Source organism: Drosophila subobscura, chromosome O (genome assembly GCF_008121235.1).
Source record: "Drosophila subobscura isolate 14011-0131.10 chromosome O, UCBerk_Dsub_1.0, whole genome shotgun sequence".
NCBI classification, from domain to species: domain Eukaryota; kingdom Metazoa; phylum Arthropoda; class Insecta; order Diptera; family Drosophilidae; genus Drosophila; species Drosophila subobscura.
The window spans coordinates 24,133,833-24,240,661 of record NC_048533.1 but is presented as its reverse complement, the minus strand read 5'-3'; the positions used below and the strand labels follow the sequence as shown (position 1 = coordinate 24,240,661).

The 106,829-nt window shown below is 45.1% G+C and overlaps 8 protein-coding genes across 8 annotated transcripts; 3 read left to right on the top strand and 5 right to left on the bottom strand.

Annotated features, from left to right (window-relative positions):
* Nucleotides 1-5,481: 5,481 nt before the first annotated feature.
* On the bottom strand, nt 5,482-5,999 carry LOC117896658. Its single transcript, XM_034805105.1, has one exon. It carries the CDS (start codon nt 5,899-5,901, stop codon nt 5,497-5,499), a length of 405 nt encoding a protein of 134 aa, XP_034660996.1. The 5' UTR covers nt 5,902-5,999; the 3' UTR covers nt 5,482-5,496.
* Nucleotides 6,000-6,045: 46 nt separating this feature from the next.
* On the bottom strand, nt 6,046-6,561 carry LOC117896660. Its single transcript, XM_034805107.1, has one exon. It carries the CDS (start codon nt 6,547-6,549, stop codon nt 6,172-6,174), a length of 378 nt encoding a protein of 125 aa, XP_034660998.1. The 5' UTR covers nt 6,550-6,561; the 3' UTR covers nt 6,046-6,171.
* A 23,303-nt stretch (nt 6,562-29,864) lies between these two features.
* LOC117899332 lies at nt 29,865-32,816 on the top strand (the record flags this gene model as incomplete). The annotated part of the gene is made up of 2 exons (XM_034809268.1): nt 29,865-31,331; nt 32,798-32,816. Coding segments are annotated over exons 1-2 (1,443 nt in total), but the record flags the coding sequence as incomplete, so codon positions are not given.
* Nucleotides 32,817-33,568: 752 nt separating this feature from the next.
* On the bottom strand, nt 33,569-34,691 carry LOC117899328. Its single transcript, XM_034809264.1, has one exon. The coding sequence runs from the start codon at nt 34,689-34,691 to the stop codon at nt 33,639-33,641; it is 1,053 nt and encodes a 350-aa protein (XP_034665155.1). The 3' UTR covers nt 33,569-33,638.
* Nucleotides 34,692-39,235: 4,544 nt separating this feature from the next.
* On the bottom strand, nt 39,236-91,612 carry LOC117897464 (5-hydroxytryptamine receptor 1). Its single transcript, XM_034806311.1, has 4 exons — nt 90,927-91,612; nt 75,573-75,612; nt 48,179-48,269; nt 39,236-42,832 (listed from the first exon to the last, which is right to left on the bottom strand). Exon 4 carries the CDS (start codon nt 42,240-42,242, stop codon nt 40,533-40,535), a length of 1,710 nt encoding a protein of 569 aa, XP_034662202.1. The 5' UTR covers nt 42,243-42,832; nt 48,179-48,269; nt 75,573-75,612; nt 90,927-91,612; the 3' UTR covers nt 39,236-40,532.
* Nucleotides 63,865-64,606, bottom strand: LOC117897465 (coiled-coil-helix-coiled-coil-helix domain-containing protein 10, mitochondrial-like). Its single transcript, XM_034806312.1, has one exon. It carries the CDS (start codon nt 64,524-64,526, stop codon nt 63,990-63,992), a length of 537 nt encoding a protein of 178 aa, XP_034662203.1. The 5' UTR covers nt 64,527-64,606; the 3' UTR covers nt 63,865-63,989.
* On the top strand, nt 69,908-70,248 carry LOC117899326. Its single transcript, XM_034809260.1, has one exon. The coding sequence runs from the start codon at nt 69,919-69,921 to the stop codon at nt 70,246-70,248; it is 330 nt and encodes a 109-aa protein (XP_034665151.1). The 5' UTR covers nt 69,908-69,918.
* A 2,786-nt stretch (nt 91,613-94,398) lies between the features above and the next one.
* LOC117899325 lies at nt 94,399-95,116 on the top strand. The gene is made up of 4 exons (XM_034809259.1): nt 94,399-94,458; nt 94,511-94,666; nt 94,734-94,901; nt 94,961-95,116. The coding sequence occupies exons 1-4, from the start codon at nt 94,399-94,401 to the stop codon at nt 95,114-95,116; spliced, it is 540 nt and encodes a 179-aa protein (XP_034665150.1).
* The last annotated feature ends 11,713 nt before the right edge of the window (nt 95,117-106,829 follow it).

Below are 106,829 nucleotides of genomic sequence, written 5' to 3'. Positions count from 1 at the left end.
GATACATAAATACATTCCCCCCACAGGACGCTTCCCCCCATTAAAGACACATCCCCTGGGTGGGTGATGGTGGCAAGCAAGTGTTTAATTCCGAGGTGGACCTGGTGCAAAAGATCCATCCATCAATTTATTCATTACAACGAAATTATGTCGAATTTATATGCACCCCGCCGACCGCCAAGTGACAGGACACTGCCACTGCCACTGCCATTACCCCCCCGACCAACAAGCGACAGGATTTCGTGCTGCCGGAAAATCACCGCACAATAAAAATAATAATAAAAGGACATCCCCGGACACCCTGCCCCGACTATGCAAAATGTTCGAGGGGGTTGGTTTCGTTTCCTTTCTTCCATTCGGGCATCAAATTTGAATTTCATATGCTGCCCGCCCGCCTTGATTGAAGCGGGCTAATAAAGTGCCGCTACCGGATCGGGGGAAGTCCTGGATTTGGAGACGGGGGGAAGTGCGGAAGTACGGGATGCGACGGAATAAGAATTCCCGCTGCGTTAAGCATCCATTACGGGGGGGATGGGCGACCCGGCGACCCAGCGACCCAGCGACGATTTGATTTATTTTATTTCCCCTTTGCCCCGCTGTTAATGTTTTAATAAGATTGATTTTATTGCGGCCTCCACTGTGGCACTCCCCGTGTGGGTGGCTGTGGAGTCAAAGGGTTAATAAGTTGCGCTCCAGCTGTTTTACGAACTTCCTTATTGTCTCTCTATTCCAGAGACTGTCACAATTTGTGGCCCTATTGCTTTTCGGGGGAGCTGCTATAGGAAATGCTTGAAGAAGTGTTTCTCTCCTGGAAAGTTTCTCTCCTTAGAGGAAAGGCTTTACGTATCTCCTGTTTGGTATCTGTATCAGTCTACACTTGCGTAATTAACTTTTCGGCGTAATTAATGCCAAGTCTAATTATTGTCAATCATGCTCAGGCCAGGACGGAAGGCAGCCAAAGGCAGGGGAAAGGAAGTGTACATAATGGATGAGATACAATTAAAACCAACTTCCTATGCATGCTCAAAGGAAAGACAAGGAAATGTGTATACGAGTTTATGTGGATATAAGAGGAGTGCCAAAGGAGGGATAGAAAACTACACTTGAAAAAATTATAAGAGAATAAAAGCTTTACATACCCTTCGATTCAATGTCTGTCATATGACAGAGTCGTGCGTTCAGTGTGCTGATTGTTTCCTTCCAACCCCATCCAGAGGATACAGAGACCCTTTCGTGAGGCTCTTACATCTCGGCGGCTTCGATTGTGCACATAAAAGAAGCAGAAGCGAGCGCCATCTTGAAACTGTCTTAAGACACAACGCATGCTGTCAGCCATTATTTGCCTGCCAGGCAGCATGCCCCATGCCACACTAACCATCCAACCATCCACCCATCAGAGACAATCAGAGAACCAGTCGGGTAACCAGGCCACCTCCCCTCTGCTCTCTGCTCCACTTGATTCCCCATCATTTACTTTGTCAGTATGCGGCAGCTCCATCATTATTACTGCTGCTGCTTCTGCTTTTGCTCTTCGAGCTGTTTTGCCATTGTGTTGTGTACGTACTATATACAAACTCGTCATCATGAGCATCATCTCCAGAACCCGCTTCGGCTCTGGCTGCTGTATTTTTCCCTTAGGTACTTGTCTTTCTTAACTCATTGCGTTGGCAATAAATCTTCGACGCTCTTATCTGCCATGCACAGTTTGGGTTAGGCTTTCCCCCCATGGTACTCTCTTACCATCCGAGAAGAAGTAGTATTCCTCTCCCCTCAATCCGTGTCATATGTCAGTCGCCTGCGACTGGGGCTAAATCTATGGCACCTGCTTAGCCAGAGCAAAAGGGTTTATGGCTTAATTAGTCCCAGATTCAGGTCCATTCCAAGCAGTTTAAAATTCAATTTCTGAGCCGCTTTTATTGCAGCAGCTTTGGGCCTCATTAAACGGAAATGAAATATGAACTAAATCTCGGAAAAGAAATCTAAATAATTGTCAGCTTCTCCATAAAAAGGAAACCCCAAACGAAGACAATAACACACAGGTTCCATTCCCCAATATTCTTCGGGCTTATGGCCAAAACAAAATGATGGCCAGAAAGGCCGCACATAAAACACATCACATATTTGTCCCCCCTGCGCGGAACCCCTGCCCAGCCACTGTTTATTTATTTCAAATTTACTTTTTGGCCATTTTATGATGCCAAATTTTGACCTTAAAATCATAAAAATTGTAATCAAAATGTTTGCTGCTCCAGCACAGTTTATGGCCAGCAACCAGGTTGGGATTGGGAAAGGCACAACGGTCAGATGGTGCCGGCAAAATTCTAATAATGTCTAAGCGCGAGTCCAGGCCGGAAGTAGGAGCTGGCAGAAGACCAGGAGCGAGAGGATGGCCAGGGCAAGCTGAAGGCTCAAGGCTTATGGCTTTTTAATGGTGCCGTGTGTCGGTTTTGTGGCAAATAAAATGGCGCACATTAAAAGCCTGCCACAAGGAGCCAGCGCGCTGAAGTTGGAGCTGAAGCTGGAGCTGGAGGAGCACCAATTGCAGTGGGCACCCGAACCATATTGGGGTCATGCATGGCAGAGCGTTGGGTAAATAAAAAATACATAAAAATATTTTACGAGCCCAAGAATAGAAGGAATAGATGGCCCAAGGAGTAGTCCCGGATAGAGTAGGCCAGAAGGGGACAACTTGCCACACAGGAGGCACGGAGCCCCGAGATTGCAATAAAAATGGCGGCAAATAAAATTGACAATATTGTCATTCGCGCGATTTGATGTCGCCTGCGGAAGGGGGTCACTGGCAATCCTTGGACTTGGCAACAAAATGAGTACATTTTAATTTACTTAAAAGGCATAAACTTGCTGGAAGGCAGCTTGCAGATGTGGCTACTTATCTAAACAGCGGGATGGATGCACATTTATAAAGTGAATCCAAGTGGGAAGTTTCCAGGCAGTCAATCGCATTGGAAAGATTAGATTTCGAATCAAAAGTTCATTGTTTAGATAAATAAATATATATTTAGGGTTATTTTCCGTAGCTAGTTATTCCTTTGTGTGACAACTGCCGACGGCAAAACGATTTTTAGTCAATCCGTTTTCTGCGCAAGCAACCTCGAACTGCCGCCCGGAACTTTGCCTCCCTTTTGAGAGTGTGGAGCCAATGATTATTCCGGGTCTTGTCATTCCGATTCGCATTATCCTTTGCACTTATTTTACTACTTTGTGCGCGGCTGCGTGCCCTTTCTGTGCCTCGTGCAGATCCGTGGCTGTAAGTGTAATTGTGTGCGGGTGTGGGTGCGGGAGTGGGTGTGGCAGAGGGGTGCGTTTGTATAATGGCGGGTGGCGGCGGGTGCTGCGTCGTCCTCACCCAAAAGAGAGGTTAGTGTCTGTCGAGTAACTCGTATTGTCATTGTGCAAATAAAATATGTCACGACTCTCCCACTCTCCCACTCTTGGGATGTGCTTTTTGGGTCCTGCCTCAGAACCCACCCTCGGCTCGAAATAACCGAAACACGCCCCTGTGTGTATCTAACCTTTTGTGCCCATTGTACATCCATTGTAGTCCATTGTGCACGACTCCCACAATGAGAGCAAATGTTTTGGTTGCTTACTCGTATAAGGAATTGTCTTTTAAATAAACTTGGATGAATGGCTGTACGTAGATGTGGATGCTGAAGGGGAGAATAGGAGAATGTGTATGTGGCTAGGACAGTTCCAAATGGAATAGATATATGTATGTACATATATGCGGTTACAAAGAGTCAACCCACATTGATTTCACTGTCATGTACAAAAGGGGACTTGACCCACGCCCGAGTGACTCCACAAGTGAACAGATTTAATTGTGTTTAGTCGTACCTTTTAGCAAAACTAAATCGCCTTTCGCATTTCCCCTCTGCAGAGCCATGATCCTTTACACATGACAAACCCGCACCTAACAAACGACACCCGAGAAATAAACACAACTATAAGGGAAAAGCCAAAACCAAATCCGAATCTAAATCCATGATTTCACCTGCCAAATCCTTTTCAAAGCTGGCAGTCAGGTGAAAAATAACGAAATATTGTATTTTTCATACACATTTTTATCGAAATATAAATGCACATCTGTGTGTGTGGGTGTGTGGGTGGGTTGTTGAGCCAACCAACTACATATACAACTTTATAAAAGACACTCGTCTGTTGCGCTCTCTCTCTCTCTCATTCTGACATTCTAACCAACCGTCCACCCCTCCGCCCGCACTCCTTCTAACCCCGTGTCTTTGTGTTGAGTGCTTTTTGGCTAAATGCGAAATCGATTGGAAAACAATTTCCAATTTTTAAAGAATTATCGCCGCCATATTCGCGCATGCTGTACTAAATCACACATAAGTAACCTCTAAATCTGCTGCTACCCGGATGCCCTGCCCTTCCACACTCACACACGAACACACACACATGGAGGGAGGAGCAGGGGAAAACCTTTTGGCAAAGCTTTTCCTTTTTGGCTCGTTTATTTCTTTTTTATTTTTCCCTTTTTCCGCTGCTGCAATATTTTCCATTTCATTTTCTGCGCGACTGCTGGCAACGCGTTTAGCTTTGGCTGCACGGCTCACTGACTTTCAGTTATACTAAATATATATACATATGTACATATGTGTATATAAATACATAAGTATGTACATACATATAGAGATATACCCATATGTTTATATACAGATGGTACATAAGACATTGCGACTATGGGATGCTCATTACTTACTCCTTTTAGGCAATAAGAGGTTTAAATGTTCGTCTTTTAGGAGCAGCACAATCGACACTTCGGATATATTGACTTGAGATTATCTGAATAAAATGTTTTAAAATATTTTGATCAAACTTCTCTTCAGGTTTATGGCTACGTTCACAAATACGATCATACCCCAGCCCCCACAAGAGTAAGAGGTACAGAAACCGTCGTATGTCGTATGTGTGTTATCTTCACCACAATAGAGCTGGTGGTGTGAGGTTGAGTGGCAGAGTGCCGGAGGAGCGTGGAGACGGAGGGGAAATCGTAACCAGCAGCCATTTAGTTTTATGTGGCCCGTACGGGTGGGTTATGCACCTTTGACTCGACTCCAACCGACCGACCGTGTACGTCTCCATTTCCATTTCGCAGAAGAACTTGTCACCCCGGAGGGCAGGCATGCCACAAAGCATTTCACATGTGAGCCATTTATTATTATTTGTTTTTAACGAACCCCGGGAAGGGCAGCCCAGGAGGAGCACAGGGATCACAGCCGCAAGTATTTCCTAATCAGGTTTTAACTACTAATAGGATTTGCGAGGTGCCGAATCGTAATTTACATGGATTTCGCACGAGATACCCAAAGAATTGAATTGGAAGCCAGAGCAAAGCTACCGCTAATGTATTGTAGCTTAGGCCAAATCCCTTTGCCACTCCTTTCCTCTGTTTATGCAGCTTCTTTTTCCTCTCTCCTCCATCGCTGCTGCTGCGGCTGGGGCACGCATGTGTGCTTAGCACGGAGTGGAGGCGCTGGAGACGCCACTGACGTTCCTGATGGGCCTGTAACGGGTGCTGAATCGTTGGCGCCAGCAATTTCGCACCTTAAGCCCCAGCGAGTAGAGTACGAGCACTGCCATTATGGCGGTGAACAGGCCGGCGGACAGGATCAGGAACCAGTGGAAGTAGCAGGATATGGTCACGGGCCGGCGCAGCCATCCAGTCAGGCTGCCGGTGCACTCCTCCATGACGCACTTTCCCTTTGCGTTCCTCATGCAGCCCTTGGCACAGCACCCGTTGGCTCCACAGTAGAGTAATACCTCGGTGCTCTTACTCCTACTTTTCATGGAGCAGTTGACCGCATATACTTGGAACAGAAGATCCACCAGTACACAGATCAGCATCCAAATGGATTCCATGACGATTTCTTCTTTTTACTTTTTTTTTTTTTGCAAGAAACTGGAAATTTTCTCTGTAGCTTCCCCTGGGCTGATGTGGTTTGGATGAGCTCTGGATAACAATTGCTAGCGATAAATCAGAGGTTACTATGTTCAGATACTTCTTTGCTTTCCATTTTGCTTAGATGTTTTAATGTTTATGTATTGAGAATAAATATAAAAGATAAAGATAAAAGATGATTGTATTCCAGTCTGTATTTTGTTGAATCTTTTGGTTATACTCAGAACTATTTAGAGAGATGATTCGAGGACATCATTAGGATTCTCCAGCTTCCCCTCAGCATCCTTCGCTGGTTTCTTTGCGGGAGCATTTGTCACCGGAATCTCTCCTCCGGGCTTCGGCCAGACATTTGGCTTCTCCTGCAGCAGCCAGAGCTCGTCCAGCTGCCGCTGCATGTACTGCATCGCGTTCTGGTGCTTGTTGGTTATTACGTAGGTGCATCCCAGCCAGACTCCGGACAATATGATAGTTCCGAAAACCAGCGTCACGTTGACAGGTATTTCCTCGATGAATTCCCTAAATGAATTGGCAGCGGCAGATTTTTTGCAGACCAGGAAGAGCACCAGCATCCCGAATGAGGTGTGGCGGAACGTCGCTAAGTTTCTCATTTTCGAATCGCGGTTTTAATAGTACTAAACGGGGCCCGTCTGGGTTTTCTGGTTTTATAGACGGTTCGGTCAACTTATCGGTTTGATTTTGTTTGCGAGAATTTGTTTGGGGTCATGGAGTGGGTCTTTCCCAGTGCTTTGAGAGTCTCCCCAGAGACTGCAACATGGAATAAATGTTTCAAAAAATGTGGGTTCGTTTTGTTATTATTCAAGCGATCTTTTTGAATGGAAGAATTTCTACAGTACTTTTGTATATTTTGTAGAAGTTGCAGTCGTCTGCCCTCGTTCACTTATTTGTAGAGATGAAGGGTGTCCTACAGTCGCCTAAGCTGGCTTCCATTTCATTCATTACTTTAATTTCGTTCTTGTTATGGCACTCCTTGGGGTTTAATTAATTTTGCAGCACTTGTCGTTGTGGTGATGCTGTTTGGGTGGGGCTGAGTATGCCACTTGAGGGATCTGCATGCCTATCAACATTATGAAAAGTGCCACATCAAGCGGCGGGCAAGAAATTCTCGGTGCTCGGGGCATCCGACTCAAAGCGACCAAATCGAAAACCAAATCAGCATAACAAAGTGATTCTAATGTAATTCGTGATTTTGCATAATTATAAAGTAAATAATTAAAATTATTGTGTTGCCTGCACAAAACCGAAATGAAAACATTAAATTTTAATGACGTTCCTCCAACTCCAACTCTGTCTCTAAATCTCTCTCCCCGTCTGTCGCTGACTCTGCCGCATGTGGGGCCGTGCGGTTGGCCATTTACAGGGGGGCTTAGAGGCATGTCTATGCTGTCGATGCACATGTGGCACTGCCCCCTAACCGCTGCCTGAATCGGCATATAACTAATGCGTAAATATTAGCAAATATCGAAATGGACCCCTTTCTGCTGCCCATCCCCATTCCCATCGATGAGCCACATAAATTTTGAGCCACATATGCACTGCCGAATGCCATTTTCCCCTCTGCTGTTGCTTTTGCTGTATTTGTAATAAGCAATCAATTATTATTATTGAATTTAGGCAGGGCTCGTGGGCGGCAGCGGAGGTGAAGGCTGCTGTGCCGCCTCCATTGGGCAGCTGGTCAGCGCCACTAATGCGTCTAATGAGAATTTAAGCACACTTCAGGCACCTCTCCCCTCTTGCATTTGGCGTGAATTTGCACTGGACACACACTCGTGTTCGAGGTACAGTTGTGCTCACCGAAAGTGCAAATACAATTACATTTGGGGTCTCATTTAGCGGCGGTTTTGGTTTTAGTTTGGTTTATGTTTTCCAATTTCCACTTTTGTTTCAGTCGAAATAACGCAAAAATCTGTGATTTGCCGGGGGTCGAAAAATGCTGCGAAATGAGAGATTGTGAGCGGGATACAGTGGATGAGAAGTGGATCCAAAGCATCCACATGAAGGGGTATCAGATCAACCCCAAGGGTAATCTGTTGAATGGAGTTTTGTTCTTCTTCCGAATGCCATTTGTAGTCGCTGATCCCCTTCGCTGGCTATGCCACTGGTTTCAGACTGCTGTTCCTGTGCTCCTGTCCTGTGATAACGGCCTACAGAGGCCGATTTACTAAACCGACATCGTTAATGATAATTTAATTATGGGCCGGCCATTTCGGGCTTTGGCGACTTAGGCACTCCTGCGATTCGGCTGCGGCCTGGCTAATTGCAACAAATCTGCTTGGGGTCGGTCGGACGGTCAGATAGCGATAGGGCCCGCTCGGCGACCGCTTAGTCGCGGCTCTTATTAACTGTTAATTGTTGCAAGCCAGAGAGAGGACAAAGCAGCTAAAGCCACGAATATCCACGAATATTCGTTGCTAGGCAAGATAGCTGCTCCAATGACAGCTCTGGGAGCACATGCCATATGCCATTTCCGATATGAATTCAAGCCAGAATTCAGTATTCCCCTGCCCCGCCCCGCGGTGCGTTTTATTATAATAAAACAAAAGTGTCAGCCAAAGATATGCGCACTCGATGCCGATTCGGATGCATGGAAATCCATATTGAAAATTGATTTAAATTTTTAATAGGCATTTCTCTCTTGTTGCATGTGGCAGTGGCGGCGCTTTGATAAAAATGCCATCCACGCAGCAGTCGAACAATTGGAGGCTTACGGCACACGGAAGATATGCCTGATGGCCCTGACGGGGGCTCTATTTAAATATGGAAACAATACTCGAACGAATGCGAACATCGCAAATGGCAAAGAGAAATCGGGATCGATTCGCTCCAACTTGCAGGGGACTCCATGATTGGAGGATGTGTTTGTGCATCTGGCATGTATGCGATATGAATATCTATATATATACGAATACATATACTTGTTTGTGGAGCTGTCAAATCATATTTTAATCTGTTTTGATTGCTGACTTTTGTGCAAGGGATTTGTGCAGACTGCACCTGCCACAGAGAACACAGCAGCACTGCCGCTGATGCCAGTTGCAGATGAAATGCAGCGGGAAATATTGCATTTTATTTGACTTTTATTTTATTTATGCAAAAAACGCAGCATTTTATATGGAAAGCTCGTGTGTCCCGGCTCCGACTCTGACTCTGACACTGACTATGGGTCCATTCTGTGTTCGGTTTTCTGTGTTCTGAGCGTTTTCCATTTGTTTCATTTGATGTGCGAGAGTTAAGCAGTAAAATCCACTTTTTACGAGTTGTCCCCGGATTTCTCCCTTTAGAGCTTTGTGTTACTCATATGAGAAAGCATAAGAAGACTGGGAATTTGTTATTAAAAGATTGCACGCCAGAGATGAGCAAGAAAAAAAACACTGACACATCTCCCTTTTGATCTCCATCGTTACAGGACAGATATCTGCAACCTTTTTGTACTCCCCCAAGTGCTGCTTACAGTCACAGCTAACAGATCACAGTTTTGCCTTTGCCGTGGTCACAGTTTGTCACACGTTTTCCTAAGCAAACCTCATCACTGGCACGCACTCTTCTCCGCTGCAGGAGACCTCCCCAGCCTTCCTTCTACATTGCGGGCGCGGCTTTGGCAGTGACTTAAATACACATAACCATGGATGGTGTTGCTGCCACTGGACGCGACGCTGGCGATGTCGTCGCCTCGTCCGGCCCCTCGGTCCTCCTCGTCTTGCGTTGCGTGGCTCTCGTCTGCCCTGTTCTGGATTGTCAACATATTAGCTTCAAATTGCTAAAGTTCTGCGACTTTTGCTGTGGCCTCATTTTCTCACGCACGCACAGCTAGCTGTCTCCTTCTCTCTCTCTCCAGAACACCCCTCTTGCGGGGGTTGGGTGGGTGTGTGTGTGTGTGTGGCATCATTGTTTAATGTGGTGTTGCCAACTATTTTAGCCAAAGAGCTCACACGGGTTGCCGTCGGTTCGGGGCCGCCGGGTCCGGGTGATTTGCTTGCTTAGCTTAACAAGGCCCAGACATTGGTCTTCGGAGGAGGAGAGGCACGGTACGGCACGGGTCCATGTCCGTGTCCATGTTCATGTCCCTGTCCGACTGTCCCCCAGCGCCTTCTTTGAGATGCTTTTGGTGCTGCGGCATTCGGTTGACATTCGTAAAATCTCAAAATCCCGAAGGTCGTTGCCAGGGATTTTCTCAGATTTGGCTAGATTTAAATGAATTAGTTGCTGCCGGCCCGGCCCGGCCTCAGCCCCGGGCCTCCGCCCGATTGATTTTCTGACCTTTTTCACTGCTTTTTTCAGCTGCCTCTGCTCTCCCGTCCTCACTCTGCTGAGCAGTAGGCCAAAATGCAATTTGGCTTAAGAGCAATTGCATGCCATGACTCTCCATTAGCTGCAGTCGCTCTGGCTTCTCGCACCTCCCTCCATGAGTAAATGAGTACAAATGTGGCTGCTGCGGGTTGCTGCTTCTGCTGCTTCTGCTGCTGCTGCAAAATAATATAGATGACACAAAATTAGATGGTTAAATGGGGAAAAATGCGCATTGCATGCTGCAAGTAATTAAAATATGAGAAAACAGCTCCAGCCCCTCGTCCGCCCCCTCATAAAATATGCCAAAGTCAACAAAGAATGTCCGTCCTGGCCACCAGTAGTCCGCCACTCTTTCTCTGAGCTCCAGGTCCGGCTGGATGGCTTAAAAAAGCATCAAATTTCATATTCAAAATGGCACTTTACATGTTCAGCATAATTTATAAATGCACGCAGGACCAACAGCAGCAGCAGCAGTACTAGTACCAGAGGAAGCAGCAGCAAGGGGAGAAGCGGCAAAGGGAGCGGAGCAACAGACCTGAAATGTGCTGCGGTGGCCATATTTTTGAGGCAACATTGTCGACACTCGGGTACAGGCAGGACTCTGTTCTGGCAGAGGATGGGTGGCAGACACAGCAGCAGGACTATCGATGGCATCGTTCGGCACTATCCAGTCAAAGAGTTGAATGGTTTTGTGATCCAATTGGAGAGCAGAAATGCAACATAATAGAACATCTTTATACAGCTGTGAAATCTATTGCAGCCATTGAAGAACCTTCTAACAACTGCCACTCCTTACCATCCATCAAATAGAATCAAATGACTCCCCCGTTCAGTGTATTTTGTGTTCGTTGTGGCTGCCTTTCTGTTCAGGCTGTTCTTGTGTGGACATAGCAAACAGCAAACATGCCACAGTCCTGTTCCTGCCCCTTCCAGTGCCCCTGCCACTGCTCTGGCCTTCTGCCACCAACCAGCCTTTGTCCAAGGTGTATGATGATTTTAATGGCCTCTCTTCAGGCAGAGCAAACGGGCAGGGGCAGGGGAACAGATGCAGAGCCAGAGCCAGAGCCAACATGTTGAAAGGATTGCTGCGAGTTACGCCATGACCAGGCCATGCTGCATGCCGCATGCCGCGCCTACGTCCGTGTCCTGCCACAGTTGATTGGCTGTTATTTTCGGTGTTGACGCAGCCGGAATGCAAATGGAAGGAGTGCGAGGAGGCAGCTGTTGAAATTTGCATATCAAAAACGGGGCAGGACATCCATGGCCATTGCCCAGGATGTGTATTCGTGTGTGTGTGATTGTATTTGTGTGTGTGTGTGTGTATGTGTGCCGTGTCCACAGTGGTGTAATGGCCCGCCAAAGCCTGCCGGCCCGGAGGGCATCCAGCCTCTGGCTGTGCCAGCGGCTCTATGAATTTATGAACATAATATAAATTTATTTTTGCCAACTTTTCATGTTTTTGTTTGGGCCACCAAAAATCTGCATGGACGAACACCGGGACGGACCAGCCCCCCTCCCAGCCGTACATTCTGCACTCTGCAGCAGAACTGCGAAGGACCAGGACAACAAAGGGATTGTTGTGTCAGTTTGGACCACACACAGGCACACACACACACACATCTGTGGGTGTATCTACGTGTATGTGTGTGTGTGCTGCATTCAACTGTGCTTTCGAGCACGTTCAAGTTTATTTATGCGTATGCAGAATACTTAATGAAAATTTAAATGTAAAAGTTACTTGTAGATGCAGCAGCCTCTCTCTCGGTGGGGATGCCACATGCCACTCGTACCTTTCCCGCGTTCAGAGGAGGCGTCTCCAAAGTGAATACACTCAGAAGGAACAGAAAAGAACAGCAGCTCTCCCGCTCTCTCTCTCTCTCTCTCTCGCAAATGGAATCCTGGCATGCACTTTACTGATCCGAAATTCACAGGAAGCGAGTGAGAGAGACATTTTCTTTAGTTTCTTTGCCGTAATCCAAACGATTATGTTTTTCCATTCGGAAACAGACACGAGACAAATGCAGAAAAATATTTAAAATTAAATTGGGAGGACCAACCCTAGGAGGGGGTGGGGCCAGTGGGTACAGCCTCGGCTATGAGCCCGTTCACTGAGCCCTTGAGTCCGGCTTCAGCTGATTATGCAAATGCAATGCGACCGCACGCCCTGAGACATTCTCTCACTCCTTTTAATGGGCTACCCCCCATTCGATTTAGATGCAAATTCATCACAAAGCCGGGACGGGACGGCGCCCAAGAAAACAATAAAACTGACCAAAGCATGCATAATACAAACGGACTCCCAGGAAGGCCACCATTTAAATTAGAATTTTTGAAATGCAAAGTTTCAAGCTCCAAGCCTCGCTGCCTCGCTGCCTCGCTGTTGTTGGGCAAATATAAAAACATAACTCACAAATCCAATTGCCATAAATAAGCAAAAAAAAAAGAAGCTCGGGCCAAAAAACTTTTGCCTGCATGTCGGCAGCAGCCACCGAACAACAGAAAGGATCAAGACTGGCCCCGGAATGGGGTAGGACTCGGCCTGTAAGTGTAACTCCATCAAATGATGTACAAGTTAACACATTTGCTGCATAAATCTTGTTCAGAAAGTCTAAACGGCGCACGAACAATTCTCGCAAGTCGAGTTATTCAAAAATCGCTTCTAAATTGGCTACACTTGCCACAGACTGCCGCTGCCGCTCCTGCCCCATCCGCTGGTGTGGCTGTTGTTTTGCTGTGTTGCCATGCAGCTTTCGATTTGTGTGTAGATTTCGTGCACATTTATCTTGGGGCAGCTTAGGCGAAAAGTTATGAAATATGCGCACGAGCGTCGCACAAATTGTCGAGGGGTTTGGTTCGCGCAGAGATGCGGGGAAGGGTTGCCAGGATGCTGCCAGGATTCCAGTATGGCTGTGGAGACCCCACTGGATATGACTGTTGTCCACAGCAAATCGTGCAGAAATCTGTTTGCTCGTTTGCCGTTTCCGACTGTCCGCGAAAGTACTAGACAAAAACTTGGGTATGCACTGTGCCCAGAAGGACTCTGCCAGGATCTATAATTAGGTCTCTTAAATCTCAAAAAAATTCAAATTTAATCAAACAAATTCGTATAACTCTGCCAAAGCTACCCCTAAGCAAGGTTCGATATTTCTCCATCAGTGGGAGAGTTCGGCTCTCGCTCTCTCTACCCTGTCCCTGCCCTTCCAACAGCGTGTGTGTTAGAATTAAATAAAATAAAATTAAATGTATATAAAATTAGGTTAAATGCCTTACCCCAGCAGTAGCAGCAGTAGCATCCACAGCCCGAAACAATGTTGGAAAAGGAAAGATGGCAGCGAGTTTTATTATACGTGGTATTCGCAGAGCTGAAGGGTATATTGGCTGCAGGGAAAATTGAGAGCTTAGATCTTGGAACAACTTTAAGATTCGACTCCTTACAACAGATTTCATCAGCTCCTTTCAGTCTGATTGATTAGCGGGTATTAAATAGTCGAAATATCTGGGTTAGCCTCGCTGCTTGTTTTATTGCTATGTAGATGAGCCAGAGAGAGAGAGAGAGAAGGAGAGAGCAGGGTTGTGAGGAGAGAGCAGGGTTGTGCTGGTTGGGAATGTCATTAGGTGTGGGGCACGAGCCTGGACGAACTTTCGTGCACCCCTCCACATACGTGCCCCCGCCAGTGGCTGGCTGGCCCACAAAACAAGCGACTTAAACAGGACTTATGGTTATCTTCGCATTTTATGGATATTGCGTTGCGACTGTGTTGCACGAGGTGGGGCAGGCAGACGACGATGCCACAAAATAAATGAAGTTACTCCCAGCCATATGTTTGCCAAATGCCGTATGTAAATGTTGCACAGAAAACACTTTAATTTGGCCAGAGACAGTGGAAAGGGAGAGAAATGAGAGCCAAGAGCCGCGGCAAGGACATTCTAGACATTAACTTAATGGCGCGAATGGAGAAAAGCGAGAGTGGCAGTGGAGAAAGCAATGGAATTACTCGCTGAACTTGACGCAAATCAAGGGAAAATCAACTGCAGATGAGGCATCAGCCGCTGAGGAATGCTGCGCCGCAATGGAAGAAATTTCGTTTGCAGCCAAAAATAAAATGCGGCCCTGCAGCGAGAGTTAAGCCTACTTAAGCCCACGTTGCATGTTGCATGCAGCAGGCAGCAGTCAGCGGCAGTTGCAACTAAAACTGTTCCAGCACGGGACACGAGACATGGGGCACAGACACGGGTACGGGCACGGACACGGACACGATACGTTGCACCATTTGTCGTTGCAAGCTAAGCCCACTTAAGCCCTAAAAAACAGAGAGGAGAGAGAGAGCGGACAAAGACACTCGGAGCCGGAGCAGCGCAGACGTTTTTACATTTTTGGACTGTTGCCGTTCGATTTGACTTATGGGTTCGTTTGCTCGCCTGTCCGCTATTAATAGACGCGCGCCCTCGTAATCTGCTCATCATCAGTGCTCCAGAAGTCAGTCCAGTCTTCCTCTCACTCCAGTACTCCATGAGCGGAGACGATGATCAAGTGGAGTGGATTGCCTGGGATGGCAGGTTCCGCCGCAGAGATGACGGGATAATTATGAAGAGCTCTCCAACACCCAGTCCTGGTGCCGGTGCTGGTGCCTGTCCCATCCGATAATTGGCAGCAATTTCACGCCCTGCCAGCCCCACGCGACTCCTCCGCTCAATTGTTTCCTATGAAATACGATCGAATATCCACAAACAGACACAAATTTGGGTGATGCGGGGGGAGGAAGATTGGAGTTTCCTCTGCGATTTTTTTCAATTTTTGAGTGAAATTCAGCCGTGACGTGGAGCAAATCGCCCCGCGAACTGCCTCATTACTCCCATGAGTTGTGGACGGGAGTGTGGAGGCGTAATTAGAAGCCAACGGCTGCAGGGATTAGTCCAGGGATATTCAAATTCGGGGTGTCCCAGTGGCCCCCTTCTGTTTGCAGGGATAACAAACATAATATTAAAACATGTCAATATTTTTGTGAACAGCGTCGCTTGGAGACACGCTCCAGCGAGTGGAACGTGATCTCCGAGTAGATAGAATCTCTGCTGCCGGACTCCAGCCTAGCCCAGCCCAGTCACGGCTCGATGGCAGCTGCATGCACGGAATATCTAACCTAAGCCAGAGTTCCTGCCTCCGCTTCCCATTCCATTGAAGGCATTTCCACACCAAAGATACAATCGTACATTCAAGACATTCTCAGCTAAAAATATATACTCGTACTCGTATATGCGAACCATTCCCAGCCGAGCCAAAGATACACTTGAAAAATATGTATCTTTAAGGTTCGCAAGCCAATCCGGGGGGAGGAGCAGGACTCGAGTGCTCCCCCATTAAAATGCCGTTGTGTGCGCCATTTTGCCGGTGTTCTGTTCTGTTCTTTTCACCCCTTCCCGAGCATGGAACCACCACCAACGAAGAACAGGGTCTCCACTCCAGGGCTCCCCCTTTAATTATGATTCAGTGCACACAAACTTTTGTTGCGTGCCACTCGCTTTGTGTCCTGGTTGTTGTTGTTGTTGCTGTTGCTGTTGTCTTTGCTGTTGCTGTTGCTTTTGCCTTTGCTGTTGTTGTGCGCCTTGTGCTAACTTTTCAATTCCTAATTATAATTAGAGAATCGGTTGTGTTCATAAATATTAAAAAGGGTCGTCCTACGCCGCCATCCCTTGCCTGCTGCTCCAGCTCCTCCTGCTGCTCCTGCTGGATGGCTGGTGCTGCCAACGACATTGCATGAATAATTAACTCGAGTCGTTTTAAGGGACACGACACCAGGCAAACGGCGGTGCAGAACGGGGTGTAGGGGGTGTGGGCTCCATCTCCTGGCATGCGCCATTTTGTTGTGTGCTTGTGCTTGGCCAAGAGAAATTCCAAGCGACTCTCTCTAATGGAACAACAGTAGCAACAAGATAACTTCCTCTAAAGAAGAATGTTGGCGGGGCATGGTATGCGTGTAACAGTCGGAGGAGTAACGGCGACATGTCATGAATTTATGAATTTTTGCATTTTTAATGTAATTTGGTCCACGCCACGCAGCTTTCTGCGAAGAGAATGGAATGAAATGTTCTGGGTGCTACAAGGAAAATAAACGTTGGAACAGTTGCTTCGCGAATCAGTACTGAGGATCCTATGACGATTCGTCAATCTACGATATTACGATATTATTTGGCTGATCTTATAATATCTGAATTAAAAATCGCATAGAATTATGGTCACAAAAACAAGGGTTAGCCAAAACATTAAGCACTTGTTAATTGGCTTAGATTTAGCTTATTTTAAAGGTGGATTCAAAGTGGCCAAGAAATTTGAGGTATAATTCAAGTTTCGCGCCAAAGAAGTAGTTCCTTTATTTTGAGGAACCAGTGAACCGAACGAACCGAACTGAACTGCTCCTAACAGCACAAGCATTAACATTTCTGGTTGACATAGCGCCATTAGACGCTTTTTTACAGAACTAACTGAACAGCAACCTAGCGGCTTCTAATTGCAACTGGCAGCCCATCGCCACCTAGCGGCTGTGTTGAACCAACAATATATGGATGCGCCACCTAGCGTTCGGTAGATTTGCTAGATGTCGCTCAAGTAAAATAAAATGTATGAAAACAAGTTGACATTTCAAAAGAAATAAGTTAAAAAGAAGCGAAAAACAGTTTATTTATAAGTATATCAAATATATATAATAATTAAATTTGTATTGTATTTATGTTTGTATGTATAATTTTAATTATATTAAAACTATATTAAAACTGTTATAAAACTAATCAAGTATACCGCCTGACAAGCTATCAAAATGGATTAAATGTGTACAGACCCGTTGTAAAATAGTGGATAACTATTCCATTACATTTAAGTAGCTTCCATTTCAGTATTAGTATAAGATTAGTCTTCAATTCAAGGGATAACATTTGTGATTGCTTGCGGGTCAGTTAATGCATTAAAGCCTGAAGCTATCTGTTTCTGGGTTCATCTGTAACTCCACTCCCAGGCGATGGTTTAATTATATGCAAATGAAAGGTATCCGTTTAAGATGACCCTCAATGAACCAAAGCACTTGCTTGTTTAGGCAAGTTCAATCCTCGCGTCACTTCATCTTCATTTCTGTGGCAGAGTGCAGCAATAGCTGCCCTCGTCGATGGGGAAAGCTTCTCGAATGCAGGAATGCAAAAACACGAAATTAATGACACACCGAGCAGACAACCACATGAGACCCATAAACCAATAACCAAGAGTAACCCGAAAGTTAGCAAGCAAGCACATACACACACACACACACACAAAGACATAGATGCAGGAGTAGGGACAGAGGGTAGAGGGCAGAGTCAGAAGCCGGATGGGGCATGCAGCAAGAAGGACAACGCATTGGCATTGGCATGCAGTTGGCAAAGTGAAACTAAAGCTACATGATACACATATCTACTCGTACAGGGGTCCGACACCAGCCCCAGCACCGAGACCAGCACCTGGCCAGATCAGGGTCATAATCCGCTGCCCAGAAAAAGAAGAGCAGCCAACAGCACAATCAACTTCGACTGTGCCCCCGCTCTCATTCCATCAAGTTGGGAGGGCAGGAGGTGGATTCGGATTGGTATCTGGGTCCACGACAGGTGTATAGTTTTGGCGTTGACGCTGGCTTTGGCTTTGGCTGTGGGTTCAGGTTCGCCCTGACCACAAATCGTACGCTAAAACCCATTTTGGCTTGCCTTTTGTGGAAGCGGAGGGTTGGTGGCAGGGAGCGGCATCAAATTAGATTTCAACGGAGGTTACAGACTCTCTCTCTCTCTCTCTCGCTCTTCCTATGGTATCTTCTCCCTGCTGGTGTCTTTCCCGTAGCATTTGGCCACTCAAAAGGAGGAGGCAAGTGGCAAAAGGCCAAGCAAAAAGCCTTGCCTGCGGGCCCCCAAAAATCTAAAGTGACACTGGCAGGCATCGCCTCGCATCGCAACGCAACGCAGTCGAAACATTTTAAAAGCATCTTCATCATAAATCTGCAGAATGAAAAACGATGCATGCCACACACGTACCCATGTGCCCGTGCCCGTGCCCGTACCCGTTCCCGAGCAGGAGGAGTACAAATTTAGTTACATATTTTGCTTGTTTGCTTTCTCCTTTTGCTGCCACTCCTCGTGGCAAGGCAAATGCAACGCAAACGCAAAGGCAAACCCAAAGTGATATTGTCCCCTGGTGGCTTAACTTGTCATGCGACTGTGGCTGGGGCTGGAAAGACCTTTTTGCATTTGGGGGCAGTAGCAGCAGCAGCACTAACACACTAACACAGTTACGAGTACACAGAGTACAGAGTCCAGAGAGTGTGGAACTCCCTTGCAGAGGCCACATTTTATGAATTATTCAAAATGATCATAATAAATTACTGCAGTCCTTTGCAGGAGCTCGAACCGGAAAGTGGCTCCCCTTTATCGCCTGCCATACTTTTTCGTTTCCTGGGTGCACTTTTCGTTAAAATGTTTTATCGTCTTACAGCAGCTCAGTCCCGGTGGCATGCAACACAGGGAGTGCCATTCCTCCTTGTGGTAGAGTGAGCGTCGCCATCCCTGGGTTATTATCACAACTTTGTCCATCGATGTGGGGCCAAGATTTCTGATGAAACTCAAACAGATACGAGTACTCCATGACCACAAGGTAGCTGTGTGTGTATAAGACTGAGCTCTGGCTGAGCTGAAGCTGGGAGCTGTAAGCTTGAGATATGCTAAATGAATCATGCTGATGGCTCGGTGAAAGCTGAAAGTTTCGCTCATTAAGTCCTTGAACAATGAAACGCCACCTCCAGCAGGCACCAGGCAAAGTGCTCGTCGAAGTAGTTGCTGCTTGAGAAAACAGAACTTTCCGAGCAAGATAAATCAATTTCTTGGCTGGAGTCCAGGGCACAATGAATGCTGCCTGTCTGCCAGCCTGCTGCCTGCCTAAAAACAAAGCCCTTCTTCATCTTCATCTTCAGTTCTGTTTATTTGTTTGCCACTAAGCAAAGCTTCAAACTTTGGCGTCGAGGCGAGAGCACCTGGAGAGCTAGGCTGCTGCATGGTGGATGCTATGAGCATGTGCCCCATCGAGGGCATCCCGAAATGGCTTAAGTGAATGCTCCACCGATGCTGGATGCTGGATGCTGTAGGAGAAACTGGCGCATTGATTGATTATCGACACAGTTTGGCACTCAAAATTCCCCAAAACTCCAGCATTGAGTGATGATGATGAGGCCACTGGGTAAGTTGTGACTGCCTGGGGCCTATTCATGGTAATGCCAATGGCCATGCTCCAGCGAATGCAATCACAGTTCGTACCTAAAGCCTTGTCCACTTTCCAACACCACCTACCGGCAATTCCTTTGCTGACTCCTTTGATGCGGGCTGGGCCTCAGTCCACACGCTGGTCTCGGCTCAATGCACAAGCCAGTTGGCGGAGCCACATTCGGCACAACAGGAACTGGCATTGCAAAATGTTCTGGTCCGTTTCTTTGACATTTGAGCCTAGATATTTGTTGGCTTGCTGCCAATCGAGCGACGATCTTGAATCGTTCATCCACAGCTGAAAAGGCTTATGGTGTGGGTTGTGGTGCTTCAATTATCGCCTCAAAGTGAACTGATTCTCTCTGTCTAATTGATTGTGGCTTCAGTGGCCATTTAGACTGCTGCCAGGATGCATCCAACAGGAAGCACAACAGGCGGCATCCGGGGCACGCCTAATTAGAGCCGATTAATGAGGCAGGGCAGCCGGTGGGACTCCATTGTTCCTCAGCCATAGCCATTTGCCGTTTTCTATTGTATACGCATTTCGAGTAATTAGTTGCACTCTCGCACTCACACACACGCACACTCACACTCACACGCACACACACTTGCAGACAGAGAGCCCTCTCGGACAGCCGTGCAAGGCTCTTATGTGAAACAAATTGTGTCCTTGCCGCTGCCGGAGCCCATTGTCTGGAGTCGGGGAATACAAATGTACAGATGTACCTTGCTGGTATGTTGGGGCATTAAAAAATTAGTCCATTTGTGTGTGTGCGTGTGTTCGTGTGGCAGACGGGTCTTAAGAAATCAAAAAGGATTACATTCCGATTTAAGCCAGGGCCAGCCAAGGCGCCAGACGGCCCGCAGCAACAGGTAGCCAAAGGAGCAACAAAAGGCTCAGTTGGGGCTGGATTTCTTTGGAACCCTTCTGCCCGACCCTCGCCGAACTAAATTAAAAGCAAATGAAATAACCTTCATCTGGTTAATAGAAGGTCCTGCCCTGGTCCTTTGTGGCGGCGGCCATTGTTGGGATTTACAAAAGGGAAACTCGATTAATGCAGGCGCCAAAAATTGGACGCACCTCGGGGCGGTTCGCTCGTCAGGATTTGGGCTCGCCCACTGTGGGTATGCGTGTGTGGAGGGAGGAGGAAAACTTCACCAGATTGATATGGCCAGCACGTCAAACTGAAATTAGTTTAGGTTCTTGGCTCTCGAGAAGAGAATCTCATTAGTGTGTCACAAAAGATACTCCGAATTTCGCCTCTACTTTTTTAGGGACTCTAAACCTACTTTTGGAAAATGCCTCCCCTCGTATCCCATTTATTGCCAATAACGTCTCCCGCATATCTTAATTATTAAGTACACTATATTGCAGATAGAGAATATCAACAGCCATCGTTGATGGCATCGGCACTCATCTCGTTAGCATTCCCTCACCTTCTGCAGTTGCGTCATTAACGTCTCCCCTGATGGCTGCATTATTCAGTAAACTCTATTAACATTTACGGACGCTGCGATGCCCGGCACTGCCCTGGGGACGCTGACGGTGATGCTGATGGTAAATGTTTAACGAAGTTTCCTTTGGAAAACTATAAAGCTCAATTAATAACAATTTGGTGACCAAACTTTTTTCCAAACTGGGTTCATTCTTTCAGCAGCTGAGACCAGATGATTATGAGGAGGAGGGGGAGGAGAAGCTGCTGCTCCTGAAGTCTCCTCCATCTTCATCTTCATCTAGTGGAGCGCATGAAATTTTATGTTTTATAGGTGAGCGAGCAGCACAGCAGGAGAGCGAAAAGTAGGGCCCGTGCTGTCCCGGCAGTTTGCTGCTGCTGTTGCTGCTGCTTCTACTTCGATCTACCTTTGTATTTTATTATGCCACTGGGAGCCATACGGCAAAAAAAGTAAAAGCCATTTAAAAGCCGAAACTTTTGCAGGCCCACTCCAACATGACACCAGAAAGTGGGTGGCCACTCCTGCCACTGCCACTGCCACCGCCACTCTGACAGACCACACCCTGACCCCTGCTCCCGCATAACCACTCTGAATGTGGGTTGACGCTTTGTATCCTCGTGCAGCAGCAGCAAAAGTTTCAAGTAAGGCGCACACTTCCGTATTTATGGCAAATTTCAGCGCTGGACTTTTGTTTTGTTGCAGCTCTGGCTCTCTCTGTCGCACTCTCTCGATGCATTAAGCCGCAAACAACATGGCAAGAAGGTCGGGAGGGGGCAGACAACTCCGTCCTGACTCATTTCGCATTCCGCGAGTGTCTGTCCGCCGTTTTGCTGTTTGTTTTGCTGGCAGCTTTCAAGTCAGCGGCATAACTCTGCACTTGAGTGCACTCTGGGGCCAGATCTGCTGCCTCTCTGCCAGCCAATCCGGATACCCGATACCCCGATGCCCCATCCGAGTCACGTACATTTCAATTACACTGGCTGCTCCGCTGACTGCTCGCCCGCTCTCGTGTAACTAAATCAATAATCCATAATTTATTCCGCGCAATTAAGCCGACCATAGACGTTGTTGCTGCATAATTACAAACGAGAATTGTGAGCCACTGAAAAAATCATGAGCAGTAATTGATTTACTCATATTAATGCATGTGCACACATTTTACACCCTAGACAGGATGGCACTGTGATTATGTGGAGATGTTTGCAAGGCAATGGATTGTACTCTCTGTTTGGCATTCATCAAACTTCCATAGCTCCATCTAAAGTGATTCATCAAGGGTATTTAAAGCACCCATCGATGCACCAAACTATTCTCTCTCCCCTATTTATACTCATTTCCTGATGAATGGTTGATGTAGCAATTAAAGACATTAAAAATATTTGCCGCCTCAATGGATGCTTTGTATAATTCAGATGGGGAGAGTGCTGCTGATAAGGGAGGGTCCTTCCCTCCCACTTGGTGGGAGGATGGTGTGCTGCCTGAGCAGAAGTTTTCATCAAGGGATTGCAATGTCAAATACACATAATTGAATTTGGTTTGCTTTGAATGCTGCGACGGAGCCGCAATCTAATTATGTTTGTGTGTGGATAACATAATCCAGGCGGGTTTGCTTCTCCTTCACTCGCCTCCATTATATGTATCCTGAATCCGCGAAGAAGCAGCTACTCGCAAAAGGCAGGACAGAGTCGAACAGAGCAGAGCACATTATATGCTGTGGCACTTTTTAAAATTGACTGCCAGAGGGGTGAGTGGGCGGAGTAGATATCTTTTGTGGCTGCGGCAGACAAATGCTTTTAAGAGCAGCACAAATTTCGCCAAAGGACATGTGTCCTTTCTTGTCCCGGCCACTTTCGATTTTCCGGCATTAGCCAAAAGGGAAAGCAAGCAGAAAAGAACGTGGCTATAGCACTGGCATGTGGCATGTAGCATGGGGCAAAGCTCGCTCCGAAAACTTGTTTTCGCTTGGGCAAGGCGAAGGCGTTCAACATTCTCTCAAGTCGGCCACTTTCGTACGTATGACAGGACATTTCATTGTGGCAACAATGTTGCTTTTATTGTAGTACTCGGACTCGGACTTGGACTCGGACTTTTCTTGCCACTTGCCACTTGGCAGCTGTGTGCCACAAAAGTTTGCTGGAGCGCCGACCGGGCGTGCTAAATATTTTTGTGTGTGTCATTTGGGCGGCAACAAAGGGGCTGAAATAACTTCAAATGCATTAAAATAATTTAAGTACCATTTTGTGCAGTGGTCAAGGCTAAGCAAACATTAAATAAAGTGGAACGTCGAGTGGTCGATCTGTGAATACTCTTTACGGGTCACGTTTCCCCCTAGAGAACTGAATTGATAGATGGATTTACCATCTGGGATGGCTGCTATACCGTCTCAATACTTATTTCACTCTCCTCTTGCATACATCGCAGCTTCCAGCCTCCTTCAATTCTATAACAATGCAAACATCACGTATACGCAACGTGCACCGGGAAGGCGTTCAAGTGCAGCTCGCATGTTTGCTTGTAGTCGAGCAGCGGCAGCAGCAGCTCGAGCATGTCACGCTAACCGAGTTGTGACCTTTTTTAAAGCCTCCGCTGCTGCTGCCATGGCCCTCTGCAATTTAGCAAGCACTTCCGTTGTCGTTGGCGTTGTCGTTGTCGGGTATGTGCACGAGCACGGGCAGAGGCACCACCAACACGCACCTCAAACGGGAGGCGTAAATGTTTTGCAGTGCGCCTGGATGCCTCCGTCTCCCTTTGACGCATGCCGCACTGCCATGCTGTGGCTCTGCAACAAAGCAAAGCCAGTGAAGTACTCTGCATTCCCTTGCCAGCATCTCTTCTTCTCAGGCACAGGCACAGACTCAGACGCTGACTCAGATTCCGACTCTATTCTGTTGTTGTGCTCTGTCTGTGGCTGTTCATGCGGCTCACTAGGTTGCATTCTTTTAGTCACCTATTTGGCTCCTTCTCTGGCTGTGGAAAGTCTTGCTTTTTGCTGAAGAGCCATTTGTTCATCTGGGATCATCTAGAGTTGCTACAAAGTGAACATCGTTCGAACGGAGTGGCAACAGCAGCAGCAAGTCTGAGAAGTTGCTTTTGCCCTAGCCTATGGTGAGTGCCTCACCACATTGCCATACGGCCTGCCCCCTCGTCTTCTCCTGGAAAATGCTTATATCGCTTCTGTTTTACATTTCGCTTACAAAGTAACAAAGTTGAGGTTATCTGGGTTGAGGGCTGCTCTTCTTTTACGAGTTTCAGTTGTTTTCTGTTTTCTACTGGAATTTGCATGTCTGTTCGTTGACATTGTCCTCTGTTGCAGCTGCTCCTGCTCCTTCTGCTGCTGCTGCTTCTTTGTCAGTTTCTTATTTATGTATCTATTGTCCGAGAGCTCTAGCTGCTCCTGCGGTTGCTGCGGTTGTGGAACTGCGGTCCAAATCCCCGGATCACCCGACGACTCATTACAATGAAGTGCAGCCACAGCCACAGCCACAGAAAGAGCCGCACGAGCGGAATACCGAAAAACAATCGCAAGCGGGGCACATTAAATGCAGTTCACGCTGTGCTTGGTAATGAGCCACTTGCGGATGGACCCATCCCATCGCATCCAGCGTTTATCTCTAACTTTCCACATTTTCACATTTATAATGCTAATTCAGCAAGTTGATTACAGCAGCCGGAACGGAACGCAACGGAGGCGAGTGACCAGGATGCCGGATGATAAAATACAACATTGTGCACCGGAAATGGAACAAAAAGCTGCCAAACAGCGCACCTCCAGAGACAGAGGTTGTAGGGCGATGGCTAGATAGGTTTGGGACTGGGACTGGGATTCGTTATGGTTATGACCGAGAAATGCGCTTTAATGTGCATTTTGGTGGCAATTAGGTGCGCATCAGCATCAGTCGTTTCTGAAGCACTTTGCCAGCAATCTCCTCCTGGATGCCACTCATAATTTGCTCTGCCGAAATTGCCAGCAAATTTAGTAGCCAGAAACGACGGACAGTTGCTTTTATTTCTTCTGTTTGCCAGCAAACTTTGTGACTGCCCTGAGGCAGTACATATGTTGGCTAGCTTAATGGAGTGTTCCCAACTTGAAGTCATACAACGATTCATGCAGAACCCCAGGGGCATTTCCGTAGCTCTGGCTTTTCGCTTTTCAATTATTGTATTCCAAAGGAAAATCCCCTTGTTTGCATAAAACCTTGTTGGCCATCGGAGCTTCGCTCAATTATTTAGGTGGCGAATTCGTTTCCGGGAACATATGCAGCAGGCAAAAGCCTGGTTTGTTTGCATTTCAAATTTGGCGTGCTGCATAATTTACAATTTGGATCCATCAGCGCCGCCTGTGGATGTTGTTGGGGCTGCGGCTGCATGTTTGTGTGCTGCTAGCTCCTAATATTTCTCTATTGCCAACAGTTACAACGACTGGCAGTTGCATCTGCCTGTACATTCCACCTCTATCCGAATGCCAGTTGTACGTTGCATTTTTCATGTTTAATTTCTGTTAGTGCCGACTGCCTGCCGATGCTGCTGCCAACTGTAGCATGCGAACATACCTTTTGGCGCCCATCCACACATACACACATTCTCTCTCTCACTCTTTCTCTCTCTCTCTCTCTCTCTCTCTCTCTCTCTCTCTCTCTCTCTCTCTCGCACGTATTAGTGTTTCTTTCTGCTATCTGCGCGGGTGTGTGTGCAAGTGTTTGTTCGGCAATTGTTTAGAGTGTGTGTGTGTGGTGGTCCTTTATTTGCCACGGTCGTGTCAGTTTGACGCTGCTGTCAATTGCCCCAAAACTATGCTCTAGCATTTCGTATGCCCTTGGTGATTCCACAGTACCCGGGTACATCGTTGCTCTCGTTGTAGTTGTTCCTGCCGTTTAGGTGTTGGTGTTGGTGTAGGTGTCGTTGGAGTTGTTGCTCTGTCTCAATTGGCTCAAAACTCTGTGTACGCTGGAACATTTGGTATGCCCTTGGTGATTCGCAGTACGCGCAGTGCTGTAGCTGCCGTGTGGATGTAAATGTAGCTGGAGTTGTGTTTTTAGTTGTTATATCTGCTTGCTGCTTTGTCGTTTTAGTTGTTGTTGGGTGCTGGTGTGCTTTGTAATTAATAACAATTATCATTTAATTGGGTAAAACTATGCTCAAACTACCACGCTCGTATGCCCTTGGTTATTATATGCCAGAGTATGGTGGTTACTCTCCAAACTAAATAAAAGGTGCTTTTATTTTCACCAACATAAAAAAAATCACTGAAAAATTTTGAAAATTTGATACCTTCGCAGTTGGCACCTGAAAGGGAAGCTCTCCTAATTGGTGCCAACTTTCGCCGACACCTCAACACTTGAACCAGGCATGGACTGACTCTCTGCTTGACTGTGACTCTGTGTCCGAGTACATGGATAGTTTTTCCATCTCGAATGCTCCTTTCACAATTGTGTGTGCAAAATGTTTATGGAAACTTTTGTAAATGGAAGAGTTGAGCTTCAAATGAAATGGGTCTTTGAAAAGTTTTCCCCTGACCTACTTACCAGGTAGTTACCTTTTTAACCCATTCAAATATGAATATGGTCGGCTGGTCGTTTGCTTGTTGGCTGGTTTCCCACTGGACAAACCACATGCCAGAAAATACTTTGCCACAATACGAGCAACCCTCGAAGAGGGCTGCCAAAGCCAAGACCCCCCAAAACTCCACTCAAGTGATATTGGTCCTGCCAAAAATATTGTACGAGTACACAGACAATACGAGTACGAGTATAAATAAGCAAGCATGACTTGCCTTTAAGTGAAATTCAATAACGCATAAAATACCAAGTCACAAAAAGCTCCCCACACACACAGAGAGTCTTTACCCCTCAATTGAGTACGGATTGGGGTTGTGTGTTGGATGGTGATGGTGTGATAGTTCATGCTGCAGAGAGTGGGAATTTTGCATATTACAAATCATTTGTTTGGCTCAGCTGCATGGCCACAATTTGTATGTTGCCTAAGCTCCACTTCGAAATGTATTGGAGAAGGCTTCATAAATTCTGAATGCAGGAATGCATGAATTGCCATTTACTTTGGGGCTTGTGCGGAACGCGTTGCCATGCATTAAATCTTGGATAAATATGCAAAACACATTTGGCAACAACAAGCCGGAATGAAAAGTTTCGCCGCTTCCCCCATAAGTCAACAAGTCGTCAGAGGTTTTTGCCTAAGACAAATTAAATTTATAAACAAATGGCGCACATAGCAAACAGAAAAACAGAAGCAGAAGCTGGCAAAAAGTTCAGACCCGGGGTCCCATGGTGTTTTTTTGGGGTTTCTCGCATTACTCTCACACAGAAAAAATAACTGTTGAATGGCGACGGAGACGCAGGGGACGACCCTACAGCGCCTCAAAGTATGCTTTAAAAATGTTTCACTTAAGCAACCCTCCCCAATAAAAACAAAATGTGTACATGACAAACAAACATAAAGTTAGGAGCTCGTTAAAGAACGCCAAGGGGTAAAAAATATTCGCAGGAATACACGGAACAAGCTTTCACTCTTACAGGAGCAGCTTCAGCAGCATCCTTCTGTATCTGTATCTGCATCTGTTTTTCCCGTCTGTCTGTGTGAGTGTGTGTGTGTGGGAGTTTGTTGTATCTGAATAATGGTGAGTTGTCAAGATGGCTTCACTCTTCAGCGTTCACCCTTCTCCCACACACAAAAACACACACGTGCTAAGCACATCCAGCAACAGTTCTTTCTTCAATACCAATAAGGATCTGGTTCTAGTCCGGGTTGGACTGGTTCTGGTTTTGGTTTGGCCTCTGGCAATAGCAGCCATTCATTCTTAGATAAGTTAAGTGCGCCGCGAGCAACATCCTATGCATATTCGTACAAACAAACGTATATACACGTATTTTATAATCCCAACTCGAGTCGTACGGGGCTGAGGCTGAGGATGGAGCTGGGCGCACGTGATGCCATAAAGCCAGACAGCGAACGCCCACAAAACGACTTAGCCTAAGCCTGGCTTGCGGCATTTCCCAGCCTCAATGGAGGTCTCCTGCAGTACTGTGGTACGCGTATATGTACACGTACCTTCCTTCTCGTGGCACATCTAGGTGAAGTTGCTGATTCACTGGAGCGCAAATTGTTAAGGAAAACAGCGGACGCGTTCAGGCGCAAAAGACACGAAAATCTGATTTGGGAAAGGACCAAGCCGCAGACTTGGAGCCGCGCCGAGCAAAGGATGTGGCGGGAAGGCTGTTGAGTGTGTGTGTGTCTGTGTGTGTGTGTGTTTGTGGTCAGGAGGCGGACCATAAAAGTTTGGCTCGATGTGCATTTGTGGTAGCTTTAACCAGTGGAAATTTCATTAGAATTCGTGGGGGAAAAAAGTCAGCAAAGAAATTCCATTTCCAAGTGCGAGTAGAACGAATTGCAATTAAAACATGCATGATGGCAGCGAATTCCGTTAACACCGAGAAAAGACCAACCAAATCTCTGCGCTGTCAGGCCAAGCGCGTTTTTTTTAAAGTGTCCTTATTCAGGTGGGTATGGATAGATATTCGGATATTCGCATATTTTTTTCGGCTACATCAATAACGGATGAGCTGCCATAAATCTTGTGAAATTCATTCGATGTGTGTCCTGGCAGCCATTCGTGTCCTGATGGTTGGGTGCTGATGCCTGAACCTGTAGTGGTAAAAGCAAAGGTAAAAGTAATGGTAACTATAGCAATACCAACAGCCCCGCAGCCACGGTCACGCAATCCAAACTAAAAGGCTGGCAAAACACGAAAACTTGTCAAAGGCTTTCAGGCCCCCATGTACTCCTGCTGTGTCTGTGTCCTGGAGAACCACTTTAATTTCCCTGATATATGCCCGATGCGATAAGTTCACCTGACAATGGGAGCATATCTATTATTAACATCTAGCATCCGCCATGCCACGTCATGCTGGCGAAGGGGAAGAAAAGCCTACCCAAAATGAGAAGAAACACATGCCAATTGCCACATCAGCAGCAACCTCAGAGCCCGAAAAAGGTTGGGGAATGGAATGCAGGGCAGGAAGAGCAGGAGCCTAAGCCGGTCTGGGTCATTAACATAAAGAACTCTGCAGGCGTTGGGCACGTGTCCGCAGGACGGTGGGTGGAGGAGCACGGAAAACGGAAAAGGACCAAAAACTAGCCCGAAAGCTCTTCACTCACACAAACACAAGACAAAAGAGGACATGAGTGTGAAAGGAACCCCAACAAGATGGTAGCCAAAAGCGGTGCCCGAACCCGAACTGTCAACCCGTCGGCGCATAAATCATTTCGAGCTGCTTAGGAGCCGGCATCGGCATCGCCACCGAAATAGAACTGCAAAACAGGGGAAGGATCCCGATGTCGGCAAATGGAAAAACTGTCATTTTCCAAAGAATTTAATTGACAGTAGAAAGTCATAAATTATATGGCATATCAAAGACGAAGCCTCGCACACACAAGGAAACAGGAACGTGGACCCGAACCCAGACACAGAGACAGAGTGGAGCTAATTGTGAGGAACCTGCTCCACGGAAAGGACACACACGTGGGGAACACGTGTGAGTGCGAGCGTGCGTGAATGGACAAACATAGCGATTTGGTTTTGCTAATAAATTAATGATACACTCGTAGTGGTTCTCCACCCACCAAAATCTGTGCGCCACAAGAATAGAAGACAAACACTTAGGCGACAGTCGCACATGAGAAGCAATTTATAGCATTTTGGACGATGGCAGGACACCAGCAGCAGCCGTGTACAGGAGAGCAGGATAAAGGACAGGCGTCACTCGGACTGGCGCCAAATCATTTATCTTCGAGGGGTGGGAAAAACGTGAGCATAAGACAGTTTTGGCAAGCGCTGGGCAACACTTCAAACAGTTTAACAACACTGCAAAAATTCAGTTTCGAATTTCTTCGCTTAGTCTTCTTTTTGGTAAGACAAAATTGAAGCTCCTGCAATTATGAGTTTAACTTCCCGCCGTGGATCGGCCAGAAGTACGAGTCGCGATCCGCAAGGGCTTCAAACCCTGCGACAAATCCAGCAGAACCTGGGACCCAATGCCACTGGCAAGCTGGCTTGTGTGGAAGCTGGATGGTATCGTGACATATCTAACCCACAGATGGATGCCGCTCTGGCCTTGAAGGATGCGCTTCGCGATGACATGGAGCAGAGGACAACGCGCCGAACATGGCAGCTCGTGGAGGTCTTGGGGCTTCGCCCACGACCGTCCAGGAAGACGCTGGTCCTGCTGATGCGCATGAGTAGGGGCAACGACCTGGCCTTTCTCTGGTTTCTCATGGAGATGTGCTACAAGACGGAGGCCCACGGCCGAGCCTACGACATTAACGAGCAGATCATCATGTCGGCCATATTCTGGCTGGACCTTTACCCCACCCTCCAGGAACTGGAACGCGTGCTTCCGCTTCCTAATGCCTCCGAAAAAGACAGGGCCAATGCCACGGCCGAAACTGAGCCCCGGCGAAAGCAGAGTCGAAAAGTTCGCAAACATCGATCGGAGAGTGAGAACTGGAAGCCAAAGAAACCCGCCCAGATGGGTCCACTATCGCCGTACTTCCAGGAGCCGCCAGTCATCAAATCCTGGCATCCCACTCGAAACTTTTTCTCCCAGTTTCCCGCCAGTCCTGCTTTGTTGAGTAACATGCCCAAGGATAAGGGCACTGTCACTCGCACATCTCCGCTCTTGTCCCGCTGGTTTGGCGACTACGACCTCAGTGACTCGAACCGCATAACCCGGTCCATTCTCAATGAGGAGATACGCAATATAATCGCCTCCTTTAACGCTGCCCAGCTCCCTGCAAACGACGTGGAGTCCATGTGCACCCACCATCAGCGCATCAGCGAGATGGAGAAGTCACTGAAGGTCCAGCTGCAGGCCCTGAAGAAACAGCAGTGCGAGGAGCTGCTCTCCTCACCAAACCGAGCACAGGAGCGGCGACGAAAGAGGGTCATTTGCGAGCTGGAGCAGATGGTCGACTGCTGCCAGGCCCGGTTCCGCGAGATGGCAGCGAGGACGCGCCTCGCCTCGACCAGGAAGAAGCTCTACAGCTGCGCCAGCGGTGGTGTATCGGTGGATGGGAAAGTTTTGTGTCTGGGCAATCGATCTGGCGGAGGAGATGGCTGCTCAGAGCAGAAAAATGTGAGACTGCTAGAGGGAGAGAACCCCTTGATCCAGCACTGCTGCCCCGACTTCAAGCTGGAGAAGATGGATTGTGCGAATTGTGAGCTGTATGAGCCGGAGTTGAGTCTGCCGGAGCAGTGCAAGGGCATGAGCCTTGGACGCCCCAGCAGCTTGATGCAGTTTCTGAAGCTTTGCGACATCGAGGAGGAGAAGCTGAAAGAGGAGGAAAAGGAAAAAGCTCCTCCTCAGTCGCAAAGTTGCAGCGACAGCAAAAAGCTGTTTGAGTTCGGCGTACCAGGCGCTGAGGGATTCAAGTTCAACTATCGCCGGCTTTTTGGTCCCTCGAAGGCCACCCGATTGGATGAACAGAACTTGAGGCTGAAGGCGGCTTTTGCAAAAGCCCTGGACGAGGATTGCGAATTCCTGAATGCCACGCTCAATGGCGAGGAAGAAGCTTCCCTGGACGTCTTGGTGGACAGAGCCGCCAAGCGCGTGTTTGCCAGTGATACGAAGATCTTTCACGAGGAATACGAACGATTGTTGCGTCGCAAGTCAGAGCTCATTGCCGATCGTCGCCTGAATCTTGGCAATCAGCACTTCGACCCAGAGGATATACCACTGATGAAGAGAATACTCAGAATGGGACTCGACGTCGTCGCCAAGGATCGCCGCTATGTTCTGCCCACGCTGCCCAATGTTCACACCGTGCCGTACCTCATAGAGTGGATCTGCTCGCGCTATGGAAAGCGTTACTCCCAGGATGACCGGGAGCGCAGCTATGCACAAAACACTTTCCAGATGAGCATCCTCTATGACATCATGAAGTATCCGTTGGTGAAGCCGCCCAGCCAAATGCACACCAAACGACTGCGCTCCCACTCCAAGAACCTGCGAGAGCAACAGACGACGCTTTTCGTGGAAGCACTTATGTCGGTGGGACGCGTCTTCTTCTCCGCCATGCGTTCCCCGCTGTGCCACTCGCCGCCAGGAGACACTTTCTACGCGTACATGCCAGCCGCTTATCGCGACACGGCCTTCAGCATTAACAAGAATCTTTACCACTAGAATTTTTTGTTTTTGGTGCAGAGAAGAAACTAAGTAATGTGGAGGAGCCCTTTCTATTTGTTTTTTAAAAACTCAAAACCAGATAAGTTCTAAATGGAAGCAAGATTAAATTTTCAACGATTAAATACATTTATAAAGAAAAGATAAAACTTACTGGAAATATCCTACGCGTTTTGAGAATAAATCATAATTGTTGATAATAATAAAGAATATTCAAAAATGAAGATTGATTTCATAACACATGAAACGACATTGTAACTATGAATTAACTATGAATTGCCATTACTCTCCAACTTTAATTAGTGTCTGCATGGACACTGATTTGGTTTTCGATGTGGTCTTAGAGCCCCAAGAGGCCACTGGTACAGGTTCTGTAATGGTTAGTAAGCTCCTCCTGTTCCTTCTCCTGCAAGCTTTATTTAATTGAAACTGTTGGTATCTCTGCCAGCCGTTGCTCACATGTCCAGCAGGCTCCACCCTCTTCCTCTATGCAACATTGTTATGCATGGACGCATATCCGTTTCCGCTCTGGGCCATGCAGGCCCTGCGCATTGGTCAAGACTCGCCGGGGTGAGTCAAGACATACGAGACGAGCATTGCTGAATTATTAAAGCCGCATTTGCCTTGGCGAGCTCTCCCGTGTGATTTCTGCTCCTGCTCCTGCTGCTCCTCTGTGGCCCTGTGCTTACCTTCTGCGGCTGTTGTTTCAGGCCGTGGCGTGGCCATTTCTGCTTTCGTGTGTGGTGGGGCGTGGTAAAGCCAAATTGCGTTATCCGCCTGCCAAACGGCGTAAAGTCTGCTTATTAAAATATTAATTGAAAGTGGAAGTGGAAGCGCCGATAACTGGGCGCGGAACCGACGAGTGAACACCGAACAACGAGCAACGTGCACCCAACAGACGACCGACGAGTGACGACAGACAACAGAAAACCAAGAACCGACAACAATAGCGTCCATTTCCGTTTCCCTGTTCATGTCCCGAAAAGCAAACACTGGGGCTGCGCTGCTTTATCGCCCTCATAATTACGGCATAATGAAAATGCCAGACACGGGCAAATAAACGGCATCGACATCCCCCAGCATCCCAGCATCACCTGCAGACCACACACAGAGCAGAATGGAGGGTGGCCTCGTAAAGTCGTGCGGCAGATACAAAAATATCCAAGAATAACGCATAAAAATTGTGAGTGTTACGCCTCCTGGCTGGCTGTCCTCCCATTCCCACCACACACTCACACACCCCTCTGGCCAGGCATTAGGCATACGCCTAGTTGGGCCAGGTCCAGGCCGAGGCTGCCCGGCAATTTGGAAGACGCTGCTGCATCCATTGTTTTACGAGCCGTAAACATTAACAATTAGGCGGAGCAGAGAGAGAAAGGACCCGTCGAGCCGTTATGATTTTAACAACTTGCTTTAATTAGAAAAATACATTAGCATGCGCATTAGCCAAGACATGGAACATGGACTCTCCGTACTCAGGACTCGCCTCAGTTGCAGTGCTCCTGAACATTGTTGCTCAGGGGGAAGAAGAGGAAGTAGCCAAGTCCCGCGCCGAGCAGCACGGCGGCGCAGAGCCACACATTAAAGCTCATGAAGACGAGCATCAGCAGGAAGGAGATCAGCACCTGCAGCATGTGCAGAAAGGTCTGGGCAATGTGCAGCGGTGAGAGATACAAATCGCACGTGAGGGGCCTGCTCGGCTCCTGGTTCTCAACGGCCGGCAGGAGGCGGGTTGGTCCTGGCGGACCGGGTGGATGAACGTGCGAGTGAGCGTTGGATGCCGACACTCCTTGGGCGCTCGATGTGGACATTGCTTGGCCACCCATGCTGGGGTTACCTGATACTGCGAACCGCGGCCAGGCCCCAGACCCCGATGTGGCCCTTGGGTTTTGGGTGCTCGGTGCAGACATTGCTTGAGCGTCCGATGTTGTCGCAGAGCTGGCGACAGATATGTGTACGGTTTGATCACTTGATGAGGACATGGCCCGGTCATCCAATGTGGTCAGGGACTCACCACCCGATAGGTTTGTGGGCGGTGGTGCCGTCGATGGGGCCGGCGATGGTCGGCGCACTGGAGGAGGGCGATACACATATGCCTGAATGCCTTGGATCCTTGGCTGTGGCTGTAGCTGCATCTGTGGCTGAGGCTGTATCTGTGGAAGGTGCTGTGGCTGCCGCTGCGCATAGTAGTCGTAGTAATTGTAATGACGGTAACGGGGAGGATTGTAGTTGTCGCGGCCACCCTCTAAACGCCGTCTGCGCCTTCGAAACAGATATTCGCGGAAGTACTTGAGCGCCTCGTAGAGAACGGCCACCATGAAGATACACAGGCAGGAGACGGCCAACGCCAGTCGAGTGTCGCAGCGCCAGAACTTGAACAGGATAGTCTCCGTATAGCCACCGTGGAAGACCATGGACATGCCGCCATGATTCCCATCGTTGCGGTCAGTCAATGAGTGACCGAGATCATGGTGAGAGCGTATCGTGACGTCGTCATCCTGAAAATAGTCATCTCCACCGTGATTATGCCTTGGTCTCATAATGTCGTCACTTGCGATGGCTTGCAATTATTCAATGAATACAAATATTTTAATTTCTCCACAAACTCTAGAGGAAACAATTAGATATTGTATACAAATTGAAGTATATCGCAGTGAGCGATTCTGTTGAGTTTCCTATTCCAAGCTCAAAGAGGACTGTCCAAATAAATAACTTATGACTGTCACTGATTTATGTCTGTATGTTATGGGACTCCTCCGTACATATCTTACCAGCCCTCAATCCGGCGGGAAATCTACTTCAATTTGTCTGCAATTGATGGTACATGCTACGCCTCCTCCTCCGCTGTTTTTTTTCCTCCTCCACCACTCCACTAGATAGGCGTCAAATTCGCCGGATTCCACTGCCAATTCGCGCAAATCATTAACATAAATGGCATGTGGCCAGAGCTGTCTGCACTCCACGGGCTCCATGGACTCTACGGACGCCAAATCAATGCACTTGTGCCGTGGCCGAGCGAGACAAGCGGGAAAATGTGAAGCCGCTAATGGTAATGGGAATCATTTTTCATCCGACGAGATGCGGATGAGACGGACTCCTGGCATATTAATAAAGATTTAAGCGGGGCAGGCACCGAAATTAAGATCGCATCCGCGGCATCCACTGGAAATTGCTCACGAGTCCACCATTAGATTGTGTAATACTAAATATTAATCATATGCCGCGTGGTGTGCGCCGAGTTAATTTATGGGCCAGACGCTGATTGCCAAAGGGAACGGGATTTTTCAGCCAAAACGTGCTGCAATCTTTTGTTCGCATTTTTTAGAGTGTACGTGAAGACATGAAAGGGGGGCAGACATCCGCTGGTACAAGGACAGGGAAAACAAAATGAAGCCACTAGCTGTCGGAGGGAACGCCTCACTGACCGCCCATTAATGCTCCTCCTGTTCTGTTCCTGTTCCTGTTCCGTGCACGACGGATCCGGCACATTAATCATTTCGAATGCTTGCAGCAGCCATCGCAGCGTGCTTTTTCCGCTTTTTTCGCTCTTTTCGCAATTTCTGTTTTGTTTTTTCGACCAGAGCTCACACACAAAAAACAAAAGGAACACCCACGCGAGCCACAACGAGCCACAACAAAGTGATTCCTGCATTAAATGCTTCGCTTTTCTATGGCAGCCCCACAGACCTTAATTGTCAAGAAGGAAAGAAGGAAGCAAGGAAGGTGGAAAGGAGGGAAGGATGGAGAACCAACATAAAGCGCAGACACAGCCCAGACGAATGCTGAATGCTCTGGAGAAATGGGAAACTAATGTAAACTTACAGGAATCCTTGAATTCCTATCCCTCTATTAAGTTGAGCAATGAGTTTTCCAAGAAGCTTTTCTTTGCTCTTGTTACACAAGGGAAAGCATTGCAATGTCCAGTGTCCATTGTGTGCAGCCCGACACGGCTTAAAGCATCTTGGGAGCCTGTCCCTGTCCCTGTCTCTGTGCCAAATCCTGCTGGCCTGCCCTTTCCTGGCCTGGCCCTTCCGCTCCATTCTTTATCAATTGTCTTTTAGAGCAAAGCGTTAATCATGCGACATTTAACGAAGCGAAAGTCGACTGCTCCCACGGGACTTTGCCCCAGATTTCGATGGTCAAAGTTTTGCCGCATTGCTTCCGTCCCTCGCCTCCTGTCAATGGATGGCAGCCGAATCAGCGACGGCAATGAATTAGACGAAAGAATGAAAAATGTTCTACGACAAGCCCAAAAGCGGTCCAAGTAGAATGTAGGGCCGCACGAAGGGCATGGCAGGGCAGTGTAGGGCACGGTAGAGCGGAGTGCTTAAGGACCCGAGCAGCCTTGCGTGTAATCGCGCTGCTAAGTCCATTTAATCAACTTAATTTTGTACAAATTCCCAGAAATTTCAGCTCACTTTTCCCACACTTGCTTCACTTTCGAATGGGCTGGGCTGGCTGAGGGTGACGGTGACGTGACACCGGTCGTGTTCGGTCCAGCCGGTAGGAGGGCATTTAATAAAACATTTTCCACAATTACAACAATGAAAGAGTGCAGAAGCAGAGGCAGAGTGAGAGGCTAAATGGGTCTCTGAGCTGCAGAGCAGAGCAGATGCCTATCGCGTCATGTTGAAATGAAGTTGTTAGCGCTTGAAATAATTTACATAATTTGTTTGGAAAACATTCCCACAATTTACAAGCGTCTGTACGTGGAATACTCGTATCCGATGGATACGTAAAATCTGTGTGTGCCATGGATGTTCGAAAAATTGTGAGTGTTTCTGCGGTAAAGAACTTTAACAAAACATCAACACTAACTTGATTAGGTTTGAGTCATTGAATACTCGCACAAAATATTAAATTGCACTCCTCCCGAGATGCTACTTGGATATTTATTAAATTTAACATCCCCTAGGAGGAAGAATCCCTCCTCCATCTGACAGTCATTTGTGGACGGTCTTCACTTTTATAGCTGAAACTTGAGCTTATTTCTGTTTCGTTTCGTCTCGGCTCTGCCAAATACATTTCGAAATTTGTCTTATTACCTTACAGCATGGACATTTGGCTCTTTTGATGCGTGGGACGGGACGGGCTATTGATTTTCGATTTTCGATTGCCTTATCGGACAAATCTAGCTGCTCGTAAGTAGTCACTTTAGCGGACGCCTACACTCCTGGAACTGGAGGCGAGAGGAGACTACCACTCACAGGAAATTGAGCTCAATTGGGGGTTTTTTGTTACGTGCCGCACTCTGGAGGCACTCTGGCACTCTGCCATTTGTTTTTATTGTTTTTCAGAGTTTCCAAATTTTCGGTGTGCCCGTCCAGAAAAGGGTCCTGTCCGCTGTCTCTTTTCTGCCATACCCATTCCCATCCTCATCCCCTACTCCTCCTCTCTCTCTGTGTTGATTTATATGGCACATGCTTGTTAACACTTCATGGCTATGGGCCCGACAACTACAGACATTTACGTATGTACGTATATTTTTCTAAAAAACGGATTCTGTCCCTGACAGCCTGCTGCAGCCCTGGCAACGATTCCCGTTGTTTCATAAACGTCGCATTAGTGTCACGAAAAAACACTAATAGAAAAAAGTGCTCATAAAACTGCAGAGCAGAATTTTCACCCCTCGTGCGAGCTGCAACAGTTTTGTTTGCAATCGTCAGCTTTTCTTCATTTTCTCGGAATTTGAATGCAAAAATCCGCTTAACTGAAACAGGCATCCATCCTCCTTCACAATTCGCATCCCACATCCTGCATCACACATCCCGCATCCCACATCCTGCATCCGTGGATGAGTGGGTGAGTGGAAGGCGTGGTGTCCTTGTGCTTGGTATTTTTTTTTGGCTGGCTGCCGGAGCTCATAAAGTGGCATCCCCGCATGTACGGGCGTAAAATCATCATTTATCAGCAGGCAGCCAGGAGGAGCTCGTTGCTTGGAGCACGAGGCTCCCGCAGCTTGAAGCTGGTCCTGCTGCTGCTGGCGCCGTCGGATCCACATCACTTTGTCATTGTCATACCCTTTTTCAAGAGCTTTTCCCTACATCCTGGAATCTGCGAAAAGTGGCTACCCGCCCAGATCTTTCGCTACGAAGCATTCGCCTTGTTTATGTCTATGCTGTGCCCCCAAAAAGGAAAAATAGTGAAATGTGCAGATATTTGCATGGGGCTATGGCTGCTCCATCCTCAATCCTCCATCCGCCACAGATGTTTGTTAGTTCTCTGTTTGCCTTTTGATATTTTCGCCATGTTGGCGCCAGCTTTCGCTTTAGCTTCCGTTTCCGAACGTGCATTCTGCACGTTTGCCCAACTTGTCACTTTCAATGAGCAAAATACACTCGAATGGGAGAGTAAAAGTCTGCCCCTGCCTCTGCCTCCGCCGTAGCCTTTTTATGTCCGGGTTAAAGCCACTTGCAGCCCAGTTAAATATACCATTGGGTTGACATTCGCCAGCATTAACTACTGCAGCCAGCTGCTGCACTTCGCGTCGCATTTTCACATTTTCTATTTTCCATTTTCCATTTCTCATTGCACACTGCGCATTTCGCATTTCGCTCTTGTTGAATTTGAATTCAATTCTTCTTCTCTGCTGTCGTTTTTTATGAATTCTGGCATAGAATTTAATTTCCATTGCACACTTTTTGGCTCAAATTCTATGGGACACTGAGATACTATTGAAAGACCCTGGCTGGCTGGTGGCACTTTGTCGCAGCTTCAATAAACGTCAGTTTTTTAGAAAGAAAATTCACTGACAAAGGGGACAATTTAGAGTAACTTGAAGACCCAGTAATTGGACAGCGGCATGTCCTAGGGTGTGTTGGTGAAAGGGAGGCCCAAGACTCAGAGCAGAGTTAACAATAGACTTGACAGGAAAATGCTGCAATGCGCTGACAGCTATCCTCAATAAGAACTAATGTTACAATTTTTCAATTGATTACCAGGTATCCCGTAGTCGCAATTATCAAGTGAACTCTAGAATCACTTTACTGCAAATAAACTGACGAAGGTACCACGTTCTTCAGAGCAAGAATGACCCTTGCAATTAATCTAGAACAGAATAGAACAAACTAGAGACTTGTTTAAATTACATTTATACGGTTCGCCTTTTATTTGATGCATTAACTTCCGCACTGCACTCGTTGGAAAAACAGTATTCAAATGCAGTTCTGCAGTTTGTTTTTGGTAAGCTTCACTCGGAAAGTGTTTTGTTTTGTTTAATGTTTTTTGTTTTTTGTTTTGTTATAGTTACCATAATATTTGATGTTTGTTTTCATAGAGAACTCTAGCACTTGGTTGTTGCGCACTCGTGCTCTTACTCGTAATATTAGCTGGGCTTTAGCTTAGTTTTGTCATGGTTTCTTCTCATGAGTGGTGTGTGGTGTGGTGTGGGGACGTGGGTGTGGTATGTAAATAGTTTTGATAGTTTATCTCTCGCTTGCTTATGTTTGGTTTGGTTTCACGTGAATATCATTATCATTATCATTACATATACATATACATTTACATACAATAAAAACATGCACACTTAGTAGACTATATCTAGATGCTTTTGTATAAGTAGGTGTTGCGTGTGTGCTTTCCGTTCCGTCTGATGCAGCTTCGATTCAATCTAAACATAAAAGTAATGCTTAATGTTTGGTATCACAGAGAGGCGTGACTTTTTCATACAAAATACATACAACGAAGGACTAATGAAGAAAGTTACAAAATACAATATTATAGTAGTTGTTCTCCCTTGAGCCCGAGCCGCGACCTTGCACTCTTAAATATACTTTATATCGTTTATGTGTATAATATATAGACAGAGCCATTGAACCGTATTTACAGAGGATAGCTTCTTGCACGGAACATAATTGTAATAATAATTATAGTAGGGCTAATACGTATCTAGATTATTTATAAGGTTAATTTTTGGCTCTGTTTTGAGTATCTCTCTCTTGCAAAATCAACTAACTATTGGGGAGGGGAGTGGATCAGGGCTTGCTAGGGGTAACTACATTGGTGTACTAGGGCAGATGGGATATCAGTAGATTCGATAACGATTGTGGCTCATTTCCGGTGCTGATTGTTTTCGAAACATAAAAGGAACCGTAGAAACCTGTCACAGTTACAACCGTGTGTATGTGTACGTGTGGATACTTATAGTTCTACCTTTTTAAAATTACAACAACGAGTTACGTTTTAGAGGAGTCGTCTACATATATCGCACCCCAATACATACATACTCATATGCAATACATCGGCGAGGGGGGCGGTAGGTGCACTACTAACACTACTACATACAAATACTCTTCTTTTATACGTTAGGGTGTGTGTCTGTGTGTGAGTGAGCTAGTGAGCAAAGATGTCAACGCATCCATCTTCCTAAATGTAATCATCTCTTATAGAAAACTCTCTCTGGCTCCGTGACGCTCATCCCCCAACATCACACGCTGCGAGGGCGGCTCTCCGTACTGATCCTGATAGTAGTTCTCCCGCATCATCGTGTTCAGGCTGGAGCAGCGGAAGTAGAGAATCTCCTGGAAGGGCTTGCGAAAGTCGCGGTTGAGGGTGGCATAGATGATAGGGTTCAGCAGGGAGTTGGCGTAGCCCAGCCACAGGAACAGGGAGGAGAGCGAGGGCGGCACGTGCATCGTCTCGAAGGGCCGAATGAGTGCCAGTATGAAGAAGGGCAGCCAGCAGACGGTGAAGGCCGACATAATGATGCCCAGCGTGGTGGAGGCCTTCTTCTCCTTCGCCAGCTGAAAGCGGAGCTTTTTGTGGTGCGGCGACCCCAGGAGTCCAGTGGAGCCGCTCGCACCGCCACCGCTGCCATGGTGGCCGCCGTGATGTCCGCCCGACGGTCCGCCACTGATGGCCCCGCCGCCACTGCTGAGTCCCCCACAGGTGGAGTATGTGAGGGAGGTGTTGCCTACGCTGCTGTGCCGTTGCCCATTGCCGCTGACCAGCTCCGTGTGTCCCAGCGGCGGATCGGCGGCCGTGGGCGAGCCCTTGCCGTTGAGCGCCTTCTGGAGATGGGTCTGGGCTCGCTTCTCCTCCAGCACGATGCGGCGGGCAGCCCTGAAGATCTGGTAGTAGACGAAAAGCATCACGGACAGCGGGATGTAGAAGGAGCCCAGCGTGGCATAGATCTGATATGCGAAGTTCTGGCACACCGTGCATATAGGCATTCCGTCCTCATCCTCGTGCTCGTTGCCCAGGATCAGCAGCGGTGGCAGCGAGATGCAGGCGGCGGCCAGCCACACAACCATCACGCAGAGCATCATACGGCGGGGCGTTCGCTTCACGCCGTACTCCAGAGGCTTGGTGATGGCCAGATAGCGGTCCACGGAGATGGCGCACAGGTTAAGGATTGAGGCGGTGCAGCAGAGGACGTCGAAGGACACCCAGATGTCGCAGAGCAGCGGACCAAAGTTCCACTTCTCCAGCACCTCGTAGAGCAGGGCCATGGGCATTACCAGCAGGGCCACGCACAGATCGGAGAGAGCCAGGGAGACGAGCAGATAGTTGCAGGGCCGCCTCAGCTTCCGCACCATGCACACGGCGATGCAGACGAGGACATTGCCCACCACGGTGCCCAGGATGACAATGAGTAGAACGAGGCTCACGAAGATGGACTGTAGCGGTGGCAGGACAAACTCCCCGGCAGCAAACTCCTCAATCAACAACGGGGTGTCCGAGAGCGGCCCCAGTGTGGTGTTGCTGTCCGTAATGCTGCTGGTTATCCCCTGATAGCTAATGATTGCCACGGGGCTGCTGTTGAGCGACGCGGAGTATGGATATGGCAGCGCTGTGGTGGCGGTGAAGGCAGCTGCCGAAGCTGCCGAGGACGAGGCGGCTGCCACGGCACCCAGGAAGGCGCTGCTGCTGTTGAAGTCCGTGACTGACTCCGGTTCCGTGCCGCTCTCCTCGAGCCTCGGGGTGGCCGTAGTGGCCGCTTTGGCCGCTGCATAGGCCACCCAACTGCTGAGGAAGAGTATCAGCAGCGTCAGTGTGACGGTGGAGATCAGTTTGGTGCGGTGGTTGCTCTGATGCCTTCGCCGTCGGGTTGCCGCTGCTGCTGCAACGTACTCCGCCGCGGACGAAGCCATCAAACGGTGTTCTCTGTGTTCCAGAATTGCGGTTTCAATTCGTGAGAAGGTGATGTCTACACAGCACTAAACTGCTGTTGCTGCTGCTGCTGCTCATCATCATCATCTGGATCATTGTGTTCATCATTGTGTTCATCATCGCGTAGCACCCCTAGTGCCGCAAAATGCCTTGATTTACCCTTCGCTGTTGTTGTACAATATTCCCGTCATTAATCATAATTTCAATAAGAATAAGTCGTCTTATTAGTTTCTCTCCAGCTCCTAGCTTCCAGGGCTTCTCGTGGAGCTTCGCCTCTGGCGTCTGGCGTTTGGCGTTTGGCCTTTGTGTCGCTTGATTACAAATTTATGTGGGACAGGGCAGACAAGGGCAGGGCAGGGCACCCTCCTCCTTCTCCTCTTTTTGCTGGGCAACGCGGCGTATGCTTAATAAAAACGTAGCTGCCGGCTGCCTATTAAATGATTTCGCTTGATGTCGCCCAACACATTGACTTTTATGGGTATTACTCCACTATATCTATACCGGACAATCTACGGAGTGGCTGTTTGTGGCTGGTATTTATGGGTGGATCTGTCCAATGATTGTCGACTGGCTGCAAAGAGAAGAAGAAGCGAAAAGAATATTACTTATGGAGTGCAAACAGGTCGGTATTAAATTCTCAATTTAAATTCACATAACAAAAATCAGTCTCAGCCGCAGCTCGAAGGCTTCCCCGTCTCGTACTCGCCCACATGTCGCTCCTAATGATGGTCACAGTTGTTACAATTTCCAGGGAACCATTTTTAAACAATGAAACACAGAAAGAAAGCTGAAAGTAAATAAAGAGACAGGGAGAAACAGAAGCGAAACACAACCGCGTTTTCATGGCCCGACGGCCATTTTCGCATGGTTTGTGTACTTGCTAAGCATTTTCCTCATTTTCCACGAGTCATCCTTGCGGCTCTGGGCTCCACACTGGCGTCCCTTTGTATTAATTTTTATACTTCTTTTGATTATTGAATCGTCGGGTGGTTGCCATGCCCTCAAAAACCGCAGGCCACACCCACGCCCACGTCCCCGCCCATGCCCACGAGCACTTGACGCTCTTGAAAATGCGAAACAAATAAACAAAAGGGCAGCAGCTAAAAGGCGGCGTCTCCCGTTCATTGTTGTAGCCGTTTTTGTTGGCAGCTTCCGTTTCGCAATTTTATTTATTTCTTTTTCGCTGCTGCTCCCACTCCGAATCCTCTTCCACCTCCCCTTCCCTTGCGGTCAGCAGTCCTAGAAGTAGATGAATTCGGAGTAGAACCGCGACCCAAAGTACGAGTACGAATTTAAATTTCTCTCCTAATTGAATTCCATTTGAGTCTCTGAATAACGGTCGTCGAACCCGGGGGGAGCTCAAGCTGGTACCGCAATCGAGGACTGACTTTAAAAAATAATTTGCTTTGGCTTTCGGGCTTCGGGCTTCGCTCTCTCGTGTGTCTCGGTTTTAGAATTTATTGAATGTGGCTGGGTGGCAATTGAGCGGAGTAGGAGGGGTAGCTGGTGTCTAGACGGCCAGACGATGCCACAACTGTGCTGCAGGTGTGACCCTCTTTGCCAGAGTCAAGTTTTTAAGTGAATTTGGAAACAAAAGAATTAAAAGTGGGATTTGCATCATTAAATAACTATTCTACATGTAGCAACATTTTAATCTTATGAGCTGTGAGGACTGTATAGGATTGGGTTATCTATGAGAAAAGACTCTAAAGGATACAGAGTAAATTAATTCCCCTAATGTGATCCATACAAAGTTGATGTTTATCCTGTGATAAATTGAATCTAATTTTAGCATAAATATTTTTATCGCGCCTCATCCGTGACAGCATCAATATCAACCACCCCACAAACCGCAGAAAGCCATAGAGCAACATGCCAACGAAAATTGGTTGGACATCGGATAATAGGATGGCATAATAATTACCAAACTCTGAACAATATTGTGAGCTGCTCATTATTGTTTTAATTTTAGTTCGAGTGCAACGATATTTGGAAAATTTCGTCTCTGGTGGGGAAATTGTCTGTTGATTTTGCATTCGCTGCATTTTGTGAGTGTGCACTCAAATGGGTGGGAATTGGAGATCAGTGTTAATTATGCTAATCAAGCGGACAGCAGGCTGTCCCTGGCGGGGAGGGTCTGACATGGACATGGCCTCTTCCCGAGTGTTGGCCAATTATTTGGTCAGCAAATAACAAATCGTAAGCCGCTTTAAGCTTCGGGGGACAGTTGCCAAGTCGGACTAACGTTCGGATGAATTCTCCCGGCAACAGGACATAAATAATGTAATTTAATTATGAATTGTTCTGGGGGAAAGATGTGGGAATAGGGCTTAAAATTCCCCCTCATTTCGCTGCTGGTCGTTTGTGTTATTGCCAAAGCCGACAGGGGCCTAAATATTCATAGGTTTTAATATTTATGTACCAGGTCCTGTGTGACAGACTTTCTTTTGGTTTTTTTTCTTCCCACAAAATCCACCTGGCTCGTCTTTTGATTGCCACCGCACGTCTGCCACACTATTTGACATTCCTAATACGTTTCCAAGCCCGCAGCGCACAACTTTTCAAATACTTGGCAATTTTGCTGCCTGGCCTGGCTTTTCCTTGCCAGCAGCCCAACCCAGCCCCTCTGCGGCAGCGTCTTGAGGTTTGCCGCAGTCGCTCGACGCCGATGACAGGACGGGCTGCAAGGACCCCAATTTCTTGTCCTGGGAAACAAGTATAGTTGCAAAACAAGTATAATTTTAGTTGGGTTCTGAAATTTGTTGGGCAAACTATTTTGCAGATGCGGTGCCTGATGCGGAGTGTCCTGATTTCCGACTACTCTTGTAAACTATTTACTGCGGCGGAATGAGCACGGATTTCCATTTTCCTTCTGCATTATTAAGTTCTGCAGAAAGGAGGAGTCACTGGCCAATTCATGGGTTTCCTTTCAGTTAACACAAAATATATTTTATGGCTGCGCTGACGCTTGCAAATCCTCAAGTTTTTCTTCTCCCCCAAAAAGAATAAAGTGCTTTTTAAAATCAGCGAGCGTAAACTTAATTTTCCAGATTCAGATATCCCCAACAATTGTTTCAGGCACCCCAGCATAACAGCTGCAGCCACTCGAAGGGGGTGGCCTGGCATCCAATGCAGTTGATGGTTGCAGTTTATGGTCCGCTGAGGACCGGCATCTCCTCCGACCCTCTCGCCTTATGCCACGCCTTTGCTGTGGTTTGGGTTGGCTCGGCTCCGGCACTTAAGCTTTTCTTTCTTTTGGTCTTTTTTTTAGCAGACAGAATTTTTAAAGCTGAGCAGATTTGCGGCTGAGACTCGAAAGTCACGAAACAAGTCACTCACTGAGGGATTCAGATGTGGACTGCATACATATATAATGTAATAAATCCATGAAAAATAAAAGCAGCCAAAAATGGTGCAGTCGGGTGGCTGCATAATGAGATACCCGCAACGTTATCTTACAATCTACAGGTGCCACTTGCTTTCTTTGATGTTAAGAGCCTTTAGGGAGCGTAGATAAAACGTTTCCTTTGTATGTGTATCGAATGTCAGACTCTCCAGGGATATTGGTTTCTGCTTTAATCATGTAAAAATTTACAAAAAAGAACAAAGTGGAGTGTGGTTTGGGTAATCTGTGTTGTCCATGGATTTCGTATGCTTAACTCATTTCATATGCTCGTCCGCAAAGCGAATTTCAATTACAAAGTCATAAAATTTGATTTCTCATGACGGCTTTGCTTTCAATCCTCTGCCTTATTTATATGCCATGCTTCGTCCTCCGTTGTCGGAGCACTTGCTCCATGTTCCAAGTGCCTCATGTAATTCCAACCTGACACATCACACGGGGGACGGCGGGGAGACACTGTCTGACACACGCCTCGAGAGCACACCAAATTGCTGTAAATGGATGCGAGTTAAAAAGCCAGCAATTTTAAATTGCCGCTGTCGACATTGGCGCCCCTTTCGGTGGCAGGCTGGCTGGCAGCTTGGCTTGTGGCAGGGGCAAGCATCAGCAGCAGCAGAGCTGTCGAATTTGTAGCAGAGGGTAGCACCATCACCAGCACCATATTCTTGCGCACTTGATGTTTATGTGTCAAGCTGCTCCTGGTTTACATTCCCTTACATTTTTCCCTTTTCCCTTTTTTTTCGCTTTCGTTGTGTGGAGCGTTGGCATGGTTGTAAATAATGGATGCGTTGATTTCGAATCATATATTTATGCCAGCGCGCTTACACTGCCCAACAAAGTGTGAGAGTATGCTTACTCTTTAAGAGCCTCTCCCTGCTTTGAATTATGGAATTGCCAATGCTATTCCATTAATTTCTTTGTGCATAAGATGTGTTTTCAAGGTCAAGTACATCACATCCCTCATCAGTGGGCCACAAAAGTGTTTAGTGTTTGCCATTAATTTTGTTTTTCAGTGTTGTATAACACAGCAGTTCCGTTCATGAAAATGGCTGCCATATGTACGCGTTACAGGAAGCCTGATGGGTGTGTTCCAGTGTATGTTTGTTTATTTGTGTGCATAATAAAATTTGTTCGCAAAACATGTGTAGAAAGGAGACAGAGAGAGAGTAAAGGCATTTGCTTATCTTTGGAGACCCTCTTCCTTCATTCCTCTTTCTCTTACACGTATACCCCATCATGATGTTATTTCTGGCCTGACAGTCTCACTGGTGTTTCGTTTTTGATAATGCCTTTGCATTTAAAGTTCACGTGGGCGTATGAGTGATATGATTTGCATATACACAAGTACAAAAGTTTCGTATATATACAAGGTACACGAATTTATTTGCATGTGCGTGTGTGATGTAATAAAGCATTGAGTTTTCCATAAATTGCTCCGCCCTGAAAATATGTACGCTTTGCTTTTGCCATTTCCAGTCGACAGGAGCAAACATTTACATATTTTGTTTGCGTCTTTTGTTATTTTCATTTGATTATTTATGGTTGGTCTTCTTTCTGTTTTGGGGGGAAAAAGCCGATGATTCGCTGGGCCAGGAGACCCAAGGAATTTATGTTCGTTTCGTTCTTTCTCCGATATTTGTATGCCACATAAATGTTCGTTTTGTCAAGTCAAACATTTGCAGGCGTTGTCTCCCATTTTATAGCTCATTTTGTTGCTTTGTGTTTTTCTGCGCAATTTATTGGGTTTTAAAATTATTTCTCTTCCGCGCTGTGACATCATCATAAAAACGTACCATTTCACATTTATTCACGGAAGCATTCCAGTCAAAAAAGAGCCTTTGTCCCCCGGTCTATTGTCCATCCTGGGTCCCATTGTGTGGCAGCAGGCCGACTCATATTACTCTTTGGCCCTGCTAATTGTTGGCCAATAGCCAACATGGTCAGGTTTTTTCTTTTTGTAGCATAGTTCCGCATTTTGATCAGTTTAAGAACTCACAACGATTCAATTGATTTGATTGTGGCTCACATACAGGGGAATGCTTTCACTGCTTCTATACTGATACATGGCACATCCTTCCTCTGTTGCTGCTTTAATCTAATGCAATCTGTAGCAGCTCCGGCTACAAAGTGCATTGCAGTTCTGGCCTCCAACAATTTTCCACTCAATATCCTTGTCCTGACTTTTATGAGATTGCTAGCCAGCGTCAACGTCAGCATCAGAGTCAGATTCAGCTTCAGCTTTAGGGGAATTCCTTCTTGGCCATGATCCTGAGAGTGAGTCATAAAATCGTTTTATATGGCTGTCGGATAACTTTGTCTCCTAATTGAATTGTTTTCCGAGCCCGTGTCAGCGTCGAGACTGCCCTGGAGAGTGGAGAGTGCATTCATATCCTCGCAATAATGTCGATATTAAATTCTTTCTACCATGATGTCGGGTAACCTTTCACACGTAATTGATTTCCTGCTAATCCTGTACTTCCCTCATGCTCTCATTTCCCTTTCTCATTTACTCACCCTTTCTCCTTTTGTCCTGCTCCTCTCTTCTCGTACGAGAATCTCTCTTTTTACGGCTTAGACGGCTCTTCAGACCTCCTTAACACCTTGCCTGCAATGAAAGAGATAAGTTATTAGGTGTGTGTAAGTAATTAAAGAACCTTAGCGCATAATGAGAGTCGGGCTTATGACTGAGGCACTCTATCACAGCTCCAGACAGTGCATAGAAATCCCCACACTACACAAGGTGTCTCTACACCCTTGACAGAGGGTGCTCTGATTTTGTAATTTGAGTAGAGATTGTTGGAAACTCTCCGTCTGTAAGGGCATCAAGCTGTTCGGCTCGAAAGTCTATCCTTTTTTTATTTTTTTTTGTATGTAAATATAATAAGCCCACCTACTACTGTCTGCCACCTCGTGTGTCTGCTTGAGACGGCATCAATCATATGCCATGTTGTGCTGCGTTCAACGGTGGCTAAACAGGCGGAAACGTTGAATGGATTCCGCGCACCCGTACCCGCACACACATACATGTACGCACTCTGTGGCAAGTTAGAAAATTGAAAATTTATCGTCTAGAACACTGACAGACTCACAAACACAAACACAAACACAAACACATTGAGCACACGCACACAGAAAGAGCGAAACCGCAACATGAACAGCGAGCGCTAACAAGAAATTGTCAGCAACAAATTTAGGTGGCATCAACAGCAGCAGCAGCCTGCAACATGCCCCCTCAACTAGGTTGAGCTGTTGCATGCGCTTCATCAACGTCATGCTTAGCCGCATTTGAGACATTGTAGGCAGGCCTTGCTGCAGTCGGTCGAACACCACAGTGCAGCAGACTAGATCAGAGATGGTGCTGAGTGCCACCCAGTTGCACACATACAACATTAAAATTCCAAACATGCAGCAGCAGCTTCACCAGACAGACAGCAACAACCTCAATCACTCAATTCTCAGTGACTTTGGGCGCTTAATTTTGCATAAGAGAGAACGTTGAAATGAAATAAGAGAACGGAGACAACACACAACAGAGATTTGAGAACGTTGAGTTCTCATAGAAGTGTCATTTCTGTTTTCGAATTATGTGACTGTTCATTTAAGGCTCTGAAAGACGGCTAATTTACAAATGAAACTCAATTTAAAATCCCATTAAGTCCAAAGGCAGAGAATAAAGTGAATAAGAAAACCCAAATGAAAGAAGTGAACAGCTGCAGGAGGCTGCTACACAAGGGAGCAAAAAACAACTGGATTTACATGCGGCGTTAAGTACAGAGATACAGAGGAGAGCGAAAAGAAAGATCCGACGCCCGAAGCATGCAAGTTCCGCAATGGGAATTATATTTTCTGTACAAGATAAAAACACCCTGCGCCAGGGTATCAAAATGCAGCAGAGCTAAGCAGTTCTGTGAAGACAAAGGCAGCGAATAGAGAGATAGCGAATGAGAGCAATAGAGACAGAAAGTAAAAAAAAGCGAGATAGATAAATAAAGAATGGTTGATGCACACGGTTGACTGTGTGTGTCGCTGGATAGAAGATAATCAACTTCAGTCAGCGAGCGAAAATGCGGCGTGGCGGCAACAGCTCGACAGTTTTTAATTGAGTTTGCGCTTCGTGTGTGGCAGCCACCGTTATGAATGTGGCAGGACTCGAGCCTGGATCTGTGAGAGTGAGCGCATTATTTGCACTCAGCTGGAATTGACTCGCTTTGCGGTTTCTGCACTTACGTGAGGAGCATGAGCAGGAGCAGGAGCAGGAGTAGGAGCAGGATCTCTGTTGCAACTTGCAACATCTGTGTGCCCTTCATGTGTGCTGCTGCGGTGCAGTCGCCAAGATTTTTAATTAAGTTAATGAAGTGCATCGTGTGGTTTTTCGGTCACAAGCAGTGACTTATCCATCTTTATATTAATAAGGCCATTAAAACGGGGCACCGCACGGCACTTTGTAGAAGTTTTTTATGTACCAAATGCAATCAAGAAGGCTCCTCCTTTCCGTACTCCTACGCCACTCCCCGTCAACTGCATTTTCTGGATAAATGTGCAGCGATTTCTGCTGGAGGGTCCGGGTCTAGGTCTGTCCGGAAATAAGTGGGAAATAAAAATGAAGCTCGAGCGAAAGTAAACATTAAATATTTATGATGCTGCACAAAAAAAAGATTGCAATCAAAAACGTGAGAAAAGTTTCTATTGCATATTTATGTGCGCAGCCAGCGGAAAGCGCATCAAGGAGGAAAAAAAGAAGCGGACGGAAAATGCAGAAAAATTTTAAAGAGCGGACGCATAAATCCTCTTCAGCATAGGGAGGAGCGAGGATGAAATCAATCAATATAGTAATATTTTTTATAGTTTAGAAACTGTTAAACTAACGGATATTAACCGGAAATCTAAGAGTTGAGAGTTGCTTATTTTTCATGGGGAAAGCTTAGCTTATAAATTATTTCCGTTGGGAAATAATATCCAATAACTAAGTTCCATACAAATCTCACAGCAAAACGACTCTTTTTATGGACGGTGCTCCGAAAAAAATACCAGAACTGACTTGGCAATTCTCCACAGGAACAAACAGAGAATGCCCATCAATCATAAAAGTATCTTCACGTTCAATTCGGTTCCCTTCGCTGCCCCATAGCATAGAGACCGTACTTTCAGCTGTACGCGTAGTGCACCATATTCCATTGCTCTACAGAGAGGGAGAGAGAAAGAGTGGGAGAGGTAGGGGAGAGAGAAAGCTCTCTGTATGAACTGTAATGAATATAAAAGTGTTGCTCGTGCCTGATGGAAACTGTGTTCACGAGGAGGGACGGTGGGGGGCACTGGGTGCAGAGCAGGGATCTGCACCAAAATGGTTTTCAATTTAGTTAATTTATGGCGCGCATTGTTGGCACCGAAATCGCACTTGCTGGAGACCCAGACCCCCAGACCCCAGCACACACACAATGGGCATATTTATTGCCGTTTTATTTTCCCATTTCAATGCAATTACCCAGATATATGTATATATGCACTACAAAGACCCGAACGTATCTGCTAATAAATGGTCTATTTTTGTCGAGTGGTGAAAGCATTGTATGGGAGCAGAAGCAGAGTTAGAGGCAGCTGCGACAGCTTAAAATGCACTGAAAAATTAGAGTGGAGGAGAAAAAGCAGACTGCCCGAAGATATCCATCGAGTCCATTGTGTGGGCCCAGCTGTCCGAAATGCGGCACTTATCTCATTTGAGAAGTGAAGAAAAAGAGGCCCAAGGAGGCCGTAAGTCCTGCTCCAAGACCAGGTTGGAGAACATTAGAACACATGTCTGGCTGGTTGGCTGCCTGCTGCGCTTGTTAAGTGCAAAGTTTTAACGCTGGTTAGCAGCTGCTAATTAGCATAAAGTTGGGCCAACTTTCGCGAGACTCTTCCCAGTGCTCTGCAGAGGACCTCGTACCTCGCACGGTCCTCAGACAACAGCCACCGCCTCTGAAGGCAAGAGAGAGCACGAAAAGCAGGTCCATTCATTCCGCATTTTGATAGCGTCACTTTCCTAAAACCCAGCCATGACGCTGCATCTCGTTCTGCTCGCAAGGATCAGCATCCAAGCATACAGTTCATCCTGTTCATCTGAATCCTCCTCAGAACATTCACAATCTTCATGCTTCTGTCCCTGTCCCTGTCCCTGTCGCTTTGCCATTCCTCATTTCTCCTCTCGTCTGGCGCCGGCATGCGCTGTCGTCTTTTGTTTAGCTTGAAGCACGTCTCGCTCATCTCTTTGATAAATATTAGTTTAATTCTTTAGCTGCCAGCCCCACCCCAGAGCCCCACCCCACGGGCTCCACTCAAGGGCTCAGGGCTGCGGCTGCCGTCAGTCTCTTTAGTGGCTCGTTTTCTTATTTCATACAATTATTCGGCGTTTCTTTTTCATCTCGCCTGTGCCTTGCCTTGCCTTGCCTTACATTATTGCTACTGCCTGCTCTCCATTTGGTGTCCTTTGTCGGGCTTTTGAACAAATGAAAAATGTTAATATTTGCCTTTGATTGAAATTGGAGTATCGACTGCAGCATTTGGCCCAAAACAATTGGCAATTCGATTAATGTGGAATGGAAAATGCCAAAGAGAAACTAAAAGAAATTTCAACTGATTAATTGATGGAAAATAAATATTTTGAAAGAGCGAAGAGAATGCTTGCATTACAGCTAAACACCCCGTATTAAATTCATCAATGTGTGACGATAGGAATATTTGATAAAAACGAACTATAAATAAATATATATCGAAGCTTAACGATGAATCCATAAAGAATTCCATCAAAGAACACTCTTTGCTACTTTATTAACGAACGTCAGAAGTAGATGACAATTTGTCAGCTGATGAGAAATTACTTCCTTGATTTCCAAAATAATTCTCTGATGGTGAAAATGTTTTCTGCAAAGAATGCACCTTAATTCGATGCTTTGTGGAGCCATCAGGCGAACAATCCGGACCAAATCTCGTGGCTCTGTTAGACGGCCTGCAATTTGGCTCATTCAAGGCGCACACACCACACAAACACACACACTTTAAGAAACTGAGATACAGAGATACTTTCCATTCAATGGCAACGCAATCAATGGCAGCTGACAATTTCTTTTGGCTAGCACTACACAGTGGCTGTGGCTTTGGTTTGGTCTTGGCCAAAACTGGCAATTGCCAACTGCCACACACAACCTTGATGCATTTTGGTTTCGTTTCTCGTTCATTGAGAGGAAAATGCTGCGTCTGCTGGTTCATTCATGGGATACTTCCACCCTGATTTCTCCCTCTTTGACAAGCTGTCTGACATTTGCCAGATTTTCCGACACGTTTCTTGCATAGAATATCATCAAAATTCTCTGTGTCTTTGTGTCTCTGTCTCATTCCCCGTCTCCGTCCTTCCCTCCATCAAGTCGACATTCGCTTTAAGCAAAATTATGATTTGATGGCAGGGCCTGGCCATGTGACGTTTAAATTGAATTTTCGAATTTTAGCATGTTTATTTCCCAAGCATTTCGCGTGTCTCTGCTGATTTTGGGCTACACATGAGAAATATTCTAAATTTAGACGGAAAACCAACAAATAAATTCCCCTTGACAGTGATGTGTGTATGTCCATCTCAGATCGAGGGGAACGAGCGACAGGTGCAAATGTCATTCCATGGGTCCAGCAATTTGTCGAAAAAGGAAAAGTTCAGGACTTGTCAGCGGGCCTCAAACTTTTTCCACTTGTCATGCTGCTCTGAGAGAACAACCAGGTGAAACATTGATGGGGGGGCAGAACCTACTCTGCGTCAAGTTATGATGGTTTTTACACCGTTTCGTTTCGTGAGCTGTCTGACCTGTGTTAATTGGTTTTGCTGCGGCCACGACTACCACGCCACCGTTCGCTGGGCAAGAAAAAGCAACATTGACTCGCTCGAGGCTCTTTGCCATAAAAATGCAAACAGCATCGGCAGGCACCAAGGAACCTGCCCCAAACAGACGAAAGCAGACACTTGTTGCAAAAACGATACAGTGCGAGACGGTAAAGGGGAGGAAGAGAAAAATGGCTGCCTGTTGCAGCTGCTCGCAGCATCCGGAGACCGGAGTCCAGAGTACATAGTGCGGCGTGAGGCGTACGGCGTCCCCGTAGTAACCCAATGAGGAGCAAAGAGAATTTCAGCCAAGGGCCCTGGCAAATAAACGAAGTCGAGAGAGATGACGGCAGGAAGCCGAGAAAAGAAATATACAATTTAAACGTTTCCAAATTGATTGCCAAGGCCCCAGCACAAGTTGCAATCTCATTTGGCCAATGCCATTCGAGCAAAAATATCTCCGGCATAAATTGCAAAATATATTTACATTTTTATGCAATTTTATAATAACGAGTTCCATGCATAAGGGAGATACCAATATACTTGAAGCAATATTCAAATGCATTCAATAATCGCCGGTTGATTGATTTAATATGTTTTCAATTATTTTTACCATGAAATGAAAACCTAAATTGAAATCATTTCATAAACATAAAAATCACATAAATTGAAGAAAATTGAACAAACATCTCAAATAAATAAAGAACAATGCAGTTGTGTTGCATAAAAGTGTAAAAACTAGTTTACTTAAGCTTTTGCTTAGATATCTAACAAAAAGAACAGGTAGATTCCTCTCAGACAAAAACGAACTTGAGGAATTTAAATGTTTTCACCAGGAAATAGGGGAATGTAATGCAAGAAAACACAATACAAGCATCGGTAAGAGTTAGAATGAAATTCAGTGAATGCAACATTCAATGTGTCATCAAATTGTTGCATTGAATTAATAAATTTACTACCGAAAATATACAATTACAAAAAAGAGTACCACTAAATGGAAATAAATTGGAATAAATAAAAAGCGAAACATAACTTTTATAAATACGAATATAGTTACGATTAATATTTGCACTTTTAAATCCATGATTTTGTTTCTTTTTCTTAAAAAATAATTCTTGTTTTAATGGAAATGGAAGAAACTGAACAATTTAATGGAAGTGCACTTAAATATGGTCAACAAACAGATTTTGATAGACTTAATTTCCCTTCTAAATTGTTATTCTCGCGGCTAAGTGAGAACTTTTCGAGATTTCTACAGCAGCAGTGGAAAGTGAAAAGAAACTTTTCTGGAAATGCTACTTCGATGGAGTGTGGCTCCTCTAGCGCCACCTCTCGCCCTGCACCAGCACCTTGGGCCTCCACTCTTAACAGTATAAAAATAGCCTTTTTACTACTTTATGCAAACTTGTCACCAAACTGAATGCCTTTCTCCTCTGAATTTCAGCATTGCCTTTCTCCTCTGGCCTTCTTCTCCACTTTGTTTCTGCGCGGGGAAAGACAACAAGTGGCTCCTGGGTCCAGAGGGGGAATTTAATTAAAAAGTTTTTTATGCGTTCCACCAGAGCCGCAACAACCGTAGCAAAAAAACCAAAAGGGACGACGAGAAAAAAATACCGAAAATTTGAATGCCCTTGCGGGTCGATTTTTTTGTAGTTCCTACATGCTAGTCATTCGGTTATGCTATGATTTGGCATCCAAATGAATAAATATTTATATTAAACTAATGGTCGCTTAAGGGAAGACCGATTGATTGTTAGTTGCCTATTTTAGTCATACTCAAATAGCAAATTTGGTTGCAAACATCCACGTAAAATCATCATATTCTCCTTAAAGGGTATCTTAGCAACATTGTACACTCTTGTGCCTATTTTCTGAGAGAATTCTGTCCCTATTTCACTGTCGCTTTCCCTCTTTATGCCCGTCTCTTTTGTCTGTTGTTGCCACGCCACATAGTTGCAACGGAAAATAACTTTTGTTGCCTTTTTAAGTGGCATGTAAATTTGTAAATTCATATTTATGCCGGTCCCGAAATAGTTGATCCCAAAGATGAAGCCGAAATGATGCAGCAATTTGCCGAAAGTTATGGGCTGTCATTTTAAGGGTAAAAGACGGTGCGGGGTGGAGAGACTAGAGGATGATGCGCTGTCAAAGTTGTTGCACATTTTTGATGCACATAAAATTCGGTGAATGTCTCATCAAATGTTAAGCAGGCAGCGCAAGTTTGATTGTCACCCGCTCGTTGCCACTGAAGAAGCCCCATAACGAGAAAAGTGGAAAGGGGATGGGCGGGGTCGTATTGGAGCACGACGCTGCCACTTGAAGGGGCAACCAGCATGAATCAACTGCAGGCCAACAATGGCTGCGTAAATAATGAACAAAGCCAAATTAAGCGCCAGCTCTTGGTGCTCTTCTGCTCGTGGTCCTGTCCTAGTGCCGTGCCGTGCCGTCCCGGCCATGGCCCATTGAGCGCTCATCCAATTGAGTTAGTATTTGCATTCAAGTGCCAATTAGCTGGGGTCCCAGCCGGGTGCGGAGGAAGTGCAGGCGGATGGTAAGGGAACAACTTCCGCTTATTGTTCCAACATCAAGGGCTTGCAGCAGTCCGCGGTGCGGACTCTGTCGAGGATTCGTCCGGGATTGTCTCAGGCCGAGAGAGGGAGTGGGGGAGATCCATCAAAGTAAGCTCCGATTCGCTTGGCTTAATCCCTGCAATTGGCTGGCCATCCACCAAAAGTGCATTTGTGGCTGATTTTTTTTGTTCCCCTAATTTCCCCACTTTTCCTTCAGTCTGCAATTTCCTCTCGCCACACTGCAATTTTCTCAACTGCCTCCAAAAGCGGAAGTGGCTGACAAGGTTTGGCTAATTGAAAGCCTCTCTCCTGAAGAGCAGAGAGCTCCAGCTCCATGGCCACTGGCAAGTCTTCCATCGCATGGTAGATGATATTGTGTGTCTGTTTCAACTATGAGGGCTCCTCGTAGACTCTCCAGACTATTCCTGTCTGCTACAATTTGAACAATTCCTTCGATCCCAACGCATTACCACAAATTATGTCACGTCTTGTCGCAGTCGAAAACTTTTCAAGTGCTTAACTTTTATCGCATAATTGAACTATGAGGCGGTTGAGCTTGGGTTTCGCTTCAGCGTCAGTTAAGGCTTAGTTTGGTTCGGTTTGGTTTGGATGAGCAAAGTTTTTAATGTCAGCTTAAGCACACTTTGCACACTTGGTCTGCAGGTTTTCGAAAACTCGTTGTCTGCTTTCCAGACAAACAATCTGGATAGAGTATAAATGATCTACAGACGATGGGATTCTCAACTTTTCAGGGAGCAATCAGGTTTTTCAGGTTCTTCCTGTTACATCCATTCCCTGGAATAACATATACCCTTGCAGACTATGTACCTCGTATGCGAAAGCACTTTTACAGCAGAGTAGCGCTTCATGGAGGATTAAAGAGATGGAGACGTATCCATGCATGCGCCGGCGAATCGCCAATCAACATCATCGTCAACGACGACAGTGACTATAACCGCAGCCATCACAAATGCCATTAGAGAGGCGCAGACCGGTCGAGTTGGGTTAGCCCCCGCCACACAGCAAGGACATAAGGACATGCCACCCGCCCAGCATCACCACCACCACCGCAGAGCCCCATAGACAGGAGGCAGAGGCAGAGCCAGTGGCAGCAACCAGCAGTAACAACAATGTCCTCATGGCATTAGTAACTAGTGCTGTGGCAGAGGGTGGTGGTGGTGCTCAACTAACGCATCGTAAATTGAGATTTCTATTTATTGTCAGCGACCACAGCAGCAGCAGCAGCCTCGGCATCAGCCGCACCATTGTAGCCAGTGGCAGAGATGGAGGCAGCAGCATCAAGTTCATACAACCGTCGGTTCGGTCCAGTCACCCACTGAGTGGATGGTCCTCGTTCTCCCTCCTTCCACTCCTCCACCAGCCTGTCACCGACTTGACGCGGTCTGCCGACTTCATAAAGTCGCTTAAGCATTTTTAATGGACTTTTAAGTTTGCTTTTATTGTTTCATTTTCATTGCTTTTATTTTATACATATAATCGTATCCATTCGGAGGAGGTTAAATGGTGGACGCTTCTACGTATGCATTTCTGTGTATTTTTCTAAAGGGGATGAAGGTGCAGCATAAATTAATGACAAATTCTCTCCGCACAATGATGGCTTGTGAGGGATTTTGTGGGATTAAATGTGGAACAGTTTATAAAAAAGTTAAATTGAAAATCCTTCGCTTTTGTCAGCTTTTTCGCAACTGGTTAAGAAAGGAGAGGACAGATGGAGTTCCTATCAAGTTAATTAAAGTAAGTTACAAAACTTATTTCTTTCATCCAAAATTTATTGAATTCACGGAGCTAGTCAGCACATATAAATATGTACGTATTTGTTTTGCAATCAGCCGAATGTCTATACTTTATCAAGAATATACACATTTCGTTGAGAGAAATGGAGCACTCCCCTGCTGTCCTTGTCGTGGCACACTCGTATGTGTCTTTCTGCCGTCTGGCGACGAGAGCTCCGCAAATACAATTAACAATAGTTATTCGATTCAATGATGTTCTGTGGCAGAAATTTCCATTTCTATTAATATCATATTCGTATATTTGATGATCTACTTATTTCAATCAATGTTCTGTCAACTACTTTTCGAGGAGTCTCCTTTTTCCTCTTTCGTCCGCGCCAGCCAACTGTCAATCATAGGGAAAATCCTCTGGGGCTTCGCGTCTGCCGACGGTTGAGGGCGAGAGGCAGCTGGCTTTATTATGGAAATTAAATTGATATTTAAGTGACACTGCCGCTGGCAGCGGAGTGAGCAAGATAAATTTCGGCTGACGGCAAATTGTTTGCCCATATTCCTTTGTTAAGATGAAATGAAATTTTTATGAGCTTAAACTCGAGCTGGGCTCATCGCATCGCATCGGCTGGGTGCCACGCAATCTAATGGAGCAGCAGTCCTGGCCAGATGTGGGCGCTCTAAGAGCCATGGCCCATGTATGTGGTCAGCTTATGGTTTGTTGGTCTGGTCCTCGCTCTGGTTTTAGTCCTGGTATTTTGACCTTTCAGCTTCAGGGCTTGCCGTCACCGTCCCGCCCTGTTGCCGCCTCTCGGCTGTTGGGTTTAATTAATATGCAAATGGGGAAGAAGGCAAAAAGCAAAACGGCTGGCAGCAATTTAAATTTAGTTTCTCCTTTCTTTAATGAACTCCGCACGAATTTGCGCACTTGCGTGGCCCGAGACTTTTGGTTTGCTGAAATATTTATCGAATGTGTAACTTTCCTCAACCACAACTTTTCGCATGGTACATTTTCGGGGCAACTTTTGCGTGTGGCTGCAGGCCGAAAACTTTTCCCCTTCATATTCATAAAGGTATTGCTGTTGTTGCTGCTGCTGCCAGTTGGCCGCATCCGCATCGCCATTTGCAATTCCACGCGAGGTACATTTCCTGTTTGTCGGAAATGCATTTCCGCTTCCGACATCGCCAATGTTTGCCCACTGTTTTGCTGAACATCGATTTGATATTTGATAGACATTTTATAAAGCCCGGAGGGCGGAGCCTCAGAATCAGAGTCACCCAGAGCTAATGCACTTAGTTGGCCATTCAACCAATTTGGTTACACGATTTGGATGCAATTTATTGCACAACATTGGCCTCGATTGGTCGGCCGGCCGGCCTGCCACTTGTGCAACTGATTTGATTTTTATTAGCATTTTATGCGATTTGTTGAAGTGTCCATGAAACATGGAATTGCCGTTGACCACTTCAGACTGAAAATTAAATTAAACACGATCGCAGGACGAGTGCAGACTCGGCCTCTGCCTCTGCCTCCACTCTGCTTCTGCCTCTCCATCTGCCATGTCCCAGTGTTGTTGCCCGTATTGGGTTTCCCTCCCTTTCAGCGCCCCACCACACTTTCTGTGGGCACCCACCGCAATAAAGCGCTCAAACACTGTCTGCCATATCGAATTTCACACTTTTCCGAGCAAAGCGAACAAAGGAAAACATGAAAATTCAGCGGGCCACAAAAAAGAGGCAATCAATGAGGCGCTTTCGCCACGTTTGCTTGCTGCAACACCAACTGTTAGTGGAAATTCATCTCCATCTCCAACCGTATCTGCATTGTATTGGATTTTTACTTTTCCATGACTCTTAATATGTTTTTCGATACGCTTTTTGCCTGCAGCTTTCCACATTGCACACAAGGCAGGACTCGTTTTTGTTTTCTTTCCTACAAAGATATCTGATGAGCCATGATTGAATGGGGATTAAGAAAACAGAAATGAAGAGCGGAATATTCGAAAATTCTTCATTCGGTAGTGGGGGTTTTCCTCAGATTTTGACACAGGTAACCGATTACGCGGACGAGCAGCTTGTCTTTCAACGATTTTATTGCTAAAAGGAGAAGTTTCACAATAAATTTGGGACATTTTGTTTGAAATTTGCACATGTAGATACCTAGAATGTGAAAGGAAACGAGACGTCCACAAATATCAAATAAGTGAATTAATGGAAACTTCTCATAAATAATACAACTGTCTTAGCTGAAAACAATACGAGTATCTCTATTATCTATTAATCTCCCAATAGAGAATAATTCAATTAAAGGGGTATCTCAAGCCAATTCAAATGTTGGCCTAATTAAAAGTATCGCTGGAGTACGCCAGGTCAATTAGAACGAACTCTTCCATTAGTTTGTCTGGTTTCCAATTCAAAGCCGTTAATTGGACATAATTATGGCCGTGTTTGGTCGGACCTGAACCGTTCCTGTCCCTGTCAGGTCCGTGCTGCATTCGCTTGGCATGGCCGTGAGTGCTGCGGATGGGTAAACCGCAGCAGGGAGCATCTGGCAGTGGCAGATCCGTCTGGGACACGCGAGAGATGCAGGGAGAGTGCAGATGGGAAATTGGACTGCACAATAAATATTTATTAGGACCGCTGCCCTGCTGCCTGGTTGCCAAAAATTAAATTTGTTTTCATTAAGCCAGACAAAGCCGTTTAAGACGGCAAGAAAATATATGCTCAGTCTCATGGGCTCTGCTCCAAGGAGCTGTCGCTGCCGCTGCCGCGAAAATATGCTTAAAATTAAAAAGGGTATCCTCCTCCCTGGGGTATTTTCAGTGTCAGGCTCGTCGTCGCCTTCGTCAGCCCTTGACGTGGCCAAAACATTTCGCCGGCTTAATTGTGCGCAAGCCAAGCAGATAAAAAATGAAATGAAAAAGTTTTGGCCCCCAACCGCCAACCGCTAAAAAAAGAAGAGAAAACGCGAAACAAAAGCGAGGGGAAAAGTGGGAAGTGGTAAGAGAAAAGTCGCATTGACTGCTTCAATTGGTTTGATGCGAAAAGAAACAAAACAAAAGAAAACAAAATTCAAGTAAACAAGGCAGGCAAAAAATATAACTATGGCCAAGCCGATATTTTGGTTACCCTTGAAGAATACTCGTTTTTAACACAGAAATAGGTAACAAAACTGAGCGGCTCCTCAATAATATTTATTCCATATTATATATGCTCGAAAATGTTTTCAAAAGCGTGCTATGAACCATGGTGCCCCTTATTAGGGTGTACATAATATGCGACAGGGTTCACAGACAAAGTAGAAAGGCAAACAATGGCGTGGACCCTGGTTGAGGATCCAGGGACAAGGCCAGGGCCCAGAGACAGAGACAAGGATGTCAGTAAACAAAATCACAATTAACTGAAAATGACAAAAAATAACAACGCCAAAGGAGCAGCGAGCAGCCGAGCAGCGAGCATGTGACAATGGCGCACGGCAGAGGGTCCTGGGCGTCAAGGATATGCGTCTCGCTTTAAAGTGTTAAAAAACAGACACCCAGGACATCCCAAGGTCTCTTTCTGCGAAAAGGGCCGCGTGTGCTCGTCATAAAGCATTTTAATTGCTGTTCCCCCCACAAAATTCCTTTATATGGGAAGGTTTTCCCGTGAGAAATGATTAGGGGCGACTCATACTCCTACCATCCGCAGTTTATTGAAACGGAAACAAAGACAACGATGAATATTTAGTGATTAGAAAAGGGTTTCTTCGCCTTCGTCTGCTTTCCCTCGTCATTCATCATCAGCCATTTCAGCACGGCCTGCTGAAAGTCAGTCCAGAGGGTCATGTCGCACTCAAAGACTCAAAGAAACCCGTCCCGAATTCCCTCACTGCAATATAGAGGACGTTGTTCACGTTCTTCTCCAGTGAGACACACAGCGCCTCCGCCTTCAACAGTGCAGCTGGCTGCCTTTGACATGAACTCACTCTCGTTGGATTCAAACCTACCGCAGGTAGTCCATGGGAAAGCCTTCGAACCGTAATGAAACAATCAATTTCACAAGAGGGAGGAAGCTCACCTGTAAATTTAAAGCTTTTCATTGGCAAAAGCAAAACATACGATTCGTTATGCCAGTGCGTTGGCAAAAGCGAATGCCTCGACACAGCCAACCATGATTCCAGAGGGAGTCCCTATCACATGAGCATGATATTTCCCAGAGGATCTGCCGCTTTGTCAGCTAATTTACATTGCATTGCCATTGGGAGTGGTAATGAGAATTAGTGACTAAAAGCTAATTGCAAAGTGCATGCTAGAACGCCACTTGGCGGCAGAAATATTCAGGGATCCTGCATTACACACAAATATCATAATAGTAATTTGTTTTTCTTTCGCATTCGCTTTCAGCGTTTGCTTTCTGCACTAATTACGAAACACACAGTCGAAATAATGAAACGCAAAGAAAAACAACAAACACCCGATGAGGGCGGCAGTGGAAGTACCTTTGAAAAGGATTTCCCTGAGCGGAAATGAGGGAAATGCTCCTGCCTTTATGGCCTTAAGGTAACTTTAAAGGTAGCCCAAATGTATAGATGAGCTGGGAAATCACCTGGATTTTGGGTAGAGTGAAGGGTTCTTCCAGTTAATTGTGGGACAGGAAGTTGTTCAACAACTTCGGAGACCATTGCTTGAGGACAATCTTAATGGTTCAATCTTTAAGTTATTTAAAGAGTTTTTCCAGGAAATACTTACGAAAATAAAGTTTGAATAATACATACAATGAGTTGAGCTTTAGCTTCCAGTATATACGAACCAAATATGCATTTAAATGTAAGTATACGTCTCTTATGTACATTTTATTAGTATAATATTTGCATAAGATGCGACTCTTGTGTTCACATCAAGAGCTGCATCTTGAAAAGAAAAGATAACCTTATCTTTGCATGGAAATGTATCCCATTTGATATTGCTCACTCTAGAATAAACTTTATAAATCAAGATTAAACGTGTAATCGAGTCAAGATTCTGTTCCATTGGCTTTTGACTCGTGGCACTCTATACGCACTTCCATTCTCAAGAATAGATATACGCACTTCCATTCTCAAGAATAGAGAGTTGAATATTATTTGTAGAGTATTTCGAAAGCAAATACTTATCCTACTACGAGTACGAGTATTTCCACCCTCTTGGCTTTTGGCTAGTGCAGCGGAAATGCTTTAATTGCCAGCCAGCATGCAAAAGTGCTTCGACTTGACTATTTTTGGCTTTTTGAGGCACGACTGAACACACACATCGAGCAGTAATTAGCCGAGTTGCCAGCCAGCCAAATGCTTAAACATAATTCGCATTATATTTTATGGGAAGGAGAGCGGAGGAAAGGGGGTGCCACGTATGGGAGGATGCTCCCCAGTTCCCCAATTCAAGAGGCAAACGGAATATTTCATTTAATTATTGCCAACCACAAAAGCGGCAAACAGACCCGACACTGCGGCAAATGCCGCTTGATTGATGCAATGTGAAGGGACTAGGGAGTGGGTAGGGGACTTGGGACTGGGAAATTCGGTGGAAATCTTACCCATTGGGGCCATGTTAATCAGCAGTATACAATTTCCACTCACTCTGTTATGAATATTTAAGCAAATTATATTTGTTCGCTGAAAATTTCTCTTCTGTCTATCTGTCATTTCTCTGTGGCTTTTCGCGCTGCCTATACCAGAGGCCATGTGAATAGATGCGACAGCAGCTGATGCTTCTTTTGGTTCTGGGGAGGAGCCGGAGCATTCGGCATGCTAATTTCATTTTGTTTATTGTTTTGGCTACCACTTAATAGGCACATTCCCCCCATCACCATCCTCCATCATCCAGTCATTCACATCGTCAGTCCGTACCCTGCTGGGCCGCAGAAATGTTTATAAATCAATCAACATCAATAATGTTTCGGCAGGCAAGATGGATGGGCCAGACCCCCAAGCAGAGAGGGAGCCATGGCTGATGCCTGCCCCCACGCTCAATGCCAATTAATTTTTCCCACTTTGAAGCAAATTTTGACGCACTCTTGGGGGCTTCTCTTAAACTTATTACTCAAAAAGTATATTCGGCATTTGGAAACTATTTTCTAATGTTATTAACTCAAAAGTAATGGTCTATGGCATATGGCTATTTCTGTCTTGAATCTGCTTTTGCTAAGGTTTGCCCCTAAATATTGTAGCGCCGGCGGCACTCCTTCATGGCCTCGTTGAAACCTTGGCAGGCGGTCAGGTCACTGTTCTCCTCGGTGCACTTGAGGAACTGTCGCAGCTCGTAGGCACAAGGAGCATCATCCACGAGTTCGCTGGTACGCTGCGCCTGCACTGCCACCGGTGGCGCCGCCTGCTCTGCCGGCTGGATAGCTGGGACAGAATTCCCGCCGCCACCGCCGAACAAACTAGTAATGCCAGCGCCCACGACATGTCCCACAGCTGATCCGGCTGCCACGCCCGCTGCAGTGGCGGCCATGTCCTTGAACAGGCTTCCTTTGCCACTTTCCTTGGGGGCTACCTCTGCCGCTGGCGCTGTGGCAGCAGCTTTAGTTGCAGGAGCTGGTGTCGACTGCTGTTTGGGTGGCTGGTTCACCGCTGGCAGTTGGCTGTTGCTGGCACGCGACTTGGGAACGGGAATCGTGCAGCTGGTGTTGCTCCTGGAGCTCTGGTGACGAGCCGATCCGCTGGACTTATCTGAACGTTGACGAGGCATTTTCTTACTATATTTTGGGCCAAAACCACAGACAAAAATTGTACAAATTGAGGCCTAGTAAATCAGATATTTACTGCCAGAAAGCAGAATTTAGAATGCTAGAAATTCAAGATGAATTTGATCTTGCAAAGTCTCACGGCCCACTCGGATTACTAAGGATTGCCTTGAATTCCTGAATTCTGAGGAGGAACCGATGGAATTGTTTGCAGAGCTTTCCTCAGGGCAGGTCTTGGGTATCCAAGAGTACTCGGAAACTCGATTCAACTGTGTCTCTTAATGACTGCTTCATTGGAAATGTGTATTGCCTCTGGGTAGCCACTACCTGTACGCCACTGGCCGGGCGTCTCATTACTTTTGACAGGCACTCGGACAGTCAGGACACAGTGGTGGCCGCAGCGGCACTGTTTTCCGAAAACTTATTGCACACGCAGTCAGACACCAGATACAGGGGCTGCCACAGATAGGCGGCTGCCATTTGCATTTCCAATGCTTGCTATGTATGTGTCTGTTTGTCTGTGGGGGGGCTGTTTGCCGGTCAGTTTCTGCCAAGCACGCTTTCAATTTTGAATCTGAGTCGAGTGTGTGTGCCTGCCGGTGATTGCACTTCGGATGAATTAGCCGAATGCGGCCATGGTGCGTATGAGTAATGTGGATACAAGGGAAGATAATTTGCGGCAGTCATTTCCATTCCACTCACCTAAGTGGCTGCCTATACCACATGCAGGAAAATTCACCTTTTCTGACTCTCTTCTCGTTGGCCGAAGAGTGTGCTGCCGCCACCCAATTACAATTGAAGCAATTTTCGCCGAAAGGCTTTCCCCTAAAAATGCGATTAAATTTCACAATACTAGGACAGCACTTGAGCACACCTTTCTTATGAGATTCCATTCATAACTGCAGCACTGCTGGGCTGCCTGACTCCTGGAGAATGGAAAACATTTCAAATGCGGTAAATTACAGTTAACGATTTTGTAGCACAGCAATTTGCCTTATCTTCAGATTTCTATCTATGGTTTGTAAATGTATTTCCACGTAGCTGTCCCACCATTTGTTTTGCATGCCGTACCAGGCTAGCCGTAGCTAGGCGTCTAGCTACCCAGTCCCACATCCATACACCAACATTCAAGTCTAGCCCTCATGCAGACCAGGCCAGGGCAGGCCAGCCCAGACCCACTGTTGGTCATTGGCCAGAACGAAAGCCATTGTGGTGGACGACGTGTGTGCTTTGTGGCATGGCCCGGACAACAAATGTAGGGCCGCCATAAAGGTGTTGAAATAACTGCTGCACAACGGAGTTCAGTTGAGTTCTTTTTGTTTGCCTTCGCGTCTGTGCTTTTCTTTGTTTTTCTTTTACCTTTACAGCTTTTCCAGCCCTCCAATTGTTATGCCGTTTTATGGTTATTGTTGTGCTGGCGGTGGGTTGCAATGCAAATTGCTGGCACATAATTATGTCGCAGCCAGGGCAAGGAATGCCAAAGGAATACCGACCAAAAACTAAACTTTCTGTAAAGAATGGACAATGCGGAGTTGCAGCAGTATAGGGAAACTTTTTGTGGATTGTACCCTAGGTGTGAGAATTCGGAGAACTTTCCCATGTCTAATTAGCAGACGACTCCAGACGGCCGTTCCAGCAGCAACTAATTTATATAAAACTCACTTTAGCTCCTGCAGGCAATCCAAATAATAGAAAGAGAACTTTTAATTTGCCAACGCCCTTTACCGGGACCGGGACACGCCATTGAAACACGGAAAACTTTCAGAGTCAGAGACAGAGACCGAGTTACACGTAATGTGAATGGACAGGACTGGACTTTTTCCGTACCCTGGACTAAATCAGATACTAATTGCATTATCCTCCTACTGACGATGGGCGGCAAACGATAAGAAAGCAATTTCAATCTGGCACCACTCCAGCAATCAATGAAATGGTTCTTGAATGGCCGAACGGATCCTTGAATGGTTGGAGAACTGTGGAGTGTGCTGAGCTTTCATCAAGTGTCAGGTCCGCCAGCAGTTGCATTTCCTGCTTCTTGACTAATGATCGCGTGCCAGTGTGATGGCAAACTGCCACTTGGACAATCGGAAGGTCCTGCGAATGGAGCCGATAGAACTTCTAGAAAGCAGAGCAAGCAGTTCACGCACGTGTTCCCCCGAGAGGGGGGTCGACAGGCAAACAAATGAATTTAGATTTAAGCAGGAAAGGCCTCCCTCTGACCCCGAACGGGTCGCTGGTGCTCGTAATTATATTCACATTTCGACATTTCGTTTTCTTTTTGCTTATTAGAAAAACTTCGCCTTGAACCTAAGCTAAAAATTAATGATTGCATTTTCAAGTGAGCGGCGAAAGGCGAATGGCGAAAGGATGGATGCACGGACTTCACTTTTACAACTTTGTAATGTGCAGATTAAAATTTGCCTGCCTCTTGGGCAACCTTCTGCTTTCTACTTTCCGCTGAGTAGTACTTTTCCACTTTTCTTCTTTATGAAGTGCGTGGCGAGAGCTGCGAGGCCCCGAGCCTGTTTAATGTTTAAGTGGCCGCAAAAGAAGTTTTTAATGAAAATAAATCATCTGCACACTTGACTGCCTACATAGCGCGCAGACATAGCAACCTGCCAGGCAGTACGTACTACGACTACGACTACGACCACGACTAACTCAAACACTGAGGTACGGGACTATGCTCTACTGCCACGCAGCTCATTCCACGGGGGGATTTATGGACTCCAGTTGACATCCAATATAAATCAGGGCCCCCGGCGACACTCGGGCAATGCAATTAGGTGCTGTTCCAAATTAGACCAGATCACGAAACGGATTCCCATGCCCCCAGGGCACAGGCCAGAGGGCATAGGGCAGAGCCTAGCACTAATTGGGTCCAAAGGCCATTTCACTAGATAATTCCTCTTCATGGGTGGTGGCATGCCACTGCTTTAGTCTGGCCACAGGTGTTTATTTAATTAATTTACGTAAATCAACTAAAATACACACTCGAATCGCATACGTGAGGGCTTATCGTTTGTGCATTGCCATTTAATAACTAATTAATTTTAAATCAGCTTTTTGAGCTCTCCAAATTATTTACACTAATTAAGCGAAGGGCGAATGCAAGCGAAAATAAATAAAGTTAAGCCCGAATGCATGCTGCGGTGCACGCACAATGCGTATGCGCATTGGCTGGATTATGCAGGTTTTTTAATCAAATACTTATTATTATAGATGTCGGTGTGTCATTAAAGAGTTCCTTAAATATTCGCTTTCACAGGCCCGGCTACTAATTGCCAGTGTCAGCAACAAATTCCTCTCGCTTGAAAATTTGCCAAAATAAATTGCGAAAAGGCAGATAAATAATGCACACTTAAGGCGGCAAAGGAACGGAAAGCAGCAGTGACGGGACGGGACGGGACCGGTAACATGCAAATAATGCCGGGCTCTTTCGGCCCCGGCAAATCACTTTGAGTTATTGTATTTAGCCTTCAACACGGCCAAAAAGCACAAAGTAAGACAAGTAGAAATTATATTCTAGGGTGCCTCGACCGGGAAATACCTTTTACTGCAAATATATACATGAATGAATGATCATTCTGAAATTCTAAATTGATAGAAAGAAAGCATTTCTTGTATAAACAATTACTCGAAGCAAAAGAAAGAGTAATAAAGCTGTAATAAATAACATTATGCCTTTGCATACAACATACCCTTGAACCCCACAAGTACCGGGTATAATAAATATTTTAAAGCTTCACATGAACACACTCAGGCACAGACACAGACACAAAGTCAGAGCGGCACACGGAAAAGGTGTCTAACAGCCACGCACTTTGGGCGATGATTGATATGGCTGCCATGGGTGGCAGAAAGGCACCTTGCCGAAGGGGGAAACGTAGCCCCTTTTCTCCCCTACAACCCTGCCACACTGCCCAAATAAAGAAAAGAAAACGTCGAGTGTCAAAGTTTTTGTGCGCGCTTAGCGCATTTGATGAATTGTTAAAAGAAAATCGCGCGTATGTGTAAACAGTTTTGTCTAGGACAAAGAGATTCATGGTTTGGCGGGGGTGGACGTAGTACGGAATACGGAATACTCGTACTTATGTGAGTGAGACTGTGTGTGCTGTGTGCGAGTGTGAAAATCAACAGTGCCAGCGAAAAGGAAAGAAAGAATGAACGAGCGAGTGCGAGGCTTTTGAAGCTGCCGACGCGTCGCTCTACCAAATCGACCAAATGGCGGAAGCCCCAACACCCAACAGCTGCTGATGATGATGGCGGCTGGTGTCGGCAAACAGTCGCGCGACGAAGGAAAGCCATCGAAGGAAATCACTGACTGGTTAATGCTCTACACGGTAGAGCCCCTTGACAGGAGATTCGAAAAGTTTAAACTCTAGAAAACATTTCCAAATTACGAGTATCTGTGGAAAGAAATTTCTCTGCAATGGAGAGAGCATCAAGACATGTAAGACTTACAAAAGAATCCACCAAGAATTGGAAGTACAGCGGCCCGGCCAGACCTTGCATATCACTGAATATGGTCCTTTTATGATAAGGACTTCCCCAAAGAAGCCCCTCCCGGAATATAGACTAAAGCGATTGAGTCCCATGGTGTTGGGATTATCCAGCAAAAGGAATCCGGTAAATAGGAGAAAGTCCAAAGCAAGTGTAGCCAGCGAAAAGCCAGCAAAGAATACAGAACAGTCCAGGTCAGAGTTGGATCTGTTCAAGGTGTACCCGCTGGTCGATTCGATCTTTAGCGATTTGGTAGAAAGGCACGGGCGACTTCTCAAAGCCGGCCGCAGAACGGAAATCATGATTAACCAGCTGAGATCGCGTTACTTTCAGCAAATGCAGCGAGCTCTGCTCAACGCAGGGGGAATAGAGGAGGTGGAAAAACCCACAAGACTGTCGAATGCCGCCTACCTCATGCACAGAGAGCACTTCAAGCAGCAAGTGGGATGGCTGGCCACGACGGTGGTGGGCCTGAAGGTGCAGCGGCTCAAGGAACAACTGCTGCAGATAAGGAAGCCCCAGGGCAAGGAGGATCGCCAGATGCTGGACGAGTACGGGGATGACAGCCAGCCCTCCAACGCCTTGTGGAGGCTCTTCAACAAGGAGATGCCCGAGGATCAGAGAACGGATCTAGGTAACATCATGGAGAGCAACTTCGCAAGCCTCTTAGATCAGTTGGATCTAAGCGACGTCGTGTCGAGAGCCTCTGTCCAGGAACCGCGACCTGAGTTAAAAACCCAAATAACCGTCGAGAACATGGAAGCCAGTCGTGCCAAATGGGTGCAGTATTTTGCGAATCGCGAGAGGACGCCTTTTGAGCAGAAGTTGTCAGCTCTCCATCTGTAGCGAAAGGAAGCCCTGATTTCGCAGAAGCTTGAGCTCAAGCGAAACAAGATGGAAAAGCGGCAGGAGTTGCGCCACCACCGACCCCTCACCGATCTATACACCAATCCGCGGCTCACCCATCGTATGCGTCAGGTGCTCGCGGAACGGGCAGCCCATGCCCGTGGCCAGGCCACACAGACGACTTCATTTCATGCTCATCCGGAGGCCAGTAATCGAAAGCCGCAGACACTCCCGAAACGCTTGCGCATGGCCGATGTTGTGCTGAAGACCATGGAAGATCGAGATAGCTGTTGCAAGTGCCAATTGTTGCCATCACGGATCAAGGGATGTTTCGGACAGACTATTCGGTTAATTAGAAAACAGTTCCTATTTATTTAGGATTGCAATTGATGTACTCTCAAGTATACTTCACTACTCAAATAATTTATCGTCTGTGTACATTTCGTAATAAAGCTAACGTAATTCTTATTGTCCGCCTACATAGTCATACCAGCCGTTACCCAGTTAGGGTATATCCCGCCCAGGCTCGACGAAGGCAAACTTTTTGCGGGCTCTTCACTTTTAATCTGTCTTAGACTGACTAATACACACACGGATATGCACACACATATGCATATGTGTGCTGTCATTTTCCCCATTTTCCACCCTCACAGTCACAGTCTTCCTGGTATTTACTTGGATTCTGCGTAGGCACCTAATCCTTGTCACAGAAGCCACATTCAATGTGTGCGTTTTTGAGTGTGTGTGTCGCTCTTCCAAAGGAAAATGAAATGCCACAAACACACACACACATATGCTCCACACACACATATGTGCTGACAGATACACCTACACATTCAGACATCACATCAAATCATCAATCACATGCTTTGGTGATTCATTGATAAGCTTTTCCTTTTTCCTTTTTGCTTATGGATCCTTCTCCTGCTGCTGCTGCTGTTGACGCTCTCAAAGGAATGTAGAAGGGGAGAAGGGGGGAATTCATGGGGCAATCATGTTAATAATGCCGCAAGATGTTGGCCACCAGCCATTTAGCCTGGCCATTAGGCTTGTTAGGCCCTAGCCTGCCCCTCTGCCATTTGCCTGGCAATTAATTTAAAGTCTTTTTAAAGCAGACACCTAAAGCCGTGCAAGAACACTCGTGCTACTTGTAATAGCTATATAGGGAATCCATTCGGAAAATATCTAAAGAGACTTATGTGTGCTATTAATAATTTCCCAAATAAGTAACAACATTTTTTGTTTTAAACCATTAAAAGTCACTCGTACAGACGGCGATGACTATGTCGAATACTTTCTGAGGTATGCAATGCTTTCTTCTGACTATTTCATCCATTTCCACGAAATTACACAAACCCTTGACCCCTCCAAATACCGGGTATACAAAACTCCAAAAGGAACCAGCAAAAAAACTAATCGAAGCGAAACGAAATGAAACGCAACACTAAACACACGCACAACAAAAAAAGGAATTTGTTTATTTTGATTTTTGGGAAATCAATTTTGGATTCGTGTTTATTTTCGATGTGGTTATCCGGCGAACAGCCATTGGCAGAGTAAACAAATCGACGCTTTTTTGCGCAGATGCCACAAACAGAGACAGACACGGTCCGCCCCTCCCAAGAAATGTGCAAAGGTAAATATATATGTACATATAACTAAAAAATACGAATGAACGTGTGTACTCGGTTCACCTGTCCCTTTCTGTATGAATGTACATACAAATATGTATCTGCGATTTGGGTGCCATTAATGTCACAAGTGTAATTGTTTTTTAATCGCATTGATAGCAGCAGACCCGCCACAAGCAAAATTCCGTACACAAAATTATTTCGAGTGTGCGCTAAAACCACTTGAAAAACGCCAAGAGCTTCGAAACTGACCCAAAAAAACAAGAACAAGTAGGAATAGAAATAGGAGTACTACTAGTACGCGTACTCGTATTCGTATTCGTATTCGTACTCATGCGAGTGTCGCGCCATGAGTGTTAATGCTCATAAACTAACAAAGACAAAGAGCGACATAAAGGTGGAGCAGCAGTGGTAGAGGTAGAGGTAGAGCCCGTGAAGAGCATTTGACTTAAGCTGTCTACTTACACATACAAAAACTAAAATGGTGCTCACAAATAAAAAAGAAATACAAAAAAAATGGCGATAAAAAAATTTACATAATGCCTCGGCGAAGCGGGAAAAATGAAAAAGAAATACAGAGAGCAGAGTGTAAATGTGGATGTGGAGGATGGCAGCACTGGAAGTGACTGGCAAATGGCAAGTGACACTTGAGCGAGTGCTTCTCGAAAAGCGGAAAAGCGCCGCGCCGAAGTAATGGCGGATGAGTGACCATCAAAGGGGTAGTCGAAAAGTGTCCCCCATGCAGGACATTTAAGGAAATTAAAGTCTGTTGAGAAAGGATACAGGGAAACGACAGTTTCAGGCGACAGTGCGCTGCACTCTGAAGGCACATATGTACATACATAATGTGAGATTAATGTTTATGCCCTTAGAACCAAAGAGAAGTAGAAAATCCCTTCGAGTAAAAGTTAAAATGTATACAAAACGAACAAGATTAAAGTTGGAAATTACAGCTCGGAGCCCAACTGCCCAACTACTTATCGCAGATACTCCAGATGTAATCAAAGTTCCCTTCTAATGGCTGCTAATGGTGCCTCCATTTACGTAGTCTTCTTGGCCTTCCCTCCCCGCCCTTTTGAGTGAGTGCTGTAAAATGCATTATATCAGTTTTGCTTGAGGCTCCAGCCATACAGCCATACAGCTATACAGCCATCCAGCCATCCCGGGATATCCTTATGTATCCAGGATACATATCTTTATGTGCATAAACTTGGCCATATAGAAATGTTTCAGCAGCACGGTGCCGGCTTTTAATAAGCACTGCCAGCGAGTGGGATGGGATGGTTACATGGCCATCAGTGTAGAACGTGCCACAAGCACCACAATGTAAGATTTGATAAAAAGCCATAAAAAGAAAAGCAGAACCAGAACCAGAACCATAACCATGATGGAGTCAAAGCAAAGCAGAGCACAGCACAGCAAAACTTAAGGCCAGAGACCAGGCCAAGACTATAAAATAATAATGAAGTCAATTTCAATGATGTTGCTGTGGCAAGAACAGAACAGCAGCAAAAGAAAAAACAACTTCCCTTAACCCTGAAACGCTGCTGTGGACAGCTGAGGGCAACACCAACAATAACAACAACAACCACACCACAAGCATTAGCCAAAGAAAAAACAAACAAAGGCCTCACGTCACATGATTTCCTGCAGCAATTTCTTGCCATGTCTGGCCTTTGAGGTTGTTCCTCGCTTGTTGGTTTGGATGCTTCCCTAAAAGGTAGCGCTTAATGTTTGGTTATTTTTTTATGCCAATTAGCTTATGATTTTCATTGTTGTTTGCCCATACCCTTAAAGCGGGTACCAAGAATTCATTGAAGCTTTTGTTCATGCGGTCCTGAAATGGAAATAATTTATATGTATGTGAGAGTAAGAAACGTTCGTCCTTCTTTACATGTTTTCCCTCTCCCGTTTGCTTACACTGCAACACTTATAACAACCCAATCGAAGCCATTTACCACGCCCACACCTTCAGCGATAGTTTATTTAATGGCACACAAAAGTAAACATTTATGCTTTTAAAGGTAAAGGTGACCAAAGCGAAGACAGCTAAGAGCCCTGCTGGGGAGGGCTAAAAGTGTTGGCTAAACTGTCATTTTAAATGATTGGTCGCCTTTGCGAGTAGTAGTAGTTTTCGTATTCAGAAACTTTTCAAAATAACTTTTAAGTGTTCCTTGACCACAAGACTTGTGTGGAATTTACAGGAATTGGAATTCATTCCGTTCGTCGGAAAAAAATATTTGAAATGCAGAATAAGTATTAGCTCACAGCTGGTCTCGATTCTCAGTCTATTTGAGCCAAACTGTCTTGTAATGCCATTTCCTAGGAATACTCCAATTATATTTCCTAATTCCGAGACATTACATGGCAGTTTCCCACTAATTGGGGTGCAGTCGGTCGAAAGGAAGTGAGGTAGCTGCTGTCCTTTTTGCTGTTCCACCTATCAAGAGGTAGAACAGGGCTAAATCAAAGCAACCCTTGAGTGCCTAAGCGTGTTAGTGTCAAGCGGCTTATCTATTATCATTTGGTTGAATTTTCAATGGGCAGAGGAGCAGAACAGACAAGAACCGAACAGAACATTGGCTAAGTAAACCTTTATTTGTCAGGGTTGGGGTTGGGGTGGGTGTTGGGGTGGGTGTTGGGGCTGGGGCTGGGTCTGGGGCTTCATTACGCTTGATTTCTTCTCGACACACTACAGAGGAGCTCAGTCGGGGCGTCATAATGCCTTGTGTCTGAGAGAAGTCATATGAATGCTACTGCTGTTGCCAGCCAAACACAATGGTTGGTTGCTCGCTCTCGTCAGTCAGCCTGGGATTGGTATTGGGGTAGAAATGGGATGGCATGGGACAGAGGCTGGCGTGCCGCCGACAGGATGTGGTCACAGGATGCGAACAGGCTGCCTGAGGACTTGGCACTGCAGTCGAGTGACCAGCCCAATGACTGACTGACTGGCACCACAGAAGGACAGCAGCAAGAGGAGCAGGCCACTGGGTAAACAGTTCTGGCCACATAATGAACTGAAGGACTGACTGGCGCCGGACCGACCGTCTCCTCATCTCCCCACCTGTTGAGGGAGTGGCTGTAGCAGCACTTTTTGCACATTTACCAAGTTTATGCAATTTACACAAGCCCGTCAACAGTCACACGTCTCGTTGGGTGTGTACACAGACCCATGCTCCTCCATGGATGCAGCTGTCTACCCATGTAAATGCTCTAGTTCTCAGGGACCATCTCATCCCAGGCCAATCTGCCTGCCTTTATGTAGCCTGTGTGCAAACCACAAGCGTTTCGTTTCGGTCTGAATAATTGACCAACGGATGAAAAAAAGCCGGCGAAAATAAATCTAGAGCGAAAAAAATGGCGGACCACAGCAAAGGCAGAGAAAGGCAGCAAAACAAATGTATAAACAAAATTTATGAAGCACAACCGCAGAGTTAAGCGGTGTCCGAGCTTGTGATTTAAACTCTGCATAAAGGATCTCTATCCATAAATCAGCTCTAACCGTTTGGGGAGTATCTAAGTGAAAGAAATGGTCCATGGCAACTATTGAGGAGCTTAACCCATCAGAATTGTCCCTCAAGGTATGACAGTACTTTCAAAAAAACATATTTCCCTTTCATATTCCAAACAAAAAAGTTGATAACAAATGCTGCACAGATGGGGGTTCTGTTCTGGCAGGCACGTAACTAATTTATTTATGTATTTCTCACTAGCCGCATTCACACAAAGGACCCTTCTGTTGCTCTCCTCCCTTCGTCCCCTCCTAGCATCCTCACATACTGCCCACAGGCACATTAGCCACAACGGATGTTGGCCTTTTCATGCTCTGTTGACCGGACCAACGAATCGTTCTGAGGGCAAACAAGTGGTACTGGACGAGTGGGACTGACCAACCGAAATGTCAATAAATTCATATGAAGTTATCTCTTCCAGACAGCTTAATGCGTATTTTTATGGCCTAATCTAGAGTCAAATTTTTCTTGCGCTTCGCTCGAGTGGAATGTGCTTTTGAGTCCGAAATTCCAACTCCCAAATGCCACTATAGTCTAATTCACAGACGCCCAGACTCACCTTGTGGCCCCGTTTCGTATTCGTACGAAGTATATGCAGTCTGCAAAGAGATGAAGAATGAAAAGACTGGTTAAAATGGGGTTCAATCATGGGAATATTAGAAAGTATTGTATCGTAGGGAGGAAAACCATGAAGTTTGGGTTTCGGGTTTCCTATGGCAACTATTGAAATAAACCCACATATGCCGACAGCTGATGAACCCAATAAAGCAAACACGAAGTGCCACTCAGGACCAAATGACAGCCGAAATGTTGAATAAAATTGAAGGGCCTCCGCAGGCCACTCCCCAAAGCCGACTCCCACTCTTGAGCTCCATTGAAAAATATCTTATATTGAATCTCAGCGACCCAGGATGGTACTGAACATAAAAAAGATTAACGCTTGTGCAGGGTTCACATAGAAATGGGTCAAAGTGCGCCGTCTCCGTCTCCATCCCTGTCTGGCAGCAAAGAGCCTACGGCTGACAGCAGTCAATGACATGGGGCATGGGTGGGTAACAAAATGGGAAAAGCAGCTATAGATACTATGTTTGCCTAGTCAGCTCTCCACTCTCCACCTGTCCGACTGCCACCAAATTCAATGTTTATTTTAAACTTCCAGTCGGAGACAGAGAGTGAGAGAGAGAATTCTTAGTGTGTCTCCCATGTGTGGATCCCACAATCACATAGCATTGCATTTCGGCTGTTGCATTATTTATAGTACGAGCATTGTGCTTGATTTGTTATGCCCTGGCATACGTGATTTCGCATAAATTGTATGGAACAAAAAGTATGAAAAATACTCGTATATGGTGTATTGAGACCCAGAAGATACCTTCCATTCAATTTCGTGCATTATTGGCAACAAGAAGATTCTTCTGAAATTTATTCCATTTTTCCACCCTAAATCTTATCTTTGTCAAAGTCTCTTGGTATCAAATTACGAGATCCACCCCGATATACCCTCGCTCTCCACGCGGTACCAACGGATAAAACACGCTCTCCACGCTCTCTGCCCCATAGGCAGCACAGACTTGCAGCTTAGCTTCTGCCTTCCTCCACAAATCCCACTGGTTTTTTTTTCACTTCTCGATTTGCATTCGTAGTGCTCATCGCATTGCTTGTGCTGAAGCGGTGAGTCGTCTATTATTCATGCCCCAGACAAAATTACTCGAATAAATGCAGGGAGCACGAAAGGCGATAGCAAATAAATAAATGAAATTGCAATAAAAGGCCCAAGCTTTAACCCATTCAACAGAAACACTTTCAGAAAAGTTTTAAAACAAGTTGGATACAATATGATAGCAATATTTACCCACTGCCTGAATTATTATTGAACTATTTTTGGCTATCTTTTGGCCTAAAATACAAAGAGGTCATTTTATTTTTGTACCCATATCGTCCGCTTGTTGGCTGTGGAAATGGGCAGAGTATCAGAAGCAGTCTTCTATCTGAGAAAATAGTTGAGGAATGGCACAGGGATCTCTGCTTTTTCTCATATCGACAAAAAAGTTAAAGGAGATTAATACCAAGTATTAGCACCGAACCTAGGTTACGTTCCCAAACAATATTCAGTTTCTAATAGCTTCATCCAATGCCTTCTTTTGGTAAATCCTCCCCATTGACGCGGAATATCTGACCAGATTTCTGACTTTTTTAGTTCTTCCATCATTAGGCGCTGATTGAAGAATCAGGGAAGCCTTATATCGTGGGGGCTAATAAGGTTATCCTGAAAGTGTTTCCAGGTGTTGCAAATTGAATAAAATACGCAATGCGTAATCGTATGCCACGCACAGGACAGCACACAGGACCTTGGCGGAAGTGGAGGCGGACTTGGTAGCTGTGGGCGTGGCGTGTCGGGGTTAACTTTCACCTTTATCAGCGAATAAATTCTACGGCAAATGTACTGTTAACTCGTATTTTTCACACAAAGTGTAAATGGGAGTGTGAGTGCGTGTGGTTGCCACAGCCACAAACAGAGAGAGAGAAGGAGACAGAGTTATTTAAACCGAAAGAGAAGCAGAATTACGCAACGTTCAAAGCGACCAAGAAGCCAAGAGCAGACCCAGGAAAAAAACAGTGTCAGACAGACATAAAGACAGACGGACAGACAGTGAGCGTTAGGTAACTCTGATGCCGGGACTAACTGGGAAATTGTGTAAATAAACAGTATTAAATTTTCCGCTTGACGGCTAATAGGACAGCAGTCCGACACGCAGCCGGAGTGGGTCACTGCGGACAGCTAGAGGATATCGATTCAACGCTGGGGCACCACGCTGTTGTGCCCCATTGAAGAGCCTTCGAACTGCGTGTCAAGAAGGGAGGATGGAAGGGAAGAGTGCCAGAGCGCAACTCTACTTCCAACTAAATTTACAACAACTTAAGCCATAAAAATTGAAACGATAGCCGTAAAAATAAGGCTACATGGGGGATAGGCAGCGAATGGTCGTCTGCGCGGCTCCTCCAGCACCTACTCCAAGAGCTACCCCAGCCACTCGCTCTCTCTATCCCTCTCTGCACGCTATCTACCCCTCAGCAGGCCAGCTGGGAGGGTGTGGGAATGAGTATCGGATGTGGCAGATATAGAGGCAGGCAACGGCAACTGCTGATGCTGCGTCTTGGCTGGGCGCCACTTAACGCCACTGACAGTGGCCCCATCGCATCATCCACTCGTATTCTCAACATCTTATGCAAAAGTTCATTGGGGGCAACAGTTTTCTTTTCCTTTTTTCATCTTCTTTCAGGTTTTCCTCTTTGCCATTTGGGTAACTTTCGTGAGGCACACAACACACAACAGACGAAAACTTTGTGCGAGGTCGAGCTGCCAGATGAGGCACAACCGAAGTAGCAAGCCACAAGGGGCATGTGGCAGTGTTTCCCCTGTTGTGTTGCTCTGTCTTAATTTGCTCGGGACGCTTGAAAACACGAAGCTGAAGAAAACCTGAACTAAGTACAGTAAGCTTTGGCCACTGTCGAAACTTGCGCAGCGCAACTGCAAGCTCCGCTTTAAGCAGCCTCCACTGTTGCACATAAATTTAAAGCTGGCACAGCTCGTCCAATTTTTATGCCCGGTACTTGAGGATAACGTGCACCAGTAGGGTATATCCATTTTGAGTAGAAGGATGTTGCAGGCTTGAAGATGCTCGATCCCTGTCTTTTCATTCTGCATCGTGGGATTACTCCTTCTTCGAGCCCTTGTGGTGGGTATCTTCTAGTCGCCACATTTACCATAGTTATCTCCCTTGTTGCTGCCTGCCTTTGGGAGGCAGAGTGAGTCGAGTGTCCACCTCCCCCCGGGGGCAAACACTTCAGACACGCATATGCAGAGACTTAGTTTTAGCCCGGGGTTATCCAATCTTGTAGCTGACATTTATGCGAGTCTAAGTTCTATTAACGTACACCCACCAAAAACTGTGGCTGTTGTTGCTCACCCACAGATCCGATTGCCTCATTTTCCTCATCTGGGTGTGTGCGTGTGTGTGTGAAGGGGCACATATCCTTTGCCTCATCTGTGTATGGATATCCTTTGCCTCATCTGCAGTTAACTGGAATGTGTGCCCCTGTTCGTGTTGACATTGATTGCGTGCGTGCTGCTGACAGTTGTCCGTACAAGCTTAATAGTAGTGCGATTTTAATTGAATAATATGCAAGATCCAAGTCCCCAGCCTCCACCCTGACCACTACCACAGGCAGCAGCCCGACCCTGGAACCCGTACTTCGCACTCCGCCCTCCGATCCCCATCAAAGACAAACAAAGAGAAGCAAACTAAAGTTGAAGTCGGCTTTGGTTGGACAACGTTTGTGCATATGACAGGGGGCATGTTTGTCAAAACCCCCCGACACTCTCTTACTCTCTCTTTCGACAAGATTTAGTACCGCTATAATTGTCAATGGGCCATTAGGACGATGTCCTGGCTGCTGCCACCGACCGTCCTACCGTCCGACCGACCGAACCCCTGCGGTCATGTCAATCACTCAGCTTTGGGCTCCAGAGATGGCCGCGTGAGAGAGCCAAAGTCTTGTTCGCTTAATTCATTCCAATCACAACTTTTGCTTGGGTCACGCATTCATCTTTGATTCAGAATTCGGAATCCACCCATCGATGATGATGGAGGTTGTAGACGATGATGAAGTTCCTTGGACTCTGGCCGCACATATTTTTATTGACATCTGAGATCTGAGGCAAACAAAGCGGAAGTCATCCCCTTTCGCATAGCTAGTCCCCCATCTATTGTCCGGATGCGTGGTGAATTCTCATATGAAAAATCAATAAATTATTGGATTTAATGTATACATAACTTGTATTATTATGAATTACTGCCGCTCCAGTGGCTCTGATCTGGCAGGTCATGCGTTAAAGTCGACTTTGATGGCCCTCCCATGTACCCACACTCACTTCCCAGGCCATGCTCCGGGCCTTGTTGTGGCATTTCCAATTAAAGCAGGGCCATCTCCTCCTGGCCAAATATTTGTAATGTTTGTGTAGCTGAGCCATAAATTAAGTTAGAATTCAATTAGAGCTTTGTATATGGGCATGCCCCACAAATGAATAGGGACAATAATTGAGGTCCAGTCTGTTGCATCTTTGTCGCAAATCAATTTCGCAGGCGACAACTGCTTGTCCGACAATTGAGAAAAAGCAGATGATCACTGGCAAAGAAATTAATATCAGGCTTGTAAGAATGTGCTGAAATCCTTGGCACACAAAAAGCGTAAGAATGAGATATATGGATGCAGGCCGTGCTCCCTTCTACCAAATCCTTGAATCCATGAGCCAGCAGAAATGTCATACGAAGGACCTGCTCAAAATATGCAAAAATAAAATGAGAAAAGCGGCGGAGCGGAGGGGTGAGGCACAAGAAAAGCGGACGGAGGAACAACGACCAAACGCGAACATGTAAAAAGAAATTGAAAACGGAAGGAAACACAAAACGAAGAAAACAGGAGCAAAAAACAAACAAGCGCATGACATGCAAAACAGGCAAACAAGCAACGAGTTGGCCCCAGGGAAACGACGTAGAGTGTGGGGTCTGTACCAAAATGATGGTTGTACGGGGGTGTCGGTGGTCTTTTGGGGCGAGCAGACCAGACACAGCAACAAGAAACAACTGAAAATGCGCTGATAAGCGAGGCGTGCTCACCGGAAGCACCGGGAGCAGCAGCGGCAGCAGGAGCAGTAGGAGCAGAAGCAATGGCGGAGTAGCAGCAACAGAAAGAGTAAGAAAATGTAACCAAAACGTAACGTGAATGACAGAGAGGCGGATAGAGAACAAACTGAAAGAGAGGTCACATATAGAAGAGGACAGAGATGACAAAAAAAAATTGAGTAAAGTGCCATCGTCGAGGCTTACAGCTTATACGGGGTACTCTCTTCCCACTCTCTACGTTTCTCTCCAGTAATGGTCGACATCCTGAAGGCTATTCAGGAGTCTGCTTTGCATAACTGAAACTTGTGAAATATTATCCGGGGATTTATTCAGCCAAATGTGCACCTTAAACGGGGATATCAATAAGTTGAAAGCGATTTTTCTGGAATTCTCGAAAGGGTTATGGCACAACACAATATGAAGTCAAATCTTTAAGGCCATACTTCATACAAAAAAAAGCTGATTAAAAAAGGATTCTCCCAGAAGTCCTTCAGAAATTTAATCGACGCCAGAGACCTTCCAATTTGGCAGCTAATTTTATTGTGTCTCAGGGTGATTTTCCTCCCAACCATGACACCTACAAATTAGACCCCGATTTGGTGTAGAGCATTCGGAATAAAGCGCACGTTTAACTGCGCGGATTCCTAAATAGGGTGTTTGGGGGGATGGATGGCTGAGCGGATGGATGGATGTGTGGCACGGTGAGAGGAGGCTCAGAACGAGGACATCGGCCGCAAGGTAAATGCCAGCACAAGTGCAGGTGCAACAGAACCAGTTGGCGGACTCACTGCGGGGTTCAGGCGTGTCGAGGGTTTTTAGGGAGCATTCGGTCGGTGGCACGCGCCAATTGATGCCATGAATGCTCATAACGAGCAGTCAGGCAGATAGGAGGGGCACTAACAGCAGCAGCACCACCACCAATGGCTGTAGCAGCAGCGGCAGCAGGTGTAGCCCTTGAGGCAGGTGGAAAGTGCAGAGTGCGACTGCCAGTGCGAGTGAAACAATGCTGAAAATCAATAAAAACCATTAAAATGCAAAGAGAAGGCTGACGCTCTGCCCAGGAATGTGAAGTTCAAGCAGCAAGGTGGCTTTGGTGGCAGCCTTCATTGTGGCATGCAACTTGCGTGATTGGAGTTGCCTCCGCAGAACTCGCAGAACTCCCTTCTATAAATAGTTTCCAATGGCATAATTGGCGACGACGCCGTTTCCCTACCAAAATCGATGCCAAAATGCGCTACGAACAAGGTCGAGGACAAATGGTGTTGAAAATGTGGCATACCACAAAAAAAAACACACACAAAATTTATTGCCACACGCAGGAGCGGGTGCGGGAGGGGCTGTGGCAAGTGTCGAGCTGCATGAATTATGTGCGAGGAAACCTGAGGACGCACCCAAATGCAAATCGGAAACTAAATTCGCCAAGAGATTTATGTGGCACACAAAGACAAAAAATAATAATAGAAGAAACGGAGGCTAGAGTCGACATTTCGACTTAAAGAAGCCCCAAGAGTGAAACTCCTTTACATTTCTGGAACTAGCATATAGAAACTTCTTTATATTTTTCGTTTATTAATTTATGGGCAGAAGACTTGAAATACTTATAAAGCGATGCTTTTGAACAGAAATAAATTAAAGCTTAACTGTTGGCCCAGCTTTAATTTAATAATTTCCCCGAGAGTGTTTTATGGTGAAAAACTTATCAATTCCACGTCCGGAACAGTGCAGTAAATTAAACATTTTGCCAATCCCGAATAAAGTGAAAATTCGTGTTTGCATATTCATGGCCGGTGCTGGTGCTGACCACAAAATGCATTGGATTAATAAATAAAGCCAATTTGCATAACCAGAGCTAGGAGGATTTGCAAATGGCATCAGAAGCAATGCAGAGGGTTCCTCTCTCCTGAATGTTTCTCTGTGGGCAGCACATCAATCATGTATAACGTTTTGGGTATTTATATGCATCATGGATAGACATCTATGGATATATACTATACCCGATATGCATAGACAATGCTAAAATGATGGTGACACTGTCACCAGGCTGCTGTCGATATCTGCTTTTATCTCGCTCGCTTTGGCATTTGCTTCAGCTCGATTTCGGTTTTTTTGTGGGGCTGGCGCTTAAATTAATTGAAGAAATAAATACCACACATATTCGGGCCAGACCATGCATAAAGATTATGTCCGAATGATAAAGCCAAACCCAAAGGCCACAAAGCAACAAACACCCAGATACCCACACACACCCAAGCAAACATTAGAAAAACCCAAACTGAATGAATATTCGGACAACAGTAAAACTTATTAACTTATCAATTTTCGGTTCATTTATTTGGGATTGGGAGAGAGAACTTTCGGAACGGAACCGAGTGCAGGCCAGGCCTGCAGATTGCCATTCAAATATGTGAAATGGAAAAAAGCTAATGGGAAAATGGAAATGGCCAGCCGCAAGTAAACAAAAAATGTTATGGCCAAATAATGGCAACAATATCACAGTTTTATGAGTTCGAATAAATATTTTCACACTTTGGACTTGTGCTCGGCCGCCTTAACCATTAAATGATTGAATGGGTTAATGGCTTCCCTGACAGCCGCCCGGTAAACAATCCATCCCACACGCCTGGAAAATACTCTTTAAATAAATAATTTAACCCCGTCAGAAGAGTTTTTCATTCATGCCAATGGCCTGCATCTCCCATAAATATCAAATAGATATCAATTATGATTAAAATGAATTATTTATAAATAGTTATTTGTGTATTTTTAGCCTTATGTCATTGACTCTTTGTCCGGGTCGTGTCTGGGTCTGCGGTCTGGTGCCGTGGCAACGCGAAATGAATCGCTTTTAGGCTGTTCGTTTGCCTTTCGGTTTATTGTTGATATAACGCATACGCAGTGCTGGACGCCATCGATAAATAAGTAATTAAAGCGCCTAAATAAATAATTAGCGGCGCATTAGTGTCGGATGTGGGCGTTGTCTGCATACCAAGAGCAGCAGCATTTCTGCAATTGAATATCCCCATTAACATCTATGCCGTATCCCGCAGAAATATGTGTGGGGAGAGGAATGCTTTGCAGAGAATACCAACTTTGGCCAAGGAGAATATTCCATACTCTTGCCTTCCAAGTAACTCTTCCCAGTCTCTCAGTTTGTGGCTACCACTTCACAATAAATCAGTTATTGTTTTTTGAATTGTTTAATATATCTTGTGTTCATTTACAGAATTCATCTTCTAATCAAAGCAAACAAGAAGAGATAGTCCCGACCTACATCAGTTAAGATTTTACGCAGTGTTATGATTGAAGTAAAAAGATAGAGAGAAATGAGATATAACATGCGTTGTGAAGAGCTTTTCTCTTATCAGACCACCCAAAGAGAAACCTTTCCCTACGAAATATTCCAGAGGAAATACACTTTAAGTGCTTTCCGGTTGAAAATTATGTTAGAGAAGTGAGTGTAAAGTGAGTTTTATTTTTGAATGGTTACCTTTCTTGTGCAATGCCAAAATGAAGCAAACTTCTACCGTAGTTAAAGAAATATTTCCATACTCTTCCCATTCCAATTCCAGCCCATGATATCACGAGTGTTTTCCCTTTAGTCGGGCAGGGCATTGAAATTACAATCAAACAATATAAACACAATCTGGGGGCAGTCTGGCTGGGGCAACGTCAAACACATAAGGAAATTCTGCACTTAAGGCCAAACAAATCACAGAGCCATTAATTTTTATTAACAAAATCTCGGCTGACCAGTTCCAAAAGCCAAGAGCAAAGGCGCCAAAAAAAGCCAAGAGTTGTCCGGCAAAAGAAATGAAAGAAAAAACATGCACAGAGAGAAGCCGCAGAACTTTGATATGAAGAGAAGAGCTATGAAAATGGTAAAGAAATACAAAGAATCAACTCGATTCGGCCCCAAAATGTGGCCTTATCAGTAACGTAATTAAGCAGCGATAAGCCAGCCACGCCCCCTGCCGCACTTGCCAGCCGCCTTTTGGCAGCGGCGCCCCGCTTTCCACTTCGTGTACTACTCGTACGTATGTATGTATGTATACGGAGTTCCATGGGTCGGTCTATGGGTCTATGGGTTGGTGGGGTGATAATGGAGCGCGAGCGATAAGCACGGGCCTTCTTTTCTTTTCTTTTCTTGCGTTCAGCCTCAATGAGCAGCATAGTTTATATCAATTTAGATTTGAATTTAATTTATTTACTTAGTCCCGTGTGAGTGAGAGCGGGGCTATTTTTGGGCAAACGGTCAGCGTTAGTCACCGTGAGATGAGCAAGAGTTTGGTTCGAGCATTGCCATGATATATAGTCGGATTCCCACTGAGAATACCCAAGAACTTTGCTGCAGTTGGGTAGGGGGGGAGGAAAGAAACGTTATCGGATAGGCCATGTGTGGCCATGACTCTAGTAGAAAGCGAAAGCCTTCTGCCTCAACCTGAGTGACAGTCCCCACAAATTCTTGATCGATTCTGGGTGGTTTCTGGCGATAAGAAACGCGGTTCTGCTTGCTTGCGCGGAGCGTAGTGCAAATGTCACTTAATTAACAGAGCCAATTAGTTAGGGGCTGCATTAGGGCGGATTACGTATACGCCACACCAGATGGAGACGGACAGACTAACCCTAATGGAATTGAGTATAATCGCATTGTTTTGGGATATCTTGCAGCTGCCACGCCACTCGCTCTCGCACTCGCAGTCACACTCGCATTCCCATTGCCTCGTTGACTGGTGGCAACAGCTGCAATTATACTACTCAAATTCTTTGCCCCCGTCTCGTCTTGATGATGGTGATTATCGCATAACCATAATGAGTGCCGAGCAGAACAGAGCGCTGATGGGATAGGGTCTGGTATCTGCTGCTGTCTGCTGTCTCTGGTGGGGTCTGTCTAGATCTGCTGCTGCACAATTTGTGTGCACAAGTGCCCCAGAGAGGAGTACAAGAGAAGAGCAAAGCTTTTAATTGCTTTCGGCGCTTGATTACTTTCTTGTTTACTCGAACAGTTTCCAGCTTACAGTATAATAATATTATTAAACAATAAATGCAAACAATTGGGTGCCTCCCTCGGTTCAAGTTCAGAGCTACTCGTACAGATGGAAATGCTCTGTTGTAATTATTCAGGAAATTGAAAACGCCGCGGGCCGAGTCACCAGACATTCAATTAAAAGCTGCAGCTAATGGCATTGGGAATGGGAATGCAATCGATTCGGACTTTAAGCCATTTCTAATGTTAGTTTTCAGTAATAACAATTCAATTAAGAGGCGGAACTGTTTTTGCAACATGCAATCAGGTGAAATATGCCTACAATTACTGCCAGTCGTGCAGTCGACTGCCGTGCATGCAATTAGCCATCGAAAGTGGAGTAGGCAAACACTCGCGGCTGTCTTGCCAGACATTGGCTTTGATTAATGGTCTACGATTGCCACTCGGCAGCTCGCAGGACTAGGATTAGGACTAGGGCAGCCTTCCCGCAAACATAATTGCCCACACATAATGCACCCTCGAGACACGAAGAAGACACGAACCACTTGACCAGGGCCAGGGACCACAGCCAGGCCCACTACCTACTCTCGAGGGCCGCCAGCACTTAACTGAAACATGTTTTCGGATCTCGGTTTTGGCCTAATCAAAACACAAATGCGTTATCCGTATATGGAAAAAGGTGAGTCCAACAATTTAATTAATGAAATGCTAAAACACTTGGGCATCTCTGGTCCATATTTATGCACAAGTATTTGTGGGGCTTTGCCAATACTCGTATCAAGTGTGTACAATTTGGCTAATAAAAGATAATGTGTCTGCCCTGAAGATGTTTGTGGGCCTCAAGATGTGTGGCACTCGATGACAGACAGTCAGTCCATAAGCCATTGAACTTTTTTTTGCGTGACTCACGCGACCGTCTCAAAACAATTTGCCGAGCTGCCAAGGTTTTTCATGGCTTTAATTACTGGTCATTAATCATAATTGAAAAGCAGACCAACGTATTTCCTTGCTTGGGCTGGCAAAAGTTACACTTCTGACCGCTTCTTATGCAAATTTCCCTGGGTCAAGAGGGAGCAAAACTTTTAGGGCAGAAAACGGAAAGTGAACCGAGGAAATCGCTGACGAGGAGAGCGACAACAGCAGACCATCACCATCGCTGATTACCAGGGTTTCAACTTGCAATTATGTCCTTTTAATAAACAGCACCATAATTGCCCAGATGCTGTGAGAATCCATAAGGCCCAAAAGCTGGAAGCTCCAGGGGCTGTAACTGAAACTGAAACTCAAGCCGAAACGATTGAGCTGGGCTATCAATAATGCGCGTGACACAATGTAGCCAAAGGCAGTCCGTTGGGCGACAGGGATGTTCTGAATTACTCTTTCGACTGAAATTATAGAGAATTTCACAGCTTCCTATTTCCTTTCGAGCAAAATTATTTGCACATGCTTCATTGTAGCGGAAATGAATCCAAGAACACGGCTGCTGGTACTCGCCTTTGGTTTAGCACCCGCTGCGTATACACAATGCGAGAGGTAGACAGGCATTTGGGTAGATGGATGGCAGGATCAAATGGTATTTCCCAGCATGTTAAGTGGATTGTACACCCACACGGTGCGGGTGAGAGTGAGGTGCGTGAGCGAGTGTGCGCGGGTGGTGCGTGACAATCGTACTAAGGTACAAGGACTCGGAGACAGGGCCAAAAAGGCAACGAAATTCCCCACTTAATTGCAGGCATTAATTATGCACAAAATTAAGATATATGGTGCCCAGAAGTTTATTGTTGGCCGAGCAATGCAATTTGAATTAATTTTTTCACATTCACTAGCTGCTTAATTAGTTTTCCATGCATACGGCCTGTCGGCTGTCCTCTGTCCGAATCCCTCCACAGAAATTGATTATATGCCAATGTGGAATTATAAAGTGCGGCCGACGGATGACAGAACTGCACTCGGATCAGGTCCACAGCAGTCCAAATAAAGTCAGTAATTAATATTCTTTTCCACAGAACCGCAGGCAGCTCAACCAGAGTTAATTTTAATACAATTATTTCCAGCATTCTTCGATCCCATGCGATCTCATCAGCCAATTTCCAACGGCATGAATGGTTATGAAAATTGCGTCAAGCGTATTTATATTTTAATTATTTTACAGCTTAAGGCTAGCAAATCTATGGAAGAATTTTAATTTTAATGCCAACATCTGCATTGCATTAAATTGATTAAGAGATTTTCCCTGGAATGAAAAAGTTAAGCGGCGACTGGCTGCAAATAATGGAAACAATTTGTTGGTAAGCGCAGAAATACAGAAACGATTTTCAGTGGAACTTCAACGTGTAAGAAGACTTCATCTAACAGGATTTCCTTCATTACAGAGATAAGAGATTCTTAATGCTGAGCAGAAGAAACGAAGTATTAATATTCAACCCTAAAATTGGTAGTTATTACAGGAATTCCTGCATTACAGAGATAAGAGATTCGTAATGCTGAGCAGAAGAAACGAAGTATTAATATTCAACCCTAAAATTGGTGGTTATTACAGGAATTCCTGAACAATCTGCAATGCTAATTCGGAGCAGGTTTCGGGGAAATCATTTGGAGATATTTATATTTAGATGATGGACAGGGGATTGCTACCATACACATATGTACACAACAGATGCCTCAAGGAATGCATTCTAAATCCTATTATTAATTACAGGAATCATTAAATATCTCTCCCTTTAAAATCTCTTCGAAATTCTTGAGAGCTGTGAGAGGCGGAGAAGATTTTGTTGGCACCCCGTACAGCACTTGGAGAATGTATGGTTATCACTCAAATTACAGAGATTCCTATTCCAAACTGCATTCATCTGCCTCAAAGGAAACCGTCTTGAGATGGGCTTTCCAATTATTGTGTCGTTTTATTTATTTATGCAATTTTCCAACTGCTTTTCCTTACAGCAGCAAACTGTTGCATCTTGAGCCACCGCATTATTGTTGCCCGCTCATCTGGCAAATAAATGAAATTTGATGAATCAAAGTGCCAGAGGCGAAGTTTGAGAAAGGCAACTGAAATTTAAATTTCATTCAATGGCAAGAATCCCTTAAAGGAAATTTGAAATTGACTTTCAAGCTGAGATTCTGCTGTATCATAAATCAACTGAGCTAGATTAGGGCGGAAGGTGCATAATCAGGAAGGAACTTCTCCTAGCCGCCCCTCTTGTAAATTTTAACTTATCACGGTAGACCGACAAATCCCAGAGATTTCTCATTAGGCAAGGCAGCTAATTAACATAAGTAATTTGCTTAATGGCCCCTTAAAGGCAACTGTTCAAAGTAAATCCTACAATCTTCAATATCTGAAAGACCCACTACCTGGAAGGAGAGCAAACAAAAGCAAGAACTTGGCGAGGGAACAAACAAAAAGCCAGAAGAACTTGGGGGAAGCGCGGGAAATACGTAAAATGGAAAAGCAAGTGCAGCTGACTTACATGACGGATTCCCGAACGGCAGTGAGGCATGGAATATTCTCGTAAATATAGAACAATATTTTTGTAATATAAAAAGCAAATGCTCAAGTCTGTTCCACTCGACTGGGGCGCTCTGTCTGTCTTGAATGCTGATAGCGCTTGGGGACGGAAATTAAATTTGGCCACGTTAATTGCCTCGATTAGAACTTTTTGGCCATTACGATAAGCGTGGGCAGCAGCAGCAGTACCCATCCTCTAGATAATGTCAAGAACCTGGCTGACCTCTCTGCCGTGCAATGATGATGTCGCCTCCATGGACTCCATGGACACTGTGGTCTAGTGATTAATTATTAATTAATTAAAAGCTTACAACCGCTTATAGCACTGCCAAGCACTGCCAATTGGGCCGCCTAAAAAGGTGAGGTGAGGTGAGGCTCGGTTACGTGGTGTATACGCAATAGACTAGAAAACTAGAAAGGAGAAACCCAGACCATTGTTGGGGAACAATGCTCGTAGTTTGAGCTTATATTTCCGTTATGCCTGCCGGCATTTCGTGCTCTATTGTTGCGGCTTGTCGCCTTTGATTTGACGGATTCGTTTGTGTATCTCTCTGCCGCCGCATAAGGCATATGGGGCGTATGAGCACTGCTGCATCCTTTGACACGTGGAAACAATGTGGAGAGAGAGCGAGACATTACGCATGCCACACATTGTGCGGCACCATTCTTCGCCACCATCGTCGAGAGTCAATTTACAATAGATGAAAGAGCAGGCTGGCAGGCAGGCAGGCAAACTGTGCCAAGCCACAGCCATCCATGGCCAAGGAATATCTTGGCACTAATTCCCCAGGCAAACGCAAACGCAAACACTATCCCCTGACAACACATGTGCCTCGATGGACACGATGACTCACGGGTCTGGTCTGCTGTTTTCCGTTGCTATACCGTTCCTAAACCTAGCGGCAGCTGTAATTAGTGTAAGTGCCCACATGAATTGCCCCGACATCTTTTGGCAGTACTCGTGCTCTCGCTTTTCCATTTTTCACTTTGCCATTTTCATGTTCAAGGATGCGCGCCATTGCAGCAGTTCCTGGGAACTGAAATCATTTCAAAAACAGGCACATGACGACCCTCCCTCCCCTGCTCATGCTTCTGTTCCTCATTCTTCTGAGTTTTTATTCGGTTTTGGGCAATTAAGCCTGTTGTTTTGCAGTTAAGCAACAGCAGGGCCCCATCTCTTGGGTAATTCTCGACAAACTTTGAAGATAAAAACGGAAGCCTGTGCCTCTGCCTGTGCATGTGCCTGCAAGTGAAACATCTCTTATGGTATTTATTAAATCAAGCGAAATATGATTCTGTAATTTGATTAGCCAGACACAGACACACACCCCAAGGGGGCTCCTGTTCAGGTACGCGGTAATCAGGTTAATGAAAGAGCTCTCATGTATTGTGTGCTGCCTGGAAAAGGCGTTTGAGTGGCTCTGGGAATCAGAAAACACTGCACTACAAAGTACCAACAAATAACACTCGAGAGCTGTAAACACTTGCCCCCCCCCCACTTAGCGGACACTTGCGACTATTTATTTCTCCTTGGTCTAGGTCAATCTGGGAAGCGGAGCATTCCCAATTCGTTGATTGCCCCACAGATTAATGTTGTGTACCTGCCATAAATCTATATTTAAATCTCCGACAAACACTCGGAGATAAGCATACAGATCCCCCAGACTGACTGGGTGTTAAGGTGTTAAACTGGAAAGTCTACTTAGTCTAAAAGCTATAATAGGGTTAAAGACTTACATGGGGCGGGGGTCAACAACACTCTCACTTTCACGGCTTTCTTTCGGAAAGTCTTTAGCATAGAAATGTATTTTCAAAAAAGCTGCCAAACAGGTGGCAAGTGTCGCACTGATTATCTTAATAATAGCACACAGAATATTGGAAAATACATACATATGTGGGGGAAATGGAAACTGAGAGAACAGACAATGAGTTTTTGTCCGGTAGAAAATTCTGGTTCCACAGTTTCAATTTTGGCTCAAGCACTTTTCCATTCAAAGATTTTTCTTGATTTTGCTTATACTTGTATAGGAATAAATATTTGCTGTTTTCCACACACTAATGGCATTTATTTTTCATTCAAGTAGCACAAACAGATTTTCCGCATTTCCATTTAAATATTTCCTCAAAACAACTCGCACTTTTATTTAATTTGTTGTTGGATTTCTCACGCACGTTCGTATTATAATTATTTAAATTATATTTTGTATATTTTTGGGGGTCCGGTGCTGATGCTGGGGTTTAATTTTGTCCGTTTTCAATTTCGGTTGACCGTTACACTGGGTTCGGGGCAGAGTCAAAATTCTAAAACGATGGAGCACGCCACACACACAGTCGTCGTCCCGTCCGCGTCCGCCTGCTCGCTGTTCGCTGGCCTGATGCGTGCACGGTAAAAGTTTAACTGGAAGCGGGACTGACGAGCGCCCCTACAACCGACTGCCGACAGCCGACAAACGACGAACGACGACCCACCACACGGCGACCGAGACGGATGAGGAGACCGAGCCCGGGGCCCGAGCATCGGCCTCGTACCTGTCCAGCGCTCCAACAGTGCTCTAACAGCATCTATTAACAGTGGCACTCTCCGGTTGCCCCCTCTCTCACAGACCAACACTGCTGCGCGCTGTTATCAGCATTATCAGTGTGTCAGTGGTTCTGTCGGACAGTGGCGCTTCTGCAACAGCAAACATTGTCACTCTCTCTGTACAGTTCTCTTCGTGTCTGCACAGTGGGGAAACGAATTTAGCCAGCCAGTTTTAGAGAGCGTGTAACTAACAGAGAGAGTGCTGTTACTGCTTCAGCGTCGACTTGGGGAAGCATTCATTTATAGCATGCGATAACAAAGCACTTTTGCCTGCAGAGTGGAAACATTTGGAAAATGGAACAAAACACCAGTGGTGTTTGGAATTTCATGATATTTGGTTCGTAATGCAAGGTAATACAGGTTGAAAGTAAGTATGACGTTTATTTTAGAACAAATATAATACAATTTAATTTAATTATTATGCGCGCAAATTTGAAAAGGGCGCCAACGCATAAATTGTGTGCACCAACAGATAAATGTTAGGCAGACAAACAGCAAAAAGAGCAAGAGAGCGAAGGGGAAAATTATTGAGAGTAACATGAAGAGATGGAGAGAGAAAATAATTGTATAAAGAGAAAAGAGAGCGTGCAATGTTAACAGATGCAGCGCTAAAATAAATTCTCCTCCAACTTATTTGAAATTAACTAAGTAAAAACTTCCATCGAAAACTGGTAAAGAAGTTATTCTTTAAAGTTCAGTATATGCACTCATGTGTCAATTGACAGGGGTTTTGTACCCAATACTATAGGTAATACATTAATTTAAGAGCTAACAAAAGCTCTGCACCAGGAACAGATTTAGAAGAACCTTTGAAGAGAAACACAATCTGATTTCAAGCTACCAGTATTGGAGAGCCTAGACATATTTTTCAAGGCTGTAAAAACGTAGAAACGTTACGGTTTAGCCATCAAAATTTTGAAATCTATCAGTTAGGATTATTGACACAGAAAACCGCTTCCCACAAATAAAATACTTAAATTTTCCACTCGACCAATAATCATAAAGAAAACCCCATACTAGTTGAGACTCATGTTTATCGACATGATAATAACCTATAGTCAAAACATATAATAAATTTAAGCTTTATAAGCTAACATTAGCTGTCAGCCAGACGGACAAAGAACATAAATCCTGAAAGAGAAAACCAGGCCCCCTAGCTCCCCCGAAATAAAATGGCAAAAATTATTATTATCTAAACAAAAGGAGGAATCGCTCAAAAGCACTTGGCCCCGAAAAGATTGGTAAAGAGAAGGAAGGCTACAGAGACGCGGGACTGTGTAGTGTGCTCCCCCCTTTTTTTTTTGGCCCCGCTTCTCTTTTCGGAGCTCTCAAAATTGAAAAAACATGAAAAGAAATATTTCCAATCAATTGGCAAACAAAAACGAATAAAATTTCATATCCGAAGAGAGTCCAACAGAACAGAACAGAATAGAACAGAACAGAACAGAACACTCACATAAAAGAAGAAGCAACAAGAAAAATGTTGTTCATTCATTAAAAATAAAAATTCATTAAACAGAGAAACGATCAGAAATATTACACAGCAAAAATAGCCTCCAATCGAATGCAGTCTCTCTACATAAAAAATTGCTGTTTACTTTCGAAACAGAAACATCATCAAAAACAACTAGGAGTACAAGTACAACGAATACGAGTGCCACCAGTACTGGCAACAAGCTCTCACAGTGCGATAAAATATGTTTTTTTAATGCAGGTCCGTGTTCAATAAAAGTGCCACAAATCCAAATAGAACGGCCAACAGGCTAACATTTTTCAATGCTCGACGGTTTTATTTCCGTTGGGGCAATTCCCGGGTAAATATTCTTAAGTCAGAGCATTGCTATGGCCCAATAGACCCTGCTAATGGATAGCGGATAGCCACTGACCAAAACGAAAGCGAATATTCCAACAGCTGCAGAAATTGAAAAGAAATGAAAGTGTGAACTGCAAGCCAAATACATTTTTCCCCTCCCCCATACGAGTACGTGTACATATATCCTACAGAACAAAGTCCAATAAGCGGATTGGTAGGAAGCCATGTGCTGCGATGCAGTGAGTTCTCAGATGTTAGCCATGTCAATGATTAGGTCGCATATGCCAAAGCTCAGGTACGGTTCGCTGACTATCGTAAAAGTACTTACTTTTACTTGTTTTACTGTTTGAAAATAGCCATTATTGGCTTCAATTGGCATGTCTGATGTCTGATTTTAATAATAATGCTTTTACCTAATTAGTGAGCAACAGATAGGAGCCTGCGCGGAAGCTAAGAGAGGAATATATTGAAAAACTGCGGTTTACCATTTATTGACTCCATTTATGTTTAGAGAGAATAGATGTGACTCTCCACAGAGGAAGGTTCAGTACCAAAGAACATATGTAATTGTCAATGAATAACAATATAAATAATAAAGACTTTCAAAGCTTGAATAACCATCAAATCTCTGAAAAATCATTGCCATTTGTTCTCTCTTCTCTGCACTACTCTCAACACCTCACTTTGCTTAATTGCTCAATTTCAATGAAAATGTATTTATAATCGCAGCTTAAATACTGCTTTTGCAAAAAATTCAATTGAAAATGTCGCGGACTAAATATAGTTATTGTTTCAACATTATTGAAATATGCAACATGTGCGCTAAGCGGAATTGTCTACTTTTGTTCATGGTGATACTTCATTTGGTGCTAGAAGTGAGTTGAACCAATGAAACAGGATAAGGTATCTAATTATTCCACCCTAAAGATCTCATCCAAATGGGAGTTCACTAATTTTAAATGCACATCCCTGGATAAGGAATTTACCGAGTTCGAATATTGCTATATAAAGTCGATTAATCGAACGTACAAGTATCTTTCCTTCAGAGCCAATTTATTGAAGACTCCCGTTACCAAAATCAAGGTAAGTATACAACCAATTACATACAGAATATTTGTACATTTCTAAACCTCTTTTCTTTATTTTCAAGTTAAACTTTTCATTGTTTAAACGCTTCAGTGGTTATAGGCCGTTCCTCTACAATATGACGGTTGACTCGTGTCGGTTCTTGGCAAAGCAGAAATCTTACCCCGTTGCTGCCTTCTTCTACAATCTATTTAAGGACTCCTCCAATATGAATCATACATGTCCCTACGATGTAAGCTGATCCTTCGAATAGATCATTTTCATTTTATTTTTACTTTCTTATGTTACCAGCATGATCTGATTCTCGATCAACTTACTGCCACCTTTTTGAATCACCAGTTTACAAAAGTTCTACCTTTTCCTGAGGGTGATTACCTTATGGAAACAACCTGGATTGCCTATGATATTAGCCGTGCCGTGATTAAATTCTATGGCTCTCTGACCTGAAGTACTGGCTACTTAAATAAAAGTTTTTGTATGCTTAGGGAAAACTTTTGCATTTTCGCAGACCTATTTATTGAATTTTTCTGATATCTTCGAAGACCTTTTCTTATCATTAAGCTTTAGGTGAAAAACCATTGAGAAATGTTGAAAGCGAATGGATTTATTATTCGACTAATAGCTCATGACTACCAGATGTTTCACATTCCAATTGAACCTTCAAAAGTGTCGAGTAATTTGTGTAAATGGAAGAGATATATGGACCTCATCCTGCTCGTCCATTTCAATGTGGCTCTTAAGTATCCTCTGACCAATTCGCTGTATTTTTCTTTTAATTTCTCTGTCGACGAGTTGATAATGCCACGTCAATCGGTAAGTCACTGGCTGAGCTGGCTGTCTCTTTCAGGCCACTGCTTTTCTGTTCACCAACTGCTTTGCATCAATCTGACTTTGCCTTGCCAATTATGAGAAACAGAAACAATGCTTGATCCAAAGGGCAGAAATCAGTTGGAATCGAAGCCGCCATCGAGGAAATGCTGTCATATAGAGACAGAACAAATTCGCAAGTCAACTGGAAAAGAATCATAAATAAAATATGCGCTGAGCAAATACATCAGCCCACAAAACCAAAACCGGCAAACCAACACAACCATTCCCAGTCCCAATTGGGCGGCGACGGCGGTCCCGGATCTGGGGTTTTCGGCTGGTAACCAGTGGGCGGCAGTTAAGGAGAATTCAATTTGATTTATGATAAATACGCAATGATTTATGCCCTTTGCTTGCGCCTTAGCGTTCGGCTCGTGTCCAGAGTCTAAGCCGCCGATACGCATCAGTTCTGCTGGCGACTGGCAACCGCAAAATCATCGCATTTTGTAGCTGGTTTTTTCAATTTTTCATTTCGCTAAAACTCTTTTGGGTCTTCACATGCCAGATGACCATCAAGCGATGGGTATTTCAGCGAAGAGATAGTAATAGATAATTCAGTTGGTATATTTCTTCATACTATTTGTTTGGCTGGAATTTCATATTGCAATATATAGAGTAATATATGTATATGTAAATAGCATTAATCAATCAATTTTCCATCTGTAAGTAGCAAACAATCGTCTGAATCAAATCCGATTGCATATTAAGGTATGTTCTTGTTCGACTACTATTCACTTTTACTGGGGCTTTGAATGTATTCAATTCATTTTCGATTCGTTTCAATTCCACATTTTTTCGTGCATATAAATTGGCTGAGTCATGCCACTATGGGGCATTTGACCACTTTTCCTGGCCGAAACTCATTTGTCAAAAGTCAAAAAAGTAATATTTTTTTAACGGATATTCATAGGGATAACATCAGTCCGTAATGTTACATACCCAGAAAATTAACAGTGCGCACCACTGTTAAGATAACAGCTGTTAAAGTCAGCTGTTTGCTACGAACAATATAAAGATATCGGAAAACTGATTTTTTTTATGAAGTTTAAAGTGCAAAAATTGCTAAATTTACCAATTTAAGTAAATTTTTTACAACATTCTTGATTCAGACAGGTATTAAAAAGTTGTTTGTGAGTTTGAAATTAAAAAATTAACCTCATAATATGTTTAATGGCTAGTTTTTTAGCATGTCCATATTTATGACGAAAATTTGTCTTTGAATAGACTTACAAAGTGTTCGGTTCCCGCCGGAAGCAATAAACTGCATAGATATTGTAGAGTTTTCAATTCTTAATCCAATTTATGTTACTTTTTCTTGCGCTTTTCTGCGTCTTCGGAGATATTTAAGTTTTCGTTACATAACCTAAAGTTTGGAAATTCGGAGTTGTTTGCAATGTTAAACTCAGTGAAGAAGAAAGTTGTGGAAGAAGATGTCGATTTGCATTGCATTTAAGTGGTAATACCTGTCACTAGCTTTGAGACCGATAAGGGATATTTGTAGACCCTTTGAAGAACTTTTTTTCACGGTTTGTCGATTAAATTGAACAATTCCACGGAAAAATTGAAACAAATCGTAAAAAACTGTGCAGATTGGATCAATTCGTGCTCAATCGTGCAATTATAATAACGTTGAGACATTTCCAGTATATCTGCACTGACGTGCAGTGCTATTGTGTCCAACATTCAACAAATTAAAGAAAAGAAGCTGCTTGCCGGATACAAGGAAGTCAATGTAAAAATCCGATTATCTTCTACTTTAAAATTTTTAAAAATCCGGGCACAACTTTTTTAGTTTAATATGGCATTGCTTTACATATTCCCATCATTATTTGTTTAATTCAATTTAAAAATAAAATAAAAATTCGATTTTACCCTGAAGAAAAGGCGGTGCCACGCCCATTTTTTCAACATACCTTCCTTTCACTATTATAAACTCATATCAAAAAACTAAATCAAAAAATAATGTTTCGTTTGGAAGTTATTAATTAATGCCACAAAAAGTGGTCAAATGCCCCATAGTGCATGCGTTTAAAATTTTGTTGCATACTTTTGCGGGCGCCACCGTCTGACTCTGCATATCGCCCTTCCACTGTGTTTTACGCGATTGTGCGACTGTCTATCAGTGTATTTGTATTTATATCTGTATCTGTATCTCTAACTGTGTGTTGGTGCTTTGGTATTTGCATTTGCGTTTGTGGTTCTCCGCTTGTTTGTTGCTTATTTATTTAGTTGTAAACGTATGCGGAACGAAATATGAAGGTACACTTGTTCGACACTCCATCTGTATTCCCTTTTTATGCCCGGTACTCGAAGAGTAAATAGGGTATATTGTATTTGTGCACAAAGTGAATGTATGCAACGCACAGAAGGAAACCTTTCCGACTTCATAAAGTATATATATTCTTGATCAGCATCAATAGCCGAGTCGATTGAGCCATGTCTGTCTGTCCATCCGTCCGTCTTGTTTGTCGGCTAGTTCTCAGAGACTATAAGAGCTAGAGCCACCCAATTTTGCATCCAGACTGCTGTATGCTCACACTGAAGCCAGTGTATTTCAAAAATTAACCCCGCCCCCTTCCGCCTCCGCAAAAGGGCGAAAACCTCCCAAATCTACAATTTTGAAGATAACAGAAAACTAAAAACGCCATTCCGTAGGGAACGACCATATCTATCAGATCACCAAATTGGGTGAAATCCGATTGGATCATTATTATAGCCACAATGAAGAAATTAATTTGCAGAGGTCAAACCCACCCCGTCCCGCAGCTTATATTTGTTTTACACATTCTCTCATTCACACTCTGCTTCGCGCAGTTTATGGCCTCTGCCCCTGACAAGTCTCTGGCGCTGCCTCTGCCGCGACTCTGCCCTGACTCTGCAAATTGTGTCTCTAGGGGAGGTTGGCGAGCTAAAGGAGCGTGTTGGCGTGAGTAGTGTTGTTGATGTAGATGACAGATGAAGAAAAAATGTAAAATTTGACAAATAACCGCTAAGTTGCAGATGTAGTACTGAGTGCCGGGTATAAATGTTGTGACGCGTAAGAAGCGTCTCACACGTCCCTTCTCGTTTTTTTTGCCTCGTTTTTTTTTTTGTTTTTATTTTTTTTGATATGAGGAAAGGGTTTCTGCGCATAAACATTTCAACCAAAAATGCGTGTTCTTTATGTTAGCTGATGTTCAGTTTGTTGAGCCATTTTTCTGAATGTTATATGTGCTGCTGGAAGGCGGCTGGCAAATTATATTGATAATCGTTGACAGAAGTTGTGGCGCCTCTAAATTGCTAAAATTTATGTTTATTCTTATCTGCTTCAGTTCAAAGCTGTTCCAAAATCAATTTAATGTTTGTACCCCCCTTACCCTTACCCTTACCATTACCCATAGCTGAATTTCACTATTAACTCGCTTTTATTTGGAAAGTCACGCACTCCGCAAGAGCAGAAAGTAAAACAGAAACAAAATTTCAATTAACTTTTGCCTGCGGCTAGGCCGGGATGACAGGGCCCGGGAATGTCGTTCTAGGTACCCCTCTGGGGATATTCTATGTGGAGGCTTATACAGAAATAGCGAGGAACTAGCTTAAAAATTTCCCAAAAATCCTCTCACCCTTATCACAGCCTTCATTTGATCCTAATTAAATGGACATTTCGACAGCTTGACATGTGTGCGTGTGTGCGTCGGTCGGGCTGTGGCTCCGGTTCATAGTTAATCCCCTTTCGAAGGCTTTAATTTAGTTCAAACTGGGGTTCACATCAAAACTGACAATGTTAATTGAAAGGCGGACTGTGCGCGAAGCACGGAGGATATAAAATTTCGAAAAACGTAGAAAGAGAGGATCGAAACTGTAGTTGGGGCAATAAAAACACACTCCTGCATTGCATATACGCACCGTGTTCCGCCCATGAGGAGTCGACGACATTGACAGCGAAAATAAAACTTTATTGCTAATTTATTTGATTAAATTTCACGCCGCCGACGCTGCTGTCACCAAAGCAGTGTTTTTTCCCGAGTTCAAATGTATTTTTTCACACAATTGACGGGTCGGCACAACGCCTTCAGCCCCTGAGATACAGCAAATTGATAAGAAAGTCAGACCAGACTCAACTGATTATCAGAGACCAGAGATCAAAGCAGGTGTTTAAAGATTTAAATTTTGCCTGCTGTGGCCCAATCTTCCAAAAGCAATTCAATTAGAGAATGCTCTCCTTTGACTGATGCGAGAGACAATGTTGGATACGAGTCTGCACGCATGATTATCATTTTGAGTTGCTTAAAAGTATGCAAAACAAAACGTGACACAGGCAGAAGCCACTGATGTCATATGCTTGAAATAAATGCAAATGCCAAGATAATAAATGAAAAATAAATGAACGAAATGCATAAGTAAGAAGCATAAAAAGTCAAGTGCCCAATGTAGAGTGGTTTTATCGTACAAACAGACACACATGCCCGCGTTAAAGCCGAGACAATTTCAGGTGTCTAAGGCAAAGACAATTAAAGAAGCCAAAGGGACAGAAAATAGCAAAAGCCCCAACCAAAGCCATTTCGAAATTCCGCTGCGCTGACATTTCCATTTAAATGCGTTACACACTCGCACTTTGAGTGGGGAAACAAGGTGGGGCAACTGTAGGACCGAAGAACCGGATAACTGGAGAATAATGTCCTTAATTTGAATGACGCTTTTTATGCTCTCAACGTTCATTTGGCTGCTCTGCAATTTCCCTGCTCACTCGGCCATAAAAAACTTTCGCCAAGGAGCGAAACTTTCAGCCCTGCACGGCACGTGGAAATATACCCAGTTACCCAAATCTAGCTTGTCCTTCAAATGGAATCCATACAGCTGTTTGTGGGCGGAACCTCTGCATAGAATGCCAGGAAATTGTGAATCTAATAAAAATATAAATACAACCAACTAATCACAAGAGGCGGAGAACCTCTAGTAAGTATAAATAGGAAAAAAACACCCACAACAAAATATTTCAGGCTGTGAGATTCTGTTCTCTCTCAGCGATTTTATCGCTGTAAGTACGTAAAAAAACATCGAGGCAATAAAAAGCTGTAACTAAAGAGGCAAAGAAAACACAAATTGCAGCCGCCGCAACACGGTGGCAGTGTGGCAGTCGCTCAGATTGAATTGCCACGCATCAGCGACAACTGCGGCAGAAAAGTAGCGCCCATAATAGGCCAAATGGTCAAATGGCCAGCGAATCCTCAAGGCATTATGGCCTTAGTGAGTGTAGGAGGATGTGTGTGGGTGTGGGACTGGGGTTGAGAGTGGGTGTGGGTGTGGGCAAAGCAAATCGAATTGACATAAATTGAGGGTATTTATGGGATTTTAGCTTCAATTTGCAGCACCCCCACAAAACTGAGGCTTTAACATTGTCCAGCAAATAATTCAATGTGTAAATTTGCATGGCACACCATGCAAACAACGAGAATAAGGGAGCAAACAAGATGGGAATGCTAAAATTTGGAGACAAATATTTATATACCCTTGCAGAACGACAGTTCCCTTAACAGAAATATATGATTCAATGATCTTTAGAGATATTACATTGTTAAAATAGGAACAAAATAGGATTTTCAAAATAGAAATTTTTCCACAAAACTTTAAAATATTACTGCAAGGGTACGCAAATGCATAAAACACAAAGCCGGCTTTGGGCCTGAACCCGCTGGACTTATCCAGATATGTACATAACGAGTTATTTCCCACGCATTCTAGATGATTCCGATCTGACCCTCCCCATTTGCAGGTGGGGAGCCAGAGTCATGATGACTTGCCAGCAGGGTTTCGCCTTTAATCAGAGACTTAATTAGCTTTGGCAACAAAATGCTGACACATCGCTTGACTTTAAGAAGAAGTAGGACTATCTGTCTGGCTGCCGATTCAGAGGCAATCAAATCGAATTCTCAAATTTACTAGACTCACTCAACTTTGGCAAATGCAAAGGGAAATATATAATTGAATTGGGGAAAGCCCACATGACGCAAATGTGATTTGCTAGCGGCAGCACAGAAACAACGAGGCAACCTCATTTTAGGGGCTCGAATATCGAAAGTTGAGCGTGGGAGGCGGACTCAGAAGCGAAAGCATGAAATATGACACTCACATGTGTATGAGCCTTCAACCGACAAGCACATGAGTTTGCTCGACAGTTCTCGGGATATTTGTGGCACTGGAATGTTCGTGAAATGCCACAGACAGAAATGAGAATACAAAAATTCCATTTTAAATGTTGTTTTTCCTGTTTTCGGTGTCAAAATAGAACTCGGTTCATTAGCCCAGCCTGAGCACATCCCCATTCACATCCCCACAAAGAGACAATCATGAGCTAGTCTTTATTCTGGCTCTCTGGCTCCTGCATAGACTGCATCGTCCATCCTCCCACAAGGCAATTAATCTCCATGAATGAGTTGCATTAGCATGAATATCAGGCGAACAGAGATAAAAGTATTCACAGGCCATAATCAATATTAATTGAGTGACCTTTTACAGTTTGTATGCAGTTTGCACGCTAATTAAAAGATGTCCGAGAGGATGAGGGAACGGAACATGGAGAGAAAATTAAACTGAGTATAATTGAAATTGCTGGCTACACGGCAAATCAATTCAAATGCAATAAACAGTCGTTTGTATTTACATGGCAATGCAAAATGCAAATTCCCAGATACAAATAGACTCCGAGTCGGACTGCTAGCCCGATTGATGGAAGGTAATATTGCGTATGCGACGTGCTGGCACTGCACTCCAAGCCCTGGCAGCAAACAACAGGGCAAACTATAGACAACCTTTGGGGCTGTCAAGTGACAAATTGGACTCTGGGATCCACAGTCTGTCTGGCTGTAAAATTTGATTACTTTGTGGTTTGGGCTGCTGTTTGGACTGTTTGCTCAGTGGCTAAGGTCTCGTCTCCAGACTCCAGACTCAGGTTCAGGTGAAATCAATTGTTTCCTCCTTGTTGCCCCCGCAACCACCATCGCCTCTGACTCTCATGTGTGTGCATTGCGCTTTTGCATGGGAAACCTTGTATGTTTTGGCCGAACTCCATTCAAATTGCATTCGCACCATGACCAGAGACCTGTGACCAGGGCAAATATTTGCTCGCCTTTCGGTTCAGCCTATAGAACTTTTCTCTCAAATCAAACTACATATTTAATTAGTTTTGAAACGACCATTCCCCAGACCTACCGCCGGGGTCTAAATAAATATTTGCAAAAATTAGTCCCAAAACCAAACTTTCTTTCAGAACCTAAACTCAACCCTCACCAACTTTTTTTCTGTAGAACACATGCCCTACTTCATGTTGTAGTTAATTAAGCACACGCACTGAGGCCAACACAATTTGGCATTTGGCCATCGCTTAGTTGCTGCTGACTTTGCATAATTTTGGCCAGCAGCTTTTTCGCCTTTTTGCCTTCTTCGAAAATCATTTGCAAATGAAGTCGCCCGTCTGGTAAATATTTCTAGTTAAATAAGAGCCAAAGCGAATGTCCGAAACGAGCCCATGTCGTCCCATATGTAAATTACTTTTAAAAGGCATTTTTATTTGTTTTACTTGTATTTTTGGGATGCCAGAAGTTTTCCTATTTAAATAATTGTTACTAAATATGCAGTAAAAACGAAAGGGTAACTGTTCTGATGTATTTTAATTGGGGTTCTTCCTTTACTTATACACGTGTGATGCCATAAAAAACTAAAGCTTATATTAGGAACGAGAAAGGAAGAACGCATTCCTCAAAATAACCTGAAACTCACTGAATATACTTAGTAGCTTCAGTAATGAGTGACTCAAGCATTGATCGAACAGCCATCCAATGCTGTCCCTGTCACTTTGACAGTCATACGAACAATACTCAAAGACTTATTGAAACTATATTGATGGGTTTTCTCTTAAACAATATATGCCACAAACAACGACTGGAAACAGACACGAGTCGGAAAGAAAGAAAGAACACCGTTGTGTTCATGGAAAAAGTAATTTAATTTAAGAAAATCAAAGAATTCTTTGAATAATTAAAGAGAAAATATTTTAATATATTTCGAGTGAAAAGTTTTTGAGGAGCGGATGGATGGACTACTTTTCAATTTCAAAAGAGGGGAGGGCGGCTCCATGAGTTGAGTGATGGAAACAAATGCTCCAATTAATCCTCAAAGTATTTATAACTTTTGTTCTGGCTGCTGGCTTCGTGTCGAAACAATTGTAAATAATTAATGCAACATTATACTCAATTACCGAAAAACTTGCATATAAATCCCCAAAGAACGAAAACCGAAAGTCAAAAGTTTTACAAGCTGCAAGCTGTTTGAGGCAAGTTTTCCAAGGGTTCCGCTAAAAAGCTGGAAGTCTCGTATCTGTTATCTCGAATCCAAGCAGACTTTAAACTGTTCCTTGTTCTGCGGTTCAGATGATATTAAAGTGACATTACAGAAAGAAATCTTCTGCGCATTTATATGCAGTTTCGAGCTGAAGTTTGAAGGGGAATTCACGGAATGAGGTCAGGCTTTGGCTTTGCTGCAATTTTGGAGCTAAAATGTGGGGCGGGTGAAAAAAAGACAAATGCAAATGCTTTAAGTCACAATTTAGCAAGCCCGGACGAGGGTTGGCAATCACCTACAATTTGCATTATTGCAGAAAGGGCCAGGCAGCACTCCCTAGCATTTTCTGGCATCCCGTTGCCCACGTAGCGGTGGCTGCACCAACAAAACCTCTCCACAAGCCCCACAAAAGCCAACCACAACGCCCCAACAAAGAGCGGTGCCCTCCCAGTCCCGCTTCAACTATGCGACGACTCATTCCCCACGACATTGTATAAACAACAATTTTAGCGGATATTAAAAACAATGTTGCTACTCTCCTGCTACACAGATGGGGCAGATGGAACAGACGGCGCAGGCATCATCCTCCTCGGCTTGGCGTGGCATTTTGAGAATGTCAAATTTCAAGTCTTGTTTTGTCATTTTCCATTCAGCTGTTTGGCGGCTGCTTTGTATTGGCCTCCTTATTGTTTGGCCGTGCTCCATTGAACGGCAAGCGGATATCCGCTTGTCGCACTTAAACAGCGTCTACCAAATGCCGAGTATCCCATTGTCGCACTGTCGCTTTGTCGCGTTGCGGAAGTGCGGAAGCTACTTGGAATCGGACTCGGACTCGTTTCGGGCTTAATTGAAGCCTTTGAAGCCTGCAAGGCTGTGAGGCTGTTGCTCTGTGAGTTCTCCATTCAAGTTGATTAAAATTTAATTTACAGAACATTTCACTAATGGGACAACAATGCTATTCGTAGAAGAAAGTTCAACAAGTCCATGGGAGAAGTTCGAGGGAGCTCAAACTCAATCCTTTTGCGTTTCGTTTGGTTGGTCGTTTAGGAATAGAACAGAAAAACAGCATAAGTCGGGTATTTTGACTATAAGATAGGCGTTGCTCAGAACCTCAGAGAACAAAAAGTCACTTTAAGGGGAATATTGAAAGGTGGAAAGATTAGTAAAATCAGCAGCTAAGCCTGAGCTAGAGATCAAAGAGTTATGCGACCAAAAATACTCTCGGGCCCCACAATTTTAGGGCATCGGCATCCTCCCACTTTTAATCGATATGTAACCCGCAGTGTTTAGCTAGATCCTCACATCTGCGGGTGGACAAATCCCAGCTAATTGTCACTCCTGCCTCGGGGGCCGAATGTCTGTTTGCCTTTGTGGGTTGGTTGCTGTCGGTGGTCGGTGGTAGGTCTGTGGGTATGTTCATGATAATGTTAATGAGGATGTTGATGTTGATGGTGGTGACATAAATTAGACACCAATTGGGTGTCAATGGGAAAACAGTAGCCGAAGCACCTCCACCATCAACAGCATTCCAATCAAATCAAACTCGATGTTTGTTAATTAAACAAATTTAATTTAAATTTAAACTGTTGCCAGATCAAATGGAATGCCAAGGGGATGCCTACGAGCCTAGATTCCTGATTTGTCTCAATTTGGAGCAATTATCTGGTCATGGCCGCACAAAGGCAGCAAAGGCATCCAGGTGTACGGTACGCAGGTGTTTTCCTACTAATTGGCACGTGTTGGCGCGTGTCTGCGCCCTATGGATATACATATTGGCTAATCAAAGGTAAAGACGCCCGAGCACCCGTACTCCCCTCTCTGCCACTGTTTGTTCGGTGTCACTGACATTCGGTGAAGTCAAACATGACGCAAAACATTTGTCTATCATTAACTGCTCGACAATTTGTGCAACCGTGTGCCATAAAAGCCATTGACAGGGCTGTCACACGCACACAAACCATTCAGCCTCAGCCCGTTCACTATGTCCCATATGCGCTTTTGGAAGAGATGTATGTATGTGTGTGAGTGCGTGTGTGTATGAGTTTAAGTGAGACCTAGTGTGGGCCATGGCTTAATCAACTTACGGCTAAACAAAAGCACATATAAATTATTTAATTAATCCTTTGGGTTTATTCTGCCGCAAAACACTTTCTCCGAGTGCCTATCCGTGTGAGTGCTGTGCCGAAGTGTGTGCTCCTGCTTGAGTGTGCGTGCGGGCAATCGATGTCATAAACGCACCCACACAGCCTCCAGAGGTGTGAACTGCTTTGCCATGATTGTGATTTCCAATTAATTTTGTTGCCAGGCGAGAAGAATATGCTTCTTGGGAGGCTGCTGCTGCGGCTGTTGCCAGATGTTCGTGAGAGGTGAGAGAATTAAAGTTGAGCTCTGAGTTAGAAGGGGGAAAGGTTATGCCCATAAGCTATAAACAAGATTAGGCATGGTAGGTAGAGGTATACCCACCTACGACTATTGAAAACCTATATTGTATTTTCAGTTATCCATTCTGTAGTTACAATAATACTTTGTACTCGTATCCATAACAAGACATGATAGCTCAATGCTAAAGGATAGCTAGAGGTAAGTTTGTGCACAAGTACCTCACACCTGCATGCCCATCTGCATTCCCCTACACTCTCCAGAGATTCATGGATATACCCTTTTAAGTCCCATAAATATTCATTGCCTTACGTCGCAGGGCAATGTAGGTGGGGCTAAAATTGTGCGACAGCAATTGGGAGAATCTCTCTTCTGCAGTTAAGGAACTCTCTAGAATATTACTGTCTAAGGCCAGCACCGTATTTGCCAGCAACAATACATCTGCACACAATCCAAGTTCATGCCGACACGCACTAAATCTTTGCTTTCATGTTTGCGTTTTTGTTTGAAAATGGACGAAAAACTAAACCCTTGCCCGGGCCAAGTTTTCGTCGGCTTTTGAACACACACATACACACACATGCACAGACACGAAAGG

Coding starts and splice junctions, on each gene's coding strand:
- LOC117899328 (XM_034809264.1), bottom strand. CDS start 34,691: ATGAGACCAAGGCATAATCACGGTGGAGATGACTATTTTCAGGATGAC.
- LOC117897465 (XM_034806312.1), bottom strand. CDS start 64,526: ATGCCTCGTCAACGTTCAGATAAGTCCAGCGGATCGGCTCGTCACCAG.
- LOC117899326 (XM_034809260.1), top strand. CDS start 69,919: ATGGAAAAGCGGCAGGAGTTGCGCCACCACCGACCCCTCACCGATCTA.
- LOC117897464 (XM_034806311.1), bottom strand. CDS start 42,242: ATGGCTTCGTCCGCGGCGGAGTACGTTGCAGCAGCAGCGGCAACCCGA.
- LOC117896660 (XM_034805107.1), bottom strand. CDS start 6,549: ATGAGAAACTTAGCGACGTTCCGCCACACCTCATTCGGGATGCTGGTG.
- LOC117896658 (XM_034805105.1), bottom strand. CDS start 5,901: ATGGAATCCATTTGGATGCTGATCTGTGTACTGGTGGATCTTCTGTTC.
- LOC117899325 (XM_034809259.1), top strand. CDS start 94,399: ATGTGCGCTAAGCGGAATTGTCTACTTTTGTTCATGGTGATACTTCAT. Junction 94,459..94,510: donor TACTTCATTTGGTGCTAGAA/GTGAGTTGAACC, acceptor TCCACCCTAAAG/ATCTCATCCAAATGGGAGTT. Junction 94,902..94,960: donor ATCATACATGTCCCTACGAT/GTAAGCTGATCC, acceptor TTATGTTACCAG/CATGATCTGATTCTCGATCA.